Raw genomic sequence first — 144,179 nt, 5'->3', positions numbered from 1 at the left:
CTGATAGTGCAGGACCTGCTGAACATGGGGGCTCAGATAAACACGGCTGACTGCTGGGGTCGCACGCCACTGCACGTGTGCGCGGAGAAGGGTCACGCCACGACTCTACAGGTGAGGCGTTGCCACTGCTCTGTTTCTAGTTATAACGCTCCTTTGGATCTGACATGATCACCAGCGAGCCTTGGCCTGCTTTCTAAATACAGCTAGTCCCCGAAACTCTTGACTCCAGCACTCACTCGCATCAGTGTAGTTTCTCCAGCGGTAGGAGCTCAGGTTTTGATCACGGAGAACTTAATCTTCCTGGGCTGTGGGCTTAAATCTGATCATTTTCATCCACTCCTGGGATGTATCATAATTCTTAAAAATATTGATTACATTGTAGACAATGCTACTTTTTAAAATTTCTTTTAGTGTTCGGGACATGTTCGTTTACATTACTTATTTTATACATAGAAAAGATTTCTGTAAAAACACGAGTGTTGTGTGAGACAGTGCTTTGCATAGATTAGACACATTTAGGCAGGAATGCCTCACAGATTTGCCTGCTACCCAGCGAATTTGGATAATGAGTCATGAGAAAGCAATGAAGAACTCATCTGACATTTCTGGTCCCTGTTTTTTGACTTGTCAATCCTGAAGGGACTTCCTCATTGCTCTGCAAATAATATACCCCGCGATCTGATGGAACATAAGATGGCCGTTGCTGATTTCCTTAAACACGAGAACAAAAACACGGAGTCCGGTGAAGAGCCTGTCAGACTAGTTGAATATTATTTCCTGATCAGACTTCTTAACAGACTATGTCACGTCTTGACAGACGTTTAAGTCAAATTGACCTCCTGAAGCAAAGTGAAGTGGACTTCATCTATGTCTTGAAAGAGGTCCGCTTCTGCACATATTAAAACAATAGAAGCATTAAAGAATTAACCAGAGCAAAATGTGTCAAACTGTAAATGATCACTTTCAATGGTGTGCAATGCTGTTTGCATTCTGAGAGCAGCTGACTGAGGTTATTTGTTTGTCTTTGCAGGCAATTCACAAAGCTGTTCAGGCAAACGGGCAACATCTTGATCTGGAGGCCATTAATTATGATGGTGAGGTTATCTGGCTTCGCCATTTATGTGCTTTACAAGATAGTCCACCTCATCCCAGTGTACAGACTATAGATGAACTACTCACCCCATTGGCACAGCCATCAGAGGAGGACAGCCTGTTCTCTACACAACACCTCTTTCAGAAGGTTACTGAACATGAGGAAAGACGGCTTGTTTCTTTTAAAAGCATTGTGAGGTCCTATTCTTGGACCCACCCTGATTTGACAGGACATCCTAAAGAAATCCCTCGGAGAAAGAACCTGCTGGGATTCGTGATCTGAATTGATAGTAAAACTAAATCTGACCTGTCTTTGATATATTGAAACTCACATAAAAGGAACAAAATCCAATATAGCAATAAGAGTAACATGAAATGTACAGTATTATATCCATATCCACTCTTTGTTTCATGTGTTCAGCATTGGGGTCATTAGCTAACCAGCTAACCGGCAGCGATCATGAATCTACCATCCTTTCTCTGCTCTCCCGCAGGCATGACTGCGCTGCACACCGCCATCCTGTCCCACAATGCTGTGGTGCAAGAGCTGTACAAGTCCCAGAAGCCCCACTCCCCGCACGGTCAGCAGCTGCTGCAGAGGAGCAAGCTGCTGGGAGAGTGCGTCAGCACGCTGCTGCAGATGGGAGCCTCCTTCAAGACCAAGGTCAGGGCCTCCTCGAGGAACGGAGCAGGCCTCCACGTGTTTGAGTCCGAGCGGAGGCAGGAGTGGGGGGGCTCATTTCTGCGTTTCTCTTTTCCAGGACCGCAAGAGTGGTCGCACGGCACTGCACATGGCTGCGGAGGAAGCCAATGTGGAGCTCCTTCGGCTTTTCCTGGACCAGCCCGATTCCCTGTCTGTTGTCAACGACAAGGTACGGCACTGTTCTTTCACAGTTCGGGAAAGAAAATTAAATAATCTCACGGTGAGGCCGTACGTATCCCCGCAAAAAAACAGCGGTGTTGTTTGTTTTGTTTTATCCAAACACAAGTCAGAAAACTGCAGCTGAGATTCCGAGACTATGGCATCTCAGGCTAGGGGTCAGAAGCTTTTCTGCACATTGGTGGTGGTGGAGGGGAGTCCCCATTACCTGTAAAGCGCTTTGAGTGGAGTGTCCAGAAAAGCGCTATATAAGTGTAAGCAATTATTATTATTATTATTATTAAACTCCCTCTGTCCCCTGCAGGTGTACAGTGGGAACACGGCCCTCCACATTGTCAGTGCCTTGCAGGACCGTGTGGCACAGGTTGATGCAGTGAGGCTCCTCATGAGGAAGGGCGGGGATCCCAGTGTCAAGAATCTGGAGAACGAGCAGCCTGCCCAGCTGGTGCCCGATGGGCCGGTGGGAGAACAGGTAACCTGAACCACCTGACCACAGTGCACACCAGGTGCTCTCGGGTCTTCTGGAGTCCGGCCATGTGAACGTTTAGTTAACTTAACCTGAGTAACTGTGGGCTACATAAGAATTGCTTACAGTTGAAATTTCATCGCTTGCAAGTAACGTTTTGGAGTTAAATGGCATTATCTGTGAGAAACACACTTTTACAGTCTTACCGACAAGGAGACTATAAAAGTATGAAAAGCTTGTCACAAAATATTTGCTCTGCTTCTTTGTCCTGACGTGGTCCTTATTATCGCGCCTCATGAAATTTAAACAGAAACCTCTCTTTTCTCTTCTGTCCTTAGGTCCGACGCATTCTGAAGGGCAAAGGAACTGCTCCTCGGTCATGTCCTTTCTAGGCCCTGATACGTCTTCTCTACAACCACTGTCAGTTAGGCAGTCCAGTTTTTGTTGTAAATAATCATTTGTCGGTATGAGACAGATGTGAGTTGTTTCCATGAAACAAATTAATCAGTTGTTCACTACTGTGTAGTAGGTGGTAAAGGAAGGGAGGGGGAAAGATCTGATACTAACCCTTATAAGCTAATTCTTCACCATGAGCACTCTTCAGTGCTGGGAAGAAACATTGGTGTTGATCAAAAGAAAGTTCTGGAAGTGATGATGGTGTCAGATTAGAAACATGGCCTTGACTGGATCTTGTTGGAAGCATGTGAAGTTTACAGATATGATTTAGTTCCACCTCTAGCATGTTGGAGGAATGTTAATGAAGGAGGGTTAAGACGCTTTCTAGTAAGATTGCCACAGTCAGTGGTGTATGTACAGGAAATATTGTTTTAGGATAAGCAGATAATTAGAAGCCATGGCAGCTCAAACATGAGAAATGAATATAATGTGTAAACACAGAAGTAACACCAGCTATAATAAACAAGGCCTTTAACCATCAGATAAGATATTACACCCAGAAGCTGTTGATTTTTTAGCACAGCCATACTGTAACTTTGTCAGCCAAGGTCTGTCTAAATCTGTAGTGCTGGATTAATGATCAGTACATCTTGATATAGTGATTTCCGGCATGATTGCCTTTTCACAAAGGGTGCTCCGTAAACATTTAACTGGAATTGGACCTTGTGTGTTCTGGGAAAACAGATGACTATTTTTATTCATTAACTTTTATGACTTGAGTTAAACATTAGCCCTGCTCATCAAGATAGGAAGTACAGAACACCAAAGACAGTAAATATGAGACCAAAGAAAAGAGAGCAGCAACATTTTTGGGCATATGTTAGTAGTCCAAACATGTCTCTTTACATAAACAATAATTCAGTAGTCCTAACAGTGATTTGTTCTAGAACTGTATTGTTCTAGAGCCCTAAAATAACTGACATTTTCTGTTGAGTACTATTCATTTGTTCTGCCAGGAGTTTTATTTTAAGGGACCCAGAGTTTGCAACAGAGCTTTAGAGTGCCTTAATTTGATTTCTTTCCTAATACTAAAGAGAGGGTTGGTTTAGAGCTATTATTTGTGAAGACTAAGAGATGAGAATCAATAGTGCATGATATTCTAACGTGTTTTTGAATGTATATAATATATAGGTGGTGGTACTCTCTCTGGAATGTTTTTTGACAACCATAGGATTATTACAGAATAGTGAGAGATTGCAGGAACCTGTTATCTTTATGTTCTGATAACACAGTTTTTCTTAGTGTTTTGTGTTTTTAAGACTTTGCTTAGGGATTTATTGTAGAAAGAAACTACTAGCCATTAACAAAATATGATCATTTAGTGTATTGAGGCGATAGTGCAGGAAGGAGAAGTCACACACTGTAGTAGCTCGTAAAGCCTTTGTGCTGGTACTGCAGCTCATGTTATTGGAAGGGTAATTTAATATATTTATGGAAAACAAAAGCACTTATTATATAAATGTTATTTTATTGTATTCATTGAAGCTGTTTCATCAATATTACCGCAACCAAGTTCCTTTTAATCAATGTTAAATATTATCAGTAATTCTTGCTGGATGTGTTTTAGAGTTTTAAGGTTAATATGATCTTTGCCAGTAGGCAGTCTGGATACAAATGGATGTAAATATGTTATAAATTCTGGTTGTGGGACTGTCATTTATTATATAGAATATACATTTTAGAGCATGTCATATTAGAAAATGTATAATGGTATATTATAAATGTTTTCAACCTTGGGCACCAGGTGATCCTAAGTGCACATATTACTTATTTGCTACTAAGTCAGTTTTGTTTAGAAGGAGGACTTGCCTTCAAGGAAGATTCATATCAGTGAATGAAAGAGCCTTTGTTTGTACTGAAGGTGTGGTTTTCGGTAATATTAGGTTTGCTCTCACCATTTGACAAAGTATGTCTTGTAGACAGTTTTTTTTTCTTTTCAACAGTTTTTATTGTGACCAATATAGGAAATGCTGTACCTTTTTCAATGCTTTAATATGCATTCTTAATAAAACATAAAAATACATTTCCGTTGCGCCTGCCACTGTTCTGGTTAATCTTTCAAAACAATTTTCTCATGTCTTTATGTGCTATTTTATAATTGAATAACCTGTGTTTAATGATCATAATGAAGCATTTAGATGTTAATCACTGAATTCCAAACATTAGAATATATCATAATAAGTGATGTGCAGTATCACATACCATAAGAAATCATATGTAGTGCATAAAATCACTTGCTAGGATGGTATTCTGTGATCACATGTTATAAATCCTTCATAGAATACATTACAGAGAGGGCTTAAGAAGTATGAGCTTATTCCTTCCTTCTAATTTTTACAAAGAAATCACTGATCGACCTATACCATCTTTCACTGGTATACACCCATTACATCAAAATAATAAGGATACTAGGAAACAATATAGAGTAAAAAACTATTTAAAATTCCCAGCAGGTGAGCTTGAGCAACATGAATTCATTTTGTTTAAGGCAATGTTTAAAACAGTATTATATTTGCATTGCTCACATAACGAATACGAAAATTATGTGTTCTTTTTGGTTGGATTGTAGCAATTAATAGGTCCAGCTCTGTTGTTTTTGAGGTTAATATCACAGTGGAAATATTGTGATGTCACAGAATCTACTCGTTAAAATAACAGTACACACCCTGTGTAGACATATTCACTAGCAAATTCAACATGTTCAGCTTTGCAGTGCTGGGTGTAAAACTGTATTATTTTAATGACAGTGTTTGTTAGTGAATCTGGGAGTCATGACTGGTTTTGGCAGGCCAGCCTGGAAATGAATAAGAACACTTGCCAGTCCAATTCTCCACTTCCACCAGAAAACTCTCAAATGGTTTCACATTTCCTTTGGGATCTCACTGCAAATTTCAGTGCTGGTATTGTCACCATCATTTATTTGGCTTTTCACAATTAATAGTAAGTGTTGAAAAGTGAAACTGAATCTGTCTGAACACTAAACATGACTAAAAATCCTGGAACTAAACTTACTCAGGAACACAGAATTGCAGGATGCTGTTGTGCAATGGCTGAATTTCCCAATGTACTGCGAGAACATTACATCAAAAGTTTTTCATTAGGAAATTTTCTCTTTGGCATTAAACAAGCAAGGGGAACACATGATTGTATTTTTCTTTCCTATTTCTATTTTGTTTTTCTGTACTTTTTCTTTCTTGTTGAAGGTATTTTTCATTTGTCTTATTCAGAATGAAAGAGCTTATGATGACTGACCATCCAGCTAAGTGACCACAAAGTGCTAATCAACCTTATCTCTTTCAGGCGTGATCTATCCATGTCTATTCAGACATGCGGTATTCACCCCCTTCCAATGATAAGACAAGATCACATCATAGGCCATATACAATTTCTTGTATTAGGCCGCACCTATCCCATTTCGTATAAATACAGATTGTGTTTTCTTTAAGAAAATAGTTCATCCATCCATTTTCTGACTGTTTTATCCAATACTGGGTCATGGTGGCAATGGGCACAGGGCAGGATACACCTTGGACAGGATGACACTCCGTTGCAGGGAAGACACAAATACAGATGCACACGTTCACACCAGGGCCAAGTTTTCCAGAAGCCAGTTAATTTACAAGTACGTTTTTGGACTCTGGGAGGAAACCGGACCACCCAGTGAAACCCCACAGGAACACGGGAAACATACAAAGTCCATGCAGATAGCACCCCAGACACTGAACCCAGAGCCCCAGAGCTGCGTGACAGGAATACTAACCAATGAACCACTGTACCGCCTAAGTAAATCTTATCAATCAAATTTGAAATGCTCACCCTGGACACTTTTGTTTGGGTGAAGAATTGAAAGGTCAGTTAAATCCGCCCCTTCTTCTGCTCTGCCCATGGCTGAAGATTTTTGTTTAGCTCAGGGGTTGCTGGGATAGGCTGCAGCTCTCCCACTACCCTGACAGACGGTCGGATGACCTTGTCAGCTAGATCCACTAAGGCAGCTTCATTTAGAGCGTGGACATCAAGGACATGACCAAGACACCTGACAGTGAGACCCTTTGACTAAGATAAGCACAGACCTTTCAGACAGCAATGAGTAATATTAGCCATTTTAATATTCAATATTGTACTGTAGTTAAATGCTCAATGAATGGTGTGGGGTCAAAAGCATTCTGAATTCTGAACTGGCTCCCTGCCCAACACTCATCTTGGGAAAGTTACTCACTTTTTCAAGAGTTTTGTTTCTTGTCTGAATGGATTAGTGTAGTTATCTTCATTCACATCATGGTCTATGGCAAACTGATAGAATATTGCTATGGCCTATTTTTTCCGTACTTTAGTGTGAAAGACACCTGTTAAAGCGGGCATCCAGAAGTACACTCATAGTTCATTTTATAACACTGGGAAATCTGGATGTCTTGTAATAGTTTACCAGATACAAGAGGAGCCTTCAGAGTTCAAATTAGTAAAGCAGAGTGTCCCAGACCTATAAATGATCCAACTGATTTATGATCCTAAGAGGAACTGTGTAGCTATATGTAAAACTAGCAAGGTTGAAAATTAGCTTATTTCTGAGAAATATGTGATATGTTTCTAAGGAAAAAGTTAATAAATGTTTGTACTGTGCTTGCAATACAATGTTTCGGTCAATTTCATTAATTTTTAATTGAGCGTTCTGGCAAAAATCTACCTTGCGTTGTCGCTTTTTATGCAAAATCAGTTCCTAAAAACCGCTGTCTTATAGCATCTGTGAGAAATTCACAGTTGACTTGGCTATGTGTATGAGTTTCCCTTGCCTTTTCTTTACCACCCACTTCTCTGTCTAGCAGCTGGTCACAAGAAGGCAGGAAGTCCCAGTTTGAAATTTACTAGTGAAAAGATGCCAAAAGTCTTTCTCCTCCCACACTCAAACAGTACAGGTCATTGCAGCCTGGAGGGACCCCCACAGTATACCTGTGGTAGAGTCCCAGGAACCACAGTGAGTGTGACATGTTCTGCAGTGCTTGCAATCTCTTTTTTTTATCATTTCACCCCAATCCTACGGGGGAGAATACACAGAAGACATTACAGAACAAAGCAGACCACATATACACATCTCTCTTCAAAATATTTTTATTTGCATTTTAGAACCCCTCATTCCTTGCAAGCATTTGTCTTTAAATGTTGGTTTGAGGCCTTGTCACGGTGTTACTTTCTGATTTTTAGCTGATTTTAGACAAGAAACATTTGGTATTTGTGGCCTGAATAATTATCAGACTGTTGGGGACTATTCTCACAATATTGGACTATTGGATGTTGCAAAAACAAATTTGTCCATTTACATTGCATTCCAAATTATTCCTTCCCCCAGAAATGGGTAACAATTTCTGTAGCATTTTAATAGGTTCAGGCATGTCAGCTCATCTCCTTCAGATTACCTGTACTTGTGAAGTGCTTTCACACTTGTTTTAGAACAAGATCTGGAGATTATGATGGTCAATCAAGAACATTGATTTTAAGCTCCCTTAACCATTTGTTACTGACAAGAACACCAGGACCAGAGAAGACAAAAGCAGTTCTAAAGCTGAAGAGATTCACTTCAAGTCTTAACAGAAAACATATTTTCAAAACACCCTTCATCTTTTTTTACTGAACTTTCTGCTGGTGGGAGCATCCAAAACCTATTGTATATGTCATCCAGCAACTTCATGTGGATGCCTTTGAGCTGGAAATCTATTAGTTGCTACTTGGCAAATACATATTTGTTCTTTCATGTTGCTTTAGAACTCTGCCACAGACACCACATTCATGAGGTCAACCTAGAACTGTAGTCATGGAGACATTGTACGTCAGTGATGCCAGACTTTTTCTGAGTATTCTCAATTGTTTCCCCTTCGCAAGAGTTAGTCTCTCAGAACACTTTTCAACATTTGAGTTAAACTTTCTCGTGTCTTATTCCTTGTTCACAGGCTATCATTCCACTGCCACCAAAGTCTTTAATGATGGACACCACAGTAGAAACTGGAATGTCTCCTATATGTTTCTTACAGCCATCACTAGGGTTGTTGAGGTTAATAATTTTTTGGACAGTTCTCTGACTTTCCCCATGACGATGAGGCACTGAATGTTTGTTTGGCTTCTACTGTATATTTAGCCACCTTTAATGACCAGGAACCATCACATGGAATTCCAGAAGCTTCTGTACACATTCCGAGGCTTTGTGAAACTATCAGAAAACGTTAAAATACTACTTAATGATTTTTGGGGTATTTTCAATATGTTTATGGGGTAGGGATAAAAACAGATGAAAAACTGTGTATTTTAACATATATGTAATTATTTATTTCAATGTATTCAGTACACCTTTTCAATAATTATTCTAATTTCAATTCATAAATGTACACACCCTTTTCAGCTTTAAGTTACAGTAAGGTAATGGTATAAATAACTGCTGTTCATACAACCTACATTGTTCCAAAGATGAAAGTAATGAGAAGAAGAAGAAGTCAAGTTAAATGTAAGTGTCTTGTTTTTACAGACGGGGACTTTCCTTTTGGGCAGAAATTTAGAAAAAGGTTATGCCTGCGCTGTCACTGCTTTCCACCAGAAACGCAATATTCACTTGTGATGTTGCTCTGCTGTTGCTCCATCACTGCTGGCCCAGCAGGGAAAGGGTGTCTTTAGGCTAAAGGCGAGAGGCCAAAGTTATTCGATGAGCGTGGCCGAAAAGAAATCTGATTTCAGGAAATAACGGAGTAGAGGGTAAACTGCTCAGTATTGCAAAATCTACATGTATTTTTATAGTTGTGATGTAGCGCAAGTGTTTATAAATGGCCTCGGCACTCATTTTGCAATGGTCAGGCAATCATATATGAAACATGATAATTCCGATGTAAATGAGGAATTAGGTGCTAACATTTGATTTTTATTCGAAACCAATAGAAACGATTCAATTGTGTTATTCTCTGTAATTTGTAGAATCACTCAAGAGATTTACTTTGTAATGAGCTACCACTAGATATACAGTACTACAGTATACAGTGCATATTATCTATAAACAAGTCGTTCACACTCATGACTTCAGAGCTGGTGGCTCGTACCCAACACAAACACAGACTAGAACAACACACATGAACTCCAGTGACCGTACGCGACACGCACTCCCCATGCTCGAAGCTGTCTCGCACACAATGAGAAGCATGATTGCATTCACGCCCACGTCTGTATCATTGAAAAATACAGAAAAATTCTTTCTGTCACAGCTGAGAGGGCTGCACAGACAGGAAAGGCCAAGTTCCCCTTTTCTGATCATTTGTAGAACCTACATTTCCATTAGTATCAGTCAATGAGTACTTGCAAGGCTTAGCAATATGGGTCTGTGGCTTACAAATTTTCTTTCCAAATACAGCAAAGCATGTGACGGATTCCATAGTTTTGTGTAGACTTTCTTAAACACTGTATAAAGGAAAGCCCAATGCAACTTTTTATCTAAGCTAGGAACTAGGAGCCCTTGCACTGTTTAAATATCTCAAACACCCATTATTGTAAAACAGGAATATCGGTGGCTTCTCTGTCTTTATATATAGTGAGCTAAATAACTGCCAATCATATCATAATTGAAGTGTTAAATAAAGGAAAAGTGAAATCACACAAGGCTATTCCCACCTTTTTCAATTGTTTCACAACCTAATAAACAAGCAGTAACAAGATTCTGCAGCTGGTTGGTAATTTCTTTTTTATTTGTGAGGCTGGTGAAAAGATAAGAGAATTGCTTTGTAATGAATTACCACCAGAACTGTATGCAGTATATACAATTATTGATATACTGTATACTGTATATTATCTATGGTTTAGACATTTTATACCACATCATAAAAACGTCATAAAAACAGTCATTGCCTTTAGGCATGATGAGGAAAAGTCATTGTTTGGTACCGTCTGAGCTGTCTGAACTCTCCTCTCAACCTTGTAGGCACAGCAGTGATTCTCGTCAATCTTTGAAAAAGGGGTCTTATTTGAGTAGGACAACAAACTTCTCAAACAGGGTTATTCACGAGCAAATTCCATGGGCAGCACAAATAAGTGCAGGCTGATGATCACATCTAGCAGGGAGCTGTGCTTTGTGGCACAAGAGGAAGCACTTCAATTTGTTTCTTTTACAATCACCACCCTCTTCTGCAGATTGCGTAACAAAACATAATAATAGGAGTTTAAAGTTTATTTTACTTAACAGCAAGTAGTTTACTATGTATACTGTATATTATATTATTGACGGTATAGCCTGCGATGGAGAAATAGCTCTAAATTCGATATATTTGTGGTTGCCAGGGTTTGGATTATAGCTTCTCAAAGCTCCAGTAAAAAATGCCATAACAACTGGCAGAGATCCTTTTCTTCATCAGGATATCGTGGCATTGAACAATTGGAAGAAGTTAGTCAGGTAGTGGGGATTGTCCCCATGTTTTCCATTTTGCGATATGAATCTCGAGTCTTTTAAAAACCTGAATGACCTGGAAGCTGTGCATGTTATTTTCTCTGCAATGAGACACGCAAAGTATTCAAACAGAGTCTTTCTTTTTCCATGCAAAATACTCAAATATACTGTATCTAAGGGACAGTATTTGGATCAATGATCTCTTTGTATTGCACACATTAGAATACTCACATTTTTTTAAAGTACACAATTTTTAAACTAGTATGAAACTATATGAATAAAGCAAATGCATTTCTTATAATGTAAGTTGGGAACATGTCTTGTTAAAAAGTAACATGTAAGAAAAAAAATTAAAGTGGTTCCTTTTCATGCTATTTGCGATGGAAGAATTTAAAAAAATCATGGGCAGTATTACACACACATAAAATGCATGTCACAGCAAATGCGTTTTTTATAACCCCAGTTCTAAACTGTTATGAACAGAGCATGCAAAGTTTAGTTCATGATATTCTTGATTTTGTGACTTAGTCATATAAACTATACATTTTATCACCTTTTGTTATAATTATTTAACTTTATATTTAAGTACACACCTGTAAAGAATGTAACAAAAGACATGCTTTCCAGAAGAATACATTGTAAAAATAAACTGAATAAACTGAATAAACTGTCTTTTAAACTAAAACATAATTATCTCTGTGGGGTGACTTGACATGTGTCAGAAAAGTAAGCATTCCATTGCACATTAGAAAATTATTTTGAATATTCAAATTGCCTGAAGCTACACCTGTCAAGAATTCTGCCCTCCCTGTGTGCTCCTGAGACCATGATCTGAGGACTGTTAGTGGTTATACAGGCTGCTTTGTTTTACTTCCTCTGCATAGTCACGCAAGTGTGTAAATGGAAAAAAACATTCTTTCCCGAGTAAACATAGTCAAAATAACAGTACTCCAGCAGTAGAAATTTTACATCTATATTTAGTGTTGGTGGCCGTCGTCTCGGGTAATTTACTTTATTCTGACCAAAGGCAAAAAAAGATTCTGTCATCTTATAGTCATCAGTCATACATGGCCTCAAGTATGAGGAATACGTTCATTTTGTTTTATTCTAGAGTTTTATGCAAATATGTCTTTATTTTATCTTTTATATTCCGTCCTTAGCCTGCGGGCTCTGTCCTTGAAAGCTCATCCTTTCTAAATTTGTGGCGATAACCGGACGGCGTTACATTGGTCACTCTCCCTAGCTGGACTGAACCACAGACAAGCAGCGGAGGCCGGGGAGGTGGACGTGAAGGCTTGAGCCGACGGCTTGAGACCGCTTCACAAATCCCCTTCTAGGCGTTCATTGGATCTGTCTGTCTACTCCCAGCCAAGTGCTTGTTATTCATCTGGCACAGACCTTACAGCCCACCGGAGCTCAGCAGGTGTGAGTCTGGCCAGTACCTGGAGGGGAGATTCCTGGGAAAAACAAAGGTTGCTGCTGGAAGAGGTGTTAGTGGGGCCAGCAGGGGGCGCTCACCCTGCGGTCTGAGTGGATCCTAATGCCCCAGTAAAGTGATGGAGACTCTATACTGTGAACAGGTGCCGTCCTTCAGGTGAGGTCCTGACTCTCTGTGGTCATTAAAAATCTCAAGGCATTTCTCAAAAAGAATAAGGGTATAACCCCTGTGTCCTGGCCAAATTTCCCATTGGCCTTTACCAATCATGGCCTCCTAATAATCCCCATCTATTAACTGGCTTCATCACTCTATTCTCCTCCCCACTGAGAGCTGGTGTGTACTGGCACTCTTTGGCTGCTGTCACATTGTCCTCTTATAACAAGGTGAAACCATCTTAGAGCCCATAACATACTAAATTAGGGAGAATTAAACTTCATAATAAATGCTGAAGATATTTCAGATAGAGGTTTTTGTAGTAAGGCTGATATTTAGGTAAATTGCAATGGAAATGATGGAGACAATGAATGGTCCTGTTTTGATCACGAGGTTTTAAACAAGGACAATATATGCTTTATTCATATACTCTACTTCACAGTTAAAAACAAGCATTACCAGCTCTGAATCTCAGGAAGTGTGACAGGTACTGCTCTTCTTTCCCAGTTCTGCAATAAATCGTGTGTCACTAACAGGTAGTTTCTTTCAGGGGCATAAACTCCTGCCTCAGTTTAAATTAAGCCAGGCCTGATTATCTAGTACATTCACTACTTTTATAACAATGTTCCATATGTTCAGCTGTACACTGTACTGCTGTTGTGGTACTAGTTAATGCTGGAAAGATTAGTATTCACTTCCAAACTGAAGAAAAAAATAAGCAAATCCACTTTTCAACTCCAGAGGTGTGTGAGGGACAGTAGATCAACTACTTGGTCTACTGTACTCACTACCCAATAATACATGACATAGTAAAATGTAAGTTGTAAAACTCCTGCTAAGTATGAAAAAGCTGGAGACTCCAATGGTTCGACAACCTTGAGAAAATCATGAAAATATGTACCTAATGAATGCAATTCCCAGTACTGGAGGAAGGGGGCACACTTTTTAACACTTAAATATGTTAAACTGGGAGTGAAAACCATTTACAAAATTGGATTTCTGGGGCAATGTGGTTGCATTTCAGTGAGTGGAAAAAACATTGAGTTATTTCCACTGGCCAAACTGACAGCTTTCTGAAGCTTTCTAAAATTTTGAAATATTGGCCTGTCTTGGAGTTCACAAATAGTTTTTCAAAATACTTTTTCTTTATTTGGCAAGCCTTCCGCCTTCAAAAAAGAGCTTCAAGATGAAGTAATGCTGTGTTTTTTACAAAGGAATATCTCGTCCTATGAAACACAAAAAGGAAGTTGAATGAATCATAGTAATTTGTGTGAAGGAACTAATGTGATTACACAGCACAAGAATCACAAGTTCCACACAGCCTCCACTGTGAAAACATACTGACAAAATCAGCATTAATGAGCATTAATCTGAAACCCAAAATTCTTCCTCTCAGCATTCGCTGTATCTAGAACAATTTATTCAAATATTTTTTATCTTCTATATCTCAATACCAGTATTATTAATAGTGGGCAGTGCGGTGGCTCTGTGGCTCAGGATCTGCACCTGTGGCTGGAGGGTTGCCACTTCAAATCCTGCAGCTGACAGAGGAATCCTACTCTGTTGGACCCCTGAGCAAGGCCCTTCACCCCAACTGCTCCAGGGGAGCTGTATAAATGGCTGACCCTGCGCTCTGACCCCCAGCTTCTCTCCCTGTCTGTGTGTCTCATGGAGAGCAAGTTGGGGTATGTGAAAAGACAAATTCCTAATACAAGAAATTGTAAATGGCCAATAAAGTGATTTTATGCAGAGCTATTTAGTGTGCATTCAGATTATATTGTATTCAATGTATATTATTGTATACAAAAACAAGCATAAAACTCAATAGCAGTGCAACAGCAGTGCTATCCACCATGCAACAATGATTCAAAAATAAAATAAAAAAATACAGTTTGAAATATATGCTTTGCCAGCATAAAACTGCATATAAGGAGGACTTAATTATTTTAAGGGTCTGGGGATGATAAAAAAATCTTTTCAAATCTAACACAATGACATCTATGAAATAAAACTGTGATTAACTTTTTCATTTTCTCAAAACGGAAAAGGTGCCAATTGACAATAGCTAGATATTAAAATATGTTCATTTAAAATATCTCGACACTGCGGCATTTGGTAATTGTCCTTATAGAGGAACACTGAGAAGTTTGGAAAGAGTTTAAAAACTGTTTGGTGGAAAATAGTGCATGAAGCATTATGCATTGTAGAAGGAAAAATAATATTTTGCAGTGGATTTGAACTAGATGTTGAGCCATTTGATCAAAACGTTTATTATTTTTAAAAATCCATAGTTCAAAAATCATTTTTACACGTGCATACAGTGCAGTACAAAACACACAGCCTTATTTAAACAAGTTTTGCTGTCTTTCTTTGCCATGATTCTATATTAATGGAATTTCTCTGTTTGCGTAGTGATAGTCTAAAATGAAATCCAGTCCTAAAGTCTAAATGATAGTGAATGTTATTCATTTAAGGTATGTATTCTGTGATGTTGGATTTATGTCACCTACATGGTAGGTCATATGATCTCTAAAGTTTTAAGGACTACAATCATCCTTCAGGAAACAAATAAAATTGCGCTTGCGTCAGGCATGTTATTGAATGCAAGTCAATCAAGCAACACAATAACTATTTGTGTAGTGGAAACTCCCTGTCACAAAATAAATTGGCAATCCATACTTTTCTCTTCCACTTGTGGTTTGCCACAAGGACACTGACAACACGTTAGTTCCCTGCAATACATTAGCGGAGATTTTTCAAAGTTGTGCATAGTGGTGCAAAAATTTTGAAAATCATTCCCCATTTTTTTATTAATAAACTTCAAAGGATTGCGTCTCATGTCAGATTTTCTAGAATTATTCCCTCAAAAACCCTGGTTACTCCCCTTTACAACCACTGCAAGTCATTTAACGGTTAGTTTACAGGTTTCAAACAGGTGAATCAGACTTCAGGAAAATCCTACTGACTTCAGCTGATGCGAGACAAATGCTGAGTGATTCCCTAAACTTGCAAGGAGAGAAGTGTGTTTCATGTCCTCAGCACGTTACAGTTCAGAGCTGGCACTAAGAGGTTTGGGGTATAAGTGATATTAATCCTTGTTTCATTGAATGGGGCAGTTCTTTGGATTCTATGGCTTCATTAAACACAAGTAGAAGAAATTCTGCTACCTCATCTGGAAAACATTTAAAAAATTCACTGTTCAAATCTTCATTACCAGGGGATTTATTGCCTTTAAGTTTTTAATACATTAAGTATATTGCATTTATTTTAATACAGTTTTAAAAAATCATCAATAGATTGTTTGATAGAACAGAGTCACACATAAAGAAATATCTTTAACATTATGTGTAAAGTTTCTTTTTTCTGATTTATAAAAGCATTACATATTTTTTTCCTTTTGACCTAATAAATGCTGCTTTAGCTTTATCTCCATATGATTTGTCCAATTCTAATTGTAACAGCAGCATCGTCTCCTTCTCTTGGTTACTGATATTTTGAGATTGGGTGAGTTCAACAATTTCTTTAATGATTTTATCTTCTTTCGTCTTTTTATATACTATATAGATATTTCCTTTCCTCTTTTCATAGCCAATTGTCTAATTTTAAATTTCATACGTTCCCCATTTTTCTGAAATATTTTAGTTGATGTGGCCTTTTCCTTACAACTCCGGATAATCTTTTTTGTGTCTTCTATGAATTTGGTGTCCTGGAGAAGTGTTGGGTTACGTTCCCAGTAACTCCTATTATATTTTCTTTCATGACACCCATTTAAATCAATTGATATAAATATAGCTTTGTGATCAGTGAGAATACTGGTCTTAACACACACATTATTAGTCTGACTTTCTAAGACACTGACTATGAGCCATAAGTTAGGTCTTGATTGTTTTGACATATCTTTACTGCACCAAGAAAACTGGGCTTTATCAGGGTTTTTACATTTCCAAATATCCATATCCAAACTCAAACCAAGATTATTCAAATCATCAGATTCTTCCCTAGGTATTTTTTTTTGTAGGCTATCTATCTATATTATCATTCCGAACAGATCAAATCGCCCTCTCTGTCCGGCTATGCATCCGTGGTAACTGGTATTGACAGGGAAGCAGAGGTGTGGCCAGTTACCATGGCAATGTAAGCCCGTCCCCTGGCACTGGCACGCTTGAGAGTGTTGTTTTGTCTTTTCTTTAACACTTTTCTTTATTTTAATCATAATCGGAATGTGTGTGTGTTTTTAATTCGTACTTAGATTTGAAGGGACTGCTGGTGTAGTTGATATACTGTAACTCAAGACGATAACTTCGTTTGTAGGATTCCAGCCAAGGCATTTATTGATCAGGAAATGGCAAGAGTGAGTTTGTTTGATCGTATACTGTAGTTCATGTTGATTTTGCTACTGCTTAAGCACACCCGCTCTGCCAAGTTGTGTAGTAACAGGGACTTGTGCAGCAGGATTATGACACTGTAACTATAGTTACTTGTACTCCTTACCATTATATTTTTAAGTAGTTAGCTGCATCAGCATGCGTAGGCTACAAAGGAACAAGTAAAGGTTTATTCCCTGCTGAAAAGAGAAGAAAAGAAACACGACATGCTTAGGAACTGGAGATACATCTCTATACTGTAGATATCATAGCTACTGTATGCTATGCTTATGTGTTGACTTACTGTACCAGTCCTTACTATGAGGTAGCAAACATACGTAAAGTTGTTAACTGGGGATAAATGTAGTTCAGTGACACTGATTCAGTCATTAACCAGACCAGCCTGTTTCAAGAACACTGCTGTAGATAATGAAAAGCAGTAGACAGCTGTAAACATGGACGAGCAAAAGTGACTGTGCCACTGATTTCCGTCAGCAGAAGCAATACAGTACTTAATCCTGTGTGTTTGATTTATCTATGGTTGGGTTAATGGTTAGAAAACGTGATGAAGGAAGCAGTCCGAACCAATAAAACAATTCCCGAGAAAGTCCAAGTTAATAACTGAACATAAAAAGGACAAACGTAACCGGGGCTGGTTAATTATTTCCACAGCGAGGTGAAGTGAAGGACAGCTAACAAGTTATTAAAGGCAATTATTTGCTGTAGCCAAGGAGGCTTAGTTGAAAAGCATAAACATTTGGTGGCACTTGTTTGTTAGATATTGATGAACCATTTTCATTGCAGTCCCTTCCCATCACCAGCATGACATTACTTCATAGCTGCAGCTCCTTACACATACTGTATGCAAAGCAGCTTGATTATCTTTGTCAAGCTATTGATTAGAAGTGCAGCACACTGCAATTATAATATAGCATATATAGGCTGGAAGTGGGACATTGTAGCCTTTTGTGGATGCATTATTGACTCAGAGTAGCACAGAAGGTACGGGATGATGATGAATCCAGTGTATGTCACATCAGCTCGATCACAGAGAAATATGTGTAAGGAGGTTAAAGGTCACTTATACGGTATGTAGAGCTGTACACTGTGTCTTTGCAAAGTTCCATCAATCACAAGCTTCCTGTTACTGTCTTTCGAGTGTAAATAGCACAAAATGTGTGACAACACAGCTGTAGAGGATGAGCATCCTAAGAAACCGGAGGCCTATTACTTTACTAAATAATGATATAAAATGACTTGCTATAATATTCGCTAGCAGAATTAAAGAACATTTAGACTAGATCATTGATGAATCACAATCAGGTTCTATGAAGGGTAGGCATCAATACAAACCACTTTCAAGGTATTACTCTATTGGGAACAGAAATTAAAATTTGTCAATGAGCTGATGATACAACCGTTTTTTTAAGAAATGAGAAGGAGGTTAAAAAAGGCTGTTGAAATAATTAATGTTTTCAAATCTGTGTCAGGTTTAACTGAATATTGAGAATGTGAAATTTTTCCATTAAAAGATTGTGATCTTGAAACTTTATGTGACATCCCAGTGAAACAAATAGTAACCTATTAAGGAATTAAAATATGTAAAGATCAGACAGAGAGAAGTAAATTAAATTTTAGTCCCATTATGGAAAAAACTAAAACAAAATACATGCGTGGTTAATGAGAGACCTGTGCATGTGCTTCTTTCAAAAGAGGAAGGAAAATCTTGGTCAATATATACTGCACTGGCATTAGAGGTACCCCCAATCGGTAATAAATAGCCTTGATAAAGTTCTAGATGATTTAATCTGGAAAAATAAATATCACTATTTAAAAAAAACAACTCCTAGTAGCGTCAGGTGGTACAGGCTACTTTAGGCCTGGTCAGACTGCACTCAGGGCTCTGATAGAGAGTCATTCTATGGTCCGTTTCTGCACTGTTCCCAGTTCCTGAGTTCCACTGCTCCTGTATTCCCTGGTTTCCGGTTCCCTGGTTGCTACCTCCGTTCCCGAGTTCCTATCTTTCTCCCTGTGTACCTAGCGCTTCTTTGGATCCCTGACCTGACTTTGTCAACTGCTCTCCCCCTTGGCTTGGAATATTTTCCGCATGCCTCTTTCTGGGTTTGGACCCTGGCTTGCTCAGCCTGGGCTCACAGATTCCCCCCAAAGCACTGCTTTAGGATTGTGTCTCGCCTGCCGTTTCCTGCTGTGACCCTCACCCGCGCGACCAAGAAGTGGAGGGGCGCCGCGGGACAGCGCTTCCCGGCCAGAACGTGCCGTGCTCAGCCCGGCCCCCGTGTGCGCTATCCCGACTCGGTCCCCGCTCACACGCCACTCGCGTCCTTTCCCGCGGTCTCCCCCGAGTTCCTCCGCCCGCTGAGCCGTGCCCGCCCCGCGCCTGGGTTCCTGTCCTGACACAGTGGTGGATGTAACATAACAAGTACTGAAGGGCTGGGCGGAACGGAACGATCTGGCAGAAAAAGAAAAAACTCCCGCGGACAACATGTCCAGACGTTTGTTTACCTGTTGGGCTAATACTGCTCAGTTACCTCTTTTCAGGAAGCACACATCCTGCTCGAGCTTTGTTTGAGAAACCCGAGAAGCCAAGGGCAAGAATGTGAACAGTCACGGGGGTATTATCACTGCTGGGAGAGAGGCTGGCGTATATCTGTTGAATAAGATCATCTGCTCACATAAAACCTTTTAAAAGGGGGGGGGGGTGGAACTGAATGCATCCCAGAAGCTCTCTAATTAGGTATTACATAATTGATGAATTGGTGAGTGGATACATATGTAAATTAAGAAATCCGGCCACAATTTCCTTGGAGCTACTTACTGATGGTTAAGTGGCTTAATAAAGGCTTGTGATAATGTCACTGTGCGTGTCTGGTCAGGCCGACTGAAGAACATGACTAAGCATTGTATTCGCATATTTCCAAACACTTTCTCATGCAGTAAACTGCCAATACAGAGCAAAGTTTCTGCAAAAAAAATTGTTAAATGTGCACAAAAACACTTTGATGTGCATGAAAACGTGGCTGATTGACAGGATTTTATTCATTTGTTCATTTGGCCGGGCAGTTTATTGCTCCCTGTCAACAATGATTTAGCTGTTAGAACTGTCTTCAGTACCTCAAACCTCTGTACTATTAAATACTTTGTCTTTTTGTGTACAAAATGCACTTAGGCAAACAAATATTCATTAGTCAAAATAGGGTGACAAAGTAAACGCTTTATGCCAAAACAGTACGGGTGGCAGATCTGAAACGATCTCTCAGATGGACCAGTCTGATGTGTCGGTCCTGCTCTGGTGTGGTCACTCGAGGGTGACCAGATCTTGGATGGCCATCTGTCCTGCCGGTCTGCTGAAACCTTCTCTGCAGTTGGGACACAGTGGAGCGGCTTACTCCATAGTGTCTGGCAACGCTGGCACATGACCTTTTTAAAGGTGACCTGCTCAGGCATTGTTCCACCTGGACCTCGCTGGGTAAAAGTGCACCTAACGAGCTTTTGTGTGATTGGCAAGTTGCAATGCCTCACTGCACAAGGTATATTGCTGGTCAGGGGGCTTAAAACAAATCGACACCTTTTTGTGAAAGTACATAAGCTCTTTACTATGGTATTCTCATTCCAGAAAATGTCGCGTTTCTTCTCACATCTGGGGAAGCAACAGAGAGGCTCGGATTAAGGAAGGACTGTGTGCAGACAGGGCTCCGGGGTGATGAGATCAGCACTTCCCTGCCGCTGCCCACCCGCAGGACCCGCACCAAGAGGCTTCCCCAGCTTCCTCCTCCACACAGACACTTCCCCTGTGAGCCGGGGTTCCCGGCAGCTATGATGCCATCTCCGGCACCGGCCTGTATTTTTAGAACCGTGTCCGCGCAGCTGTACACCGCGACAGCACCCTTCTGGTCATGTCGAGAAAATGAACGGGTGGTCGTGGAAGGTCTCAAGCCACAGGTTCTTCTTTTTATTTTTAATGTCGCGGGGTTGAAACGTCGCGCAGGGGGTGATCACGGCGTCCTCGGTGAGCTGGGGACCTGGGTTCATTCCCGGATGGACCGGGGATGTGATCTGTGCGGAGTTTGTATTTCCACCTGGGTTTTTAATACGGGGCTCTTAGAGTATTTCCTCTCGCATGTCAAAACGTACCGGTAGTTTCCTGGGAAACCCTGGTGTGGGTGTGCGCACGTTTGTGCTCTGTGTGCCGCCTGCGATGGACAGGCATCCAGTCCAGGGTTTAACCTGCCGTGTGCCCGTTGCATTCTGGGACAGGCTCCGGACTAGCGTGACCCTGAATTGTAGGCGTGGTTATTGAAAGTGACGTGATGATGCCGTAAGTCTGTGTGCTGTTCGTGTTTTTCAGCAATTGCAGTGGCCTAGGTCATAGGGAAATAGTAGTCTCAGGAGTCAAGCACTGCTTGGGGCATTGATGAAGCAAGTTCTACCTGTGTCTTTAAGTGAAAGCCAGCTCAGGGTTTTACATAATTAGGAGGTTTTAATGGGGAAGCAGTGGGAAGTTTAAAGGACTTTCCTATGATTAAAAATAAACATAGGCATGAAGAGCCCTATGTCTGATTAACATGGTGAGATATTAACTCTTTGGTGTATTATTCCTGGACATTAACCATAGACTCAGCATTGTTTAGTGTAATTTTAGGTCTGTCAGTTACAACAAGGTTGGAAAGGGTTGCCAATCTAAATAATCTAAATAACTTTGCACTCAGCCCGGTGAGGATGTCCTCATAAAACCTTGTAATTCTTGTTTCATGGAGGACAAACAGTGAGAGGGTGATCTCCCAGCATCGCAATAAAGCTGATCTATCTCACTCTGCTGTCCCTGGTGTCTCAGCATGGCCTGACTTTAACTCCAGTGCTGTCCTTAGCTGGAAAACTGCCGAACTATAAGCTGACTATGAACTGAACCAACTAATCCAATAAATCAAATGATAATTAGAGAAATGTCTGCATGAAAATGGATTCTAGCAGATATTAAGCGTGGATTTGATTCATGTATGGATGGTTCTTAAAGGCACTGACAAAGTCAACCCAATGAATTTCTCCAGAATCAGTAGAGGAGTCTCTAGCAGGGGACATAAGTGGAAACTATGGGGAAGTACGTTTAAAACTGAGGCAATCGGTTCATTTTAAGATTTACAATTGCCACGTCTTTTCTCTTACCCGAGCAATCTGGAATAGCCATCTTTTGTGTTTTTCATTTCTCGGCTCACAGTTCTTAACTCAGCAACCAACACAGAAGGGAAAATGAGGAAGAAAGACTCCTCTGATTCACCCACCTTCCAGACACTTGTCTTTTAACACATCACAAATGACAAGAGTTTCATAGCAGATTGCAGGAGGGACACAACACTGCTTCAGTTTTAGCTAATCCTCATACTTTAGTATCATCTACACACTTGGACTTCTTTACTTACTATATCAGAATCTAGATTATTGATAGAAATTGAGAAGATCAGTGGTCCTAGAACCACTGTAGATCTCGGTGGTACTTCACTAATTATATCACCAGTTTGAACATTCACCACTTATCTGTACTCTGCTTTTATCATTCATGAACCAATTCTCAATCCAGACACATACAGACCTTTTCCCTCAATGCCTATCACCTGCAATTTGAGAATAATCTTGTATTAGGAACCTGATTAAAGTCCTTCTGAAAATCTAGATGCACCAAATCTCATGCTCTCCGAGTATCTATTGCTGTAGTTCTTTATTCAAAGACTAACAAGTTGGTTAAGCCAGGCTTTACTTTTCTAAATCCATGTTGACCATGCCCTGGATTCCTATTTACATACAGAATATTTCTCAAATTTAGTTCTAATGATTGTAACAAAAGTCAGACACTTTGATTACATTGGTTGATAATTAGACTTATTTATCTGCAGTATATATGACCTACAGTATGTCTTTGGGTATTAAACAGTGCACAAACTGCAGAGGAAAGACTTTGATACAATCTCAATGTCAAACCAGTCCTCTCACCCTCAAGGAAGTAGCTTTGATGACCAAAGGTAGGAATGCTGGAAGCACAGTAAACAGGGTAATCTATGCCTCTCCTTTCAGAAGAGGTCAGAGGTCAGAGGTCATTACGGTTTGTGCTCCAGGTCATGGTAAATTATCAAAGCATTATTTTAGCATTGAATGTATTATTTACAGCGCCAAATATTAGGAGCTGAAAGGAAGATAGTCTTTTTGTCATTTTTTGCTGCCATGTACGTAGTTCCTCAGTAGACATCTTTATCCTTGGTAATCTAATATAGCACAGAGTCATACTTTAAGGGTATAGTACTTGCTGTATTATTAATAATTTAGATGTTTTTGGATGCTTCTGGGGCTGATATAAATGACTTGCAAGTCTAGACAGCAGGCCTCAAACAACTTTGGTGTTTCAATAATTCAAAATCAAAAACGAAAGTCTGCTTAATTCCCAGAACAGGCTTATTCATCATGAAATTATCTAGTTTTACTCTGTGGTCAAGGCAAAATAGATGCTTCCTATTCTAGTTTCAAAGAAACATTCAAGACAAGCCTTGTGAACTATTTTTTGAGTAAACCAAAGGTTACCTACGGGTCTCAGCGACTGCTTTGAACATTTCCACAGATCCAAGGACTCTTCACTTTTTTCTGTTTCTTTGTTGCTGGTCTGTGTGCTTCTAAAGCTTCTAAAGTGAGTTATCTCCACTCCGTTTAATTTAATGACACAGAAGAGGCTAGGAATAGAAACACCTTTGGAAATTAGCTCAGTACTTTTGTGATCTCTGTGTAGTGCCAGCCTGATAAATTATCTCATCTCCTTAGCTAAACTGATTTAAAAAATGGATTATACAAAATTGGAGCACCAAGCAAACGTTGAGCAAATGCACGCCACTTTGATTTAAAAGTACCGCCTTTGTCTATTAGCATCTTCATTAATAAGAGGGTTCATGTGTGTAGAGTGACTTAAACAAGAGTATCAGCACTTTCATGCCTTACAAATGTGTTTTAGTTCAAAAACACTACTTCCACTACTACTAATAAATATTATTATTATAATTCTTTACACTTACTGTATATAACACTTTTCTTGACACCAGTAAAAGCACTTCACAGGTAATGGGGAATCCCACTGCCACCACCTGGATGATGCGATAGCAGCCACACTCAGATGTGTGACTTGGACTGACGGAACTCACTGAGCAAGGCTCAAGTTCTGAGGGTCTCAGAACTCCCTCTGACAGATACTACCTTATAAGCAGGGTTAACGAAATAACATTTAAATCAGTCATGGCTTTTTTTCCTTTTAGAATAACACTTTCTACATTTAAATATGAACAAGATGGTTTACATGTGTGTTGTTAGGCTAGAAAAGAAGAACTGACACATTTATTTGTCATCTGTATATATTCTAAGTTGTTTTTGAAAAACGTGCAAAACTTCAGGCATTTTAATCTGAAGTCATTTTAAATGTGAATGTTAGATTTAAGGAGTTTGGTATTACTGTGTGTTTTTCTTTGAAAGATGTAATATGGAAATGCAATATTACTTGAATAACCTGAAAAATAAGGTGAAAAACACAACTGATGTGTTTAAAAACTTACTGTGTTCTGATTTGTAATTACTTCTGGTAGGGCATTGTTTAATGTTTTTTAGTCTTTTATGACACATTTTCTCCTTTGCTTCTGTTATTTAAAATCAATTAACATTTTGAAACAAAAACTCACAAAAAGTGTTTCAAATTCCCCTTCAATACAGAAAAGCCAGGGAGCAGAAAGCAGGGAAAGAACGCAAGATGCTGCATGCACAGACAGGAAGCTTCCTTACACGCATACACAATGCACTCCTAATAACTCCAGTCATGTCGGCTGCCCACACTATATATTTGAAGACAAGCTGCAGTAGATAATCTTGTTCAGACAACTAATAATGGTAGTTGGGGAAAATAGGGGCAGTCATTAAGAATCTCGCAAGATGTATCACGTTACATGATTTCATTCATAGCATATTTTGTCAGGTGTAACAGCAGTGGAGTGGATTCTGCTATGGTACAGCCAAAGCGTGTTTTACATATTGATCTAAAATGTCGCACAAAACAGGACATGAAGATAACAGGTCTTGGAAGATCACCGATACACTTTCAGTGGATTATGTTTGGCTCACACTGTTCAACATGAAATTGGGATAAGAAAACAGCATTTCAGAAATTCAGAATGCTGATGCTCAAAAAAAGTGTGATTTTCACAATTGTTTGTTAGAAAGGTCTTAAGTGCGTTCATGCCTGTTTATATAGTCAAGTCATAATGGTATAAGAAAAAGCAACACAACTACTGGGAGCTCTTAAATGAGTTAAACCATGACTCATTTTAGTGCTTTTCTTGCTTTGTTCATATCTTGCTTCCAGAGACCAGTTGCTTTTGGCACGTATTACTTCCTGTCTTCAATCATTAAAGGGGTCAGCAAAGTACAGTTCAAGTGCTGCCATCATTTCTTAAACTTGAGGAAATAGGAGTTTCAGATGCCTTGAAGGAATTCCGCAACAAGTAGGAGGCATGCCTCCCTGGTCAATCTGTCGTTTCGAATAAAAAAAATAAATGAAGAGAGAATTTCAGATATGGAATTTCTGCCAAAACTTCACTATAACTTTTAGTCAAGTTATATTTGCATCATGGAGATGAGAATGGTGTCTTAACAAAGCAAACACCGGGAGGCTTCAAAACCTGAGTTTATTACCTAGGATCGGGAATATTGATTGAGCCAAGATTTGGGGTTTATCTAACGGTAGAGCTTTTGTAAAGAGAAGCACAAAACCAGGCTGTAACAAGTCCTTCTCACTGCAATGTTTGACATTGTGCCTTGGCAATTGAAGGAGGCAGCACAACCACATAGAACCTGGTATTTGGAGTCTTTTGCAAAACGTACAGTAAATCGATAGTTAATATTTTTTCAGACTTCTGAGGTATTTCTGTGGTTTATTATTTTGTCACTTTCACTATTCATGTTGTGTTGCCACACGCTGGATTTCTGTCACTGCGGAAGGGACAGTTTTCACTTATGCCAAGACAGCTTCTTTGTCTTCTTATAACATTTCTTGAAGAGTTAAGTGGTATGTTATATCAATATACACAATACACTGATCTTTTCTGGGCCCTCCCAGAGTTAACATCATTATGTTTTTTACGGTAACTCTGTAATGTAATACTGTATGTACTTATAATGTATGCTTATGTCACACAAAGTACCTGTTATGTGCTATAATATGACAGCTTTTATTTTGAAATGAGGTGTGGAGAGTGAAGCTGTCAAATATGATTTTCTTTCCACCGAGGTGTTGTTTAGTCATGGTTCAGATTAAAGAGGAAATATAAAAACATTTTATCTCCTTACTGGTTTGGAAAAAGGTATATTAAACATATTTCTTGTTCCTTGTAATGCAACCTTGCGAAAACTTTTTCTGTTGTGTTTAAATTTCTGGATAAAATTACACACTGTGGCTTGATGTTCTGTTTCTGACCTGGACAGAACCATCACTGCCCGTTTCCACGCAACAGCTATCTTTCAGCATTCACAGCACAGAGCTAAGCAGATCGTGCTGCTGTCCTATGTTAGTGCAGAATCGTCTTACCTTTTATGATTAAAAGGAGAGATACTACTTCCCTGAAAATACAAAGACCACAGACTCCATGTGCAACATGGGCTCTGTTGCATAACAGTGAAATTAAGATCTGAGAGTAAGAAAGGGACTGGAAAAGGAAATATAATACATCATGTGCTTTTTAGATGATTTGCAACACAAATATCATATCTTTTTGCTGATCTTCAACCATTCCCATATAGCCTTCCAGTGGCACAATTGCTGTTTCACTGAATACATTGCTTTTGAGTATCTTTATTCAAAATTTCTGGTTAAAACCAGAAAACATCTGAGAGGCAGAAAGAACGTTTCAGTTTTGCCGCAATTTCAACACAATTTCAAAAAATAGCTGACGGAAGTTTATCTTTTGTCAGTATTATGATTTCCCTTGAGATATGTCTATGTTTTTAATGGAAATCAATATTCAAGACAATTGTATCTATACAAATAAACTGTTACAACGCTGATTACAACACACTTTATGCAATAAGTTAATTTATAATTATTTATAAGCATAAATCATGATTTTACATTTTCTAATACTTCAGAAACCCGATGTTTGCTGTCCTGAAGGAAATAGTGCTGGAAACTCACTAATGATTCTGGAGACAGTTGTAGTGAAGCCTGTGTGAAAACAGGCTGTTTCATTATATCTTTTATGAATGGCTCCCACGCTCCATTGATTATTCTCAATCCCTGTCCACTACTCATCACTAGATTCTTCAAGACCACCTTTTCAAATATGCACATATTGACATACTTATTGGCCGAGTATCGAAAACCTGATCTCAATTAACATGAATGAGAGGACTGTTACTAAAATTATATTGTTACTTAACTACAACCAGTTTCTGCTGAAAAGGGTGTGTAAAGTCTAACTTCCTGCTCAAACCACAAGGTCTGGGTGTGTCTTCTCTCAGATCTGATAATCTGGGACACAGTGAGAGGCTTCACGAACCGGTTTTTAGAGTTCGCTTGCTAGCCTTGGTGTTGTTACTTTGCTTTCAGTTCGTACGCGAGGATTAAAAGAGGTATTGAATCTCTACCCTTCACCTGCTAATGAATTTGCATGTCAGTTTCAATTTTTGCACAGAAAATAATTTAATCCCAAAACTAAACGTTTTTATTCTGTCTAAATTTAACAAATTTAATCTCACATTTCCTGTAAAACAATTATGTTAATTAAGACTGTTGATTTAATTTTTTGGATTATTTCCTAATAAATGCGTAGAGTTTTAACAGGTCACTGATGTAGTCAGGAGCCAAACTGTTCAAGCCCCTACAGAAAAGATTTTTTAGTTTTATTAATTCTACAGGGAGAAAGTTTAAAGAAGCAAAAAGGGGGAGATACATTTGAACTAAATATAGTTGATATGGTTGATAGCTAAGATAGACAAGAAGGCATATGATACAACTGTTTTAATAAAGCCATCAGGTTTGTAATTGACAGTTACCTAAAAACACTTATGGATTCTAAAACCACTTAGATGCTTTTGTGCTCTTGTGTGCTTGTGTGCCCGCGCGCCAGCGGAGCAAAAGACAGACTGAAAGTGAGAGAGAACGAGCGAGCTCCAGAGGAAGATGAGAGAGAAACACACTGGGGTCTATTCGGGTAGCTACACGGGGATAGGGTGGCAATTGGATACAAGTATAACAGGGGTGCTAAACCAGGAACCTATTAACAAGAATGAGACTTGTACGCCCGTCTCGCAGGGGGTCAGCTGCAGTGGTCAGCGGCTTTCCTCGTCCCCGCCCTGACCACCACCACTCCTGTCCTGCCCCTCGCCGCGAACCCCAGCCTCTTCTACTCTTCGGCCACAGCGCCAGGTGCATGGGCTACAATACCTTGATTTACTCACTTGTAAGATCCAATATCTAAAAAAAAAAACCTCTTAACTTTAACTCTGAGAAACTCTAACTCTTTGAACTCTAAAATAATATATGTTATATAATAAATAGAGCTCAGTTGTTTGCGCTGAGGTTTATACCAAACATCTCATGCAAATACGAGAATATGAGGCAAAGCACTGATTCTGGCAGGGTGCTCTGTTGTATCTGTGACACGCAGTGCAAAGACACATTCACACCACAATTAACTTTCAGTAATATCCTGATTGTCACACTGTAAGGAATCACCAGCACTGACTCAATATATAATAAAGAAATGAAGGGCCTCCTAGGGCCTCCTAGGGCCTCCTCCTCTCTCTCCTTCTGTGCTTCTCGGCTCTATCAGACATGGAGCGAGATGAGTGCTCTATCCTTGTCATCCAAGTATAGCAGAAGTAATGCGCTTCTTTTCTGATCGTTTTAGGTCTATGGTGTCTCTTTCAGTCCCCTTTCTGTATAGTAATAGACTGAATTCCAGAGGTTTGGAGATTCATATGGAGAGACACATCCCAAGATGATCAGACATAATTAACAGGGGAGGTAAGGAGAGACATTTTGTACATATAACAATATATCATCTTCATTTTCTGGAACACTGAGTATTATTAACAACAGCAGGGACAGAAATAGTACAGTGACAAAGAGCCTATACTAGAGGTTCCAGGAACAAGGGAAAGAATAAAGTTGAAAGTGGGCACCCTTGACAAGCACAGGATCCTGGAATATACAGTACCAGTACCCTGGACTTGATCTAACAGAGTTTCATTTCTAAAGGCATCCACAATGTAGTGTGTGTGTATGAGAAAACATAATATAGTATCCCTGAGTTTTATAATGTTTCTGGAGAGGACTGTATGTCAAACTCAGGTCAGTGCCCCTATTTCTTGTAAGCTGGGATCACTCACAGGAAAAGCAAGAAAGTTTTTGATTGACCGTATTTGGAACTTCCCTTGTGGCTTTGTGGCTTGAGAGTTCTCTAACTGTTGGCAATAACGTGTAGTTGAGAAACAAAAAGTGTTTATCATTTTTAAGCTCTGAGAAGCCTTGTGAGAACCTTTATCTGACAAAAACAACAAACAATGAAAAAGAAAAGGAAAACTTTACCAAAATCACCATTGTTAGTTTCACTTTGTGCTACTTGAGAACACATGTTTAACATATTTCAGTGTTTCCTTTCTTGACAGCTCAAAAGACCAGACTTGCCAAAAATGTATATTGTGAGCCAAATTAAGTGATAGACATGTTACAAAAGCATAATTGGACCGTGTTCTTTTTCGTGCGCCCTGTTCAATGCTCAGATGTAGCTTCTGCTGAACTACTTGTCTTGCTACATCAGTGGTTTAAAAATGAAATACTAAACAGCAAGTCACGTAGAATAACTGCAGAAACATCCAGAAGAAAGGCCAGGTATGGTTTCTGAGGTTTTTCTTTGACAATCCAGCAACCTCCCTGGAGCTGAGTTATGGCTAGGTCCAAGCGTTAAAAATGTAATGCTGTCCCCTCTTGAAGATGAAAAAACAATAAAAGTCTTGCACACTTGCTGAGTCTTGCTGAGATGACAGAAGGGCATTCAGTTACAACACACCATATGTGTTCCTCCAGTTGACTGCTAATGCTTCTTGAAACCTTCACCATAAAAGGATTTTAAATACTGAAATGTCTAATATTCACTGACAAAAGACAGTCAACATACAGTTATATCCATCCATTTTCACACTGATCTTCTTTCAACTCTTTCTAAAGCTACTGTATATTTTGCGGTTCTGACAAAAACAAACAATATTTTAAGAGAGATCTTATTAGGGAATTTTAGAACCTAAGCATAATTTACCAGATTTAAAATTCTACATTTTTTTCCCCAAGCATTTGGTCTGCTTTTTATTGCTTCCTCACATTGAACTGATGAGGGTGTAGCTGAGTCTCTATCTCAGAGCTTCCTGAAGCTCTGAATCTCTCATGTTACATGTAGATTGCTTTTCAGTTATCATTGTTAAATGTCATTTGCCATGTGTCTCCTAAGATTTTGTCTAAGACTCTTGTTCTTCCCTTGCCATTATTTCTGTGTTTGCCTATACCCCTAGTCTGGAATAGTCTTCAAAATTAACTTGTCTGAAAATATAGAAACGAAATAGCTGAACATTTGGAAGAGAAAGGGCCTAAAACAGGTCCTTGTTGAACATCAACATTCCTGATTCTTAACCAGTTCTTTACCCATATGAATGCATTACATTCCTATGACATTTCATTTCAGTATTAGCCTTTTTTGAGGAACCTTATCATCTTAATTATCCTTGTTGCTTATTTAAAATTCTAGAATGTTAACTTTCTAATTTAGAAACTTTCCCTTTTGAAATGCCATTTTTAAAATTATTCTTCTAATTTATAACCAATAATAAAATAAATAATTGCTTATTGCTAATAATTGCTTTTCTGGACACTCCACTCAAAGCTCTTTACAGGTAATGGGGATCCCCTCCAACACCACCAACGTGCAGCCCCACCTGGGTGATACGCTCCCCACACACCAGCTCTCAGTGGGCAGGAGAACAGAGTGATGAAGCCAATTCAGAGATGGGGATAATTAGGAGGCCAAGACTGGTAAAGGACAATGGGGAATGTGGCCAGGAGGCCGGGGTTACACCCCTACTCTTTTTGAGAAACACCCTGGGATTTATAATGTCCACAGAGAGTCTGGACCTCGGTCTTACGTCTCATCCGAAGGATGGTGCTTTTTTACAGTGTAGTGCCCCTGTCACTATAGTGGGACATTAGCACCTAGGCAAACCACAGGGTGAGTGCCCCCTACTGGTCCCACTAACATCTCTTCCAGCAGCAACCTCAGCTTTCCCAGGAGTCCCCCATCCAGACTCACACCTGCTGAGCTTCAGTGTGCTGCAGGGTGATAAGGGTGCATTTTCCAAACCCTTAACCATAATAGAGGCAAGACTGTTTAATCTATAACACACTGGTTCAGTTCTGTCCCACGTTTTGTAAGATGGTGTTACAATTGCAATTATCCAGTTCATAAAAACTGGGAGAAGAACCATTAGGGTGTCTGTGAAAATAAATACAGGTGTTTCTAGGCTAAGGAGGAAGTGTAACCCTAAACCTTTCTTCCCTTCTACCCTATCAATCATGTGGAAGACAGTACAATCCCAAATACATTTAAATCTGTAATCTGTTAATGATTTGTAATGAAAACAATTTAGATGCGTGATGCTTGAGATGTTGTTATATTTCAGGATTTTCTAAAAGATATTTCCCTTATAATTTGGACTAGAATTGCAACTAGTGCTTGTTGACATGTAGGAACAGAGCCTGGTTAGGGCTGGGGTTAGACTTCAGCCATGGTTAGAGCTGTGTTTCACTATAATCATTAAACGTGAGATTCAACCTTAAGTTATGAATATTTAGTGAAAGCTTAATTGTAGGCTTTTCTCATTTACTAACAACATCCTTAACTGCCCTGTGGCCCAGATTTTGAATGTAAGTCTGAAAAGTTCTCCTCACATTGAGATGCAGACGTGACAGGCACCGGACGCTACTGAAATACAAGCGCGATCGGGAGGTAAAGCAGAAGGCAGGATGAAGTCTCCCTTTTCCTTCCCGTCAATGGCGTGCTGATTCTATAAGGTGTATTTTGTGAGAGCGTGAAATTAAACTTGATATGTCGTCCTTCATAAAAACAAAAAGATGAACGGAACCCTTTTGTAATAACAGCAGAATTGTAAAGCATTTCGACCCTCAAGGCTTCAGCTTTGAGCGTTTATTGTTCTGGGCAGCATAATGGAAGACAAAGCAGGATTGTAATAAAATCGCCATCTAAAATACACATTTTGCTATCCTTCCTCTTTTAATAATTACCTTTAACAGAAATAAGTCACTAGGCTCATTATGGCTTTGCATAATACTCGTGGGTCACATTGACATTCCTGTTCTCTCAATGAAACTGCATAGCATATAGAAACACGACTGTGGCCCAGATGCACTGTCATCCTTTTTGTATTCGTTTAATGTAGTTACCTCATTCAAAATAGATACATACGGTACGCCATTAAATTAGGTATTTCTGATCTATCAGATTCTATTTTTTCCTGCAAGTTTATTTCCGACGTTTATATCGGAGTTCAACTCTTAAGTGATTCCTTGCTGTGGGGGTTTTTTGGCAAGAGGAATGCGTTGTGTAACTAACTCGTGAGAAACAAAAATCCTTTAAAAACCATTCCAGCGTGGGAAGCCTAAATATGTGTGGATGTTTTGATTTGCAATGACTTGTACAGTAGGTGGAATTTAGAATCCAGTATTTTTCTAACTTGATTTCCGAGTTCACCTCCACACTCAGCTGCCGTCGCCTGTTTGCAGAACAGTTTTCAGGGGAAGCTGTCAGGGACACAGCTCCAGCCCTGTAGCTCAAGAGTTCTGCTAGAACAGAGGTTACAAATAAGAGAAGGCCATACTGCCCAGTTTGCTCATTTGTTTGCTCGGAGATTAATGATCCATAAAATTGATTCCAAATCAATAATCTCAGCACAAAGCAGTAAAGAAATAGGCAAACAGGCTGGAGTAGAGATGGAACTAGAGATGCATTTTGAGGAAATGAAAGGCGCATCTCAACATGAAAATATCTTGTGTGACAAAAACAGATTTACTGGATTGCATGGGTCAACTAACAGAAACTGTGTGATTAAAAATGACAAAACTGACTGGCAATCAGGTAGCTTGCAAAGAGCTGTGTAAAAGGTTACTCACTGTATTTCCTGCCACACTTCATGAGAAATTAGTAACATTCCAGCACCAGCAATCTTTGGCATTTGAACTTCTTCCTATACATTTAATCTTTACGTACTGGATCGGTGGGAAACCTACCTACAAATTGTATTTTGAACAAAATATTACACTGTAACATGTACTGAGCATCAACAGTTTCTAGCAAGATTTTGAGAAACTGATCATTCAAGACTGACTGTGATACACATGAGTGACTGCCTGTTGCTTAGGGACTACATCACCATAGTCACGAGAGAGCTGACGGGGCACCGGCGATGAGCTGATTTAGCCTGTTGAATGTCAAGCCAGCTGACAAAGAAAAAAAACAACAACAACACACACACATTATCAAGAGAACAGTGCCTTCATATCATCTGTACGCTAGAGGCTTGAAGAGGCCAGGGCCATCTCCGTGCCCATCCGTGGCAGAATCTAACCCAGTCTGTCAATGTGAGGAGACCACAAGTCAGAAAGCTTTGCCAAGATGAACGTAGAGATCAAGGCATGATGGTCTAGGCAGAAATGTCTAGTTATAATAATAATAATAATAATAATAATAATAATAATTGCTTACACTTATATAGCGCTTTCCTGGACACTCCACTCAAAGCGCTTTACAAGTAATGGGGATCCTCTCCACCACCACCAGTGTGCAGCCCCACCTGGATGATGCGACGGCAGCCATAGTGCGCCAGAACGCTCACCACACATCAGCAATCAGTGGGGAGGAGAGCAGAGTAATGTAGCCAATTCATAGAGGGGGATTATTAGGAGGCCATGATCAGTAAGGGCCATTGGGAAATTTGGCCAGGACGCCGGGGTTCCACCCCTACTCTTTTCGAGAAACGCCCTGGGATTTTTAATGACCACAGAGAGTCAGGACCTCGGTTTTACGTCTCATCCGAAGGACGGCGCCTGTTTACAGTATAGTGTCCCCGTCACTATACTGGGGCATTAGGACCCACATGGACCACAGGGTGAGCGCCCCCTGCTGGCCCCACTAACACCTCTTCCAGCAGCAGCCTTAGTTTTTCCCAGGAGGTCTCCCATCCAGGTACTGACCAGGCTCACACCTGCTGAGCTTCAGTGGGCTGCCAGTGGTGAGCTGCAGGGTGACATGGCTGCTGGATGGCTGCTCAGTTGCAACTGAGCTCCAGTTGTAAAGGCAACATTGATCGTGTCCTGAGACTCCACTAGTTTTCCTTCCTGTGAGCTCATCCTAACTTGACAACACGCCAGTGATGCACGTCCTCTCGCTGGTGACACACCTTTTAGTGATGACAATACTTGCAGCTGTAGGCCATGCGGCGGTGAGGTGGTCAGCGTTGCAGCCTTGCAGCGCGGGGGGCCCCGGGTTTGATTGCTGGGGTGCTGTCTGCGTGGAATTTGTGCGTTCTCCCCGTGTCCGATGGGGTTTCCTCTGACTGCCCAGAAACAGACAGGTGGGTTAATTGGCCTCTGGGAAAGTCGGCCCTGGTGTGAGTGTGTGCAGGTCTGTGTCTGTGTCTGTGCCTGCAGTGGAGTGGCGCCCTGTCCGTGGTGCGCCCTGCCTTGTGCCCTTCGTTTGCTGGGACAGGCTCCAGCTCCCTCGCGACCCTCAGTTGTATCAGTTGGATAGCGTGAGGCCCTGATGAGCTCCGACGCTCCTGCATCAATTCCATCAAGTTCCACAGCACCTTCCACACGTGGAAGGAGCTCGTCAGGGCCATCCCTAACGAGATCAGGCCAGGCTTATCAGCCTCATTAGGGAACCTCAAAGACTATTAAAACCCTGGGGAACCATTCCTCAGGGCTCAGACATTTGAATCTTTCACTATAGTGGGTCTTCCGGGTCCCTTGGGTCCTCAAATCATGCCCCCCCCCCCCCCCTCCAATTTTCAGTCCTCCAGTTCCAGTTTCCAGATGCTCCCACTGTTAATCACCCATCAACGCTTCCTCACTCCACCTCAGATCCATCTGCCCCCTCCTGCGCACCTCTCCTGCCTGCTTCACCTGCGCATCTCAGTGGTCCACCACTCCTCCTCCGATTTCCATTTATTACATTATTACCATCCCCTCATCCAATAAACTCCAGAATCTCTACCGCTGGTGAGATTAATCTGGCCACGCCCTTTTTTCCATCCTTGGGCCCGGCGTAGCAGTTAGAGGACGGAGAGGTATTTACGCCACGGATGACCCTGCTGTCAGGCCTGAAGCCCAGGTGAGGGTATGAGCTGGGAAGACGTGTGGAATCCGGCGCTCAGAGACCAGTGAACAGGCCCGGGTTTGTCTGGGCTCTCTGAGAGGAAGGGGGCAAATCGCGACAACCTCGCATCTGAAACTTGGTTGAAACTGTGTGTCATGTACATAGGTACAATGTGCAGTGCTCCCAGTGGCAGCCCCAAGTGTCACTAGCCTGTGCAGAACCCCTGTGAACCATCCGCTGATGACAAATGTCAGTCAGTATAATGAAGCTGCTGTGGCCTGTAAGTATGATAAGATCTCTGTGCACCTGCTACAAAACCAGCTTTGTCATTTTCCTGATAACTTAGTGAAGTTGTTGCCGATACGAGCAATGCATTTAATTTGATGCTCACATACAGCAAATGCTTATACAGTAAAGATAGCTTTTGATGCTATGCATATACAGCAATTGCTTGTGTTAAAGTAAGTGCAACAACATTAGGAACAAGTGAAAAAAAAAGCTCATAACCATTTTAGCTTTTGACATGCAACGCTTGATTTGGAACAATCTGGAGCTGAATAGCTTTGTGCAGCTTTGCGTAGTCTGACAACTCCTTTGCAGTTTGACGATGAAGGAATGTCACTTTTCCTGAAGTTATTAGATGGAAGAATGCAGTACAGAGCTGATGTCAAACTGTTTTAAGATTTTTTTAAAACACCCAGTACACCTTTGTGTACACAGTGTATTTGATTAGAGAGCAAGATAGAAGATTTTGATAAAATACTTCCTGGTACAATATTTTAAAGGTCATGTCAAGTCCATAAACATTAGAACAGACATTTTGTGTAGGTTGTGGTCTATACTTTCCATCATCATTATTATTATTTCTGTTTTTTTTTTCTGTTTTCTGTTCTAGATAAACAGGCTTCCTTCAGGGAATCATAAAATGTCCTTATTGCAAATACACTATTTTACCTCTTTTTTTCAAAGTAAGAGGTCCCTCAGAGATCAGTTTCCCCAGAGTGTTTATGTGCCATTTACATGGGTGTTTGCATAAATGGAACAAAAGAGAACCTTTGGTGCACCAGAAAAATGATAGTGTTTCATGTGTTTCAGCACAAAGAAAGAAACAGACAGTAAGTCTACGATTATTGTAGTACCTCCCAGCCAAACGGTAGATTCCTGCATGAGAGCAGGACACTGTAAAACATCAAGGATGCTGGGAGGAAAGAGGTTCAAGTAAGGAGCTGCATCAGTGTGCGTTGCCTGCAAAGAAATGAGTAAAGGGTCCTTCCATGCTGAAACATAGAAAGAAATTCAAACATTTCAGCTGTTGAGCCTTTTTCAAGGGTGAAAGTTGATTCTAAAAACAGTTCTTCTGCCTCACACCTACATCAAAAAAGAAGGTTGTCTGATTGTCCTTTAAGCACTTAATGGAAATATGTAATAAGAGTTCCATAGGGCAGTTTGTACTCGTGGTTTGTGCTGTCCACAGCACAATCAACCTCTGTGACTGAGGTTGCTGACACTTGCTTGTATCTACCAGCTGCTGACGCGAGGTCTGGGTGAATTTTGGCTTACAGAATTTTTAATCGTATGCATTTGTGTGGTGCATGCAGTATTGACTAAAGCTAGAGCCTATCAGGGCTCTCAGTAGAGAACGCATTCCCTTATCACTCCTGATTTGTAAATTCTGTGTCTTAAGGTTAAGGTCCTTTGTATGAGACGTAAAACCAAGGTCCTGACTCTGTGGTCATTAAAAATCCCAGGGTGTTTCTTGAAAACAGTAGGGGTGTTACCCCGGCATCCTGGCCAAATTACCCATTGGACTTTACCACTAATGGCCTCCTAATAATCCCCATCTCTGAACTGGCTTCATCACTCTGCTCTCCTCCACACTGAGACCTGGTGTGTGGGGAGTGTACTGGTGCATCATTCATTCCCCATTACCTGTAAAGCGCTTTGAGTGGAGTGTCCAGAAAAGTGCTATTTAAGTAGCTCAGACATTCTGCTAAATACATCTACAACATTGGGGGTTCAGGGATAAGGGGGGGGAAATAAGTTGGGTTAACATTTAAATTTCAAAGGTAGCAGATAAAATGTATTTCAAGTTGGACATGTATTCACTTATCACCAGCAGATGTAAAGATAGTAGAATTAATGTGACAGTTTCGTTTGGGTTTTTTTTTAGAGATAACACTTCTGGCATTACTAGAAGGGTGTTAAAATGAAACGTTCTTGAGATGTGAAACTAATTCGCACATTAGTTTCAAACACAATTTAAAAGCAATAGGCAGCAGCCACATTTGTTAGCCGAGACAACTACATTTGTGCATGAGGCAGGATTAAACCTAGGGAACCGACAGCAGGATCTTTCAGAAACCAGCACTGTAAATCTCTGGATCACTCAAACCTTTATTTTAAGACCTTTAAGAAATGACAAAAAAAAGAGAGTTTTAAAGAATGATGATAGTTTGAGAATCGAGAACACAATTAAAAAATCCCCATCTACTACCAAATAGGTGGCAGAACAAGATCAGAAGAGCCTGATTCTGAAAGCTATGATGGCGGAGAATATTTTCAGCAATACTTATTCTATATGACTTTGAAAATGACCTTCTTTTTTGAGAAATCACACTTGCTTCTGAGGTGGAATTTTTTTTCCTGACATTATTGACAGGATTAATGATGAAGCACTATTCTGGTTGAGTACAGTTTTGACGATATAATTTCACGGTGCTATTGAAAGGGCTAGAGAACAACGCCACTAGGTGGCCGTTTCTCAAAATACAGCTGTCAATATCCTTATTGTTCTCAAACTATTCTGTGTGAGTTGTCATCTGCAATCATTTGATTTATCCCAGATGAAGCAAATGCACAGTGGACAAACAGATTCAGGGAATAATATATACAAACTACAATCACTTGACAATCCAAGAAAATTGTACATTTTAACCAATTAAGAACATAAACCTAGTCACTAACTGCACATTATATACACAGAAGTAAGCAATTAAATGACTGGCTCTCTAAATGATCCTCACATTTGGAATTACTGTTTGTTTGAAATGTACTGTAATTCTAACCTGAAAGTGTAATCACAAGAGGGAGAAATGGGCATGACATGAACATCGGCAGACTGCTCTTTTTTCTGTCAGACATTCCCGGTCCTGGTCCTGCTGGTTGTGTCCCAGCTCAGCTCTTGGCTACACAACTGAACCCCTAACTGACTGCAAAATAAGATCAATTTGACCTGGCTGCCTTTTCCTCAAATTGTTCTGTTTTCTAACTGCAACCCGTTCAGGGTCAAATCCCAATCACACCAGGGCCAGTTTTCCCAGAAGACCATTAACTTCCCAGCCCTCACCAATCATGGCCTCCTAACAATCCCCCTCTGTAAATTGGCTTCATTACTCTGCTCTTCTCCCCACTGATAGCTGATGTGTGGTGAGCGTTCTGGCGCACTATGGCTGCCGTCGCATCATCCAGGTGGGGCTGCACACTGGTGGGGGTGGAGGGGATCCCCATTACCTGTAAATTGCTTTGAGCGGAGTGTCCAGAAAAGCGCTATATAAGTGTAAGCAATTATTATTATCATCCAGGTGGGGCTGCACACTGGTGGTGGTGGAGGGGATCCCCATTACCTTTAAAGAGCTTTGAGTTTTCTTTTTCTTTTCAGCATGGAATAAACATAAGTTTTTGCTTAAACCTATTACTTGTACTTTTCACAATTCAATTGTTGCTGGATTGTTTTTTAACCATGTTCTTATATCTTTATTCACGCTGTTTTTTTTTTATTTTACCCCGAATGGTCATATTTTATTTTGACAGTGTATCAACCAAAATTGAACAAGCTCTCGATATATGCTGTACATAATGACCTTGATTGTTTAAACCATTTGTTCGATGAAGATATGACAAAGTAAAATGTTGTGTGTGTTGTTAAATAAGACAAATAAATAAATACAAATATTAGATAGATGAAGACCAGATCTCATTTTAGGAGCCATTCATGCAGAAATCCAGATAATTCCTAAGGGTTCACAAACTTTTTCTCATAACTGTAAAGCCTCGAGCTGCTGTTTTTTTTTAACGGCTGTCCTCCCTTGCCACACAATACGTGCCCCTTAAAACATTTACACGGCAAATTAAAACAGAACAACTAATCTAGGTGCGATACATCACAAATACTAAAATAAATCGAAAATCTATCTGCCTCCCTTTTCCCCGCGACTCTTTCGAGTACCACAGCTATCGTGTCGCACACCTGAACGGTACAGCGAATCTTGTACATTTGTTTCTCATTTTAAAGAATTATCGGAAAATAAAAATAAATCTACAGCATGTCACCGTCCCTCACGTGTGTGAATTTCATAGTGATAAAGCCTTGATGTTCTTAAGTGTATCAATAGGAAAAGGCACAGAGTTTGGGTCACGTAGCAGTAATCATTTTAATATCACTAACGTGGAACCGAGGGGAAAGTGCGACAGTTATGATCACTTTACGGGAGTGTGGCAAATCTGTTGGATAAGTGGTCTGTTCTGGTTCAGACATACTGGGCGGGCTGTATCCCATTTATTGTTGGGACTACACAGGTTAAAAATATAATAATGGTCAGATTTTAAAAAAAAAACAGCAGGTCAAGATGGACATTCCTTAAAACCCTGTAGGCTCGCGCGTTCCGCTCGGCGGCGGCGAGGGGTTATGACGTCACGCGCCAGCGACCACCCTCCCCAGGAGCGCGCGCGCGCCTGCAGTTTTCCGGGCAGGAGCCGCGGCGATTCGGCCATTTCCAGCGCGCGTCTGCAGCTCGAGCCGAACGGTTTGCGGCGGTGTGGCCTCGCGCTGGGGGGTGGGAGGGGGAAGTGGAGGAAGAGGAAGAGGAAGATGAAGGAAGATGTCTGAGAGCCAAGCCGAGGCGGGAAACGAGATGCCGTCGAAAAAGCAGAAACTGAGCAGCGACGAGAACAGCAACCCCGATCTTTCGGGGGATGAAAACGTAAGGCCGAGCTGAGCGCTTCTGAGAGAGCGGTGACTTTCAGCGTCGGGGATGCGGGCGGCGTGAGGTTCCCCTTGACGCCCGTGTCTCGATTTTAGACTAAAAAGTTGGGTGTAAAAATGGGTGACTGCTGAACCACAGCAGAGGCCCCGATCTCTGTGCAACAGCGTGAGCCGCTCACCCGCGCTGGTGGCGTTACAGCTGCTGCTGTAGTCTCGGTTCAGAGCTGGCTACTACTGGCACGAAATTATATTTTTGCCCGGCGATGTAGAAACGGAACGGTATTTCCATCAGGAATATTCTGTTCGTCGTGCGGCCGCAGACAGAAGCTCCTAGTTGTCTTCGTTCGGCACTCTTATTCTCTAAATTTGATATTTTTGGGGGTTTCATGTTTCTCGTCAGATCAAACTTATTTATATTAGTTCGATGTGTTTTTTTTTTCTTCTTCCGCGAGATACAGGGGAGATTCGCGGTGCCCAGCCTCAAGGTGCCCGTTGTCTCCCCGTGAGGTCGGTCACCACTCCTGGAAAATAACGTTACAATCCTGCTAAACAGGTCGTCAGACAGCAGTTAACGTGCCGAAACCCTCGTTACTTCAGACCTTCTTTAAAATGCTTTTCAATGCTAATACCGTTTAAACCGGTGGCTTAAAATACCGTTTGTTTTGTGTGTGTTTTTTCTTTGTAGTACTTCGTTTCGGTTGTTTTAAGAAACAGTCAATTGAAGGGTGAAGGACACCTTTACTGCAGCAGCGCTACAGAATTTATCACTCGTCTCTAAAACACGTCACCAAAACGAACCGCTCACTGCCGAGATGGCGAGACGCTCAGTAGAGACAGAGCTCCCCGGAGACCTCATTGACAGTCTGAGAAGGAGACTGAGCATTCAGTTGTCGGGCTGACGTGCTGTTTTCATTCAGCCGTACGTGTGATAGAGGATTTCGTGTCGTTTTTAGCTGTTACGGTCTTCAAAACGAAGACGGATGTTTTCAGTGTTAGAAAATGTGTAGCATTTTAAAGCAAGGAACGGGTGAATGCAGGGTCTTCCTGTTGAAGAGACAGGTTAAGGAGCCGCACGTTGAATAAGCTTGTAGGACGTTATCGTCTTTCTTTACATAGAACAGCCTTGAAAATGGCCCGGAAAATTCCGATGAGTTTTCAAACTCAGGGTACGAAAAAAATCACATGATTGCTGTTTATTTTATCAACATACACGGTTAATTCAGGATTTGAGTGTGGCTTTTGTGCTGGGAGCTGGAAATTTCTTCAGACCTAGTTGCCCTTATTGAGGTGCAAGAGGATTAAAATGGGTACTGGGATTATATTTTCTAGAATATTTCATCGTTTTTTAATGTAATGGTCGACACCCGGTTGGATTCGAGTATTTGTTTGCCATTGCATCAATGCAAAACGTAATTAAAATGTACTGAATGAGGTTTCTCTAGCGTGCTGCAATAGAAGAATCAATCACTCGTTTTGTTGAAATAAATACAAGGTGGTCAAGTGACTTCCTGTTGACTTTGAAGCCGGGCAGGATTTTAACCCTGTTCTTAAACTAAACTTTGTTAATTTGTAAACTCGCTCATCTTTGCCATGTGTAATACCAATCAGACAAATCAGTGAAATTGTTCAGCTTTTCAGTCTGTCTGTTGGCAGGAATAGGGAGCAGCCGATCGGGATTTCACATTTCCTGAATTTGGGCATTACGGACCAGTTTTCATCCCAGGTTACAAAGCTGAATGTACATTTTTAGTTCAATTTCCGGTCAGCTTTTGGAATCTCTCCCTGTCTCAAAGTGTCCCATTGTATGCAGAGTCCCATAAATTACAATGCAGTTAATTGTGAGGATCAACAGTCAGTCTTCTGAGGGTTATCAATCTCAAATCTCCCTTGCAGATTTGGTTTTATTTATTTGGTTTTATTTTTTTTCCACTCCATGGCATTAAAATGATCAGTGTGCCACGCTGGATGTGTGGCTGAAAGTGCCCCAAGGAAGACGCTGCCACTCTGTGCTGTCTGTGTTGCAGGACGATGCCATCAGTATAGAGAGTGGGACCAACACCGAGCGCCCAGACACCCCCACCAACACGCCCAACGCCCCCGGCAGGAAGAGCTGGGGCAAGGGCAAGTGGAAATCCAAGAAGTGTAAATACTCCTTCAAGTGCGTCAACAGCCTCAAGGTGAGTGTAGCCACAGGAGTGTGCTGAACTAGCTTGTGAGTGTATGAAGTAGGAGGACAGGTCTTTTCCCAGTTTTGGATGAAACGGAAAACCGAGGTCCCGAACCTCTATGGTCATTAAAAATCCCAGGGTCGTTTTTGAAAAGAGTAGGGGTGTTAATCCTTTTGACCTGGATACATTTCCCCCAGGCCTTTACCAATCATGGCCTCCTAATAATCCCCATCTCTGAACTGGCTTCATCACTCTGTTCTCCTCCCTACTGAGAGCTGGTGTGTAAAGAGCTTTAAGTGGAGTGTCCAGAAAAGTTCTATATAAGTGTCAGGACTAATAGTATTAACAGTTCAGAGAGGTTCGACATGCACTTGGTGTTTTGGAACGTGACATGGAGCTGTGCTTTCACAATTCCCCTAAACTGTAATTTTTAGTGCCTGCAGTGCAAAGGGGATGCTTAATGGACATATTTGGAATGTGCAGAATGTGAATAACCAAGCAAGCATCTTTCCATTATGCATGCTTTCCTGGTGGAAGGCACTTGAGAATGAGAGCAGTAGGATAATTGAAAATGGCGGAATAAAAGGAGGCACCAGTCTGTGGTCTGCCTGATTCGGAGAGCTGGTCTTCACTTGTCTCTCCCGCCTCATGGTGTCATTGCTTTGAATCGCAGGAGGACCATGGGCAGCCTCTGTTTGGGGTGCAGTTTAACTGGCACAGTAAGGAGGGAGACCCCCTGGTCTTCGCTACAGTGGGAAGCAACAGGGTAAGTACCTGCACCAGTTATGTTACCTGTGCAAACAGCAGGACACTTTCATGGCTATGGTTATAGTATGTTTAAGCTGGTGTTCAAATGTAAATAAGGTGGGGAATATTTCTAGGGTTTGAATAAGGATCTGAATTATTAACTGGTGTGATCAACATACGGGGCAGTGTGGTGGCTCTATGGCTAAGGATCTGCGCCTGTGGCTGGAAGGTTGCTGGTTCATATCCTGCAGCTGGCAGAGGAATCCTACTCCGTTGGGCCCCTGAGCAAGGCCCTTAACCCCAACTGCTCCAGGGGTGCCGTATAAAAGGCTGACCCTGCGCTCTGACCCCAAGCTTCTCTCCCTGTTTGTGTGTCTCATAGAGGGCAAGTTCGGGTACAAATTCCTAATACAAGAAATTGTATATGGCCAGTAAAGTGATCTTATACTGCAGTGCTTTTCAATGTCAACCAAACAAGTATAATTCAAATTAGTATGAAGTTGCGGTGAAAGCTGTGATTAAGCAGATGACTCAGCTCGGGGACTGTTTTCACTCTATAAAAATATTGGCTGTGTTTACCTACCAGTAACAAAAAGTCAACAAATAGCTTGTATAAGTTAAAAGAAGGTTTCACAGTTGAAACATTCTCTTTTCTTTTCCTTTCAGCATGGAATAAACTTTTACCCATTATAAGAGAAGCAGTTTAAAGTCCACTGTAAATGTAAGGTGGAGCTTTTGTTTTTTTCTGCAGGTAACTCTGTATGAATGCCATTCCCAAGGAGAGATCCGCCTGCTTCAGTCCTACGTGGATGCTGATGTATCCTTTCCCTTGTCACCTGAGGCTGACATTGAAGTCCTACGTCCAGTGGCAGGAGAGCTTGTGTGGAGCTGGTGACTCAGAGAAGTGTGGGCACTGAAGAGATCTGAGCCTCTGGTTCCTCGGCAGCCTCTGGTCCTGCCTCCACGCTCTCGGCAGTGGTGAGCAGACAGGACCAGGGCGGCTCTAAAGCTTCCTCTGCTGTCAAATCTGCGTTCCTGCAGCAGTGCCTGGCGCTAGATCTTCTTCTAAAACAGAAATGCTGTTTTTTTTTTGGGGGGGGATTGCTTTGTCTTCAGGTTAAAACAGACCAACAACCAGCAGCTCCTCGGGGGGAAAAAAAGGTGAATCCCCCCTTTTGTGTCAGAATCGAAGAGACTTGATTAAAAACGGCCGGGGGGGGAGGGTGGGCGATGCTAATCACGAGGGTGCCCGTTAAGCATGAGCGCTTGGGTCCTTAACCTGCGGTGCCGACCAGGCTGATGAGAATTTCTACACGTGCGCCTGGACGTTCGACAGCAGCACGAGTCACCCCCTTCTTGCGGTGGCGGGGTCAAGGGGCATCATCCGCGTCATCAATCACATCACCATGCAGTGCATCAAGGTGGGCGTCGGCCGTCCCCGCAGCGAGCTCGTGCTCAGCCTTTACACCACACGAGGCAGAGCGTGGCTTCTCCTTTGGGATGAGATGAAGGGTTGTGTTTTGTCTCCAGTCTGGAGCGTGCCTTTCAGTCCTCAGCCTGCTGTACAAGTCCGCGTTTTCACTTATACATCTAAAACTCTCTAAATTCCTGGTGGAATGGGCTCAGACCAGCTGTTTGCTCAGATCCAAGGAAGCAGGATGTGCCTCTGAAATCGCGTGCCACAGATGTGGAAGTTTGTTTTACACATATGGTACGGTCTACAAGTCCTAAGCCTTGGTTAGCAGGATGTCATCACAGTACCAATGTTCACCTTTAAGTTTCTGGGAAAACCAAGCCCAAAATTGACGGTCTATTGACAAATGACGCATAAGTAAGATTATTGTATTGAATTTCATATATTCAGTGTTTTTAAGCAATTCTTTGTTCCATTTAAATTGGTTACAAAGCCTTTATGTAAACCTGCCCCTTAAACTGCTCAGTACTGCTTTAGCCTCAAGGGGAATTTGCCATTATATGAGGATGATGATCTTTAGGAATTGCTTTGCAGTGCACAGCTGATTGACACTGCACCCTGGGTTCTGCTGTACAGCTTTCTGCCCGGAGCCTTTCTCGGATGTTGCTCCTAAACTTTACTTGAAGCAGCAAACCTAAATGTAGTGATCTCTTTCCCTTTTTGCAGCACTACGTGGGACACGGGAATGCAATCAATGAGCTGAAATTTCACCCTCGAGACCCGAACCTCCTGTTGTCCGTCAGTAAAGGTAAAATTGTCTGTCCTGCCTGCATCTGAAAGATTTTGAGGCGTAGTCTTTTTCCAAAAGGTATCCAAAACATACTATATGCCGTGCAGTAGAAATGCAACATGTTGCAGCTTTTGAATATGGAAAATAACAGAGGACTGAAAGAGAGCTGATTCTATCATAGTCTGCTGCTTAGTATCAAACACGAACTGTAAGTGCACAATTCAGCCAGAAGATGAAGAGACAGGGCTTAAAATGAAAGGAAGGAAAGAGTTTACAGTTTGACTGGTGCTGCTGAACGCTGGGTGTTCAGGAGTTGTGTTCTCCTTGCAGATCACGCTCTCAGGCTGTGGAACATCCAGACAGATACCCTGGTTGCCATATTTGGGGGAGTTGAGGGTCACCGCGATGAAGTTCTCAGTGCGGTAAGTATGTGCTTCAGGACTCAGTAAGAGACATCGTCAGGTGATAAAGTATTCCTAGGAGTTTCAGGCTAACACGACTGGATTAATAAAGGAAGTGGCTTTTTCCTTGATTTGTTGTGGTGGGTGGAAGGTGAAACAAGGCATCCAATGTGATTGTGTCATTACCTTTTTTGACTTTGGAGCTGCTGTAGCGTTCAGCATAGAGTAAATGAAAGTTTCTCTGTAATCAGGATTTTGATCTCTTGGGGGAGAAGATCATGTCATGCGGTATGGACCACTCTCTCAAGCTGTGGAGGATTAACTCGGAGAGGATGCAGAAAGCCATTCGGGGCTCTTATGAATACAACCCCAGCAAAACCAACAGGTAATCTCATTCATTTTCTTTTGGAGTCAAAACATTGTTCTTGCTTCCTGACAGTTTTAAATTTAGGCTTTAACAATATTATTTTTTTCTTTGGGGAAAGGCCTTTTGTCTCCCAGAAGATCCATTTCCCCGATTTCTCCACACGAGACATTCATAGGAATTACGTTGACTGTGTACGATGGCTGGGAGACCTAATACTGTCTAAGGTGAGCATCAAAGGTGTTAACAGTTGCTTGTGTGTATGTGGTAACATCTATGACCTAATTGTGTGCTCATGAAACTAAGGTGATCTCTAATGACTTATGTTTATTTTATGCTTGTGGTGTGTGTATTGTCTCAATTTTACGTATTTGTGAGATAGGACTAGTGGATGGCACTGGAGAAAACACTAACAGGCACAAACATCGACCATAGTTTGTACCTGGTATTACAGACGACAATGCATTGATGTCCTGTTAGGTCTGAACTCAGGCATAGGAGCCAAGCTGAACTCTTTACAATTGTTAACCTATGCTACAGTGTCTCAGTCCTTGCCTGCTCCTCTCCGTAGTCATGTGAAAATGCCATCGTGTGCTGGAAGCCAGGAAAGATGGAAGATGACATTGACAGGATCAGAGCTAACGAATCCAATGTCACCATTCTGGGGCGCTTTGACTACAGCCAGTGTGACATCTGGTACATGCGTTTCTCTATGGACTTTTGGCAGAAGGTAGAGAATCTTTCTTTACAGTTTCGCAAGAGTGCTGGATAATCATAAAGTGTAAGCCCACGTTTTATTTTGCTCTGCTTGCTGTGTGTAGTACCATCTCCAGTGTTGTTTTTCCTTGGCAGATGCTGGCTTTGGGCAATCAGGTTGGGAAACTCTATGTGTGGGACCTTGAAGTGGAAGACCCTCATAAAGCAAAGTAAAGAGACTTATGAATTGCTTCATATACTATGTGAATACACAAAGTACTGAAATGATGCATTGCATTGATTGTGTGTTAGGAATGACATTATCTTCCGCAGTTAATTGCAGTTTCTAAAAAAGTTGTGCTCTTGGTCTTCTTGTTTAATTAGGATTTACTTCTTCTGTGCATCAGAATAAGGAATTGCAATATTCCTTGCAAATTATTTGAATAACTTCTGTTTCATCCTCTCAGATTACATCAACAGTAACAGCTAAATCAAAATAGTACAAGCTGGGCTTTCTTCTCTTGAATGCTCTAGGACAGACTTTGACATGCATTAACTGAAATCTTTTTTTTCTCAATAACTATGCTAATTGAAATGTGACTGTTTTAAAACAGTATAATGTCACACTCTTTGAATCGTGTTTTTATAGTTTGGAATCAGTGTTCAATATGTTGATCGATTTAATTGATTTGTTTGATTTAGTTAAACTGTAAAGAAAGGGAGTAACAATATGCACCAGCCGTGTATGGAAAGCCTTTGGTGAGCGTCTCTGTGGAGAAGGCTTTGATATCCCCGGCTTGGCTCTGTGTTTGTTGATAAAGATTTGAAGCAGGTCATGTCATTCTGAGTGCCTTGAGAACAGAAGCCAGGTATTAGTCGTCTGTGTTGTAGGCATGGTGTTTCAGTACCGCCCCTCCAGAACAGGGCTGACTCATCCTTTGCTGTTTTCCAGATGCACCACCCTGACGCACCCGAAGTGCAACGCTGCTATCCGCCAGACCAGCTTCAGCCGCGACAGCAGCATCCTGATCGCGGTGTGCGACGACGCCTCCATCTGGCGCTGGGATCGCTTGCGCTGATCAGCTGCCCAGTCGCATGCCCACGCCGACCTGCTGCCCTTCAGTAGTGTTGGCTTGTGAAGGTTTCGGTGGGCAGCTGCCCTCCTATCCCAGGCCTCTGAGGTCTTTTTAACTCCCTTGTCCTTTTCATTTCTTGTGTTTCTTGTTCCTTGTTGCCTTTAATAAATTTTTATTTTTCTAATCCCTATTTTTTTTTTTATCTGAAGGTCTCCCTAGTGGAGGAACTGAAGCAGTAGTGAGATTTGTTTTTACTGAGTCACTTTTTGGTTTTTTGTTTTGTTTAGAGTGTTTGTGGTAGGGGTGGATAATGCAGTTAAATATGCAGGCATGCACTGCTTTCAACAATCCCACTATGCACAGTTTTGCTCTCACGAATGTATGAAATTAATATCAAAGTGAAATTTTAACACGTAAAGAAAGCTGAAATGCAATGCTTGCCTTGTATAGATGGCAATGCTGTTTAGAGTGTTTGGTCATTTAAAAACTATTTAAATCAAAGTTAAAACTTGCATGGGGCCCATATTTCACCTCCGTTCATTTTGGATATTGTGAATGTTAAAGCACATCCATTGGAGAATAGCAAGTCCACCTGACTTCATTAATTTTATGTGAACATTTAGAGGTGGAGTGTCTTTAAAACTTCACACAATATTTTCAGACCTCTATAAAGAGCTGGTATGAGTTCTAGAGCTCAAACCACTCCCTGCAGCCTTCAACACAATGACTAACACTGAACAACACTGATGTAGGCGTAACACAAACGTACAGGGAAAACGTCTTTATAAAATTGGATCAAACTAAATGGAGGTAAAAAGAACCCATCCTTCAGTCCTTGTACAAGAATGCATCTATGAGCAAAAGAGACAAACGGCCAGGCGGATGTAAAAAGGAGAAATTCCACACCTGAAAACCATTCTTTCCTCGACTAGAAGAGAAAACTGGCAGGTTTTATTTCACCAAAGAGGAATCAAATTCTCCTGCCTTGCTGATCGTCCTGCTCGGTTTTTGCAATTTTTTAATGTAAAGAGTTGGTTACATGAGCCTCAATATCCAGGTGGAGGAAATCGCCAGAATCCTGAGCCTGGAAGATACGAGCCTCCAGTTAGCTGGGGGCTGTTCATCTCACAGGTGCCTACTGGGCTGTAGAGGGGTTTATCAGAAGCTTGTAACCCCTCTTGCCCGGCAATTCCAATAAGGCTAGTAAGAAAGATGAAGCCCCCCCCCCCAAGATACGGAGCAGTGTATAGGACAGACAAGCCTGCACATTAAAATACTAGAGACGACATAATACTCGCATGCATTGATTCTGTAGATGTATTTATATTAATAGCCAGAAGCAAAATTGAGTACAGAAATATTAATTGGGGAAAAAATAAGTTCATTCAAAAAATCTCTTGGAAAAAAATGGAAAACGGCCAGATCAAATACCTTATATTTTAATTGAATGTTAATATTTTAACGCAACGGGGGCTCAGGCGGGCGCCCTTGCCGCATTAGGTCGGCCCCGCACCATAGGGGGCTCGAACCCGGGACTCCCGCGTCTCTCTGCAGCGACCTAGCCCCGTGAGCCAAAGAGAGATCTCTCCACAGCCCAGTAGCTGTGGTCCTGCTATCACAGGGAAGGGCGGTGACGTCACCCGCTCTGGTACGCCGGCTCTTACATAGTGCCTGTCGGCCGTAAGCGTTACAATATTTATGCACATCCTGTTGAAATGGAATTTCAGTATGGTTTGATGGTAAATATATACATATAAGAAACGGGCAGGGAACTATTTAGTTGTGTGCAGTCGGTGCATCGCTTTCGTTCGCGAAACACAAAGCATTTTTCCGAAAACCGTCTTAGTCTGTAGTGAACTCCGCTACGTAATGTTAGTTTTTTTCTTTCTTGCGTGTCTGAAACCTGAAAACTTTATCGACACCACGTCACTGTTTCTCCTGGCTGCTCTCTGTAGCACTGAACTCCTTGCGTGGAGGAAAAGATCTACATAAGATGATCTTTATTTTTCACGTCAAAAAGATCTTACTGGTTGTGGCACAAATGTTTCAAAGCATGTGACAGCGATCACGACGATTGACATTCTCCGTGTTTTTTGGGAAAGCAAAGGCGCTTTCTCGGGCACAATAGCGTTGTTTTGCTTCCTGGGTCAGAGTGCAAAGGTGAGAGTTCACGTCCCGCTGCAGCGCCGCCGCTCTGTCTGGAGAGCTGATTTCCCTGCTGCTGTGCTCTAGAAGTTTCTCAAGTGCAGTTCATCGGGCGAAAAAGTGTGTGTATGGTAATGCAACTGTTATCATGAAGCCGACTGTGAATTCATGAAAGATTAGAGTGTGAAATGCACGAAACGGTGAAAAGGATCTAGTTACAGAAATGTTTGGATGTTTAGTAGCAGGTAGATTGGTAAGTACACGAAATTTAAGCTGCTTCTTGGTACGATTTAAAAACGCCTGTCTTTTTTTTAAATTTTGTGACACTGTCTCACCATGACCCTTATTGCTTTTGCTTAACCCCCATAGTATAGTGCTTTTAGTGCTGTTAAAGTAATGGTTCTTCACTCTTTACAACGTGTTTGGTGGAATTGTAATCTCTCCTGTAGGCGTTTGCCTACACGCAGGTCTTTATTCAATGTTTGCTTATGTTTCAATAATTAATATTTGGGTTTATAGTGAAAATTGCTGTGGCATTATTGGACATTGTACAATTCGTTTTTCTACCGATACGTGCTCGGTTGGAATCGTGCTCAAATGTTTTTACATTTTCACACGAAAAGTTGGATTGTCTCTGCCACGGTGTTGGGGCACAAGACAGCCGCTGTGGAGAAGCTGTGCTTAGACATCAGATCAATTTGATGCTCCCTTTCCTGGCGGTGCCTGAGCCGCTCTTGAATCCGTGTCCAGGACACGCTGCTAAAAACAGCCACAGCTGCCGCCCGAAACAACGGCAAGATGATGCACAATAATATCGGACACCTAAAAATTTTTCATGTAAAATTAAAAACTTACAAAATCCTTCACTCCTACATTAAATGCTTAAAGGGCATTCCTTCTTCCCACTGTGGCGTATAGCTTAAAAAAAAACTTCCTTCTTTTAGGTCACTCCTCTACACGTCTAACAGAACTTCAGTAGATTTAATAGTCATAGCCGTGAGGCATTGATAGCCATAACCCTTGTTTGGTTCTGCGGTAAGGAAGTGCCTTCCTCTGAACGTCCTGTCTCTTACGTGACGGAGCGCCCTGTGAACCTGTTCCAGGTGCAGACAGATGCGGAGCAGGTGGCCAGTGACAAGTTCGTCTTCCACCTGCCCGACTACGAGAGCGTGAACCACGTGGTGGTGTTCATGCTGGGCACGGTGCCTTTCCCTGCGGGCATGGGCGGGGCCGTGTACTTCTCCTACCCGGACCCCAGCAGCGTGCCGGTCTGGCAGCTGCTGGGGTTCATCACCAACGAGAAGCCCAGCGCCATATTCAAGATCTCCGGCCTGAAATCCGGTGAGCGTGTGAGCTCTGGCCTCGATGGGTTTGTTGGCATCTTGATCCTTCTGAGCACATGCTTGCACAATGGTTAAGGGATCGCGTATTCAGCGGTGCAGTCATTATCTTCTTGTATTATGTATGCAAATTATTTTACCTGGAAAAAAAATTGTAAAAAAAAATAGGGATCTTTGTGGCTCAGGTGGAGAGATCCTAGAACCAAGTGTGTTCGAGCGGAATATGAGGTGTTGAGCTGGTGTCCTCTGTTGATTGTTTTTATTTCCTACGGTGCCGCAGGTGTGGGAGGAGAGCATCCCTTCGGGATGATGTCGATGCCTCAGATGCCCTCTGTAGCCCAGGTGGGAGTTTCTGTAGAGCCGCTGGAGCAGCTGGCCCAGCAGACGCCCGTGGCCAGTGCTGCTGTCTCCACTGTGGACTCCTATACACAGGCAAGTACAGACGCAAGCCAGCGAGCGCCAGAAACGCCGTCTGAGTCGCGGACGTGTCGTGTGCCGTGCATGCAGACTGAAACGTACCCCCTGTGGACCACCAGTAACTGTTGTTGCCGTCTCTTTTGATGCAGTTTACGCAGAAAATGCTGGACAGCTTGTATAATTACACCACTTCGTACGCTGTGTCGCAGTCTCAGATGACCCCCAGCCCCTCCGAGATGTTCATCCCTGCAAGTGTGATTCTCAAATGGTAAACGGAAGTCACACGCTCTGTGCAGAACAGCAAGCAGGCATTTTCTGTGTTGTGTCCTTGTGTTCCTGGACTTGAAATACTGTAGCTTCTTTACATTATGTGTATCCTCTTAGGAGGCCCTAATAATTGTAAATAATAAATGTGAATTCTTCATATTTGTTTCAACTAGCAATAATCACACCTTGGCTGAATGTCATAGGCTACGATATTTGTACTCAAAATAGGGTGCTTCTTACCTTTTCTTCTTAGGAAACTTGATTCTTAAAATTCTTTCTTTTTTGTTTTAAATTTTAAGTCTTTGTTTTGTTTCAGTTAGGTTGTGCTCATTTGCAATTTCATTTTCTCATTTAGTCAAATAAATACAGCTCTATGTAAATATGTAGAGATCTAAATAAAACCAATAAAAGAGGGGAAAAACACCACTATGAGCTTTTGCTTTAGAGGCAAAAGTATCTGTTAGCATTTTCAGAGGCTGATATTTCCTGTTTGCCTATTGAAGCCTGTGTTGTGGAAGTTGAATATGTCAAGCTGACAGTCTCCATTTAAACTTCATGTAAACTAAGTTATTTCAGTGGTAATTTCTGCCGTGCTGTGTGTTTTTTTTGTGTTGTGCTCTTTATAACAAAAAGTAAAGAACTGACACAAATATTCACTATAATGAGAGGCTAAGTCATGAAAATGCACAGTCCTTTCAAAATGTATATTTGTGCATTTGTACAGGTGCCATTTAACTACCATGATTAATGTTTTGTGCTGTTTGTCTCTTTAATTGTTTTTCTTTTTCTTTCAGGTATGAAAATTTTCAGCGACGAATGGCTCAGAACCCCAACTTTTGGAAAACGTAGTGCCTGACAGTTACTTCTGCAGGTTGATCTCCCTGACAGCCTTTTTTGCGTAAAAGAAAATACAGTATTCACTCACCACTTGGCAGCATCTTTCCAGCTTGCTCTACAGCTGAGCTGGTCTGTTGCAGGTTTAGATTTTTTTTAAATCAACAGTTTCACCTGTAACCCAAAATATCTTTTTTTACAACTGGTTTATAGATCTACGTCTTATTTGCAATTCAAATAAACTTGGATAAACGTTTTGTTAGTGTTTCTTTCCTGAGTTAATACAGGCAAGACCTTAGGAGTCATTTTGTAGGTTTGTGACTGTTGGGGACGGGGGTCTTGTGAATATCAGTTCTTCAGTAGATTTTTGTAGTTTTATTTAATTATTGTGGCCTGAAAAATATACCAGTGATTCAAAGGGATGAAAGGTGGTGTCTTTCACTAATGAGTTTGATTGCTTTTTTCTAGGGTGCTTTTTTAATATCTGGTTCATCTCATTATCATGAGCTTAGAGACAGACAGAAGAAGAGCCAATGTCCTAGTTTATCTTTATTTTATTAAATTAATAATTAATTATTACATTATCGGGTATATGGTCTCCTTGCTTTGGAATGAGATGGTTTGCAGAAATACTACTTTTTTAGCAGACTACTTTTCAAATATGAAAGAAATTGTGTAGTGATATTTGTGTTCTGGGGAATTTAGAAATTAAAATAACGCCACCAAATTTGGTGTGTCTTAGTATGGATCATAAATGTAGAAGACCACTTGACAGAAACAGTGAATGAATGAGGATGCCGAAATCTGATTGAGATGCCCATGCCATAAAACTCACTCAGGTCTATAGTGTGCTCTGTGGGATAGGAATGAAAATGATTTCTATTACTTGAACCAGATGTGCACATAAAATGCTTGATTAAAGGGTGGATCCCCTATAGTAATGCCTTTAAGCTTGTAGCCTGTTACAGGTTAAACCTTTACAAGCCTTCACTGAATTTTATATTTTTGCTACCTGAATATATAATCATGCCTCAAGTAAAGGTTAACTCCATTCTAAAAAAAAAAAGTTTTAATCCTTCTTCACACTTCTTCAGGTTGTGCAAATGTACTCTGGTGCAGCTCCCCACATTGCTATCAATAATTCCTTCAGATTTCTTTAAGTGGCATAAACCATCTGCTGTGTGTGGGGAACGAATCAATAGCAATGCCAGCTGTATTAGAACTGGGGACGTCAGGTCTGTACAAAGGGCTACCAGTAGATGGAAGAGTACATCCTGTTTTGAATCGTACACCCATGTGGATCTCCAGGAAAGCCGATATCTCCCATCTTAAAAAGGCTAACTCCTCTGTGGTTTTGAGGGTCAGATTATAGGATTGATCTTCTCCTGAGAAAAAGGCTTAAAAGATTAAATGGTGATTTTTCTCTTTCTGCTTTTCAGGGTGGAATTCATTTTTTTTTGCGAAATCCCAAAGGTTATTTTGCTTTGATCTACTTGGTTCAGTCCCATCTTTATTCAGAAGTATTATTCTGTGAATTTTTAGCCATTTGTGTTTCAAGATGTCAGTTAATCATGATAGGTCTGTCTTTTGCAGTATGTAAGGAGCCTTCTAGCTTCAACGATGTGTATAAAGGATCTTATGTTAATGACAATATTGTCATATTGTCAGGCAATATCGTCCAAGACAGAGCTAGGTTTTAGAATATTACTCAAAGGTTTTCACATATAATAACAATCTTCATACTTATTAAAGAAACTTAGTTTGGGTATAAAGAAACCATGCTTGTCATTTAGAAATCTCTAATTCACACAGATGCGATCGCAATCTGAAGAAATGTGATCATAACTCAAGGTAAACTACAGTAACACTGTGAAGTGCTGTAGTTACTTATCCAGCATATTGACCAATTAAATACATGCCTGACAATCTCTGTCTGCATTCTCAAAGTAGGGTTTCTTAACTCCTATTGCAGAAAGACATCTGAAACCTAAATTATTCTGAGACTAGGTTCACACCTCCCCCCTTCTCTCAGTGTGATCATGTCCGACAGGTGAAATGAGAAACTATGGGCTTGAAGAAGGCTCCACGGCCGAAACGTTGTGTTTTCTTTCTTCTCTTTTCAGCATGGAAAAAACCTACTACTTGTTCTTATGAAGAACTTTAATGAGTACTGGGATGAAAGCTTTAACAAATACAAACGTGGTGTATCCCGGGTAAGTTGTCTCCCGAGCTCTTCGTGTTGGGAGACCAGTGTCAGGCCCTGTGTGTTGCACAGGCTTGAAAGTGCCATTGCAAACCGAGACAGCTCCGGCCGGTGCTGGTATACACGCATCTCGGTGATGGATCGTGTTATTGCAATAATGTGCGTACAACTTATTCGGGTACTGCTGTGTTCATTTCTTCTCGTTTCCGTTACGTTTACAGTAATGTTTTTGCAAATACGTGCACCGTTGGTTCTCGTTTTGTTTTTTAATTTGAATTATGGGGCTGTATGCAAAAAAAAAATAATCATTTTTTGTCAAGTGCTGTCCCGGCCTTAAATAAGTTTTCAAGTTGTGAGGTCTCGGTTCTGTTAACGCTGAAAAATGATTCTCCAGTTTGCTCACGGTTTACATTTAAAAAAAGAAAGATTAAAAGAAACAAGAGCTTTGGTATGTGCTGTACAGTACAATATGGGCCTATGAATGGTGGTTTAGACGCAGCAATCCGACTTTAAAAGATTATTTTACAACAGCAAGAGCTTGTTTTACATTTACACCACAAAACGGGTTTTTTTTCAAACACTAACTACTGTCCCGATTTTAAACAAGGGATATAATTATGTAAGAAGAGCTACTGTACCATCCTGGGCCGGTCCTCGAATGCATCAGTTTCTGCGCAGTTAATTCTGTCAAACACTACAGGACACACAGGCCGGGTCTCGGTTGCCGAGGGGCGTGTGTTTATTATGACGTCGCTCATGGCAACAATTGTTACATTTCATGCCCGTAAAGTGTCAGGGTCATTTGTCCTGTCTGTGATTTGGAGAGCTGGAGAGCAGAGCAAGGCAGGGCAATTAATACACTATGGAAGGATACCGCTGAGACAAGTGAAGCAACGCTTCGACTGTCTTGGAGCCCCGGGTGGCTTTCTGAGCAAAATATATTTTTTTTTAAATAAAAATTCTGCCATTTCGTCATGACCGACATCCTTCTGTCGGTGGTCTCAGATGGAGAGAGGAGTTTGTTCCCGACACTCTCGAAACTTTCAGAGAATGGTAAGTGGGGAAAAGCCAGTCCACACTGGACATAAATGATGATTGTCGGCGTAAAGCACGTCTTGTTTTCAGAGTGATTCTTTAAATAAAAAACCTCTAGAAACGAAATGCCTTTTCTGAAGTATCGAAAAATTGACTTGGAACATTTTTACGGTATTTTCATCGATAAGCTGTGGGGATTAATAAGAGAGATCGGGTGCAAACTATTTTCAAACATTTAATGTAAGTGCAGAGGTACAAGAGAGGTTGCACAGTCCATTTCAAACAGGTCCTAACGATTTTTAAAACCCTGAAATAGGGATGAAGCAACATTTGCATAACTTGCATGACAGTATGTAGAGGTACCGCCAACCAGTTTTATTTTAAATGCATTCACGTATATTTTGGTTTCCCATTTGCACTTTGATTTTCAGACGTCGAAGGCGTTTGGACAAATGTTTCTGCGTTTGTTGAGCGGCAGATGTCTCTCCAAAAGGTAAAAAAAATCTCTTTAAATTTACTGTGAGGGACAGCACATCGAGGTGACCCACCTGTCCCCAGCGATAATGCGCTTCTCCCAATGGACAGACAGCCCGAAGCACCGAGCACATTTCAAAACTAACCTTCAGCTGAAAGTGACACTAATTATAGGGTGTCGTTGTATTTAAAGAAGAAAACCGTACATTTTTATTTCAAGTTCGACTTATTAACACTGACATAAACTGTTTTACCACATGCTCAAACTGAATTTTGAACCTGACCCGAACGCGACCCTTCACAACCTGTTTACAGATTATTCCAGGTTTAACGAATTTTCAATATCATTTTCAGGTATTTACCAGCTGAAATAGTTTCGCACTGAGGAACCGGGCAGCGTTGACGAATTCCCAGTAGAAAACTAGCCTTCAGTCACTTCTCTAGGCTTTTCCCGATCTGTAATGTTTAGGGGGAATATTGCAACTATATTCTGTAGACATAACAGGTATTTTAGCAGAACATGAGCTTCGTGTCTGTCCGACATTTCAGGTGTTTCAGTGCCAGTGACAATACAAATATATTTAATGCGAATGACAATTGTAGTTCAGGTGGGTAGCTACGTCAGCATGCTTGGGCTGCAAAGGAACAAGTAATAGGTTTATTCCACGCTGAAAAGAGAAGAAAGAAAACACAACGTTTCGGCTGTGGAGCCTTCTTCAGGTGTAAGACTCCTCTTGCACTCGAACAAGGCTCCACAGCCAAAACGTTTTGTTTTCTTTTTTCTCTTTTTAGCGTGGAATAAACCTATTGTTTCGATGGCAATTTTAATTTGTGATGTAATTATGCATGCAATTGATAATCCATCGCACTATTTCTGATTAATGTATTTGATTTGCGATGATTATTTAGGATGAGTAGTAGGTTTGTGTATATATACAGTGTCCGCTAATGCTAATGCTTAAGGCTTAAGGATATGCCTGGTTAGTACTGTACTGGGATTGGAGACCTTTAAGAAGAAATTAGTTGCTGCTGTAAATGGTAGTGCACCAGTAGGTGGCGCCCTTACCTTCAAAATCCGCTGCAGATGTATTTTGATCGGGAAAACTGCTGTTGGGGATGCTTTACTGTAAAAGATCCTGACTACTCAGTGATATATATAGTATAATATAATAACATATTATATAAGAACTATAGTAATTAGTAGTTAGTCATTATATAGTAATATAATCATATAGTAGTTTAGATAATATATACTGTAGCAGCATGCGCATTATTTTCAAAAGCTTCAGTTTTGTTGTAGCATCTTTATTGGTATTTTTTTTATCTGTAGCACTTCTAACCCTTGATCTGTGAAAAGTGCTCTTCAAGTGACACTCGCCATGCTCTGCATTCTGCAATTAACAGCTTCAGCTTCAAATCTCCATTTACAGTATAGCGTTCATCCGATTGTCTGCTTCACAGATGTCCTGTATGAATTCCGTCAATACAGGACGCAAATAGTAAAGCACCAGCTGCACTGTTGTACATTACAATAATTTCGTTTCCTTTCAAAGGAGCAAGAGGGACATTTCCGCATTTTCCCTGGCATGATGAAAATGATCTAAACCCAGATGTTTCTAATCGCCACCGCTGAGCTCATCCAGATTTGAACAGAAGCTTACTGCTCCACTGTACAGATCAGCTGCTTCATGAGCACCCTGTGTATGCGTTTATAGACAAACCCAGAACACAGACCTCGTGAATGTCAGTTCCATGTTCAGTAAAAAGATTGTCTTCTTATTTTAAAAATAAAAATCTCTCTGTGAATGTGTTCCTTGGCTGTTTGAACACATCCAACAATCAGTTATGTCGCGTGTGTGAAAACAGATTGCTGTATTGTCTTGCATTGTTCTTATAAATGTGGAGAAAAAAGAGGGAAAATATAAAAGGCTATAATGACAACCAGAGACTTTTAAAATTAAGTGCAGCGATAAAAGACAGGTTGTTCCGATTTTCTCACTAGCACGGTTCCTGATTCTGTTTAACAGGATGTCCTTTTTCTGTCCCTTTTGCTTTGTAGGGGGTTCATATCCCTGGGCTAGGAACCTTCACATTTTCCCAGCAGAGACACGACGTGGGGAATAAGGCCCTTTTAAACCAACGGCCCGTGTTTCTGCTGTCTGAAAAACTGTCCCAGACCCATGGGCTGAAGCACACCAAGCCTCTCGCGGCAGGTGGGAGTCGTACGTGACCCGGTTTTGCCCCCTGACAGGGGGGCAGAGCTGGGGGTGAGGCTGGTTTTCCGGGGGCGAAAGCCTGGGACGTGTCTTTGTCCTTAGCTGATTGATGGTCAGCGCCAGTGCCGGGGCCTACGAAGGAGGGAAACGCTAGGGACTCACGCAAAACGAGCTGAAACAACGTGCTTGCGATCGGCTCTCTAGGCGCTCCAGATCAATAATCAGACGCCTCTAGCGGCTGTACTAGAAACTAGAGGTATCGAAGTGATGGTCTCCATCAATCACGTGTATTGTGTATGCAGGAGAAGTTTAAAGCGCCTCATGTCGATTGACGTCATTCAGCTGGCGTTTACCCTTCTTTTTGCACATTTTGGCGTGAAAGGACCTAGGGACACCAAAAACCGACCCTGGCCAGCACACTTAACCCTGCGCAGGGTTAAGTGTGCGCAGTAAAGCAAGTTGCGGGGAGACGTCTTCCTCGCCGCGGTCGGTCCTTTGACGCTTAGGACACCTCTGCGGTGCGGGGAGCTCCCTGACCTCCTCCCTCCCGCCTCTAGGCGACGTGCCGGTGGTCCCTCTCAACTTCACGGCGCTGTCCCTGGAGAGCCCGTTCGACCGGGACACGGTGGAGGGCTGCGTGCGGGAGACCCTGCTGGTGCTGTCCCGCGCCCTGGCCTGCCGGCGCCGGGTCCTCTTCACTTTCCGCGGCGTCGGGGCGCTGTCCATCCGCGAGGGCCGGGCCAAGATGAGGTTCTACCGGGACTTCCTGGACGCGCTGGACCCCAGCGGCGGCCTCGTCGGGGCGCTCTCGAACGTGAGGGTCTCCCTCTCTCTCTCTCTCTCTCTCTCTCTCTCTCTCTCTCTCTCTCTCAATTCAATTCAATTCAATTCAAGGTGCTTTATTAGCATGACCGATGGGTACAATCAGTGTTGCCAAAGCAAATAAAAATAATAAAATTAACATAGAACAAAACAAAAAATAGAAGTAAAATAAAATCTACAGACATGTTACAGACATTTACAACAAAGACATATTATATAATATTGACATATTCTGTAGGCGGCTGGAGCATTATTGGGAGAGAGACTCACTGTTCCCCAGGCTGTGACAGGAGATCACATACTGGGCTGCCAGATCAACTGAGTTCCCTCCTCCCTCTCCCAGTAGGATTGGGACCTGTTGTGGTTTTGGCAGGTGTGGGAACTCTGGGATTAGATTTCTGAATTTCGGGAAGAATGTTTCTCTAATCCCAGAGTATCTGTCACAGTGCAGTAGGAAGTGCACCTCTGTCTCTATTTCTCCCTGCTGGCAGTGGGAGCACAGCCTGTCCTCTCTGGGCAGCCAGGTCTGCCTGTGTCGCCCAGTTTCTATGGCCAGGTTGTGGTCACTGAGCCTGTACTTCGTCAGGGTCTGTTTCTGTTTGTTATTTTTTATTTTGGTCAAATATTCAGCTAGTGTGTATTGTCTGTTTAAGGTTCTGTAGCATTCCAGTTTATGTTGTGTTTGTGTGTGTGTGTCCCAGTGTGTGAGATATTGCTGTTTGATCTGTGCTGTGATGTGGTTGAGTCTGGGGAGAGAGTCTCTCTCTCTCTCTCTCTCTCTCTCCGCCGTCCTTCGCGAACGCCGTCCCTGTAAAGACACTCATTCCGGGGACCCGTTCGGGAGTACTGTACCGCTGGACCGTGCTTGTGCGGGCGCCGAGGAGCGCTAAGAAAGTGAAGAACTGTGTCTGTTTCAGAGACCCGGGACCTGTGATTCGCTCTTATCAGGCAGGACGGTGCCACAGCAGAGACCAGGAACTAGCAGCACCATACTGCTTCCCAGGTAGCAGCCCTGCCCTGTACTGTACCACCACAAATGTGTATAATAATAACAATTACAATAACTCACCAATAATGACTAATTATAACCAATAATTAACCAAATAATCATTAGTAATTAATAATACAATATTATAACAATAGTAATTATTATTAATATTATTATTACAATGTCTAGTAATGACAATAATTACATTTGTAAGCACTCATTTTCAAGAGACTTGCATCACTACTAAAGAAAGTCATTATTACCTCTACTATACTGCATGTATAGCATATGCACTATTTGGTGGGACGCAGCAATTTAAATGTAGTCAATGGAAGAAGCAAATAGAGCAACAATGTGCTGGCGTCACACGGTATCGTCTGCTTTAAATCCGTCAGCTGGCCGTCATCTAAGCAGCTGATGTTCCACGGCTACTCTCCTCAGCTACTGAAGAAACGTGCGGTTTTAGAACTAAACAGCTCCTCTTCCTTGGAACTATAGCTGCCTTCCAGTATTTAATGTTTCTTTGGCATGGAGGCTTGCTTTATTAATCCCAGGATTTTATCCTTCTGTATTAATGGAAATGAGTATGCAGTCCAGTTCTGAGGGAGGAGGACGTTTCTGTTTCTTGGGCTCTGCCCAGTGCCCGACATCAAGGCGGTGCTGTTGTCCACTGGCGGCCCCGGTGGCCGTCCACAGCAGCCTTTGCTCTGGACGGTGGCTTTCAGGGTTTTTTTTTTCTGCTCTGCCAGGACGCAGCTGCGGGAGTGTCCGACGAACCGGGCAGTGGAGCGGATCACGGAGGAGGACCGGACAGGCGAGGAGGAGGAGGAGGCCCGAGACCCAGCCGGGAAGACGGGCCAGGGAGGTGAGCATCCCCACACATCTGCTGAACCACGGCTGCAGGCGCCTGTCGATTCCAGTGCTTCTCTTGCAAGCGTCTAGTAATCACAAAAGTGAAAGGGCTTAAGAGGTCCTTTGCTTTGCACCTTACCGGAGTGCATAGCAGTCTCAAAACCATCACTTTTATAGGCCGACACATGTATTTCCCTTAGCAAGGTCTGAATTTCCGTTCCACTTTGCGCTAAATGGGCTATTTATGTGTGTCAAACCGCATTACTGAAGCATTTGTCCTCTACTTCTGTGCATGGTTTCCTTCCGGAGAGTACAGGCAGAGTAAGAACTGAATGGACTCATTGAATTTGAATCTGCTCTTGTATGGTGAAGGGGCCGAATTCAGCAAGATCACATGTTGGCAGTGATTGTAAAGTCTGGCTGTTGAGAAGCCCCGGTGTGTTTTGTTTTTTTGTGCCGAAGAAGCGTATTTCATTGTGTGTGCAGAAGTATTCCGCTTTATTGTTTTGCTTAACGCCTAGCAGCCCCGCTAGGAGGTCTGACGTTTTCAGTAGGGCCTGGGGAGGCGGTGCGCAGGTGGAGACAGCTGGGAGACCTTTCTGCGTGCTTCAGACCCGCAGGTGGCGAGGCAGCCCGTCGCGAGACCGACGCTCGCGCCGGCGAGAGTGAATGGAGTCAGCATCCCGGAGGAGCTGGAGAGGAACCTGGGACCCGGCGCGCTGCCCCAAAGGCAAGGACATACAGAGCCGGCCCCAGCCCCGGCTCGCAGGGAGGCAAGCCCACGCTGACAGACTCTCTGGGGCTGCGCTGTCCTTTTCTTTCGCCCCCTTCTGAAAGTAGCGTTATTTAGCTGGTGAAGAAACCGAGCTGGCTTGTCGACGAGTCAGCAGCACGAGCATGGTCCCAGGACAGCAGTGTCTGTAGGGCCCTCTGGTAGATAAATCCTCTGGAGGCTAGGAAGGCACCCGTACTGTTTATGCTTTGGAAAGTGCATGAATGAGTAAAACTTTAATTTGGAAGCGTATGTGGCCTTTCCGTGGTCAACATTGTCAGCTGTGTTTAGGACGGACCACACGTTGATTGGAATGTCTTCCTGTTCTACATTACCTTTCATGGCTGCGAGCGTTTAGGTCTATTTTAAAACGTTACGAATGGGCGGAGGCCATTTTGTTTAACCTAGCCCATTTCGTACTTAGTGGTTAATTAAATGTTATAATTCATCCATGGTTTTAATCTCATTCAGGTGTTTCCTGAAATAAACCAGGGTATCGGCTTCACCAATACACCCACACTCCCACCACCCTTGGTGTACAGAAGTGCCCCCTGTTCTCACTTTTAAATGCACTTACACGTTGTTTCCACTTGTGCCTTCTGGTTCATGTTTGACTGTTCCTATTGGAGAAGTCCACTTGGTTGATTCTTTCACTGCCTTTGGGGATTTTGAATACTGACGTTTCAGCTCCCCTTGTAATGCTCACTGTGCAGAGCTAAAAAGATTCAGTTCCTGTAGCCTGTCAGGGCACGGCATTCCATTAAGATCCAGAATGCATCTGGTTCCTCTTGTCTGGACTGCTTCCAGAGTGACACTATCTTTTCTAGTGGTGGTTGTGAACAAAACTGTCCGTTTTATTCTAAATGAGGCCTTACTAGTGTGATGCTCAGTTCTTACTATAATATTTATCCATCCATTTTCTATCTGAATTTGTTCTAAATTCATTTATCCAATTTACGTCCCGAGCGGGACGCCTGCCTACCACAAAGCACACGCTGACACAGACCCAAACACGCCTGCACTCGCACCAGAGCCAGCTTTCCCACAGGACAGTTGACCTCCCAGCATGTCTACGGACTGCGGGAGGGAACGGGAGGAACTGGAGGAATTCCACACGGACACGGGTGGGGATGCAAACTCCACACGGACAGTACAAATCCGTCTCGAATTTGTGACACAAACACAAACATCACAACAAAGGGGCCGCTTTTAGTTTGGTCCTTTTGGGTGACATCCCATACATCATTTCATCCTGTCAGGTTCCACAGCCGAGCCCGGCTGGCTCAGTCTGACTGTATTTCTTATCCTGGAGGCTGCGTGGGGCCTGAAATGGAAATCATACACACAGGAGACAGCCGGCACACATGGCAAGCTGGGGGGAAAAGTGGTCTTGCGAGCACTAACCAGGGCTCCGATTACGAGCCCCAGATCAATGTTTAATGGAGTGGAAGCAGCAGCTCTCTGTGCTTCCAAAGTGCCTGTCTGAGCTTTATTCAACACTCCCTCCTGTTCCAAAGGGACTGAAGGACACCGAGCCACCGGGGCCATATTAAACATGCAGGAGCTACCTCTATGAGAGAGTGGCTGCCGTGACTAAGGGAAATTTAAGATTAATAAGTCCTCTTGTTCCTTTTGTCCTCCTGAAATTGATGACCTTTTAGTCATCTTGAAACCAGAGTCCGAGCGCAGTATGTATGTTGGTGGAATGAAAAGTGTTCAAGTTACTTTGTCATGTCAAGTGTAGTGTGTAATGCCAGTTAGAATCTATGAGCGTTTAAGGATGGAAACACGGAACTACTTTGCATTAAAAAAAAAATATATTGTTCCCTCTTTGCTATGGAGCAGTTCTAAAACATAAAAAGAAACGCTTGTTGCCGTTTTAAAATGCCGCAGAAGGCGAACACTGGTCCTGCTGTTCATTTCTCACAAAGAATACCACTCACCGCGTCAATGAGTGATAACATCCAACACTTTTTCCGAGATTCCGGCATCAAAACCTTTGTTGAAGTTGTGCTTTGCTCTGCGTGTCTCCCTGTCCCTAGCGTGGTTTCTCCCAGAAGCAGCAGAAGGACAGTATCGCCACGGCCTCTCTCCGGGCCAGGGCCCGTCTCTCCCGACCCCGAGGAGCAGAGGGAGGGTCTGACGGCCGCGTCTCTGGCCGTCCCAGCTCTCTCCTGCGCAGACCACGGCCGCGCCGGGCAGGTGGGCTCAGAGCTCGGTGTGGTGGCGCCGTTGGGAACGTCGTTTGATGACAAGACGCATACTTGAGTATAGTATCTAAACGACTAGCTGATGACCACGCTTGTGAAGAGGCACTGTAGGCGCTGCCCGAAGGCTTTCGAAGTGGGCGAACAAAACTGAGCTGCTGTGGAGCAGTGTGCTTTAAAAAACATTGTGACGTGCTCTGAGCTGGACTCCCATTCCCAGATCCCAGTAGAAGGGTCGGGCACTGGGCAGACTGGCGGGGAGTGAGCCTGGGCGTGTGAGGGGAAGGTGGGCAGAGCGTGGTTTGCTGACAGGCTGTCATGTCGCACAGGAGCTGTGTTACCTGTGCATGCAGAGGGCCCAGCGCAACGTGCCAGTCAACCTGACGGAGGAGAGGAGGAGGCAGGAGCAGGAAGAGGAGAGACTGCTCCTGCTCTACCAGCAGCAGACACAGCAGCAGGAGCTGAAGAAGCAGCAGGCAGGCCTCCAAAAACCAAACAAAAATGTTTTGCGTTTCATAAAGAACCGCTGCTGTTAACAAACCCTCCTGGTTGGTGTTCTCAAACTGATGTCATAAAACAAATAACACAAGCCTACAGACGAGAGGGGGCTGTCTGGTAGATCTCCTCTGGCCATTTCTTGAAAGAAACCAGGGTGTTGGCTTGTTCCAGACTCCAACAACCCTTTACCGTTTGGAATATTCCCCGGGATGAGTTTCAAAACGTCAGGCGTCCTGAGGGTTACCTGTTTATTCTTTTTTTTTATACAACATGAGGGGGGTCACCAATCCAGTTTCTCTGTATCGACAGGCTCAGCTGCAGGCCACCCGAGAACATAACCAGAAGCTCGCCGCCTTCAACCGCGGAGTCTCTGAGGCCGTTAAAGAAAGGAAGACTGCAAGGCCTACAGCGTTTCACGTAGGGAAATTGCTAAAACCTGGAAGGTGAAACCTTGTTAGCACTGCTGCCTCACAGCACCGGGGCCCTGGCTTCTCTTCCTGGGGTGCTGTCTGCGTGGAGTTTGTATGTTCTCCCGGTGTTCATGTGGGTTTCCTCCGGGTGCTTCCTCCCATGTTCCCACATAAGTCATGTTGGTTGATTAATTGGCTTCTGAGAAAATTGGTCCCGGTGTGAGTGTGTGTGTGCATGTTTGTGTCTTGTGTGACTGGCGTCCCATCCAGGGTGCACCCTGCCTCGTATCCATGCACACGCTCACACTAAAGCCAGTTTTCCCAGAAGCCAAACCAGTAACCTCACCTAACCTAACCATACTCTACCAGTATGTCTTTGGACTGTGGGAGGGAACCGGACCACCCAGAGGAAACCCACATGAACATGGAGAGACCATGCAAACTCCATGCAGACGGCACCGGACGTCCAGAATTAAACCCAGAGCCCCAGTGCTGCGAGGCAGCAATGTCTATCACTGCTCCACTGTGCTGCCCTCCTTCTGCTCCGTGCCTTATACTCGCAAAGGGATGTGCTCTTAGTTCCGCGTCCTCTCCTTTCCTCCCTTCAGGCCTCCTACATCTTCCAGAGCAGGCCCCTGACGCCCCCCCGCTGGCCCAAGCAGCAGCTCTACCTGCAGGAGCTGTGTGCACAGGCCAGCCAGAAGAGGGACCGGGAGGCCCAGAGCAGGCTGGACCAGGACTTCATGGACCGCCTCCAGCAGCTGCAGCTGGCCGAGGAGTGAGGGACCGCAGCTCTCCTCGCCTGCTTGTGTTCCCCTCGCCAGTGCCCTGACACGCACTGGAATGCACAAAGCCACACGACAGCACCTGTGAACTCAGTACACATGTATTCACATCAACCGTTAAAAAAAACAAACATCTGGGATGTTATTTAAGTACTGTATATGTGCTCATCGCTTTTTTCCAGTTAGCTTTCATGAGTCTGATAAAGCCCACTCCTTGTGGAGGGGTCCGTGAGAAGCAGGAAGTGATTTTTCAGCTCTTTTCCATTTAGGATGCAGGCTATAATGTGTGTCCATGTGTAATGTGTGTACATGATTGTTTTTTGGTGTGTTTATTCAACATGCTTTGTGTGGGTTGCGTTTCAGCCTTGCAATCCAGAAAGAGGAGCTTCTAAAGAAGAAAGCTGAACAAACCCAGAACTATCAGAAGGCATTGGATGTCCAGGTAAAGACGAACAAGACAGCTCTAGATGCTTCCAAGGGCACACATGCCACTGCTACCGAATCTGTTGAAGCATTCTTTCTCATTAAAGGGTTTAACAGTCTATGTCAGTAACAGGGTATTCTCGTAGAAACGTGCTACAAATGACCTCCTCCTAGTTTTAATCTCTTTAAGGCCCTTATATGTACTAATATTGCTGTGATTTGTAGCGGGGAGCTCTGGACAATGTGCACATAGTTCTTTTCCATGTACATCTTGTGTAGGCTCATCAAAAAGGATTGAAGGTACAGTTTGGATAAAGGGCCCTTAAGCCTGTGTAGAGCAGAGCTTCTGACAGTGGCTTTCAGAGTGGATTGATCTTTTGAGCGAGCCCCAGTTTTATTTTACCTCAGCTCGGTAGTGGCTTGTTGAAATGTTCCACTTTATTTTGGGCAGGTTGATCTGGAGAGGCAGAGAACACAGGGTTTGTGCAGGAACAGCAGTAGCAGGAGTCAGTTTCCTCCCAGTACGTGTCCCAGCCCACAAGCAGAGACAGTAGTGCAGCCAGGAATCATGGTGCCCAGCTTGCCAGGGATACAAGATGAACCACTGGTGGGCTTTACGTAAAACATGACACCAAAAAAATGTTGTACAGTGTCCCCTTCATATCATCCCTTCTGCAGAGAACAGTGCAGCAGGGCATTTCTCTACAGCATATCTCAAGTGTTTGGTACATTTTATCCCAGAGTTTCCAACAGTGTAGCAAAGTCGGCTACAATCTGCACTACTAACCTTACAAATTCATCACCAAATGACATGGCTGTGTCAGTCTGACAGTGAGTTGTTTTGTACACAGACATAGAAATGGTTTGCTTAGAGAACATGAATAGTATTACTCCTGGTGCAGCAGTGCTCGTCTTCAGTCATAAAACTATTAAGTATTCCATAAGTGTGAAACGTATACATTGCTTGTGCATATTTCTGTATTCCATTATATAATACTATACTTATTTACACCCAATTCTCTATCTTCTTTCTCATTCATGTTATGTAAGGAAATTCCTATGAAGGAATATGTCTAGACCGTGAAGCATTTTATTGGCAGAGACAGCTCGTTCAATTCGAAGGCTAAAACATACTGAATAGTTTTTACAACTTCGGAAATGCTTTTTTTGGTCTGGATCTGCTACAGACAGCCCATACCGCAGATCCAGACAGGTAGTCCATCGCTGTATGTTTCCATCTAAATCGTTACGCTCAGCAAAACTGGGACTGTAGTTTTTCCGATGGCCAAGCCCACATCATATCAAGTCAGGTGACACCGGGGTGAAATCTGCACACGAGCATAGCAGCTTAGAGGCTGTTTTTTTTTTCTTCCAAAAGGACAAGTATGAGACTTAAAACAGCTGGAGTCAGAAATAATTGTGTTTTTACAACCGCTTTCTGCCCCTGGCCTTGACCGTGGCGTCGCCCCGTGTAAGTGGGGTGTCCTCTCTGGTCCCCGTCTCGCCCACCGAGCGAACCGAACGTGCCTTCACCCGGCGGGCTCTGTTCTGTGCTCAATTCCTCGCCCTTGTCCCCTGGCGCCGCCCCTGGAGGTGAGGGAGGGAGCCCCGCGCCTGCCGGCCCGCGAGCCCGACTCCGAGGGGCCGCTCTTCGGGCTCCGCGACGCCACCAGCGAGCAGCTGCAGGGGCGGCGGCGGCGGGCTCACGAGCTGTACCGGGAGCAGCGGGACGCCGCGGCCCGCCGGAAGAGGGAGGCCCACCTCGCCCGCCTGCTGGAGCAGAAGCAGGGGCGGGACATGCTGGAGCGGACCCGCAAGGAGTGAGTGAGGCTGGGGGGAGGAGGGGGCCGGGATGGGTCAGGCATCAGCTGCAGCACACACAGGAGCTGCGTCGCTCCAGAGCAGGGGTTCCCAACCTTTTATTGTCAGCTGAACCCCTTCAGCCTCATTTACCTGCCTCAAGGACCCCCTTGAGATTTTAACTCAATCAAACTTTTCAATCAATGTAGATAAGTGGTACAGCAACCCTCTTAACATGCTTCTTTTCGCTTTGTAAAATATCAATATCACTACTGTTGTTTTTCACATTCTTATTATTACGTTGTTATTTATTAATAGGACTATTTAATTTGACATTGACAAGAGCGTCCATGGGGAAATTTGGCCAGGTTGCCAAGGTAACACCCCTTCCCTTTTCGAGACCACAGAGAATCAGGACCTTGGTTTTAATGTCTCATCCGAAGGACAGCACGTTTTTACAGAATAGTGCCTCCATCACTATACTGGGGCATTAGGACCCACACAAACCACAGGGTGAGTGCCCCCTACTGGCCCCACTTACACCTCCATCAGCAGAAACCTTAGTTTTTCCCAGGAGGTCTCCCATCCAGGTACTGACCAGGCTCACACCTGCTGAGCTCCAGTGGGCTGCCGGTTGTGAGTTGCAGTGTGATAAGAGTACTGTGTTCAGGGTTTTTGTGAATGCACTGAAGGCTGCGGTTTTGTTTTTGTTCTGTGGTGCTCTTCCTGGCAGGCTGATAAAGGACAAGATTGCACACTACGAAAAGCTTAACAGTATGCGGGCGTCACTGGAGGATACCTGGGCTCTCAGCGCAGAGGCCAAGCACCAGAGAGACCTGGAGGAGCGCAGCTTCATCAAGTCAGAGCATGGGCTTCTCATGATCTTTCTGTTCCATCAGTCATTCTGTTGTACGGTTACACCATTGTCCAACACTCTTAGGCCAGGCTTCACAGATTCCAACATGCACTTCTATTCTGGACTTGCTCTCCTAAATTTACATTTATTGTTCAAGCCCCCCATTCCAGGTAAGCAAAGGTATTTGGTCACATGCCCCTTGCAGTCATTGCATATAATAGCAGATAGCCAAATACTACATATACACTACTTTTAGTTAATTTGTCATGGTAGCTATGCTCACCTGAAATAATGGGATTAAACACAACAAATCACACTATTCTAACATGGTTAAACATGTATGCAAAATAACACTCAGAAACAAAAGTTGAACAGCTCTACTTGTGCCTCATATTAAAGGCGAACTGCTGTCTCAATTTCTCAGACTGGTTATTAAATCTCAGTACTAAAATAAATTCGTTGATGTTCTAGAAAAAAAAATCAAATTAAGTACAAAATTGTAAACTTTATGAAAGTACGATAAGTTGCTGCCCTGGTGTCACAAACTCACATTCGAGTTCCCATGAATTGTGAAGTGAAGCAGCCCTTCCTGCTCACTCGTTTCCGTAATAACTAATATAATGTGATGTACGAGCGAATAAGCACAGGTTGTACAGTAGACATTTCACTGCAAAAATGTTCTGCAGAAATGTTCCAACATGATCTGCATTCAAAGTTTACATGTAAGTAGTATTTGTCAGAAATTGAAAGCAATATTTCTGTTGGATTCAAGAGATATATTCACAACCCTGTTTATCTACAATGTAATAAGGCCACTTCACAGCACTGGAAGTTTTGTTGCCTTGTTTTGAATCATAGAATATGGCACTGTGCATAACTGGAAGTTTTGTCTATTTTTTGACGTAAATTGTAGGTTTTACACGTTACTGTGTACATTTTACTTTTATTACGGTTTGAAATGCACACATCATTGCTGATTCTTTCCAACCCCACAATATGAAATAGCGTTGCAGTTCCCCTTTAATCTTTTGATCTGAAATACAAATGTCAGTAGTACACAGCAAAAATGACAAATTTTACTTCGCTGTCCCAATACTTTTTCACTGTGTGTGTGTACAGCATCATTTTAAAGCTTCTTCCTGTTGAGACCTGGATGCTGTTCCTTCCTGTTCTAGGTCTGGCAGCCAGCTCTTGATGGATCAGTGTGAGAAATACCGGCGTTGTTTCCAGTGCAAGAGACGCACCACCAACTGTGGGGAATCGAATATTTGGAAGGACACCCGCTACATCCCTGGATCGCGCTTGATGGTTTGACTAGTCCTGTTTTTAAAATTTCCTGCAGACTGTTTCCACTCACATCATGCTCCAACATTCCACCTTCCAACGACTGTGCCCAGTTTTCAGTGAGTGGTAGTGCTCTGTTCTTTCACGGGTGCTTCAACTAATAAATCTGATATTCGTCTGAAACCCCTGTACTTCTTAACATCACCTGCTAAGCAACTGGACATAGCCCATCATATGCTACACACACTGCGCCTGGTGTTAAAGAATCGGGATGATACACAAAACACTCTTCCAACTGTTCTGGAGTGCCAGATTTGTACATTTTGAAACAAATCCCAAATGTTGAGATAAATGTGGGAATCTCTGAGAAGAGGGTAAAATGGCAGATGTGGTAAATGAAGATTCCCTCAGGTGTTTACCAAGGAAGAAACCAGCAACAGGCCTGAGGCAGAGGAAAGAGTTCTGTAGTGGATATTAGTATAATAGGGGCAGACATGGTGCAGGAACTAGAACCACTTAACCAAATTCCCAAGGCCTGACGGTGTTCTACTCTTTGTCTTCAAAGATGCAAATTGTGTTCTTCAAGGGCAATTAAAAAAACTCTTCAATAGTTGCTCAAAGACACTGACAACGTTTACTCTTTAGGATTTCTCACCTTCACCAGTGTTTCACTGGTGAACCATGAACCATGAAGACGAATGTGGATTTCAAACTGAGAACAGGCAGTACTCTTTGACAAAGAGGCTTATGGAAGTGTGGGACAAGCTGTCAAACTATGTTGTCAAAACAACCTCTCCTTCTTTCCTTAGACCAATTAGTTACTAAAATCAAAATGATCTAGACAGGCTAAACGGCCCCCTCTCAATTGTACTTACAGTTATTGCATAAGTTTGTTTAATCAGTTAAGAGTCTAAAAGATATACTCAAAAAGTCACCTGATTCAGTTTTTGTAACCCTTAGAATTTATTTAAAACTGGCTTTTATAACTCGCTGGAATTCTGCAATGACCATGAGAACAACATCAATAAACCCATCAATGATATAACATTTGGGAGGCAATGCAAATGTCAATGAAGGAACAGTCAAAATAAATGTCATAAGAACATTTCTAATTGTGTCACAAAAAATGAAGAAGCTTTGTGAATGTCTGCAGTCTCAATAAAGTCATCTCTCCTTTACAATTGTTGTGCAATGCATTAGAAAACATGATCACTACGGACAGAACTGGGTTCTTTGTAGGTGTTATCACTGAAGTCCCTGAGAGTGCTCTGGACTGCGGCACAAGACTGAAGATTTCAATGGTAGTCGCTGTACAAGATCAATAGGAACAATATTGATGGTTTTTTTTTCTGAAAACTAATATACAGTATAAGAACTTCAAATACTCCACTTGCCAGTTCAGGACTGTGCGCTTAGGTTTCTAGATATACAAAGCACTGAAGGGAAACAACTGGCTTAAAGTAATATTGCACCAATAAACATACAGTATAAAACTAATGCATTACAGCATAATGGCTTTGTGACTAATGATAAACATCCGTCTGTCGATGAGAATGAGGTGTTAAATCTTAAAAAGCCATGGGTTCTGTCATCATTTGACAGACCAATAGATACCCATCTTCATTTACTGTGTTTCAAGGCCTCCAATCCTATTCCATTATGTTGATATGTTTAGCACTGGAAATAGCGAACTATATATATTATATATATATACGCTATACCATTTCCATGAATGACAGCCTGTTTTTGCATTATTCCACGTTGCATTTTGAACACTTCCACCTTTTCGTGGAAGAAGGGATCTGTACACTGCTGTGAAATTATTGATGATATTAAAACAAAAATGGTAAAGGTAGTGCCTGTTTTCACTTGTTACAGCACCAGCCTAGCATTAAGCCGCCATTGCAGACACTGCTGTCGTAACCCATGAGCATGGTACTTTGTGTTGGTTCATGTCACACATCTTTATAGGAGTTAACCAGCGTTGCTAATAGCAACCCTGCAATGGACTAGCAGGCCTGCAGGACTGGTCGCAGTTCACTTCATGCTACAGTAAAGGGGACAAGCTCTAGATCTTTGAACCTCTAGGCTCAAGTAGGGACTTACCTACTTCCCTAAACCACCCAATGCATACTTGGGGAGAGCATAGATGAGTATGCATTTTATACTTCTTTTTACCAGGGTTTGTGTAAAAAAGAAAACTGAAGAACTCAGCACCAAGGCCAGAGAAACACAAAGGACAACTGAGTTATAGCCCTAAACAATCTGGTCTGACATATGTCCTCAGCCATCAAAGAAAACCCCACCCATGAATCCCAGAATCATCATAATAACTACAAATACCTGGATTACTGCATGGCAGTATTTTCCTCTAAAAACCTTACAAAACAGGGCAATGACCAAGAAACAAGTCAAGCTTACAATGAGACAGACTTTGCTGCAGCATTTAGATGTTGCAGAACACAAACATGTTTGTCCCAGGCACACAAATTGTAGAAAAAGCACACTTATCCCTTTTCAATATTAGTAAGAGGTCCATAACTTATTGTGTTGAGAAGTGTATGGTTGGGTTTGTGTGTGTGATTGAGTGGGGTGTTATATGTCGTCCAAAGATGCACATTGGTACTGAATAACTGATCTTAGGAAGAAAATGTAGAGCAATGAAGATAGAGAAACTGTAACCCAATGTCAAAGGGTTTGTCCAGCAACAGGAAAGTAGATATCTAGTAGATATCAGAGACTCAGTTCTCTGGACCAGAGCTGTCAGTTCTTTGGGTTAAAGGCCTCTTAGTTAATACAGTCTTGTAAATGACTCTGCACACAAATGCACTCTCGTGTCAAGGCAGCATAAAAATAAGATGTATTACTACAAATGAGAGTCAGGGAATTGTATTTCTCTCCCAGGAGCTACCGGCTATAAACAGTCAAGGGGAGTGTCAGAGCTGTAGTTAGCTGAGGGTAGACATGTTCAATTTTATGCTGATCCCAAGCAGGGACAGCGTAATACTTCTGTTTCAAAGAGTAATAAATCAAATACTTGTCATCATAAGCCCCACAGATGCTGTCTGTGGGCTCAGAGTTTGCTTCATAAGGTTACGGATGATCTTAAAAAGAATATCAATATGGATTAAACAAATATTTTATAAGCTGCAGCTGCTTGAAAAGTGGCATTGATTTTGCTGCCTCTTGAGCTAACTTGAAGAAGCGAGAGTCAAGGCTATTCTTATAGGTTGTAGGATTCAGGGCTGTGGGAGTAACATGAGCATTTTCCTACGCACTGCTCTGCCTTAAACACTTAGACATCCTGGACTTGCATAGCCTCCTTGGGCCACGCGTAGGTGTCCAAGGTGAAGGAATCGTAGTCCGGGCTGTAGATGAGGGAACGGACGAAAGCTGCTTTGTCTTTAGGCTCTGGGTACCAGGAAGCGATGTCTTTCTTGTAGGCGTAGTCCACAATCTAGAAAGGAATGGAGTTGTGTTGTCTTTAGGTCCATCAAACATAAAATGGAGGAATGGAACGGTGAGACAGAATGGTTCGCAAATGGCTCGCCCACGGTAGGAAAAATAATCAAAGAACCGGAAAAGCTTGACTACACCAATGCAAAGTCTTATTGTTAAACTGTTTTGTTACCACAAGAGCTGGGACCAACCCCTCACAACATCCCTCCAGCATTTTCTTTCATCAGTCGCTTGAGACAAGGCTGGAGGATCACTAATGCTATACACATCCATGAGAAGAGGAAAATGGAACCAAGTACAGTAATTCTACAGTAGGCCGATAAGTCTGACATGTCAGGTAACAGAAACAACGATATTAACTAAACCAAACAATCACCCACACAGAAATAATATTCTAGAAAATAGTAACCTCAGATTTAGAGAAGGCAGGTCTTGCCTAACCGACCTATTAGAGTTCATTCAAAAAGCAACATCAGTAATTGATATGCATGGGGCATTTGTTATGGTATACTTAGATTTTCAAAGATCAAAGTCTTTTGATAAACATCCTCATAAACAATTCTGAAATTGCAAGTGCCAAGCATCCAGGGGAATGAAATTGTATGGATTGAGAATTGGTTATTAAATACTTGGAGTGATGTAACTGGTGGAGTACCCCAGGGACCTGTACAAGGGCCACTGGTCTTCTTCATTTGTATCAAACATTTAGTCTGGAATAGTCAGCAAACTAGATGTAAACTAACTCAAGGGATGTTATGTAAAATTGTGTAGCACACTAGTAAAGCTTTATTTAAAATATTATGTACAATTTTGGTCATCTCATTCTAGAAACTGCTTTGGAATCCCAAGAGTCCCAAGAAATACATGCGAGGGACATTAAGGGAACGTCCTACACTGACAGGCTTTTTTAATCTTGTACAGAGGGAGCCACTTTATTCAAAGTGTTGAGGAAGTACAGGACAAGCCACCCAACCAGCCATGCTGTTGAAGCTCATACTCTTGGCTTCTTTCAAGAAATAGCTGGATGACGTTCTTGGATCAATTAGCTACTAACTACAAAACAGGCTAAAAGGGGTGATTGTCCTCCTCTCCTATGTTCTCAAAAACTAACCTGTAGTTGAGTTATAGGCTTCTACAAAAATGATCAAATTCTTCACAGAAACCATAACGCTAACTAAACTGGGGCATTTCATTAGGTTATTGTTAAGAGACTTTTAAGTTCAAATGATCATGGTAAGATGTAACAGATCCAATTTAATTAAACAGTGAGCAACTGAACTGCAATCAGACTCAAATCAATTTAGTTCTCTTATGTCCTTTAGAAACTGAGTAAGTAAATCATATGGATCCTAGGTGTTGTTTTGCGATGTCATAAGCTGTATAGATATTATCCCAGTGGCAGAAAAACAAGAGTGTTTGAAGAGCCAAACGGCAGGTTGCACCTTAACAGCGATTTTGAAGGACACCTCCCGAATTGTGCTGAGAGGAGGGTACAGTCTGCCTTCAGCCAGGTGCTCCTCAGTCACCATCTCAGATATGGCCTGTGAAGAGACACACAGAGACATAGGTAGAGAAAGCATGGTGCAGCAGCTTCACTGATGAGCGTCCCTTCTTTGTGTTTCCCTCAAGTGTCAACAGCGATGTTTGGGTTTCTCCACTGTACGGTGCTGCTTTATTTTAAACATGGGCTTTATTTGAGCCAAATTACAATAATTCCTTACATTTCTGTAGCGTTTTTTTCTGCACATTCCACTCAGAACCGCTTGACAGGTAATGGGGAATCCCCTCCACCACCACCAGTGTGAAGCCCCACCTGGATGATGCGACGGCAGCCATAGTGCGCCAGTACACTCCCCACTCACCAGCTCTCAGTGGGGAAGGGAACAGAGTGATGAAGCCAGTTCAGAGATGGGGATTATTAGAAGGCCAAGACTGGTAAAGGTCAGAGGGAAATTTGGCCAGGACACCTGGGTAACACCCCTACTCTTTTCGAGATACGTCCTGGGGATTTTTAATGACCACAGACAGTAAGGACCTCGGTTTTACATCTCATCTGAAAGAGGGTGCCTTTATACAGTATAGTGTCCCCGTCAATGTGAGCACCCCCTACTGGTCCCACTAACTCCTCTTCCAGCTGCAGCCTCAGTTTTACCAGGAGTGTCAGTCTTCGCTTTCCTCTGACCATCAAGCACAGAAATCAGGCGGCCACTTTCTGGCACAAGCGCAGTCAGAGAGGGAAACGCAGGCGGCAGCAGACGGAGCTCAGACACCGACAGCGCAGGAAGTACCTCAGCAGTGGTGAGGAAGATGTCGTCGGAGATGTGGCGCACTCCGCAGGCTATCACGCCCAGCGCCACCCCGGGAAACACATAGGCGTTGTTGCCCTGGCCAGGGAAGAAGGTCCGCCCATTGGGCAGCGTCACCTTATCGAAAGGGCTGCCACTGGCGAAGATCCCACGGCCCTGGGGAGGAACGAAATGGTACATGAAGATACTCTCCTTTCTTTTTCGGGTTTGAAACCCCGTGAGAATTGCTTCCACAACGAGGGAGAGGTGAGAGTAATCTCTCAACGTCACTACAAGACTCTCACGGCCTCACTGTCTTCTCAAGCTCCTACCATACCTCCCTTCAGGTCCCACTGACACTACAGACAATCCCGTATCTTTGCTGTTCTGTGTTGCTTTAACTATGTGGAAGTGCATTTAAAACCGAGAACAGGAGGCACTTCTTTATCCAAAGGGCAGAGGAAGCACGGGACTCTGGCTTCCTTCAGCCAATGGCTGGATGACATTCTTGGATCAAATAGACGCTAACTACAAAACAGTTACAGCGGAAATGGCCTCCTCTCCTACGTAACCTTTCTAACATTCTCAAAACCTAACCCGTCGTCGAGCTATAGGTTTCTAGAGAAATGCCCACTTCGATTCATTAGGAAAGCTGCAAACATGCAAAATGGAATTTGAGCTCTACCAGCTGAAGCGCAAAGCGGTATTTAGCGTTTAGCACTGTTTTGTTGAAGTCACCAGCCTTCCCTAACTGTCCTGCGATTCTTTGCTCCCGCCAGGCCATGTGAAGCAGGTCGCACTCACCAGGGCTGCTGCCTGTGTAATGTGCAATTCCAACTGTACTGTCTATACAGCATGGTGAAGGAGACACAAAGTGAAACAAACACGACAAGCACGTGTGGCGAGGGGAATGGCTGTGTGTGAGCAGAGAATCCGATCACTTGTGAATGACAACACTGAGCACGTCCGACCTCCATGCTGAGATGCACGGAGCTGAGCACACTGGGGCTCGGGGGGCGTGGCGTACCTCCGTCAGGCGATAGCACTGCTCAGCCGTGCACTCGGCTTTGCTGGTGGGGTTGCTCAAGGCAAATATTATGGGCCTCTCGTTGAAAGAGGCCATGTCCTTAATGATCTTCTCTGTGAACGCCCCTCCGATGGCAGCAACGCCTGGAAACAAGATCGGGGGTTGTGTTCAGCCGCTGACAGCCGGGCGACGCCATGACAAGACACTCTCCACAATTCCTTTTCACATCCCAATTAGTTTTCAACCCGCATTACGATGAAGATGACATTGTGCTTTTAACCACTGCCTGTGAACACAGAGGGTTTACTGCAATGCAATGCACTTGCATCATAAAGTAGTTATTCTGTTACTCGCAAATGATTATGAATTAAAACACACACACAAATTACAACACAATAGCCACCGTCCCCCCAACATCTCCACTCAAGAACATCAGAGAGATTTCACCTGAGCTACAGCAGCAGGCAACAGGCTTCTGAGACAGAGGAAGAATTCCTGGTGTGATTAATAGCTGGTGACATTTGGAAGGTTAGTTTACTCATATGCACAATCAATGCCTGGACTCTAGGCTCTGTGAAGAGTGTGCTTGCCCATGAACTGTAGTCAGGCTGCTTGGCCTCATGTGGTTAATGCCATCACCTGACAGTGTATAAATTCACTGCAGCCTGGACATCACAGACTAGCTAATAGGAACAAGATCATTTTTACTACATAAATCAATGAGCAAGTGCTATTCTTTTCTTACCCAGTTGACTCCTTTCTTAAAAAAAATAATAGGAAAATACAGGCCATTCACCTAGTAGCACCAAACAAGAAATAAAGAGTGTTCTCATTATGTGAAAAGCAGGTGCTTATAAACTGCCACGTAACATAATTCTATTGAACTCTGGATCTAGCCAGACGGTCTTACTAAGCAATGCCCAGCTCTCGCTGTGCCCTGCCTACCTATGACGGCTGTGGGCTTGACGGTCTGCACCACCTCCTCCAGCGTTTTCACATGGGGGTGATCTTGGGCAAACTCCTCCTTCTCATGGTTCAGGTGTCCTCTGCCCTGCAAATCACAACACCACGCACGTCAGAAACCAGAGGAAGCCAGCAGATCCCGACCAGTCCTGACCAGGGCGGCCAGCACCTGCTTCGCAGATCAGATCGCCGGTGTGGAGGACCTGCCTTCAACCATCCTCCGCTCCGGTGGACTTTGAGGAATGGCCACAACCTGTCACAGAATAATACCCCCAGAGAGGTACTTTGAAATAAAACACTTACAACAACAAAGGTAAAAAAAAACAGGGACCCCCATTTCTTTAATGTTCTGGTGGACAATCTGTGGAAATATCTTTCTATAGTTTTGGCTGTGGAGCCTTCCTCACACCTGAAGCCGAAACGCTGTGTTTCCTTTCTTCTTTTTTCAGCACGGCATAAACCTTTACTTGCTGCTTTGCAGCCTACGCATGCTGACGCAGGTCCCTACTTGAACCTTCTATAGTTTTGCTCTTTTTCTCACTTGAAAAATAGAACGAAAGAGTACAACATCCAAACACAAAGAGATGTTTCAGTGCTCCATAAACAGCCACAAGGCTTCTTACTAATTTGCTGAGATGCTCTTTCTAGTAGGTCTATGGAGCATTCACTGTACAGACCCACATGGCAGTGGAAGGGGTGACAGCCCAAGGGTTTAGGGACAGGAATACCTTGACAATCAGCCCTTTGGAGTCCACCATCCAGATCTTCTTGACAGCCTCAGCGTGGGAAATCCCTTCCTTGGCCATTGCCATGATAATCAGGTGGGCAATCCCCATGGCAGCCTGCAAACACAAGGGAGCGCTAGATCACACAATGCCGCAAGCCAGAGTGCTATAGAAACGCCTTCATCTTTACTGCATTCCAATTTCTTTTAAATCTGGAGATGATTTTGGGCGTGTATTCATTGCGTATATCTTCACACTGAGCCTATATAAGCTTAGAAACCATAGTTTGTCAGTGTAGGTTATTGCTTTGAGCTCAGTAAGATCTAATCACTTTTCTCTGGACAGATACCAGAGCTGCAATTTCATTTTGATCTTGTGGTGATCAAAACTGAGCACAAAACTCTAAATGAGGTCCTCCTTGTGTATAGTACTCTTTTAAAACCCCATGATTTACATTCACTTTAATAAAAAGTTATACTTTTTACACATATAAATGATCATTTTTGCATAAGAAAAACAAGAATGATTCCAAATGAAAGGGATTCATTCAGCGAACCTTAACATCTGGATTTCAATTCTAACACTCTTAGCTATGTATCTTAACACTGTAGCCTTTTTTATTGATTTCCCACACTGTCGAAACGTTGAAAAAGATGTGTCAACATAAACGTCTACATCTTTGTGAGGGGTAGCTAGTTCAATCACGGTTTGAGGGGGTGCTGTGTCAGTGTGCCGTGGCTGCAAAGGAAAAGTAGAAAGAACATAATGTCTCAGCTGCTAGACCTCACACCTGAAAAATGCTTAACAGCCTGTGACTCACACAGATCTTTCAAATAGGTGTGCCCAGGAAAACAGACACACAGACAAAGTTGTAGGTTACAAAGCAGAGCTCCTGACTGACAACGTGAGGAAAACAAGCCAAAAAACACAAAACAAACACAAACAAAACCTAAGCTCCTCTTTAAGCTACTAACATCCATCACTGCTAACACTGCCAGGCAGCAGAGCTGCTTATTGGGAACTCAAGCAACTGAACTCTATCTGAGACTACCTTCAGCATCTTCAAAACTCTAAAAGCTACATATCTGCAATCCAAAAGGTTGTATTTTTTCTTTCTACTTTTCAGTGAGGAGTCAACATTTACTTGTTCCTTAATTTCCAAATTTATATTTGTTGTCTATGTTTTTACTGCCTCCATGTAACGCTCTGTGCATGTCTATATTAAAACTCATCTGCCAGGCATTTGGCCAGTGTTCAAGTGTTTAAGCAATGACCTGTTCAGTTTCCTTTGTACTGTAGCTTCTATAGTGTTTGCTTATCATCCTGTTTTGGGAACATCTGCAAACAACTGCGACTATTTCACAAACTATGTCAAAATATAGATCATTGAAATAAATCGGGAAAAGCTGTGGTCCTCATACAGATCCTTGTGGTACGCCATGGTCTTCCCGTGTTCATGTGGGTTTCCTCTGGGTCCTCCGGCTTCCTCCCACAGTCCAAAGACATGCTTGGAGGTTAAGTGGCTTCTGGGAAAACTGGCCCTGGTGTGAGTGCGTGTGTCTGTTTGCCCAGTGATAGACTGGTGCCCTGTCCAGGGTGTACCCTGCCTTGTGCCCACTACTTACTGGGACAGACTCCAGCTCCCCTGTGACCCTGAATTAGATGAAGCAGTTAGAAAATAGTTGGACGGAGAAAGCCAAGTTAGAAGAGACTACATATGAACTCACCTCTCCAGCCCCCTGGAAGACAAATTTGTGGTCAGAAAGCTTATTCTTGGTGATCTTCAAGGCAGTAAGGAGGCCAGCCACAGCAACAGAGGCTGTTCCTGTGGGAATGAAAGAAGAGCCAAAGAACGGTTTAATAATGCAGATTAATGTAATTTTGGGACAACGCAGGAAAAGGATCACATGGGGGAAAAAAATCACCTAGGAATTCTTCAAATGTGTTTTTCTTCTATTTTGCTATACGTGGTAGGTCCTTGTGTCCAGATGTTGCAGAAGGAAGCTTTTACGAAAGTGGCCACCTTCAGTTTCTCAACTTTAAACACTTTTTTTAAAATACTCAGTGTAAACTTAGTTATCAGGGTCCCCCTGATAAATGAAGAAGAAGAAGATGAAGGAAGAGGAGGCGAAGGAAGTTCAGGTTTTCAGACTCCCTCACTGAGTAAAAATGTCCTGTGCTCTGTGTCCGAAACATACCGTTCAAGACATACAAACGTGGGCAAGAATGTCTTCAAACTGAAAAGAGTTGCTGGGTACAGGAGATCTAGGCAGGAGAGCAGAGCAGTCCGCAGGGAGTGTTAATTGCCCCTGACCCCACGCAGCAGAGCCCCGAGCTTCTGCTTCAGAACTAACCCAGATGTTCAGACAGATGCTCACGACCTCCAGGAGAAAAATGTTGATTTTGGAAAGAATCAGGCGGAGGAATCTGAGACACTGAGATAATGATGTGGTTCAATATGAGTGTCTCACATTCATGACATCTTCATGGCTCGATCGACAAATTGAATAATCCCAAAAGAATTTTTTTCCCCCAAGCAAAAAAAATGTCCCAAATACCGCTGCCTCAAACAGCATTAAACATGGATAAATGTTGTATTACAGAAGAAAGATTACACGTACTCTTGAGGCCTCATCTAGAATAAACAGAAGGATACAATTTTGCTCTTCACTGTACAAAAAAGACATTGCAGTTCTGTAATCAGTCAAGAAAAGAATGACTGATACATACCTATACAAAGGCAAGGCCTACTTCAGCAGGAAAAAGACATTTATCTTTATAAAGACTATAAGGGGACATGACTACACTATTTAAAATCCTTAAAGGCACTGACAAAGTAACAATTGACAGGGAAAGATGAACCAGAGGAGACAAGTGGAAACTCTGGTACCGTGCATTTCAAATGGAGAACAGGAGGCACTGTTTTTACTGCTGCAGGTGTCTAGAATAAGCTACCAAGCCATGTTACTGAAGCTGATAATCTTTCAAAAAATGACTGAATGAGATCTTTGATTTAAGCAATTCACTGCTACCATCAACATGAGCCAGATGAACTCCTCCTACTTCTAAACTTACTCATTCTTTTCTAATAGTGAAGGACTGTAAAGAGTTTCCTACTGTTTATTCATATAGCAATAAAAAAAACAACAAATACAGACTACAGTAAATCTGTCTGCAAATAAGAATCAGTGTTTTAAGAGAAATATCACATCAAGATATGTTTTAAGTTGTTTAATAATGTTTGTTAGATCTAGAATGAGCATTGATGTGTAATCACACTGACTTCAGCAGATCCAGAAGTCCTGGAAATAATCAGGTTCAACACCAAAAACAAATGTATTGTGGCTTAAGAAATTTAGTTCACAAGGTGAGGATCAAGAATGACTAAATGCAAAAGACAAATGACAAAAGACTATATGCAATGCTGTGCTGTGGACAGAAGATGGCACCAATCTCCCTCCTTTGACAGGACGGGAGTTCACTCTGCTTTTCAGTCCGGTTTTGTGTTAGAGCACAGACCAGCTCAGGATTTCAAGAAAATCAAAGGGGAGATGCTCCTCAAAATCAAAGAGATGTATCGGCAAGACCGGCATCCATCCATGCTGCCAAAGCAATAACAATTTATGGAACATTTACAGACATGTGCCACACGAAACATTTCATCATTCGAGTCTCACTGCCTGCTGCTCAGAACTGCTCTCTCACTGTGTCAAAGTCAAAGCGTTAGGACAATTGTCTTCTTTCCAATGTGATAGTTAAGGTCACAAGGAATTTTACCAGTAGCTGGCCTTCAGTACATCGGGGCTCATTAAAAGTTCATGAACTGTACAGACCCACAGTTTCCCTCCAAAGCTATGGGGCAGATGTGACAAAAAATATCCATCCATCAGGGCCGTGGGGGAGCTGGAGTCCATATTGGAGCCCATGCAACAGTGGGTAGACATGGGACAAGATGCCCATATATACCGCATGGCAGAAAGAGACATGGACACAAACACAGATAATTCCCTACAGCAAATGAACCCAGCAGAATGCCTTTGGACTGTAGAAGGAAACTGGAGAACCCACATGAACACAGGAAGAACATGCACACTCTGTGCAGACAGACCTCCAGGCCCACAATGCAGCCCAGCCCCTCAGCGCTGCAGGGCAGCGATGCTAACCACTGTGGGATTGTGCCCCCTCAAAAAAAATATAATTCAGATTGAATTCCACTGATTAAATGGGAAACAGTGTGTATCAGAAATGACTCAGACGGAAATCCTTCTCAGGACACTTCCTGCTCAAAATGTGAGTTTGCCAGTGGCACTAGTGTCCTGCAAGCAAAGCCAAGCTTTTCCAAACAATGGTGGCATTTTCTGTGTGTTTATACTGAGGCTTAAGAAAAGATTTAAACAAATCTTATTTATGTCTTAGGGAGATTGCTATGCTCTTTAATGAGCAGTTTATTCAGCTTCGTTCTTCTTAAAAGGTTTCAGCTCCGGCTCTGAGATTAAACCTCCATTAAAACAAACACAAAGGAAGCGATGGGACATGCAGAAATTAAACCGCAGGACCTCATGCTATCAGGGTAGTGTTCAGATCATCAAAGATAACTGCAGGATGAAGAGGTCTAGGAAAATGACACAAAGGTTAGGATTCAGGTATTGAAAACAGTAAGCCTGAGTCACAATCAGTAATTTATGGGCATTCATGTATGAATAGGAAAATTACCTTCTTGGTGAAACAGGTGTTGGGCTGCAAAACAAAGATGTGTGTCTGTCTCTACTGTGTGGTGAAAGAACTTTTGAATCTTCAAAGTTTTAATTCTCTCTTGACATCATCTTGCAAATATCAGTGTGAAAAAAAGGCTGTGCTTTGCATCACTGACAGTTACATAGCACTGACATTTGAACTGGCAATACAGTTTGATGTGTCAGTAATTTAACATAGCCATCATTCATAAAGAGCACAAACCTACCGCTAAATGGGTTTATGATCCAATAAACAGGCGAAAAAAACCTAATACATTTTCTAGTCAAAGCACTTGCAGTTTTACTTAATTTTACAACTGAAAGCTTGGAATTTGATTATAAGCAGAGATGTCAGTGGCAGAAGAGAACCGGAATAATGTGTTTAAACTGTCTCAGAAAGAATGGAAAGCAATAAAAGAAATAAAATCTCTCAACACAATAAATTCCATTCAGAAGTGCAAAGACATGAGATGAGCAAGCAGTCTGCTACAAGAAAGGCAGTCTGTTCTCAAAACCATGTTCTTTTTATCTTTGCCTCTGCAAGAAAACATTCCCCAAATCCCAAACCCTGTCATTAGCGATCCCAAATCAGTTTGTTTACAGAGCATTGGACACTGTAATCACCTTCACCTTCAACCTTTAGTGGGAACACTCTTTGCTTTTGCTTTCTCAGCATGCAAATTTCCAGTAAAGTATCCCAAGTATGTGCATAAATGCAAGATTACACTTTTACACCTTTTAGCAGAATTCCAGAATGCAGGCTTCTTCCAAGGATTTGGAAAGCAGAACTGAAGTAATGGACCTGAAACAAGTGTTTGTTGATAAGCAGTGACCAAAACATTCCAATTAAAACAAGTAGCTGGATGTTCAGAAATGCCCAGTCCTGCTAAAAAAAACAGTGTGGAAAGCCATAATAAATTATGAAATCTCCTAATATTAAACTCAATTTAAGATCAGGCAGCAAAGGACGACAGAAGTGCTCCAAACTCTGCAGAAAAGAAATGTTTTGTAACTCTAAATCCTGTGTTTTGGGAACTGCTCAGTTTTCCTAGATGACATACAGAAAGAAAAAGGCTTATCATGTATATCTTTGTAAGGTTCATGTTCTCTTTGCAGGAGACCAAGCAACAGATATATATATATACACTGCAATACAAGGGAATCTAGTTAAGGACCTTCCCACACATAGCAGCTTACTCTTGCTCCAAGGCCTTAGACATTATCTAAAACAGCTCTGGTAAATACTGCACATACCTCTGTGGAAATACAGGCCTCTGTAATTTGCAATACAAATGACTCATATAAAAATGTTCCTCGGCAATCAACCTCCTAGGTTGAGAGGGCACCACAGTCATTACACTATGCTAAACTGGGTTTCGCTTATCCCACGATATAATGATGGCTCGTTTTTCTCTGTGGGGGGGAGGCAGTTTTTAGAGGGACAGGATTATGAGATTGTCTCTGCGTGCTCCAGAAATCTTGCATACCACGTTTTCAAAAGGTATGTGGTCCAAAGACTGCTGACTGAACTTTTTTGTATGAAGAGAATTCTACAGAGCAAATAAGTTGCTCATGGAGTAAGTAACTATACCCATCCAAAACATTAGTGTCAGTATGTGCACCTGTTTCTGTGTTTTTAAAGAAGGTGCCCATTATATAGTATGTTACTACTGTATATGTACTGAAAAGTACACTTACTGTACATCTGTACTAAGCAGGGTATATACAGTGTATTTACAGCTGCAACATGTGTCAAGGTTTCCACTGATGTCTGTGAACATACAGGACCACCCAGCCAACAGCTGCTTATGTGGTTCTGTGTGCGATCTAGTTAGTTGTTCAATAAATTATTGTAGTCTGAATTGATGGTGGTTCCTATATCCACCAACCACTGTATGCAAACCTTGATGTTGTCTGAATTGACACATGAGCCATTATCTCCTGGTGCCTTCAGCAACGCAACAACAAACAACGTCTCGTGTGAGGTTGCTTACATCGATCCACACTCTCAGAGCACGCTGAGGAAAAAAAATACCTGGTCTGCTGTTCCTTCACAGACCTCAAGGGTAGCTGTGGTGAAGGTACGATCTGAAAACTGATTAATTGCCGTTGCAAGGCAAGGCTGGAAGCAATCAGACTCGAGAGAAATGCTAGAAGTGACAGAGTTGGGTTGGTGTGGTTGATTAGGTAGGTTCGGGTGGTGACACCGTTTCGTTATTTGTAAACAAGTTTGTTACATGCGGCATGGGTCAGGCAGCGCATTCCAAATCGGCACTGCTGGTGCACTTAAGTAATCAATACCAGGTGTGCCAGTGTTAGCTTGAGCACCAGAATGAAGATGGAACCTCAGATTGGCAGAAATGATGCCCACAGATCGCAGGGGTGTCATTCATTCTTTCATTGCCTCTGCAATGCATAGCATCCTTGTAGGGGCATAGCATCCTTGACCATCCCAGAGCGATGCTGACAGCAGACTGAAGCAGAAAGGCACGAGTGGCCTTTGGCATATACAGATTGAGCAATATTGCTTTGAAAGCTTCATGGGTTGCACGGGTGTTATTATAACAACGGGCAAAGCACAGGAGGCACAACTCTGCCAGCCTAACAGTGTGCTGTGAGGTTATCGCTGACAGCAAGTTGACCCCTCAAGGCGGCGCTAAAGGTTCCCTTGAAAACACACGCTCTGCCATCACAGATGAGACCCGGAAATAGGATTCATCAAAAATGTTGTACCCTACACCAGTATCCAGAGGTCTCTCAATCATGCTGATGTGCAATCTGCGGTCTTGCTTCCTCACTGATAATAAGCTGTGACATAGGGGTGCCTGCATCAGCAACTGGGAGCTCTGAGTGCCCTTCGATAATCAGCATGTGCTTTCCAAAATTAATAAATAGGGGTAAAATGATGTGTTGCATTTTTAAGGGGATGCAGTTTAACACATTTACGTACACATTGCTAAATCATGACTGACAGCTGCCATACATTACCAATCATTGAGGAATCATGACTCAATCAGTTAAAACAACGTGTCTTAACTACATGTCAAACTAAGGCCTGATGCTTAATCCCACAGACCCCGCTCACTTTGGGATCTGACACACAACACTCGTACGGTACATTTTTGCAAAACCACCACTTGGTTTCCTTCTTACGCAAAGTAGGAGGGACACAGTCGACCTTGCTTGCAGTCTTCATCCCGTGGATGTGCAGGAGGCAAAACGAAAAAAGTCAGAAAGCTACAGTAAAGTACCGAGAGCAAGGCTGTCAAACTCTTGTGGATGCATTTTTAGCACAAGCTTGTCCTGGAGAGTGACATTTACAATACAGAAAAATCCATCCACTCACCCACTTATCCATTCATCCATTTTCTAACCTCTTCTTCCAGTTCAGGGTTGCAAGCAAAGCCTGTCCTGTCCTGGTATGCAACTGGTGCAAAGCACACATATACAAACACACACACACACACACACACACACACACACACACACACACACACACACACACACAAAACTAAGGCCAATTTTCCCAGAGTCCAGTTCATCTACCAGTATGTGTTTGGACTGTGGGGGGAAACTGGAGCACCTGGAGGAAACCCACACATATAATGCAGATTTACAGTAAGGTGTCAGAACCATTTGGAATTATTCTGCTAAAATCTTTAGATCAGAAAAGCACATTATAATTCACAGGGACTTAAGATTCAGCTCATGTGTAATAAATCATTCTTAAACTTAAACCCTGTGACATGAACAGTGCATCTTTCATCGGTAACACTCATGGGGAACTAATTATCTGTGCTGTTGGAGACTTTTTAATCATTGCGCAACATGAGACTGCCAAAAAAATGAGCCTTGAATACATATCTGGCTTGGCTCCCACATCAGTAATTTAGCTGTTATCATTTACATGTCATTTACATCGGAGAGATCGTAGGATCTGTCAATGACTCATAATCGAATAATAAAACAAAATGTGTACTTTATATTTTAAATGAACCATAATTAGTATCTAATCCTGATGTCATTCACATTTCAGTCCTGGAGTCACTCACTCCGAGCTTCAAGTTGGTTTGGACAGCTGTACATTTTTAAACCCAGGCCATGAAGAACTTAATAAACTGGAAAGGGCAGTACCAATGTTGATGAATAACAGCTATTCATTACGGGAAAGCCACAGATGGTGACTGCTTAATCCAATCTTTTTTACTTTGGCCAAGAGGTTTTTTAACCCGGGAATGGACATCTGATCACTCCTCTGCTATGGCCTGTGCTTATCACAAGTTCCACAGAATACAAACACACACAAAATGCTTTTCAGAAAAGCCTTATCAGCTCTACAGATTTCACATCTTATCATGACAGCCTACTTCTTCTTTGCTAGGCCAAGATATTGAAGTCCGAAGAGGTTCGAGAGAGGAGCTGCCTCAGGGTGTGTTGGCTACAGCTACAGTACTTGATGAATCTTTTCTCTGTCTCCCTCACACCTGAAGAAGTATTTTTTAAAACATTGTATTTTTAAAATAATTGTCAGCGTGGAATTAACCTCTTCTTGCTCTAAGTCTAAGATTGTACACTAAATCTCCAATCTACATTTAAAGACCATTTGTAGCACAGGCTTGTCCTGATGAGTTGCGTTAACAATATAGGTATATCACTCCATCCACCATATTGTCTAACTGCTTCTTCCAATTCAGAGTTGTGGGGGAGCTGGAGCCTGTCCCGACTAGCAACAGGATATTTCTCAATTTCATTTTTTAATTTAATGGTCTAACGTCACCAAGGGACAGAAAGAGTGTGACACATTTACAACAATAGGGTAGACTTCCATGACCTTCCCGGCGTGTTGCTGTTGCTGGGTCATTGAGATCCCCACGTAAAGTCCTGATGGGGTTTTTAAACCATCATCTTGGTAAAATGAAGATTTATTATAATACGAGACACAAGGCACTCGCCAAGAAAAATAACCCCCACCGCGCTAATTTCCTGTGAGGCCAGGCCAAACCCGCCATCTACAACACACAGAACAACGAGACCTCAGGAGAATCAGCCCCGACTTCACATGTCCTAAATTTCTGAAAAGTCGAAGGGTGTTTTGTGTAACGTTGTAAATAGGGAGATGATTTTTCAATGATAAATATTATGCAGGAGGATTATGGGAAAGTGTCGGTTGCCATTTTTGTCTTTTTATTTTCATTCTTAGGGGAGAGGAATCTGGAAATTGGGGTGGCGGGTTATATTATAATAACTATATATATAAATAACTATATATATAAATATATTATATTATATAAGTGCATTGTTTGCTGTGAGTGTTCATCAGTAGAGAATGGCTTAGTTAAAACTCAGATCTCTAGCCTCTTATGTGCTAAAACTATAGGCTAAATGAGGCAGGAATCAGTGGCAAGAGGGGAAACACAGTTCCGCACAGTTCTGCTATCTCGCTATGTTTCTCAAGCACTGAGGCATCCTTAGCTAGATCCTAAGCCCCAGCGCTAGATGGTGCCGTTAAGTCGGATCCATTTTATTGCGCCCCACAGTGCAACAGAACAAAACCACTTTCCCTGGACAGTCCCTGGGAAAGTCCGAACGGTCGCTGACACATGAGCGTTGGCACACGTCACTGCTGTGGGAATGTCCAAGGGCCCACTCCTGGCCTCCAAACCGCGGCTCTCATCCCACAGAGATGCTGGATTCCAGGGCTTCAGCAGGTGGGCTGCACGGAGCCACAGAAGGCAGTGCACACACTACCCGCACAAGGGCCACACCCAGACCGAAACACTGCCTTTTTTATTTCTGGCCATGGGAGCTTCTCATATACAGGGTCTTGTTTCCACTCTCTAAAGGTGTGAACAGGAGAAACCTTTTTTATTAAGGTTATTTTAATCCAGTTCTAACCAGTCAGACACATTTCATAAAAATCTTCAAATGTTTGCTTTTTTTTGGCTGAAAACTTCTTTTTTATATAACTTTTTGAACCCAGAATTACAATTGAGCTGCTACATTTAAGCTGTGTTCCGGATGGTCTGATATATTTCATTTGGGGGAAAAATGGGGAGAGTCAAGGTTGTTGTTTTAAAAAAACAAAACGAAGCCAAGTCCAATTTCTAAGTGAGCAAGGAGTTGAAGCCAGCTTGTAAAAGATTCTGAACAGATGGAAAAACACCCCAAAACACGTTGCTGGCTGGAGGAATGTTCTACACGGCTCTCTGAAGGCTCAAACACCCCTGCATTACATCCCACACAGCACAAAGATTCGCCTGACTCATCCTGTGGTCAAGGCGCTGATATGCAGCTAACTTTTTTTCCCAGATAATCCCTGTTTACAAGCTGTGGGGAATAAGAAAAGGAGTCTGAGAGCCAGGAGAGAGGACTCCCCCAGGGCACAGACTGACTGTGCAGCTTTGCACGTGCTCTTGCACAGTTCTGCAAGTACTACATGCTAATTTGGTACACTTTTTCTTTTTAGATTTCAGATTTGAACATGTATTCTAAATGTTAGTGGTTTTTACTTCATTATATGCACCCCTTATGTTAAAAGGTTCATTAGTACAATATAGGTTTTGGACCATACTGTGTATGTACAGCAGAATTAAGCTGTAAAAAAATACGTATGAAGTGGTTGGAGCTGACTTTGCCATTGGGCATCCCATTGAGAACAGTGCCTTAATCCTGGACCTACAGCTGTGCTGGGGAAGATGAAGTTCACTTCTAAATCTCCTGCTTCATAGAAACGGCAGGCACACTTCGCCTGGGAGGCTCGTCTGTCAGCCTGAACCCTGCCCTCCTGGAATGTGGGAAACCACTGGGAAGAGGCACATTTGCACACTTCCTCCTGACTCATGCAGGCCTATACACTGTCATTTTGAAGAACAGCATCAGAGAAATGTAAAAATACAGGGTAACAGGTTCTCAGCCTCTTTTAACAACCTGTCACCCACATCTCACATCTCACTGGGAGAAACAGTGCAGTCTGACTTACTACATTCCACTTGAAGGATTAACATAACTTGTCTCTTATTCCCAGAGCTCTCCCACAGTCCCACAGTAACAAAGGCCAAGAGCTTCCAGACCACAGAGGGAACTCTCCCTCTAGCCAGCTGGGGAAAGACAGTATTTGCCTTGGACTTCTCTGGGGTTGAGAATGTTCCCGAATGCTGACTCCTGTCCTAAGTGGTGCGCTCCTGGGGAGTAACCTACTCCTTTTCCTTTCAGTAATAATCGTTTCTCCTTATTTTACAAAACTGGCATGAAAATCAACCATTTCTATTTACTCTAGTTGCTACTTTGTACGAAAATGATTGCATTTTTTTACACTTTTTTTTCCTCTATATAACAACAGGAATTTAAAACAAATTGGTACCGAAATATCACTCAGGTACTGTAGTTCACGCTTGAGACTGAACATCGATTGATTATTTATTATATCATCCTACTAAACAACAGGGCAGAGATGCAATACAGTGTTGAATAATCTTCCAATTTTCATGCTGCTGCTCTGTTGTTCATTCACTAGTAACAGTGAGAGCAATTTAGCCGTTTTATCTGCAGCCTTTCATACCAGAGAACATCTAGCTGAGTCAAAGATATACATTTGGAGCTGACAGAAGTACATGCTATTTTTACACAGAGGCCCTTATGTTCCCTTTTGGCAAACTATCCACTTAGATATGCCTGGTCTTTTCAACCTCTGTGGTTCCCAGAGATTCTCCTCAAACGCAAAGTGAAAGTCATCACCCCCACGTTTTGAAGCGTGCAAAATAAACTCCCAATTACAGGAGGATCTGTTCTGACAGCTCTTACAATGGATATTCTGACAAGCAGTTCTACTGTAAAATCTTATAATTATTTGCTGTATTTCTCACACTGTAGTAAACATAAGTTTAGATTTGATTTTATGTTTTAAATGGACTTTCAGTTTAAAAGGGGGTCTTTGAGCTAGGAAATATTAAAAAGTCCTGATACATCCGACTGTGCTTTAGGGAATTACAGCTACACACCCTGGGGTACGCTGAGCTCAAACTGACTCTGGAAGTCAGACTGAGTCAGTCCTCTAACTACGAACAGTACTTTAAAGTGATAGTGTGCGTCACAAAAATGCTGTCCAAGCATTTTTATAATATTAGCCACAGGAAGAGGTTAAGACAGGCTAAGACAGTAATTATTGCTTGGAGTGATTTACCTCGTCCTGTTATTGAATCCAAAAGATCTTTTAGATCCATAATTACGGTGTGTGGGGATCATGCACACTACAGGATTTGATACATCAAAGGGTCTGCTCTTGTTCCAGGCTAATCTTCTGGGCCTTTAATGTTAAAGGTCGTACTTCAAGTACAATAATTCTTTTATTTTCCAAAATACGAGCAGCATGAAAGAGAACATATGCATGGAATTGGGGCTCCTACAACTCCAAAAAGGGGAAAGGGGACTCATTAATCTATTAATCTACGTACCTTTTAAGATATGAAAAGACTATAGTGAACAAATAAACACAATTACATGTGATGCGAAGGTTTCTCCATTTCCACCATAAATATCTTAAGAGGCTGGCTTTTGCAAATGAGAGCAGCTGTACCTGGAGTTTGGGAATATTTATTGAAAGGAGCAGTCAGAGCCTCAGCAGTATTGACAAATAAGTCACTTCAGAGAACACATTAGTTGCATTTTTTTTACAGAGCACTGTTACAGTACGTTCTCAAAACACACATACTGTATGTAGGTACGAGATATAGCTGGAAACTCTATGGTACGCTACATACTACTTACACAACTACTGCGTAGTAGCTGGCATACTAAGTTCTTAGAGGCAGAAAAAAGTATTATGTCAAACTAATACTCAATCAAGACCACAACATTTTTTTAAACGAATGCTGGATTTGTGTAGCGGAACAGTCATCGTTATTGTGTGACAAAGAGAGCAGCTTCAGATTCGCCTTACCTTGGATGTCATCGTTGAAAGTGCAGTACCTGTTGCGGTACTTGTTCAGGATGCGGAAGGCATTTGCGTTGGCGAAATCCTCAAACTGGATTAAGCAGTTCATCCCATACCTGAGACGGAAAGACAGGAGGGTGAAGAGAAGGTATTTTCAGGGAGCCATTCTGTACGAACGGATTTGAACAATCTAAAACTGAAACACACATTTAATTTATTTTCCTGTTACTCCCACCCATCTCAGAACGCGGGCGTTTTTCACATGTCGAGATACACCTTGAGTAGAGTTTGTTGCCACTACGTACAGGTACATTGGAATTCTCATTCGTGCTGATCTCTCGGAACATGCACAGTACAGCAGACTACACCACACACCACAGAGTGTATCTGTGATGGAGAGGAAAGCTTGGACCACACGTCCGAATTCTGTGACCCCAGGCAGGAGAGAATGAGGAAGCCATTCAACTTTAAGGAGGTCAAAGGCCACGCACGGCCTGCCATCAGAGGAGAAGTGTCGACTGGACGAGAGGCTTGTGCTTCTCCTGCTGTACAGTGCCACCTGCCTGCGAGCCAAGACCAGCCTGGGAGGCAGCAGTGATCGCTGAGAGCCGCAGGCCAAGACAAACCTGTCAGACTAATCCGACCAAACTCCGAGCGCCATTCGGGCATCCTGCTCCCAGTCTCGGACCCGAGACCACAGGGCTCAAACTCAACAGAAAAGTAGCTGTGATAATTCACACCTCCACTTCATTTCACATCGATGAAACTCTAAGCAGATTCAAGATCTATTTTTATCAATGTATCACATAGGATCTCCTGTAAAAAAAAAACCTGAAATTAAAAATATGGGGTGAATCTAAAGCATTAAAGTAACCACAAAATAGCATATAATGAGATTCATCACTGCACTTCCATTACTACCTATCAAATTAATCAAACTGCAAAACCTTTTTTATTTACATAGTATTATATGAGGTTTTTTTTTGTCATACGTGTCTTCCCTATACTGCAGTACCCTAACAACAAAACTGCAGAGTTTAAGTAAAGAACACTTGAAAATAATTTGAAAAAAAAACATACAAATTATTTTAAACTTCATTTTAAACAAAAAGACACACATTTTTAGTTTTTAAAACACTTTGTTTAAATTCAATTTGGCTGATACTTTTCTCAAGTACCAAGTCTAAGCGCAAGTTCTTTAAAGGTGTAAACCTGCAGTCTGATGAGTGTCATTATAAATGAGTGCCAGTGAATGCACTCAGTGGTAACAATTCACTGCCCAATCCCAAACCAGGAACATGAACCCGAGACTGGGAAACATGTACCAGATTACATGTGATGATGGATCGTGAAAACGATGCAGAAAGGCACAATAATTGCAAAAAAAAAAGAAAAAGTTTTGTTTTGTTTGAGACTAACTTTCCTCGACAGAGGTCGGGTTTTGAAACAAAGGTTCTACAGTATTACAGCTAATGCACATTTTTGGCACAATACTTCCAACAGCTCCCCTCTAGGAACAATAGAAGCCTCACCCATAAAACTGCCTGCCAGACACAGCTGTACATTACATACAACAGCACTTGGTTCGACAGCTCTGTTCCATCAGTGAAATTCAGAATCACTGGTAACTCTCTTCCCATTAGTTTAGAATGTGCATCCTGACTGTGTGCCTTGGACACAAAACATTTTCCTTCAAATGGATTTCCTTTTTCCACCCCCATCCCCTTCCACTCCCACTTGTTAATGTAGATCACGGAAGATGTAAAGGTGACAACTTTGTAACTTGTGTTTTATGACCCGTTTTTTTCCTCTCAAGCTGAAGAACAAACCAATTGCTGACCAGCCCAATTAATAAAATACGGGATGAGGCACTGGCTTTTCCAGAACATTCCAGGCATTCCTTTCTTTTAAACCGGAGTTTAATCCAAAACAGTTTTAAACTACTGTATTTCTTAAAGGCTGGAGATTTATTTATTCATTTATTCCATACTGATGTTTTAAAAAAATGCATAAAGAATTTAACGCCCCGAAACAACAGAAGGCCCAGAAATTCAACAAATTCTCAAGAGTCAGTCAAGGCTGTGTGGGTGCAGAACACTTGAATTAAAATTGAATATGTTTTCTGGGTCAGCTTACTGCCTTGTGCTGCACTCAAGATAAAAGGTTAACGTTTTCACAATCAGTAATGTTTTCACAGTCATTAAATACAGATAAAATGAATGTGTGCTTCAGGGTTTTGCTCAAGTGATTTGAAAAACCAGGACTGCAAAGACTATTTCCAAGTCACTTACATTTTCATTACAATTACACGTTTTTCCTAAGTGATAATTGCTATACTCACAAACTACTACAAGAAACTCTGTCTGTAACTAACAATCAACCCTACTGCTCTTGTTTAACAGATGTCTCACTGGCCCAAATGAAGAATAACAGCAGCTAAATAAATTCCTACCCTTTGGGTCCAACCAAAAAGAAGAACTATTTTGAAACAAAATGTTCATTAGAATGAATTACAATGTCAGATTCACCTGTTTCTGGGGTGTTATACTTTACCTTATTTGGAAAGTTGAAAAGGTTAAATAACTGCTTAATAAAAATTAAGGTGCTTGCTGGCAGGTGGAATGGAGTTCCAAAATGTAGTTTTGCAAATTTCTGAACTGAAATGGAAGGATACGAATGAGTCACACCCATCTTTCAACATCTGCACTGGTCTTTCATACACAATCCTGCACGGATCCCAAAGTGAAAGATGTGTCCTCACTGTCTCTGCTTACTTCTTATTTCTCAGCGTACTCTGTCAGCGAGCATACTTGCCAGCAACAGCCCAGTCTCAGTTTTATCAAGGGAAAGATCCTGGAACTTGCTTTCATTCCCAGGCACATAACTGGGCTGCCTGCACAGCACAGCTGCTAGGAAGCAGTCCAAGCCTGGCAGTTCAGAGGAGACAGTGTCCGCACGTGAGCACTGCAGCACATTTACTACCACCTGTTTGGATGCTAGAGATCATATCATATACACTATACTGTAAACAGGCACCCTCCTTCGGATGAGACGTCGCCAGATATCAGCAATGAAACTAGTCACTGAAGAGCCAGCATCCAATATGATAGCATGACAGTGTTAGATCATTATCATAATTATGTGCATTTGCACAGCACATTTCATTCCAAAGGATACTAAAGCACTTCACATATACCCAGGTGAATACAGATACCTTTTTGTCCACTACTGTGGAAATTTGTCTTTGGCTTCTCCCATAAAAGTACAAAAATTACGTCACTACTTGAATTTTGGAGGAAGCTTTATAAGAGAGAATACGATCACTTTATTGACCATATACAATTTCTCGTATTAGGAATTTGTACCCCAGCTTGCTCTCCATGAGACACACCGGCAGGGAGAAAAGCTGGGGGTCAGAGCGCAGGGTCAGCCATTTTCACAGCACCCCTGGAGCAGTTGGGGTGAAGGGCCCTGCTCAGGGGCCCAACGGAGTAGGATTCCTCTGCCAGCAGCGGGATTCGAACCGGCAACCTTCCTGCCACAAGCGCAGATCATTAGTCACAGGGCCACCGCTCCACCTTTAGGTGGCTAGACTGTGCAAGCCCAAGCACTGGGGTGAACTCCTTTACTTTTACAGTGTGCTGGGATCTTCAATGACCAAGCAGTCAGAACCCCAGTTTAACATCTCATCCCCTACAGCACACCTCCCCTGTCACTATACTGAGGCATTAGTTTAGACGTTCTGGCCCGGTGGGTCAAGAACAGTACACCATACCATCGGTCCACCACCACCACTTAGAGGAGCAAACTGGATTCCTAAAAGGTCTCCCACACCTGGACTGACCAGGACCAGCCTTGCTTAGTACAAATATAATAACCCACCCACCTCCCCTCATCGATACATCTGACACCTGAATGAACACACAGTGTCAAGAGCCTAAAAACGCCAACAACAGGAAGGACAGCAAATACGTTCAGATGCTTGTGATCCGTGCGATTGTGGACAACTAAAATGGGCATCTCCTTCTTTCCATTTTCCTTGGAAATCCTTGCACCAAGGAAGACATTACTGTGGTAATGGACTTTGGACAGCTTGCCTGTCCAAGATAATGGAGAGGAGAGTATCATGGCAGAAGGACACGAGAAGAAGGGGGAGGTCGTTACTTTGTGTAGTCATCGCGCATAGCTTGATGGTGAGGCACCACAAGGTGAAAAGGCAGAATGTTCCAGAAAATGTGCGCTCTCTTGCTCTGCACATTATTCAATATCTCTGCGGACCACGTTTATTAGGTTATAGGGGAGGGAAGTAGGAGTGGGCTGTATGATGAGTCATGCTGGAGTCAAGTCAAATTCAACTGAAATATCATCATGCACACAAACCTCCTGTGTTTTCTATAACAAACTATTGTACTTGTGCTATTGGTTCTGTGATGGAAGAGGTTTGTTTTATTCACCAAAGAGCTCAAAGCTGGCTACAGCGCGGATCTTGCCAATAGGAGATGAGTTTAGAATGCCACGGTCTTCAGTGACTGTGAAAGGGGCTCATTTCAATCCGTCCCTGCTGACACTGTGAAGAATGAATGTGCTGTGTTTCTGCCCGTGAGGCAGATCAATTCCACAAGGCTGACATTTATTGTACAACTGAATCTGCTCACTCCAGATGTCTGACTCCAAATAACAGCACCGAAAACCCAGCGAGATTTCAGCAGTCCTTTTCCTCTTCTTATGCAAACAACAACAATATATGAAGTTGCCAGTCCTTTAAATTCCCCCTCATGAATTCTTTCAATTTTCAGAACATATGGGAATTTAAAGGGTTTCATTTACTGTCACTTTATCAAAATCCACTGCTTTTTTTCCTTTATTACATTTGTGCTAGGAGAAACACACCCAAGAGTAATCTGGGGAGAATATTTTTAAATCTGTGAGTGCTTAACTTCGGCCAATACAGCTGCTGCCTTGGCAGGTCATGAGAAGCGAGAGGGACATTATAACCTTGAAGAAAAACATGAACTGCTCATTGCTTGTCCACATGAACTACAGTTTAACCTTAATTTTAACCACCATGCTGGGGTTGTATGCACTGCAAAAGATACTAGATACCAACATCCTGGTTAGCTATAAAGTGAAGCTTTCATTGATCATCAGATTCTCAAACTGTCACATAGTCTGACCTGTTTCAATCTTACTTAAAACAACTTAAAAAGCTTGGCACATACTTCCAAAATTAAGCTTATTCCTCAGAAAAGAAAACATTAAATTCAATCTGTTTTATGTGTGTGTTGTAATTCAAGAAAAACCATGCTAATGTACTGTTGGGTTTTTTTCTTTCTGTATTGCTGTTCTGAAAGGGATTAAATGACTCTCCCTGAAGATCAAATTCAGTATTCCTGTAATCTATACAGACAACACGGTTTGTTGGAGGTTTTCAAACCACAGCTGGAAAAAACACCATTAATTTCCCTTTAAGAACTGGAGTATAGTAAAAAAAAGGCCAATATCTAAGACAGGGTTCTGTGAATTTGTAATAGAGTGGGGCCATCATTTTAGAGATTGTTCTTCATCAATAGTTGCTCCACACTTCTTTTCTTTATTCTCTCTACTCCAGGTTTGCACCAGTGTTAAGATATACAGTATATAAGCAGACTGTCGTATGGAAATGCCTGCCAGATGGTGGGAGTGCACATTAATAAGGCTGAATACTGTCACCACTACCTGATATTAAGGCTATAATTACTTCAACTGGGAAAACAGGCTTAACAAAATGAAACGGAAAACTGCATGAAAGACTGCTGCATTATCAAATCAATCTACCTCATCTGATAATATGTCATTATCTCCACAGATTAATCCAACACTGACCTCCTTCACTGGATCTGCTGGCAAGGATTACAAGATGCACTGTAGGTGCTGACATTAAAGATGATGTATGTGTTCAACCTAATGACATAATTGTTAACACTTTGGAGAACAGTTGTAAGGTAAGATTACTACTCAAAATGAAGGCTACGAAGTAAGAGTTCAGGAAAGTGTAGTAGTAACAAATTGTATTGATGAAAACACCTCTAGTGATGACTTGAAGTTTTGTGATGAGCCCCAAAATGTCATCTTGCTTGACTAACTACATTAATACATTTGGATATATGTTGACAGCACTGAATATTAATGAATATTCAGTACATTAGTTACAGTTGAGTTTCTGCTTAAATCTTGACATTGCAGGAATTCCACATCTTGAGGAGCCACTATCATTGTGAGGCTAAGCAGAACTCTCCTCTATTCTTCCTGCAATTGTTCCAATTTCAAACTTTCATTAAATTTAAATTTCCAAGTGCCTTTGAAATTTTTGATCTGCTCTGTGCCTGTCTAGCTTTTAATAATTGAGTGACTTGGCAAAGTAATTTCATGCACCTGAATTAATTATTTTAGCCAAAACGAAGGGGTGAACACTGCTGCAGTCAACATATTTTAGTTTTTGATTCCTTTTCGTCATTTTTGCTGAAACGACTTTGACTTTTGCACCTATCAAAGTGGTTCATTTGAACTCATGATTTGATTAATTTTTTTTTTTTTAAATGTGTGTACATCATTTGTAACACATCAAATGGGAACATTATTAGGAAGCGGTGAGTACTTTTTCAGGCACTGTATTTAAATTCATTCTCATTATTTCTCTTTATATTATTATATCATTTTTATATCACTTTCCATGAAACACTAGACAAAAAGTAGAAAACACATGAATGCCTTCACTAGTTTTGCCAGCAGTCTATTGTTTGTGCAAACAAAAAATGTTTGTTTTTCTAGGCAAATATGTCTCTCTGGTTCCCAGAATGTACAAGAACAAATAGAGAAAGTTGAGGATGACAGTCTGCAGTTAACCATTCCAAGGCTATTTCTTGCTCAAAGATAAATTCATTTAAACCTTTACAATGCAATATGTTGTCAGCCAGGCTAGGGAGGTGGAGTATTGGCATCTGAGTTTTGGTAATGAACTGAATCTCCCTCAATTAAGAATACAAGCTTTTATACCAGACTTCTACAGTCAAAAGATTTGACACCTAAGAAGAGTTTATAAATGTGATCCAACCTTTTGCTCCTTAAAAGTACACAAAAGGTAAAAAAAAATGGTATGCCATAAATTTTCCTGCAAACATGGCAGGATTGTGCTTTTTGCATAAAAACTATTGACTAACCTCTGTGGGGTCGCCTATAGTTTTTGAACCTCAGTTTTTTAGCATCATGTTTTTGTTCCTTAACATTTCTTTACAGACTAAACACTGTTGCCAAAACAGAATACTGTGCTACGTCACAAACTGCAGTTACTTCCCTGCTCTACTGTACAACACAGCGGTTGAACCATCAGTGACTCACACTCCAATGGTTTTGACCACAGCAGAGGCCTAGCATCTTAAATGTGGCCTCGTTTGTTAAAGAGCACATTCTCCCCTATGTCACCTCTGGCAACACTGTACTCAAGCAAACAAAAGTGTGCAGTCAGCAATAACCACAGTCTGCATAACCCATTCTCCACTCAGATGGCACAAAGCTTTCTCAGTGTTACGGACTTCTTTTGATTCCTTTAAAATTTTCCCTTTTAATATTTCTTTATTCCGTTCAGCTTCATTCGATATCAGGATAAATGTTCAACCTCAGCAGATTCTCTGTTCATGCTTCAGCAGGCAAAGCAGTTAGCATACTGTAAAATATTTGATTGTTGCATGCTTTTTTTCATTGACACAATTGCACTTTTCAAATTTGTTTTCCAGATGAATTGTGCAAAAGCGTGTAAATAATTCCAGGAAATCATTTCAGACTGCCTCCTTCACACTTTTTTTTTTTGTTACTGGCAAGCGATAGTCTACAGTGCTGTAAATCAAATGCCCTGGGCTGGAAATAAATTCTTTTTGTTCTTTATTGCAATTCAGCAACTCAGAAGTAAATTTATGCAGCAAAACAGAATTTGGTTAGCAACATCTACATGTGTTGACCTAAAAGTCATTTATACATTAAATATGTCACAGACATTGAAAACTGTATTTGACAGTTACAGTATTTCACAGTTACAGTATGTGAATTGTTTCACATCACTGGCTGTTTTTATTTGTAACAAATGTAAGACACTTTGAATTTTTAGCCAAAGGAAAAAAACATGACAGATACTGTAGTTTAAAATAGCTTACAACAAAAAAGATTTTAGGCTTAAATTCTAAAGGTAAAGCTATTTATTACCATACATCCTGCTAGCACTTCAGTCAGCTTTGTGCTTTTACTGAGCTCTGATATCCACGTCTCGACAGCTGCAATGGAGGTCTACTTAACATAGTTTGAAATCTTCTTTACAAAATCAGGGAATCTGACAGACGGATTTCACTTTATTCACAAGACGATAACCCTGAAAAAAATGAACTGAGCAACCCAACCCATTGAATTACACCGGGCTGGACAAAGGCCAGTTGAGCTTGATGTAGAGAAAAGCAGGAACATCAGGTCAGACAGGGCCGCGTGAGCTGTAGGTCTGTAAGAGACAAGAACCCCGCAGTGCAGGGAAAATACGAGACACGGCACAGAGACATCACTTCCAGGCAGGGAGTGAATACACAAGACGCAAAAAGGTGAAAAGGACTCACTTATCTGTCACTGCCTGCATGAACTCGTCAATTAGATCATCATACTCCTTCCCTCTCACTCTCTTGTGCTTCAGTCCAATATACAGAGGGTCGTCTAAAAGAGCCTGCAAAACAACACGGAACATATAATACCACCACACTGCAGGACACGGCGAGTTTCAAACAGTCTTGGCATGGAAGCATATGCGTGGATAACACGCTGTCCTTGCTTAATATAGTATACTGATGCAGAATGAAAAGGCGCCATTTTACAACAGATTATTGGACACTGTTACTTCTGTTTAAAATAGAGAAAAGACAGGTTTTTTGATTGAATCACATTTTTTGCTCCCCGTGACAATAAAATACTGAATTAAGGTATTGCGATTTCAACAAACGCGTGAACAACGACGTCTCCAGCCATGCAGAGCTTAAGTAACACACTCCTGCCTATGAGAGAAGCGGCCCAGAGACTGAAATGCTCTGCTTCAGCAAACAGCAGACTAGCCCAGAGAAACCAGGGAGCTGACTGTGTGAGGGACAGGCCAAGCCCCAAAGAGAGGGGTTCATCAGGACCCGCACATCTCTCTCATCTATAGTATCTGCCTACATTGTTTTCAGACTGCAGTGGCGGCACCAACAGAAATTCTAGGAACGAAAGAAATAACCCACACACATCACCAGAAGCTTGCTGTCTGCATGAAGCGACCTACATGCATGGAGTTCAAGTAGGTAGCTGCGTCAGCCTGGAAAAGAACAAGTAAAGGTTTATTCCGTGCTGAAAAGAAAAGAGACGCAATGTTTCGGCCACGGAGCCTTCTTCAGATGTCAGCTGAAGGTGCCCACCACACCTGAAGAAGGCTCCAGAGCCGAAACGTTGTCTTTTTTTGTTTCAGTACGGAATAAAGCTTGGCCTGCTCTCTTACATGCATGGAGGCTGTAAGAGGGTAATGTTGACGACAAACTCCCGACTGCCTGCTGGCTAATGAGCACCTAAGGAGACGACAGGGAGGAATGGAGGGTTTTATTGAACAGCAATACTGTCCTGTCCTTGCAGAACCTCTTGGCCAAAGTAACAGGAGATATTGCAGTTACGGGTATGCTGACTGTTGAACTATTCATGCCCACCAGTGGGGCAGTGGAAGTGTGAAGGGTCCTCCTTTAACACAGGAACGCCCTGGGTGGCAGCAGAGGGAGTCCTACTGCTCAATGACGCACTGCTCAAGTCCTTTCCATTCCTGCAAAGCCTCCTGGAAGAGACGATCTGCCAACAGGACAGTGCAGGACCACACACGAAAAATAACGTCAAGATGTTGTCACGTCCAGCTGCCTCTCTTGCCCTGAATATCTGTTGCATGCCAATGACATCAGCTGCAGACTTCTGTGACTGTCTTTGCTTGCCAATAAACAGGTTGGTGAGAAACATCTGCACTTTTAGGATTTAACAGCTTCTGAAAAGTTACAGATGGGAGGAGGCCACTGGGCCCATATTGCTCACACAGCTCACACAAGGCTGTTCTTGATTTTCCCCCAGCGACTCAGCATCTACAAGATGACTTGGCAGGTTCTTCCATACAACTGTAGCCCATATGTAAGCAAATGGCTTTGGCTCTTTCGCCCCAGTTCTGGTTTCTGTTGAGCTAGAAGAAGGGTTGACTATGTCAGTTCATTTCATAATCTTAATCGGAGCTCTTAAAGATCTTCCTGTGCTCCAAAAGAACAAATGATTAAGTTCACATGTGAGGTACAAGGTTATCACCGTTGGTACTCTAGAGTGCAAAATACACCTTTTCTTATGCTTTGAAGAGAATTGCACACTGTTTCCTAAACAAAGATGAACAAGTGTACTACACTTAGATTTTCCTGACTGCAGGCTGAGTGGTGAATTGCTGAAACACTGAGAAACTGAAAGAGTGCAGCTGCTGTGTTTGTTACCACCTGCTTCTCAACGGGAGGTTTAACTGTATATGCACACCTGCACAGAGGAACAGCTACCACTGTGAAGGATGTGCAGTATCCCAAGAGGGATGCCAATGACTATTTTGTGAATATACGGTATGAGAGACACTATGTCACACACCAGTTTAAGCAGGCCAAACATCCCTGTACAAAGCAAGGCTAAAACACTTACAAATTGATCGAAACTCTAGACCCATGTGGCTCATATGCCAAACTTTAGCCATCTGTGTATAAACATAGCAGCAGGGAACAAGTCACTTCTGTGCAGTGGTTCAGCTGAAGCACTGCTGAGTCTTGCCCTTTTGGAACAGAGCGTGTTTGTTCTTCTTGCCCAACAATGGCTCCCATGCAGTGAACAGCAACCGAGAATGGGAAGAAAAAAAATACTGTCCAAACAACAGCACTCTCGTCTAAGGATATTGATTTTCTATGTTTCTATGTTGACATTTTGGGTCAAAAGGGATGAATCCACTTGTATAAGGTTCATTGCTCTGAGTTTTCTTTTAGCTATTTCAATTGTGAAACTTCCACTAGGAGATGAAGCACAGTAAATGAATAGCCATTATATTTCTTATTCTTTCAATCCTAACTGTCGTTACAGTTCAATGAAAAGCTACTTCCTTCCATGGAAAGTTGTGGAAACTGACCATCTATTCCAGTACAACACTGCAGAAGATAATTCCACATGTACAAGTAAAAAAAGCCATACAACATTTAGGGTATGCTGCTTTCTTCAGGCGTGGGTATTTTCTTATAACCTTTCAATGTAGCATTAACCTCTCTTTGTTCCCTTGCAACTTGCACACTGATGTAGCTCCTCACAAGACAGCATTAAAATCCCCCTCTGTAACCTTTCAAAAGGAACAAGCATGTGCCAGCATTCACTTCACAAGTAATGTTTGTCCATTTTCCATCTAAGCTTGCTTTTCCATTACTCCAGACAAAAACACAGATCCCAGCCAATTTCACTGTGTGGACATGAGCTGCACATTATTTTTAAAAATCCCCTGTCTGAAATCAGGCCTTGCTCTCTGAACAGTTCTTGTGGCACAATGCATGGTCCTTTCAGATGTCACACTGGAACCCTGGAAGAGCTCTGGGCGGGTGAAGGAGTGCAGAAGCCACAAAAAAACACACCTTCCTCTCAGTAGTGGGAGAGATATTTTGGGAGGCTTTCTTGTCATTTGAAATAGTGGAAAGAAAAGAAAAAACCGACCACCTGACACAATAAAAAAAAAGCAGACACTTTTACTAAGTCAGCAAAGTGCTAAATGTTTTCGAAACCTACATATGCAAATTCTTAAAGCTCTATTTATTACGTTCAAACTTTTTAAAACAAGATCACTTGACTTGCAACGCACTTGATAATGTGAGTCATACACTTTGACTCGAGTCAGAGCTGGCTGCATTACAAGGAAATAAAGCACCAATGATACAAGCTGGTCTGTTTGCAATAACAATTGAAAATTGATGGAAAAACAAAGGCTTTTTAAAACAGCAAATGGGAGGAAAATTCAAATACTGTAGAAGAGCAATAGCCCCTTCAAATGTTCCCTGTAGGGATGCCATAACACCAGAATGGTGTCTAAATGCTACCCTGACAGCCATACCATGTGGTATTTGCAGGACTGCACCTGTACAGAGCGGGTGTTGGTTCCTCAGATGTATTTAATTTTGTCCCAGATTAATCCAAATATTACACCCTCGCACCTACAGTACTGTGATTTCCAAACTCAACACCTGACAGCAGACTGTCTTTTTCCTGTCCCTTAGGGGCTTGTCACTGAGCACTAGACTCCTCATTAGCGATGGGAGGTGGGTCTGTGTGTGTGTTGTGTAGGTGTACGTGCGTGTGTGTATGTGAGGAGGGAGGGTTGGGTCAAAGTGCTGATATAATTTGAGATTCAGTTTGTACAGTACCTGGCAAATCATGTCAGCTATGTGCAGGGATGTCTACAGCAAATTAGTGGAATTTTAGAACACTCACAAAATCACAAACATTCCCTTGAGGCCTGACATAACCCATGAGGTTCACTATGGGAGAAAGTGCAACTGCATTGCATTTATACACAGTCACTGCCTGGTATTTGCATATAGAGCTCATTACAAAGGTTACTAAAACCATGAATTCACATAAGGCAGGGAAGAAAACTTAAAATAACTTTACCAAACATTCCTAACAGCGATACAGTCAAGCACCGTGATGGCAACTGTATTTCCTTGAGGCTTAGCATAGTTTATTCATAGTTAGAAATGATGCTAAACCTAAAAAATAAGTATTGACGGTATTTTTTATCCAACTGCATGTATCCTGTCTTCACAAAGCAGATTTGACAATGGGAATGACAATCAGCGCCGTCTGCGTTTTATGATTTTTATGTAGCAGCTATTACCAAAAGAACATGTGCATGAGCACAAGGACTAATCAGTGCGTTTTCAACAAAAACATGATTTGAGTAAGTGCTTTATATGAATGCATGTTATGTTCAATTGCGATTGTTCATAATGAATTTAAAAAAATCTTTATTACTGCACATATCCATTGCAGTTCTGAAAGAGTAAGTGTATGTACAAAAGAGACAAGGAGAGAAGCATTTCAAAAGACCAGCATGAACTGAAGCCGCAAGAGATTCCTCAGCAGTTTTAAATTAAAAGCTCCGCAGCAGCTACTCTCCTGGACAAAGTCACTCTTCTGTTCAATACGCTGCAAGCATAACGTCCCAGTTCACTATACAAGATGCCATTTATTTTTTTCAATAAAAAATAACTTAAACCTCTCCATCAGAAATGATCGCTAAATTGTTACTAAGATTAAACAAGTCACAGTTTATAGACATTTAGGTATTTAGCTGGATATTGAGGTTTAACCATCAAAACTATAAATACTAAATAAATTACCAGCTAAAATCAAGCCTAGACTTATTACCTTTACTGCAACACATCTTGTTTGACACATTTCTCTAGGTTAACACAAGATCAAATGTCCATGCTTCCCATCTGGGATTATGTTGATGTTGTTTACAGCCCTTCCTGGGAAACGTGAAGTGTTATACCATCCTGCCATAAGATGCATGACTTTATCAATCCAATTCAAGCTTTACTGTCCCCTGGGTGAAATTTGTTTTTACGGCTCAGTCCAATTACAACAATACATCAAGGATAGGCCAACAGAACCAACAGAGAAGAGAGTAGTGCTGTGGGAGATAAGAGAGTAACTTTGCATTGTTTGAGAGTGAGATTGCACTGGGGATGAAATATTTCCCAAATCTGTTACCTTTACCCCTGGCAACACAGATGGGAGCAGTGTGAATTCACAGTGGAGGGGGTGTGCCACACACTCCATAATGCCCTTGGCCTTCTTAACTGCCTTCTGTTTGTAGAGGACATTTAAGTTGATTTGATTTGCCCCAGTTACTCTGCTACTTACCTTCACTAATTTTCCCCATATGTTACAATACAGTATAGCTCTACTTTCTGATTTACTGAGATTTCCAGACAAGTGCTTCATTGGTCTAGGTTAATTTAGAATTTTTGTAACTGAAAAAACGCATCCTGCATGTTTTTTTTTTGCAGTTCTGTGTTCCATATTACGGTTTAAGATGTTAGACTGAACCTTCCAAGACTGCCGTTTTTTTTTTTGCAAAACCCAACGTCAGTTCACTGGGTTAATTTGCCTTTCGCATACCTAAAGGTTCTGTCGTGTTTCTTTCATTATAAATTAATTATTCGTGGCGCTACGAAGGCATAAGCCTTAAAAGAAAGATTGCCGTTCTTTAGAAGAATGCGCTCATAACCGACTCGTCCGGCAAAACAACAGACCAAGACAAAATCATGCGACGGGGAGCCGAGCTGCTGCAGCCCAAAACCCGATCACGACGTCTGGGATAGACTGGAATTCCTGGGCGTTTCCTAGGCGACCGCAGGCGCGCCGTACCTGGTTGTCAGTGCCCACGTCCAGCAGCACTGGCAGGCACTGCTGCGGCGGCACCCCCCCACAGGCCGTGTACAGGGCCAGCTTGCCCACGGGGATGCCCATGCCGTAGCTCCCCAAGTCTCCCAGGCCCAGGATGCGCTCGCCGTCCGTCACCACGATGGCCTGCGGGACACACACGCCTCATCAACACCGCGGGAGACGCAGTGGGTGAGAAACAGGAGCAGGGAGGTGCAAAAGAGAGACCCTGGGCGTCTCTCACCCTACCCTACACAAGATGGCGCCGCTTTGCCAGGTGGATCACATGAGCTACATTAGCCAGCAAACATTCTTCTTTCAATTCCTAATCTGCCTCCAGGAACAGAGATCCATAATCTAACGTCTTTGCATGTAAGTTTGCAATTGCTATGCTTTTGTATTTAATCACCTTGAGCCCATGGGGCATCTGCAGATAACCCAGTTATACCTGTCCTGTCACTGTCTATGGCCACGGTGATGGAACTTTCTTACAGCCAGCCTTTCGGGCTGCTTTGTGTGGAGACCTTTTTACTGGACGTGAAAATACAGACTCCAATTAGGGGAAGTTAATTAATTGATACACATAATCTCCATGTCTAGTTCGTGGCAGGACATGACTCGATCAAAGTCACCCATCTCTCTTTTCCTGAGATTAAAGGTTTCACAGGACATACTGTATTTGCATCGGTTTTGCAGGAAATGTTTGATTAGGAGTCACTTCCCTAAGGACTCATCTTACAAATAAATCCAATCTAAAATGTTAAAAATGATCAGCAAGATGCTTATCAATTAGTACCATTCAAACAATTTGGTAGCAATAGTAGGAAGATGTACCTTCTTCGCAAAAACTATTTACTGTTGGCCATCATAACCCAGACCTCACAAGATAAATTAATAAAAGTTCTGAAATCAGACGTTAGAAATACAGAGTCATTGTTGTATTATTATTCAGAACTTATTTGAGATGTATTCAGAGTATTAACAGCTTTAACAAACATGCTACACTATAAACCCAGTTCTGCATCTTCCAGAAATGTAATACAGTATGACATTTTCAACAAGTTTCACTGAATTTGACATGAAGCAGCTCATTCCACAATACCTTGATGTTGTCTTCGGGCCAGGAGTTCAGCATGGTTGCAATGTGCCCTCTATCATGAATGGTGATAAAAAGCCCTCTGTAAGACACAGATCCAGATAACAAATGGCAAAAGTGTCAGTATTTTCAGTAAAAAAATGGCAAAAGTGTCAGTATTTTCAGTATTAATCAATAATATATGCGAAACATGTATGTATATTGCAGGGCTACTCACAAAACAGACACCACAATTCTTCCACAAAAAACATACTACCTTGTGACTTGTGTTTCTTGCCTATTGCCTCAGATCTTTTCCTTCACAAAACCCTGATCTCACACCCTTCTAGTATTAACAGAATTAAACACCTTCTAACTACAAACTACAGTCTTATTGTACTTCACCTCAATAGTCAGCTTCCAACAGGCACTGGAAGAAACAAAAATACTTAAAAGATTCTGGCTGAAACAATAAGGTCAATGTGGAAAATGTAGACAACCACAAAATATCCAGTCAAAATAACACAGAAGCTAACAGCTTTTTGCGAGTTTATTGTTCATGCACATAAAGCAAAACCCAACCCAATAATGTCAAGATTGCACTGCAAGCAGGGTGTTTTCATCCAAAAGCCATAAAAATAAAGCAATTTAACAGAAAGTAGTCACAAGAGACTATCCCAGCATCTCAAAGGATGAACAAAACGACAACCACATTTTGGTATTTCAGCTTCCTCTACAAACTTCAGTACCATATTCTGTGATTATTGTTTAGAGACGTGTGTCTCATCATGGCTGGCAGATGCTGAAATGCCACAAACACATGAGCTCTGTCTTCGGAGCAGTCATAAAATGTCACGGGAAACTTAACAGGACTTAAAGAGTTTAGAGTTAATAAGAAAAATAAGTTGCCAGTATTGCTCTGAAAATGGGATTGCCAGTGTTTTTAATGGTTTCACAGTCGAATCCTGTTGCTGAACAGTTCATTCTTCTGTTGCTTCACCGTTGCTACAATCCAGTGAGAGATGTGGGCTGTGGAAGAATTTCTGGCTTCTAGTCAAGCCAAAAGGATTCTCTTTAAACTTCAGCAGCAGATACTTTGCCCAGTTATTTGGCCATAATGGTTTGGCCTGCACCTACTCTACATAGCCAGTCCCAGATGGCCTCTTCTTTCCTAATCCAAGTCGGGCCATGGAAGACAACGTGCGCAAGCCCTTTGACTTCACAGCTCAGTTTGTCAGCAAGGCTTCCTGTGTTTGTATTAGTGTTTTGGCCATAAACATTGCTTAGGCACTGTACTACTTGTGTGTCATGTACCGTGTTGGTTTTTGTGTGCTAAGTCTTTAGAGATCCCCTCAGCATAACACACCAACAAACATGGTATTGAAAGACGATCAAAGGTGCATTCCTAGCTTTTGGAGCTGGCGATTAGTAGAGGAAGAAAAGGCTGCCAAACCCTACTGGGAACAACAAAATGGGAAGAGGGAAGAGAGAACTTGTTTTCAACTCTGACGTCACTGAAGAACAGTTACCGTCCAATAAACAAGCAAGCACGTACATTTAGCAGGCCATAGAATCTGAAACACTGCATACATTCAAAACAATAGAGCTAAGTCATCTTTTCTTCCTGCAGCAATTAACCTGCTCAATTTGGAAAACTGAGTATTTTACTGTATTGAATTTTCTTTCTCACCATACATGCATGTCTTTTATTTGTTAATCGTTTCATGTTGTTAAAATGTATGTTATGTCTTTTACCTGCCTGCAAGTTTCTCATCTGGGACAATAAAGTAAGAAAGCACATGTAAAATGAACACATTAATTAACCACACCACCTCGCTCTTCATCTGAGCTTCCTCAAATCCATGAAATAAAGAATAATTTATGTTAAACTCTTATTTCTCCATTCTTATTTCAGTTCAGTTCAGACATTTTCACTTTTATAATGGGCATTTCATTTTTGCAAATGATATAAATCATATCGGTTAATTACATTTTAATTTTTAATAGGACTTTGCGGGTTCGGGAAAAGTAGAAGCACATCACTGCATGAAGATGCAACTCATTTACAAAGGCCCTTGATTCCCTTTGAATTTCCGTCTCATAAAGGAGGAAACCTTGGGGAAAAGGACAGTGACGTCAGCCAAAAAGAAATCAAACAGATCAGAGAATAAACTGACAGTTCAACCCAGCACTCCATCTGACATCAGTGTTGCATGTGATTAATGTCAGAGAGAACAGTGGAGGGAATTCAACAGTACTTGTGATGAACAATTCTCCATTACGTCTGACTGTTACTTGAGTTCATTCAGCTGGGGAACAATATCACAAACAAAGCTGTATACCATTCACAATTCAAGGCAAAGTTTAAACCAGGACCAGTCTCTAGATTAAAAGGGTCATGTTTCACATTTAATTTAATCAGGGCAGCGTAATGGGAAAAGTGGAAGAAAGGGCATATTCAGACTTTCATAATGGGTTCATTTTTGTTGTTATTTTTCCAATAATAGTTGTCAAAGCTGTAAAAAGCCACAGGGTTCAGCTGCTTGCAGCTCTGTTTCAAAGGCTGGGGAAAACTGTCTCTCAGGCGAGATTTCCAGGCCAGGTGAAAGCACTGCTTCACTAAGAGATGTGTTAAAACATCATCAGGCCCAGTTTGAAAATGTGTTGGTTTTAATTTCCCAAGAAGCAAGGTGCTTGGGAGAGGTTTCTATTATAATTTCAAGATGCACTGCACTCATTTTTAAATCTTATATGTAGATTTATACTTATTAAGAGAAATATGATAGATTGCATGGGTGAACACGTTATGGGAAAAACTGACAAAAATGTGGCCCTTAAAATCTTCAGTTCACTCGTCTTGTTTGGATAGGCTATTGAGTAGAAATTTGCATTTGTTGTGGAAGTATTCAAACTTCTGAAAAGCACTAACAAAGTCAATCTTATGTTCTTCTTCAGAATCAACAGTGAAACAGGTACAGAGGACTCAAGTAGAAACTATGGGGCAAGTGTCCCATCAGGCACTTCTTCACAGAAGTTGTGGGAGCCTTGAAAAAGCTAACCTGCCATGTTGTTGCAGCCAATGCCCAGGCTGCTTTCAAGAAGTGTCTGAATGAAGTCCTCAGATCAATCAAATACTAGCAACGAAACCTGCTAGATGAACCCAAGAGCCTTCTCTCATTTGTAAACACTCATTTTTATGGTTTACAGTCATTTGGTTATGGAGCTCGATACAGGCTTCGTAATGTGATCCTATTATAATGGTAGTCAATGACCAAGCTTGAGCTTCCTGCCAGAAGGCACTATTTTTGGGCTCTTACTAAAACAGCAGGAGAGAGAACACAAAACAATCCTAAAGCAGAACAGGTCTATTTCTTGCCATTCTTCTCAAGATTAACTTCACCCTTCTGTGTTAAATCATACAGCTGATGAGACTATCTATCCATTATGTGATCCTATTTGATTTCGGGAACCATTAGTTACTGTTTGTTAAATTTAGATCTTATCTTTTTATGCTATCATGGAACTCTGTCACAGACTCCGGATTTATGTGGTCTTACAGTAGTCTTTGAGATTGATGAATTAGCCTCTCAGACCAATTTTGTGAATATCCATCTGGGCTTTTATATCAAAAAAAGATCAATTTTCCTGGCATCAAGCAGTAATCCTGTTAGTCTTGAACTTCTTGACGATGGACACCACAGTCACAACTGGGATATCTGACTGATCTCTATAGCCGTAGTACTGTTGAGGTCAGTAATCTTTCACTTTAGATCTTTCTGACCTTCTCCAAGATAACACAGTTTTGAGTATTCAGTTTCCTTTACGATCCTTCAGCAACAGGAATGACTTTAAGAAGCTTGGATGCTTTCTGAGGTTTTGTGAAACTACCAGCTGGCTAAAATACACTACAAATTATTATTTCTTTGCATTTACAGTATTAGTGCCAAAACATCTTTGACAGTCAATCTCTTGAAGAATATTTAATTGGAGGCTATCAAGAAACAGACGCTAAAACAGGGTGTAGATTGTACCCTGGCTCAGATATTTTAAATAAAGACTACTAAAGCTGCAGGCAGTTGTGACTTTCAGTATACAACAATACCACAGTCTATAAACTCTGGAAAGCTCATCTTAAACTGTCTAAATTAACCTTAGAAAGCAATATCCTCATTGGCAGTGTATCTGCAGAAGGGAAATATTGACATCAGAAAAAAACAAACCTATTACCATTTATTAGCAACCAACTGGCAACCACACAGAAATAATGAACATGAGAAAGATCTCCCCAAACCCAATGTGAGAGCAACTGAACGAGCAATCTGAATTCTGTTATTAGTCTTGAATACGACATCACCAGCTGCTTCTTTACAAAAGAAACTGATCATCTGAGAAAGTACATTAATTCAGTACAGTAATGAACACAAAATAAAAGCAATCATCATTGTGGGCTTTATCTGTTGGCATTTTTAGTCATGGCAAATAATTCCTTAATTAATTCTAATTATTAATAAAAATTAACTTGCCAATGTTTTTCTTATATTCCTCATAAATTGTGCCGTAGTCATTATTCACATTCTTCGTTATTAATTTATGGTGTTCTGAGGTCCATTTTCTTAATATGGCCGGGGTTCAAAATTCTTTACACTGCTGTTCCCAATATTCTGCTCCAAAAGGGTTTGGCAAGCCATTCTGAAAACAAGGCAACATAATTCTGCGGTTTTACTGCCCTGGGCTCCATGTCATCCTGATTTTTCAACTAGACAAACCAGACAGAAAAGACAGCTGTAGCACATACTGTGCATGTAAATTGGATTAGTTAGTTAAATCCTTCCTCTGAGCTCTTGGTACTGCTAGCTGTACTGCCTCCCTCTTAGGACACAATTCAACTGTTCAGTTCGGACTGTGTCAGGCCATGCTTAATATATCTGGGTTTCTGTATTTTGTTTTGCAGTCCCTTTTCAAAACACACCATACCTCTGATTCTTGTCAATAAATGTGACTTTCACGTGTTTCCCAAACGTGACTTTAACGCTGGTTAGGTACAGGGACACCGCAGTGAAGGAGAGGTTATTTGAAGAGCAAACCCACCCCCGTGCAGAAGGCGAACCAAACGCTAATGGTTTTGAGAACGGAAAGAGAGTCTTTCTTACGAGACTAAAGCCACTATGAAAACCGCCGGCCTTGGATTCCACACAACCTGTGAGACTTTCACTCCAAAAGGAAATAAAAAAAACTCGGACTGACTAGCCATCGTTTCAGCGGGCATGAAAAGATCCAGAGCCGGAGAGAGAGAGAGAGAGAGAGAGAGAGAGAGAGAGAGAGAGAGAGAGAGAGAGAGAGAGAGAGAGAGAGAGAGAGAGAGAGAAACAATGTCACTGTGTCTCTGTCAATTACCGGCTCCAACTGGGGACACAAAACAAGGGGAGAACAGGAGGCCTTTTCAACCCGCAACCAGCAGAAGGTACTTCATGCTGCTTTGAAACCGGGCCAGCTGTCCTCAAGAGACAGAGACCGCCGGGGACAGCAAACCCATTGCAGCTCAGCCGTGACTTCTGTGACTCGGTTATCCCACTCAGTAACACCCCGTCTTCTAACAAAACCACTCTGTTTGCCATCTAGAGCCCAACAGACCCGACACCCCCTCAAAGGGTCTGTTAAAAGCACGAACCCCAGACAGTGTGACTGCCTTGCTTTTAATGAATCAGAAAGAGCTTTTCATCTGGCCGCCCACTGGCAGATGTGAGGCCCTGAGAGGACAAGCTGAAAAGAAGAGCTTCCTCAGTGACAGAGTGTTTATTCGGGCCCGTTGTGACAGCGAAACATACGCAGACGGGGGGTGGGGGGGGGTGAGAGAATTCAGAGATTCATGAATCAGCTTGAACCGGCCCAGCAGATCCTCCTTTGGCGATGGAGAGCCCATCGTATGTGTACACGAAGTGGTCATATTCATACTGGGGAAGCGATGAAGTGGAGCCAAAGACAAATGGAAAAGCACTTTTTGCATAGCTACTGTAGGTGATGCATGGAAAATGCAACAGGCAAAGAGAAAAGATTTTGAAACTTTGTGCTTTCAAATTATCGAACATGTAATAGTTCCAGATGCTATTAGTACTATAATTTGTATTACTTGGAAGAGCTACATAAGAAATTACAATTGTCTAAGATTTTAGGTCTGGATCTTGATAATCCCAGTAATAATAATGTACTGTAGCGCTCTCGGGTTCGCGTGGGTCTGCGCCCTCGCCGCTGCCGCCTCAGGTCAGCCCCCCACCGCTGGGGACTCGAACCCGGGCCTCCGGCGTCACTCAACAGGGACCCAGCCAGTTGAGCTGAAGAGAGATCTCCCAACAGCCAGACGGCTGCAGTCCCTGTTATTCACAGGGAAGGGCGGTGACGTCACCGCGCTGGTAAGCCAGCTCGCATAACCTGCAATGTCGGCCGTATGCGTTACACTCTCCCCCACTTAATTCGCCGTCCTCGGCGAAGGACTATCCCACCCCACTCTAAAAACAATGTAGCGCTCTAGGGTTCACGCGGGTCGGGGCCCTCACCGCTGCCACCTCAGGTCGGCCCTCCAATGCTAGGGACTCGAACCCGGGCCTCCGGCGGCCCTCAACAGGGACCCAGTGTAACTCCTTACACTTGCGCTTTTCTGGACACTCCACTCAAAGCACTTTACAGGTAATGGGGATCCCCTCCACCACAACCAGTGTGCAGCACCACCTGGATGATGTGACAGCAGCCATAGTGCACCAGTATGCTCACCACACACCAGCTCTCAGTGGGGAGGAGAACAGAGTGATGAAGCCAGTTCATAGATGGGGATTATTAGGAGGCCATGACTGGTCCTGTCTCTTACTGACCTTGGGAATACAGCCCACAGTGACTTTTGACTGAGAAACACATAGAACAGACATTTCATCACGGACAGCAGCTGAACCTCCAGCCCAGGGGCCATGCGGACACCTGGGGGGGGTCTCTGCGTTCTCACCGTGGTCTTCGGAAGGCCAGGCCATACTGCTGGCAGGCCAGCCCCACGGTGGGGGTGTACACGATGGGCATGAACTCCTCGATGTCAGAGGTCAGGAGGCGGTAGAACAGCTTCTCGTTCCTGTCCTGGAGTGTCATCAGCAGGATGTACCTGTGAACAAAAGAAGACCACAGATCTGGAGATACCGATACAGGACTCGGAAGTAAGATCACGTAAGGGGTTGTGTTTGCATTGGGGCATTACTAGGTCTGGGACTGTCAGTGACAAGCAAAGTGTACCATCTGAATCAGTATCTCCTGCCATGAAACATGCCAATAAATGGAATATGCTGGATAACGGGTATTCTGAAAACGAACCATTCAAAGGGAATTCCAGCCCACCCTTATGTCCACCGCTCCCAAACCCAAACACTTCTGTTAGGCTCTCAGAGAATTACTACATGACTACCCTCCAGACTTCAGGACAAAAATATCTGCTTTCGAGCCACTTCACTGCTCCTGTCGAGCACCTACACGACTTCCAAAGCTGGACGCCTCTGAACTGAACTTCTAAGAAGGCCGGATTGTCACAACGCGTAGGTGAACACGTGCAAGGGCTGGGGATGAGAATCTGAAAATGAAAAAAGAAGAGGAAGAAAAGTGGCCACTGACTTGTCAAGGGGGTCGCTGCGCATCTCGTAGCTCTTCATGACGCGGAGGACCTGCACGTCCTGGGTGAGGAAGCAGGGGGGCAGCAGACCGTGGATGCCCAGCTGCAGTCTCTCCTCCAGGGTGAAGGCCATGCCCTGGGAGAGGGGACAGCACCGGGTTAGCAATGTCCATCACGTCCAGTGGCAGGGAATCCGTATTTCAGACCTAACCAGTTACATGTGGGCAACTTTTAAATTTCCACCTCTTCTTCACCCGTAAGGACATTTTTCAATCAACGCCGCCCCCCCCCCCCCTTGTGAAATGCAGATACTCACAATGTATCACAACATTTCTCAATGAAATGGCGTTAGTCCGGAATGGTCACCTATTTCATAGGCTAAATGTGTGGATGTCCCATCTTCTTGTTAGTTATTAAGAAGGAAAGTGTTTGTTAGCCACTGAAATTTAAGTACGTCTCCCCCTGCTATCTTAAAATACTGTAAGTACTGTACATACCACACCTTCTTTTTACTTAAAGTTAAAAATCACACAACATCTCTTGGGTTGAAGTGTGGCCAGGCTTGCTTTGATCTCCAGTTAATTGAATAATTCATTTTACACAATATAAATAGTTGTTTTTTTATATCAATCTGAACCAGAACAAATTTCCCTCATTACAGAAATAAACCCATTATTGCAAATTCCACTGATTGCCCTAGATGGCATTCAATATAGGCAGCAAAAGCTTTGATGTTTCCATCCAAAAAAACATGGGAGTAGATATTTTTGTGCACTTCAATTCCCTTCAATACTTGAATTGAATGGTCCTAGATAATATGAGGGAAGTTATGAATCACTTTTCTGGCATGTATAAATAAAAGACCAATTCCCAGGTTAATATATTAAGTTCTTAGTGTTTACTTTGGCAGTGCATCTCTCTGAGTGACACAGCAGTTCCATACACCTCTCACCCAGCCAGGAAAAATGTCCACTGACCTTCACGAACCTCTGGGAACCTTGGAGAGCTTTACTCCACTCATGAAGCCCACACAACACATAGCCAGGAATCTCCCCACGCCCTGAGTCTTTATTGGTAGCAGACAACGAGCTGGTTGGGAAAGGAAAATCTTTCCCCACGTTTAAACTACTGTAGATACCGAGGGCAAAAGGCATTTTTATGCGTTGATACGGCATTTCTTTTCTGGTCTGTTTTTGTGTTCTTTGTGGTTTTATGGTCATCGTTTTCTTGATCCGTGCCTACTGCTGCTTTTTTTCCCATAAACGTTTTGGAACATTTGTGGTGACACAAATCTGGAAAACCACTTGTCCAATATTATCAATATCCAAGCCCTGCATTTTCACTGGCCACCCAGTGTTAGAATGAGTGGGCGGGAGACACAGGACGTGTAACTATACCTAGGAGGAAATAGTCCTCCTTATTCACAGCGGATACTTTCCTAAACCATCAGTTTGATCTAACACAGTGTTGTGGGGGAGCCGAGCCAGAGCCTATTCCATCAAGCAATGGTCCCAATGCAGGGTACACCTGTCCACCACACCAGAAACAGAAACAGACACAAACACAAACAAACACGCACACCAGGGCCACTTTTCCCAGAAGCCAATTAGCCTAGCAGCATGTCACCAGACTGTGGGGAGAAACCCAGATGAACATGGGGAGAAAATGGACGGATGAATATCCTTTCTTACTGAAACGTAAATCGATGCTAAACCTTCCATGAATGCAAAGCAATGCACTGCATTACATTACAAGTGCATTCAATAACAGCCCCTGAAAAATATGTTTAGTTGCTCTTAGAACAAGCCTAAAAGAAGTATTATATAAATGCCACTTGTGCTTTATACAGTATGTATCTTTATTGCAAAATGTCATGCTTAACATATTTTGAAAAAACAACCTCCAGTCTATCTCAGTTTTCAGCTTTATAGTACTGTACTGATCTGCATTTTGCAAGACCTGTACAAATCACCCATCCCCTAATATCCCTACCCCAAACAGAGCCTCTGGCTCTTCAGGGAGAACTTAATGGCTTTGTTTCCTATCAGGCTTAATACACAATTGAGTACAACACCACACCCATAGCAGAGCCAGCCTGAAACCAGACTGAATTCAGAGCTAATCTATGTACAGCCCCTTATGTTACTTAATTGAAAACATAATAAGCTGTTAACCAAAAAATGCATGGTCTGTTTATTTTATGTGCAAGCTTTTCTGAAACTGATCCATAACAATCGTCATTACTGCACTCTATGATTCAACAACCTTTACATACAACAGATACACAGAATCTGTTTTAATCGAGCACCTATCTGTAGCCTTCTGTATTGCATTTTTTAAACATGTATTCATAATTAGGCTAATGCAAACTTTATGTTGCTCTTAGTTATAGGCAATTCATGTGCAAATTAACTCATTTTCCCATTTTTCCTTCCAAGAAAAATAATTAGGAAACAAAGACGTTTGTTGTGAAAGTTAACCTTGGTCTTCCTTACACTTACAATTCTATCCTCAAGAAACCAACTGCCAGAGATTTAGTGTCAACTCTTAAGAAAAAGCAGGCGTAGTACAGAGATGAGATGAAAAGAAATACATTTGAAATGTGCCGGAGGTATCCGTTCCCTGAGCACAGAACAAAGCACCTGCATTTCCACAAGGAAATGAGGAGAGCTCCAAAACTACAAAGGCACAAAGCACGTTCTGGACTTATGTTGGTTGTCACACTTTGATACAAAAACCTCAAGCATACTAAAATAGAAATCACCTGTTACAAAACAGACAGCAAAATCTTTTTATGACTCGGGAGAGTAAGAAGGTAAGAGCTGATGTCCTTCTTTTGGTGAGAGGCATTGAAATCTAGCTTGTATGTCAATGGTAAGGAATGGGTTTTACAGTGGTAAATCAGCGCATTATCAAATCATCATCGAGGTGCTGCTGAATGCCCATAGTTTAACAAGATGTTCAGTCTATCTTTCCAGTATTTTCACACTAGCATATACTAGCTTTTTTTTATTGTGTCTCAACACGTAAAAATACACATTTCTGACTGCCAGCGAGTGCATGTCTTTAATCAGAATGAGGAATCAGGCAAGGGAGAAAGGTAAATTATGTAGAACAGGTCTGGGTCCAGATTCCATGGAACTGCTCTCATGATCATCAGTCAGAAGTAAATGTCTTAATCAGAGGGTCTTAAACTCAATTTCTGACAATTCTATTATCCCCTGTTTTGTTTTGTTTTTTGTTTCATAGGTGTTTTATTGGTGACTGTCTCTTTAATGAACGGAATGTTTTCAGTCATCAGCTGAAAAAAGACCCAAATCCTCTATACAATAATTAAGATAATTGTTTAAACTGACAGCTGAGGTCGGAACAAAAATCAGAAGACACTTAGGCCCCCCAGCAATTGAGAGTGTGAAAGATCTGTCTGTTTAACCAGGGAAAACCATGGAACTCAGGGCACCTACAGCAGGTCTGATACAAGCCAGAGACTGGCTACCCGTTCGCCTTTCTCCGGGGAGACTTTGCTTGCTGCCTTGTGTCAGATTTATCTGCTTTGTCATCTGACAACAGTTCCCTGCTCGAGGTCTACTAAGGATTCCAGTTAACATTTATCCCAGGGGCAGGGGTTTCACCTCTCTCCCCTCACTGGGATTCCTTCCTCGCAAATTTGATTCCATGTTCGGAACCAGCCTGCAACTTCAAAATCCGCAGGGTTCATATTCCCTCCCCACCGGTTGATGAGGGAATTTGAACAATATATAAGTGCCACAATAAGAACGGTACCAAGCCTCTATCCCCAGTATGCTGTACAGAAACTTGGCGAGAGACTCGACTTCTTTTCTTAACTGCCAATGCACACGACGGGGAACCTCGAATAATTAATACGGAACGGAATACGCCTGTGTGGTGAAGATGTTTGTTGGTTCTTCGTCACATCCAGATGTGGCACTTTAGGTCATGGCTTCAGGGCCAAAAGAAAAGAAAAATAAATGAATTATGAAGACCCTAGAGAGCATGTAAAAATGTTGGAATTTCAGCCCTAAGATACAGAAAAAAGTTTTCTGTGAGGCACTGGTACTAACTACCGAGCCATTGTGGCCCCCTAATGTAATGTCATTTTCACAAGCAAAGTCATGCGTACATGCATGCATTTTCAGTCAGGCCCCTTCATTACTTTGAAATAAAAAGGTCTAGAATGAGTATTGGTTCAGCACTTGGAGTAAGTGGCTTTGGGGCCAGAGACATCACTTCTTTATTCATTCTTATCAGCTGCTGGGAGGGATTGATGTTGCCATTGAGAATATGCTTGAGAATGTGATGGCTGACTCTGCGTGACAAACCACAGCCGTGACTTTCTCAGCCTCTGGTCCTTGCCCCGCCAGTGCAGAGAGCGCTGGGGTCTGTGGTGGGACAGCGAGAACGATGAGGTCATGGAAATAATGCCACAGCTCTGCCGCTCTGTGCATGACAGAGCAGTAAGTCCAGCCCTGGACCCGATCACAGCAAAACACCCAATACCCCAGGGCTCTTGTTTGAAAACTGTGTTTAAAAAACAAAAACAGCCTTGTGGGGTCGGCATGTTCTTGAGCAACCCACATGCCCTGTAATTAAAAACCATATCTTCAAGCAGAATTCAAAAGGCTAAGGAGCGCAGTTTCTTTAAAAACAAAGAACTGTACACATGTTCGAATACGTGCTCTGTATAAACCTTACCACTGTCAAAACCGTCGAAAGGGCAAAATACCACAGCGAAAACAATGTCAACAATGTAATGTTAAAACAATCTGAGCAGATCTCAACCCCCTTCCCCATTGGTGCACTGACGTGTGTGCACATGCCAATCTCTGAAAGCCTGACTTTTACTGGCAGCTGTACAAATTGGGCACATATACAGTACCCTCCCTATGTGAAACTCTTTGGAACGGGAGAAAAAACCCCATCTTTAAACAGTACTGCTGAGCTGTACAGCCTCGCTGCAGAATCACTCTTGAATCAGCACTTGAGAAGTGTAGTGTTGCTCAGCTCCCAGACGGTGGGCTTTTCCGGAAATTCCAGTAATACAGTGCAGCTGCTCGACTTCACTCTCCCCCAGATGGAGCTTCATCCAGCCTCGTTAAATTTTCAAATCAACCTCTCCTAGTTTAATATTTACATATTTTAAACATCTTCACACAAAGCAACACAGGGGAACTGCGCACCGATTGCTTTGAAAAGGCTGGGACAGTTTTCACTGGATTTCAGGAAGGAATATGGTCAGAATATGACACATAAAACAGGCTCTTGTTGGCACAGGGTCAGGGCCTTACCAGTGAGCACATTAACAACAGTTACCATAGATACTGACAAACTGGGAGGCATCGGCAAACAAGAGGCCGACGCATTCTGCTTTACCACTGCAGATTTAACACTCTAGATTGAACACATGCAGAGCTCTGATTCCATAAAAGGGGAAACAATTCTCAAGTAATGTTTTCCCATCCCTGGGACAGGGTGTCTTGGCAGCTGTAAAATAAACATATTCCACTGAGATCAGCCAACCTGCTGTTTTCTAAAGGTATGTCTGGAAGCCCTGCTGAGCTATAAATTGTTTTTTGAATCTCACAATGTCCACCACCAGCAATAATAATATGATAAAAACTGTGTTCCTACTTTATGTAGGAACTTCTGAGAAGAAAAAACGGAGTATGAGGGAACAGTCAATGCTCTTGGAAAGGGCAGGGCCTAGTTTGTAAGTACTGCAATGAGACCACAACTATTTGTTGTTTCTGGGTTGGGTTAATTCTGCGAGCAGCTTGACAGTGCAGTTTGACGCTTCCTTGTCTTGGACTCTTGCATGAAGGGAATTTCAGGAGGTACTCGTTTGACCGCAGAGGCTCCAGGCAAAGTCTTTTCAGTTTCGGCAGGTAGCGAGTCTCCTTCATTGCACCACAAAGACATTATCCTGGCCTTAAAAAAAAAGAGAGCTGCAGTAAATGGAAGGGGTTGTAACGCAACGATATCTCATTTATGTGAGCTTTCAGATAAGAGTTCACTGTACAATGACTGTTTCTAAGCCAAGCCCCTTAAAAATGCATAGGTCCATCCCATATAAAAGCACTTAGTGAAGTATAAGTTTAGTATTTCTAAACACAATACCTGACAAATAACAAAATCCAGATGGCTGCGGAAAGGCACTTCAGTTAGCCTATTCATTTTTTGTTGTAGAGGTAGCACTGGTATCCCTCAGTTCTCATGCTTAAAATTCCAATTCCTACACTTTCGGTAGGATAAGCTAGATTCTTCATTATGTGACTGTGTTATAGGTAGGTGTTATAGGTGTTATTCTGAAATTCTAGTGACGGTGTTAATATTTCTTTCTGCCGGGGAGTAATACACACATTTCCAGCAGAAACTCTCTGAAATTCAAATGAGACAGAGGTGTCTTTCTAAGATTCCAGTGACACATTTATTCAGAGGGTGGAACCGCGCAAAACGGCGATGAAAGGCAAAAGTCAGTGCTCAGTTAACCCTCAGCGACAGCGAGGAAGGGCAGACAAAGGACCAGCGGGGACAGGTTTGTATCAGGGCTAGTCCAGGTTTGTAACAGTTCAACCCTTGAACTCAAAATAACTGCACACTTTGCGTTTACGCACACGCCACCTGAGACCTTGATCATTATGTTCTCTTACAATACAGATAATTCTGTCCAGATTCATGAAAAGAATAATTGTACATCCAGCCTAACTGACAGCAAATATCATTTATATCCTGCATTCTTGGAGGTGCTTCACCAGTTAAATTAACGGTGCATTTAGCTGCACTAAGCTCTGTGACTACCTCTACTGTTCCTTAATCCCATAATAATAATAATAATCATAATAATGTAAGTCTTATATCTGGAGCAATATCAGTTTAATATCAAAGATTTATTTCAACATACAAAGCCTATTTCACAAAATGTGTGTGGTGCCAATACACTAAAATCCTCAAACAGACAAGTTTTTGCCTTCTTGGGGAATGATCTACCAGGAGCTAGAAATAGCTCCAAGGATTTGGATGTTTCCCCACCAGAGTTGGAGACTCAGCCCCCTGTGTGGAACACAGATCTGCTGCTCTCTGCTGAAGAGGAAGTTCCCTTTCAAAAGGCTTGCACTCTGGGGCTTTGTATAGGAGGCCGACATGCCAGCCCTATAGGCCTATCTAGAGCCTCTCCAGACAAGACTCTCTGTCTCGGCTGTCTCTCTCTCATCTCCCACTTTGAGAGGAAAATCGCCCCCAAGCTACAAAATTGACCCACCTGGAATTTGAAGTTGTGCTGCATTCACACACGAGACTGCATCAGGAGTGAAATAACCATGAGATGAGTTCCAGCGTGGAAATTTAAACGGACTGTATGTGAAGTTGGTGGATTTGAGACTTCTGGGAGAGACTGCTTTAGAAGTCAGAAATGTGCTTCCTCTTAAACACTCTGTATTTACCAGGTTTACAGTCGCTGCCCTTTGCCTATTCATCCAGCAGAAGGGCATTTAATAATATTAAAAATAACCTAATAAATGTGTTTAGATCTCATTTTGGTCTTGTGTTTTCTTTACAAGACACAAAATCCACTCTATGTTCTTCACTTTCCTCCTTTGTCTTTAATTTGCCTAGCCTATATCCTGAAGCTCATTGTTGAATGTTTATAAAATATTCCTGACTGTACACAAACCCAATTATTAAGCACCAATCTGGAACTTGGAAGGTTAATTCCTAAAACAGTTTGTCAAACTATTAACTAAAGCCTTAAATATTTTCAGAATGATAGATCTCGAATAATTTGCGCAGAATAGCGACTGGGTAAGTCTCTGGACCCATGACTCTCTGTTAACGCCATGGAAACCAGGATAAGCTTTGGACTGACGGGCCGTTGTGTCTTGTATACAGAACTCCCTACCTACTTGTTACCAGGCTGTGCTGGTTTTGATGGCTGGGCTGATATTAACTTGGAGAAGCATCTGTTGCACATGCAAGTGATAATTTTCACCTTCACATTAATACAAACCTTACATTGCTTAAGATATTGTTTCATCTGTATATCAATATGATCACTGGTGCCATGGTCCTACACCTACAATATAGATTTGCTATATTTACTAAATACATCACTGTAATTGAACTGACAAAACGTTCTGAGCTTCAGATATGCCTGAACAGACCTTGCACTTTTATGCTGTTGAAAGTTTACAGTAGACTGCAATTTATCTTCTTCACCTTTTGAAGGTGATGTCATTGTGTGAGCCAACACTGTGCCTGTCTTTCATTCAGAGATCTCCTTTATCAACACACTCCCCACAGAGGACACAGGCTTATTGTCTGAGGCAAGACAGGCCTTCAATCCCACTCCACTTCTCCTTAATGCATAAACTAGCACACCCAGTGCCCAGGTTTAAATGTTAAAAAGGGTATCAAGTTCTGCCATAGTACAATTATAGAGAATTTACCAATGAGGCTTTGGAGAAATGTCTGAAGTTGAATGCTCAAAATGAGTCCATTTGAGTGAAGGAAGTTAAATGTTGACAGAAAAAACTACAAAGAAAAGTTACAAACTAGAAAAATGCCAATTGCTTAATTTCAGGCAAAACCGATATAATAAACTATTGTTCAGGTACATGTGCTCTCACCTGCAGGCACGATGAAAGAGTCATTTCAATCTGGGTTCAGACTGATGCATACTGTAGCTTCCATAACTAATGATTTCACTGGCGAGTGCTGACGTCTGATTTTTTATCCATTCATATCCTACTGGATACTGTTCATTTCTCCATCTTCGTGAACAGATCGGTGTAAGGTGTTACTGGAACTGCTTTGTCTTTACTTTAAGTCTAAATAATAGAAAGCATTGTTTTTAAAATGTGCATTGTCTTTCCTTGATGATGATGAATGATGTAACATTTGGCATCCCAGAGGGGTCCACTCTGGGTCCTCTTCTTTTTAATATCAATATCTTACCATTGGGTCTTGTTCTTCACAGCTATGGTATCAGTTTTCATTTCTATGCTGATGAGTATGTGTCCATACAAAAACTAGCATGAATCAAGCACTACCTGCTGTACATTGTTACACTGCTGTGCATAGTGCATTGTTCTCCTGCTGGGATGATGTTAAAACTCTGACAAGACTAAAGTTAAGCTGACTGGATATCCTTAGCAACTATCCAATTAAGTCAACTATAATTTAACTGTGAGTGGTCCAAGGTCAGAAATATTGATGTCATTTTCAAACCAAATCTTGCATCTGAAGTGCCTGTTTGCAAAGTTTTTTTTTTACCCCAGAAATATTTATTGTAAGCAGTGGAAGTTGGTGTATCCAAACATGTTCTTAAGGATAGTTTGCAGCATGTTCAGAGCTCAGCTGCTTGGAACATAATTACAACTAAAGTCCTCAAGCATATACAGTACAGTATATATGCTCAATAGAAAACTCAAAATACTGTGGGTCACCATCATGGCCTTGAATGGTGTTGCTCCTGCCTATCCCTGTGAACTGTTAAATACCTACAGTATATACCTACAAATTGTCCAAGTCAAGGCTCTGTACCCTGGGAAGCCTGTCGGCTGTCGATTGATCAGATCTGGTCAGCACTTTCAAATCCCATCTTAAAATATACTTTCAAACGCCAGCTCTCAATTCTGCTACATTTAGCGTATTGATTTGTGTACATCTGTGGATCTGTCTCCTTTGTTTTATTGGAGAGCACCATGAGATGATGGTTCATGAAAAAGTGGAATATAAAATAAAGATTATTATGGATTTTAGGTACCATAAGCTGCAATTTATGGCAGCCAGCATTAATACGACCTTGTAACTGAGACTATTGAGCTTAGATATTTTTCAGGCTTTCTTCCTGTTGGTTTCACAGGCTTTTGAAAAGATTTTATTATATTATCATGGAAAGATAAGAATTCTGTTGCGTCATCCTGCCCTGAATGAAAATTACTCCTTACTGAAATGCAAAAAGAACACTGCAAAAATCACTTACTTGTAGTGTTTGTTTTGTTTTACAAAACATGTTAATGTTGATACATTTTCTTTTCATAATAAATCATAAAACAATGAGGTTTTATTTGGAACCATCCAAATCTGCAGTCTGGCCATTTCAACCTCTGTGCAATCAACTGAACTCAAGCATGCCATGAACTAATATCCCTTAACTATTACTTGTTAACAAAGTTCATTTGCTATAAGTTACAATGAGCTAGAGCTCTTATCACTCTGATAAGAGAATCTGTTGACTTCATACAGCTTTTTGCTCGGGTCAAATTAGGTTTCTCTTTCATTGAACAGAATTTATACATGATATTATTGTATGATATTTTATATATGATAACTGTATTTGATATTTGATAACTAGTATTTATGGCGCAGATAGGCAGACAATGTGTACTGGAAGTTTAGAACATTACATCTGCTATACAATCAAAATGTCGAAACCAAACCATATTATCTCTTTAAAAGACATGTATTGATAGGATATGCTTTGTAAACTAGAAGAGTTAAGTACTGTAAACCAAACAAGACAACAGAAATTCTTATGTTCTCCTGGCAAACTCTAGCTCTATAACAATAAACTATCCACTCAGCTGCCCTTACAAGGATTTTTAAGATAAACTTTTTTTTTTAAGTTTTGGCTCTTGCAAAATGCAAAACTAAACAAAACTTTAGAAATTGACTTATAACATTACTTGGATTATATTAAACAAGAGTTCTGATATTTGCGTAGTTTGAAAATGCTATACACAATTGTTAATAATTTGCATTTTATACAGTCATTTCAATAATAATATCCTTACAGTTATATAGTGCGTTTTTTCTGGACACTCCACTCAAAGCTCTTTACAGGTAATAGGGATCCCCTCCACCACCACCAGTGTGCAGCCCCACCTGGGTGATGCATCAGCAGACAAAGTTCACCAGTACTCTCACCACACACCAGTTATCAGCGGAGAAGAGAACAGAGTGATAAAGCCAGTTCAGAGATGGGGATTATTAGGAGGCCATGACTGGTAACGTCCAGGGGGAAATTTTGCGAGGACACTGTGGTTACACCCCTACTCTTTTAGAGAAACGTCCTGGGATTTTTAATGACCACAGAGAGTCAGGATCTCCTTTTTATGTCTCATCTGAAGGACGGCATGTTTTTTACAATATAGCGTCTCCTATAATACTGAACATTTAAACCCTCACAGACTGCAGGATTAGCAGTCTACTACTGGTACCACTAACACCACTTCCAGCAGCAACCTGAGCTTTCCCAGGAGGTCTCCCATCCAGGTACTGACCAGGCTCACACCTGCTGAGCTTCAGTGTGCTGCAGGGTGATATAGCTACTGGTGATAGTCCAGTGTTTGTGCTATTTGTAATTGATTGTCCAATATTGGGGGCTCTCAAATAACAACACTAATACCGACATGTGTGTTTCATGCAAAAGGTAAAAAAGTGGTGTACTTACAGTAGCTTTAAGAAAGCTTTTTACCTCAAGCCTAACTGCATAACTAAGTGGTTTTGAACAGCTGTCACTGCTCTTTTCAAAGATGGTGCCTGAAAGCAATCAAGAGATTGCATTTACATGCTAATTTTCAGGTGAAAAACTGCCTTTAACAATGCACAGTCAGCTAATGTTAAGAAAGATGCTATGTAATGGTGAAACAGCCATGCGTGTGTTCTTAAAAAACAGAGCAGCATTTTCTATGAACAATAATTTTATTGTACTGTGCAGGCTCTTATACAGTAATCATACCTCTTGAGGTCGCATCTTGAGGTGGTATTCATGGAACTGAACTCATAACAATAACACAGAGCCTGTCTGTGGCCACAGACAGGGGAAGGGGAGGATGAGAGGTAACAAGAGGCAGTGACCGTCCCTACTCCAGGGCAACGTCTGACCTCATCATGTCGGCGACAGACCCTGAACCATCTATAAATACACGCGGATAATTTCTCGGCTGTGGCCTGCTTGGAAAAGCAACATGTGAGGAACGGGATCCTGCAGCCACTATTTATTGCTGTCCAATGAGCTGGCAGAATGACTACACACCCCCGGGTCACCCCCTCAGTGTGACTGAGTGCTGTCTGGCCACCGGCTCTGTGGATAACACGCTCATTAGCGATCAGCCTACCCGCACTGTAATCAAGACTCAGATGATCCAGGCGCTGCCCGAACTGCTCTGCTCTGTACCCGAATTTAGATCGCCACTGGGTTCAGAGGGCAGCGCAACACTAATGGGCTTCCGACCACGCTGTCTTTAAGCAGAGAGCAATCGGAAGCTGGATTCAAGGGAACTAGCAATTACCGGGGCAAATTCGTATTTAGGGGGAGAAAAAAACAGGAAACAGTCACAGGACACACACACCTAGAATACGACATGCTCAAGATATTAACTTCATGTCAATGCTTAAAATATTTCTTAAATCATTACACCCCACATTAAGCTGACAGTGGACTTTTTTTTTCAGTTTTCATCTTTGTTGCATGAATTGGATGCTTGATTTTTGGACATAGTGTTTTGCCAGCAATGATACTGTTCAATACAGCATGAATTTAATTGATTTATTTCATCCTTCCATTATAAGAAAGCCACTTTTTCCCCCACTAAGAGTCCTGGCAAATTATAACCAATTTCAATGATTTCTTCTTTTTAAATGCCAGTCATCAAAATGTTTAATTTGGCCACCATTGTGCTTTTTGCTTAAGTGTGAGGGTCTCCAAAGAGTCTTCCTTCCTAAGCAGAAGTCCAAACTTGATGCGGAGACCAGTATATATTAATCTGGGAAGTGTTGTCCTGTCAGGAGAAACCTGTGGCCCCATTAAATCAGGCAATAAATTAGTAAGATGTCTGATAAGCATATTAAGGTTAATACAGAGAATGCTAAAGTAAACACTTTCTGCTCTGAGAGCCTGACCTTTTAAAAGAAACCCTTCAAAGTAATTGACTTTATTGTCGACTGTTTATAAAATGAATTAAATCATTTTACAGAACTGATTGCCACAAAAGAACAGGAAAAAACCGACGCCTATCTTACTAATTGTATTTCCTTGCACACTGTTTTTAAGGTGGTATGTGTGGTTAGCCTGCCACTTTGTGCTTTTCTCTGGCACTGACAACCTGTACAAAAAGGCACTTTGGCATTTCTGTACATTACATCCACATGGGTCGTTACTGTTATGTACAGTCTGTGTGGACCCAAATAGCAGTGAAGCCATTTTTTTCTTAATTCTTCTCACGCTCTCCGCCACAAAAACACTTTGGAATGACCTTACCTAGCCCAAAGGTTGATGCTTAACTACCGGCTCTTTTTAACATCAAACGTCGGTACTTCATGCTGGCAAATTCAATTTCAATCAGATCCTATGTGGACACGCACCTTGTACCAAGTAATCAGTTCCACACAATCGGAGGAAAAGTGTTATAACAGCACTGGAAATCCCTCTGCTGAAAGAAACAGCTCTGCCCTAAGGGCTTTTTCTCGTAGGAAATGTGAAATACACTAAATACACAAACACAGGCCTGCTTTCATCTCATAGAACATAACACTTCCTTTTCGGGTTTCTATAGCAACCCCCCCAAGACATGGATGCCGGCGAGCAGCAGCTTCCCTGCAGTCAGCTCACCAGTCCACAGAAAGCACCACTGTAGAAAAGAGTGTGATCTAATCAGCCTGGGAAACCGTGAAGACTAAACCACAGAGGCAAACTTTCTCTCCCCCAGACTCAATCACTGTCAGTGTGTTGGTACGGCATCAGGCTCAGTTCAGAGACAGTATTATGTCTGTGAAAAAAAAATAACAAGAGCCAGCTGGAATCTTTCCTCAAGGTGCATGGAAAGTTGTCTTTTAAATGACCAGTGGGGGTGGAATGCATTTCCTGACTTAAAATATCTCACTTTAAGTATTTTTGGACTATACAATGTTTCCTTCCATTCCTTAGTTTAGCCAGCGTGCAACATATAGTACTGGCCCACCCAGGGTCAAGAGGGACACTGAGGTTAGGCTTTACAACAACACTGCATATGGAAGCATGACAAGAAAGCATCAGGCTAAGCTGTACTTCCCTTTCGAAAACCAAAACTGTAGCAAACTTTTTTCGCAAACTGAGGTTAAAGAAATCGGCTCACCGACTAACTGGATCTGTACGCGTCGGCATTAGCAACGGGCTTTTGAGTTTACCCATCCAAAATAGAAATGGCTGGCAGAAAAAAAAAGTTTTAACTGGCCTAACCCTGTCTATCACATCTCGTTTATTAAAGCCATCTGTAAGAGCGACATTATATTGCTGTGCTTGTGTTGTTGTTGTGTAAAGTCCTCTCTTTCGGCTGCGATTCCAAAGAGAGTGAAACTAAACACCACAGCAGAGAAGTCCCCTGTGCTCTCCTTCTCCTTAAGCCAAGAAAGCAGATCTGTGGTCAAATTAATGTTATGGTTTCATGGTCCCACAGAGCGCTTGTTCCACTAGAGAAAAGGGGGCTCACACTTTCATCCTGGGGCTGAATCAGGCCACTGAACCAGGACTTGGGAGAGCTACAGGTAACATCGAACAACACCATGGAGCTACGTAAATTCTGAACTGTCCAGTGTCTCCTACGTAGTGCATGCTGGTACACAGCCAGAACAACTGTAAAAGATATACTGTTATATACTGTATATAAAGAGAAGCTCTTCAAGAATGCAACACATATTGACCTGTTTGAGTATGCTTTTATGAGAGAAAGCAATATGTCTGTGGAAGTTTAAAGTCGCAACGTGATATCTCTGGGGGATCCAGAGCCCAATCATCCAACATCTCAAGACGTCATAGTGGTATCCGAACACAAACACCCATGATCGACCCAGACCATGTCTAACAGTCACTCCCTCACAGCAACAACATATGCAGATACAGCTGGGCATTCCGAAAGACATTTCGCCTTAGTCACAGTCACCTTCCTAGGCCTTCCTACAGTACTAAAATCATGACCCTGTCTGCAAAACTGCAGGTTTTCCAACAGCGTAAATAAAACTACCTTGGGAAGAGGGCAAAGCTGGTGTTTCCTGGTAAATCCTAGAGCTGAGCCTCATTTGGTAATGGAATAGAAAACTGTATAAAGCTGATTTTCTAGGAACAGAGTACTCACTTTACACACTGCAATAATACGGGTAGCCCGAGACATGTATTTCTGCATCACAGTACCATCAATAGTATTCAGTGTGAAATAGTAGGGGTAGCTGAACTAATCCAACCAGGTCATTCATTGGTAGACAACTTAACATGGCCAAATTGGTGTAGACTGAGAGTAAGATCAGGGCATGTGTTTTCAGTGTCTCTTCTGTGTTAAATTTTTACGGATGACGTGCCCTGGCTTGGTATCCAGGTGAGTTTGAACTGACAAGGAAAAGGTGAAGAGGGTCAGGGCTATCAGATAGCAGAGAAGGGCAGATTCCCTAGGCTGTGTGTCAGGAAGGAGAAGAGAAACTGGGCACTGCAAGCTAACATCTGACTTTGCTGTTCGGGTGCTGACAAAACAGGAAACAAGAGCCAACAAAAATGTCAATATACCTAGATCACATACATTGCAGGAAATGTTTGGGTTTTTTTAAAAGTGAATAATAAGCATTTTATGAAGACATTTACCTCATATTTTAACCATATATAAAAAACAGGAATGTGCAGAGAAGAAAGTATTTGTTAAGATTTAGTAACTGCGAAGGAAATAAATCTGTGCAAAGGGCACACATTGCTCCTAACACCCCTAGAATGAGCCTGAAAATAACCTTCTGCTGCCATACCCTGAAATATACTTGCAGTAACCCCAAGGCACATAGTTAAACTATCCACACGTCACCAAAATCCCGTTTACTCTACAAACTCATTCAAAAGTGTTATCAGTTTCTCTAAACACTGTCTGTTTACTCTGGCAATGCTAGGGGATGTCAGCACACTTAAGTACAAGATAGCTCCAGTACAGTACACAACCAAGTGAAATAAACAAAAGTGTTGTCTCCTTTGTGTGAAATTGCATACTGGGAGTAAGCCAAAAAATACACACAGGCCAAAAGAGTGCAGCCAGTGAAATATTACTGTCAGAAACTGAGCTAGTCATGGTTATCTCTAGTATGGAGTTCCTGCAGGCACATATTGCTCTATGAAACTGAAAGGATTTTAAGGCAAAACCCAAAAGACGTTATTGCGCCCTGAAACAGTATAGTCAGCAATATTATCCATGCTTACAGAACAGAAATATGGAACTTTGATCGTAGATACTCCCACTGCTTGTCTTTCATTCTGCTTCTGCTTTCTCGTCTTTACATTCTACACAATAATGCACAGTAACCTTTCCTAACTGCCACAGTTCTCCACTGAGTTTTTCCAAAATACTGTTGTGCCAAGTCCTTCAACGCCTCGTAAAATCCTCCATTCCAGTGAGCTCATTTCCTTTTCACTTTTTACTATTGAAGAAACAGTAAAATATACAAACTTACAGATTTAGCTTTTTTTTCCTGCCATCTTTTTTCTAGTTTAGGATTCCATTTTTAGAACTATTTACGCTGTGCCAGCAGAGACAGGTGGGTTAGTTATTGAAACATAATTACTTCAGACCTACATCATTTTAATCATAACTGGAAAAAAAACAACAATGCAGTCTACATGAAAATATTTTTAAAAATTACTTAGCAAAGCGGAATCAGGTCTTTGATGGGGACATACGTTTTTCCAGGTAAATTATTATTGGATAACCTTCCTCATTATATTAATGTTATCCATTGCATTATATACATCTCATTTACAATATCAATCCACTTCTCTTTCTTTACTAGCAGTGTGCTGACTTCTAAGCACCTAAAGCCTTGAAATGAATGTTGAGCAAGTGAACAGCAGAGCAAAGGCAGTGACCCTAATGACTTCAGTTTTTATCTGCTGTAACTTTGACACATTTTATTCTTCTCGTCAAAGACTGCCACGTGCACAGTTCACACAATGACATCCAGACCGAGTTTCCAAGGATACAAGCTTATCTGGATATTTTTCACCCCCAATTCAATTATTGAATCATTCTTGGAGTGAATCAGATCAACGCTACAATTCCAGCGATGTGTGGCCTCCTATTTAGGACTGTTCTCAAGAACCCAGAAAACCATATAAAGACACTTTAGTCTGGTCCCAGAATGGATGGATGGATTCTGAGCTATGTTTTGTTCTTGAAAGGAAGACGAATAATTAGAGACTATCCTCTTCAATTCCATATTGAACGGCTTAGCCCCCTACAGGACCTTCTTATTACATAACATATTAAGTGGTTTTTGTGGGTTTGTCTAATACATTGATTAATATAAAGTATTTGTTGCAGAATTCTGGGAGATGAAACAACAAGAGAGCCCTGGAATTCAGGAATTCAGGACTCAGGAATACATGGAAAGCCAAAATCAAATTTTTCTTCCTAGAAACTTTTCTAAGAGAACTCATTGTCTGTCACCGTTGTATTTTTTTTGTGTTCAGTTTTCAAACAGTAACCACAGGTTGCAGCATTTCATGCCCCATGCTCAGCAATGCGAAACTGCATTTTACATTTCTGTGAGTTCTGTGTCTGCAGTTCTTCTTAAAGAATGTTGTCAAGACTGTTCACATTCGCCTGCAGACCTATTCAGCTATTCCTGAATGGATCACACCACCCTGTATTGGATTCAGGCAACAGAACCAACTTTCTGAATGTCGCTATTAACCAAAATACACAATGCACAAAATACTCTTTTTCCTTGAAAACCGAACTGTAACAAGAAAGGATTACCGTAGGCAATTTAACTGAAGCAAGCTCTCAATTTCCCAGAAACTGCAAATGAATGTCTGAGGCCTAAACATTGATCATCTAAAATGCAGTTTTGCAGTCCATTCAAGAAACAATCGATCTTCCCATTCCAGCTTTAAAGCCACCCTGACACTCTTTTTGTATTCGACTAATTTATACGTATGGCAGAAGCAATGAGACACTACAGAAGGAGTTTGCTAGTCCTAGGCCTTCCTGTTTGCGAGTTTGCTGAGCAAAACAAAATGTGTAAAATGTGCTGGACATACACATTACGGAGGAACTGAATATGGACTGCCTACTACTGTCCTTTAATGTATGAATTACAATATAATCCATACACCCCAAGAACGTTATAAAGACAAAGGAACCACAAATACAGTACATGCAGATATCACAGGTGAAAACTGTATGTCACCCTTGCCACTTCACAGCTGTTTCCCTGAACCCTGCTTTTGAAATGGAGATGCTGGTGCCGTTTACCTTATTGAGGTGGGGGTTCCTGGTAATGTCATAACCCCTCTTCTTAGTGGCCACCTGTCTGGGGTTGTTGGAGTGTCCCGCTCCCGAGTGACAGACCCTCCCCGCTGCCAAGCCCGGCCGGCCCGGGGCACCTGCTGGAGGCACACCTGGGCTGCAGGTGAGGATTTTCAGGAGGCTGCTTGTGGCACTTCTGCACAGCGGCACGCTCTTGCTTGACAGCGCATTCATATCTCCTGGAAAAGGGAAAAATGGAAAAACAGGCTCAAATATGCTTGGTAAGTCCACAGGAAATACACGCATTAGAAATGTCACCTCAATCGCACTCAGCTCAGCATTTTCTGTATAGTATACCGCAAATTCAACGGGTTTTACCCTTCTCTACAAAGACAGTAACGTAAGGCCTATAATAACACGACAAATCTCGAGTGTCTTCCTCTCCCTCTGCCTCAGCAGCACGATACAACAGGTGCTTGGCACCTCGGCAAGGGCTAACAAAATACTCTTGAAAACGTGACCAAATATCTCACATCTGCGTGGTTAAGAAAATATTCAAACAAAAAGAAAACGCTCGCACAGAACAATGGCTCCTTAAGAGAGATCTGTAAACGCGCTGCTACAGTATTATTCAATATCGGGAAAAGCTGGCGTACCTTAAATCGTCCCCCGATGTCCTTTGGCTGAACTGAACTTAGGTGTGCGTGTGTGTGGTCGTCACTGACTTCTTGAAGTGCTTGTGTTTATCTCTGGGCGCTCTGTAATCTGCACAAATAGCTGATGCTGGTGCTGTTTCCTCCCGTGACATTGACACACACTCTCCCCTTCCTCGCTCCGCCTCAGCACCCGCCCCCTCTCTCCGAGTCCCCCAATGGGCTTAGGAGCAGAGAAGGCACGGTGGGTCCCCAGCCCCTGACGGGACAGCGCCGAGCACAGGAGCGGCGCTGCTTCCCGGAGATTCCGGAAGAGCTAGAGGTGTTTCCCTTTCTGCGCGCTCAGGTTCATGTGCGGTGATGGGGGGGGCGGTACACCGTGTGTGCGTCAGGATGCCCAGCTTCTTGCCTTTTCGAGACGGCGAGGCAAAGAATCATTTTCACTTCTGTTTTGTTTTTATCCGAGGTGACCCGCTCTGCACGGAGTTTGAACCGCTCTTTCTGCTTCCAAACGTAGAGAATGAATATTATTAGAGAGAGTAGAGCAGAGTGTGTTACTATATATATTATGTAACAGGTACTGTACATTAGAATACTTATTCGCCCTGACCCGTCGGAACATACACAGTACAGCAGACGACCCCACACAATGTAGACAGGACATTAAAAACATAATAAATAATATAACCAGAACAATAAATATGTAGTAGCGAAATGAAAACAAAAAACATGGTAGACCATGCAAAAAGTATTATAAGTATTAAGTATTATTATTTAGCATTACTACGCATTATTATAAGTATTAAGCACAGTCACATTATGTAATAATAATAATTATAATAAATACAGCGGATTCCAATTGTACAGTAAATGCCATAAACTTTGCTTAACGCTGGAAATTCACTGAACTAAAAATGCCAAATATATCAATCCTGTAATGTAATCTCTTCCCTACTTCAGGTTGTGGGATCAGAAATTTGGGCGCCAGCACCAGCTGCCAGCAGCGTGGAGCAGTGGCTGGGGTCCTTGATGTGTAATCACAATCAGATCTCAGGTTATATACTGCTGGTGTACCCTCGAGCGAGGAATCTCGAACAAGTTGCTCCAGTAAAGCCGTACAAATGCGAATAAGTTAATTGTTCTGTTTTATTAAAAGTATCAAACACTGGAGGCGCACAGTTCTACCTGCAACCGGGCGGAATTGGTCACTAAAGTATACAGATACAAACCTGCAATTTTAGAGTCTGAATTTAGAATAACGTCTGAAATAGAGAGAAAGATATTTCCTGTTTAAAACTATGCAGCCAGGATCTGCGTCCACCCAGAACCAGAGAGCTACTAACCCTGGTGAGAGTTGCAACAAGTTGGGACACAAATTCTTCAGATTGGTGGGGTGCCCATTCATCACAGAGCCATGGAAAAAGAGGAAATTTTAAGTGATGAATTACACCAGTTAATCCAAACCAATTTACACTACACCCATTTATACAGCTGGCTATGATCCTGGAGTATCCTGGGTGGAGAACCTTGATCAAGGGTGTGGCAGCAGTATCTCACCCAAGATTTGAACCCGCAACCTCCCAGCTACACAGTCACTGCCCCACACTTCTCAGGGTCTGAACAGACAGATACCCAAGGCTGCACTCGAACACCGAGCCGTGGTAGGTAGAAGCACTCGTGTCCCCTCAAGGATTCTGAGAAACAGATTGCTAAATCTGAAATCATAATACGTTTAACTCTTCTCAGTCTGAGAAAGTTCTCTGGTCAGTGGGCCACTATCACCGTTCATCTGGATAAAAGCGTAAGAACGTTTATTAAGCAAAAGTTTAATAGCAATGATCTACAAGTAGGGTTGATTTTGAAGAGCTACTTCATTTTTTCAGATTTGTTTTCTGTTTTAGATCAGTTTTCAAAATCTTTCGCTCCTCAGGTGCTGTATGGTACTATAACCATTTGAACCCTTTCCAGCCCAGAGACATAGGATAGGATGAGTGAAGGACACATACAATGCCCTGTTAGTGTTCGGAGCTGAGGCTGTAAAACAGTCTGGAGTTATCACTACTGTAAGTCCTAATCATCCTTGCCAAGAAGCTTGGCTTGCATTCTGTAACTGTGCTTCCTCATTGCATGCACTCTGAACCTTTTTATAATTGCCTTTGCCTTTTTTCGCTAGCTGTGCAGATTTCACTGTGTATCGAGAACAATGCAATGCTGTACACAAGGTTCCTGGAGCAGAATTAAATTACATGTCGCTCCTCGCCACAGTGTGTTATTATTCCCCCAAAATAAATCCAAAGCATCCTATTTGCCGATAAGGCATGCCGCATACTCTCAAAGCATTGTGCAAGGCCATTAAAAGAAAAGAAATGTTGAAATCCTTATTATTATTTGGCCAGTTCATCTGGCCAAAGTCAGATGGGAAATGGAAAGTGAGTTGCGTCTTAGAGTTAGAAGTTGGCTAAGTTATGTAAGAAAAAGGTGGATGATGGAGTTCCAGGCAGACTGGGCTTTATTAGCTTTGATTAGAGAGCCTTAACCTCGTAACCTTAACCTAGTAATCTCTTAACCTAGTCTTAACCTAATCCCTATAAGCTTCTTTCCTTCCACTCTTCTATCCCTCTTAACCAGCTTGCGGATAAAGGATTTCATTCATTCATTCATTCGCTGTATGCTGTACTGTTCGTGCATTGATAAATAAACCTGGAATGATTGATTGATTGATTGATTGATTGATTGATTGATTGATTGATTGATTGATTGATTGATTGATTGATTGATTGAGCAGGGGGTGTGACCTCTGGTTTCAGTGGAGTAGGGCTGAACAATATAGTGAAGGTACATAGAATTTTATAGACCATTTATCCGTCATCGGAAAACCACTGATTCCTAATAAGGGTTATGGCAATAATTACAAATAATTAAAATCCAGAAACACAGAAAGCAAATACACCCAGGAGGACATGACAGTCTGTCTGGGCTTTATAAAGTACATTCTTGTTAATGTTGTCTGTGAGCTGTGATTATTTGTTCGACACTGTTAACCTAAAAAAGAAAAACCTCAGGCTTTCATTGTGTAAATTGGCCTTGTGAGAAATCCATAAGTTTTTTTTTGTTTCACCGTGTAACTGTTGGATGTACAGTACGGTGGAGCTAGAAACATTTCATTGCTAAACATTTCACAAAGACAGCTGTTACCATGACGCAATCCTTGGCTCATTGCTGTGGTTGGCAATCACAGAGCAGTATGCACATTATTATTAGAAGTCCACACCGCCCACCTAGTTCATGTGATTGCTAGTAGTTAATCAATTGGAGAATCTCATCCAGCTCTTTCCTAAATCAAGCCGGGGGATCAGCTTTGAGAGTCTAACTGGGAAACATTTATCCACAACTCTCAACCTTTTTGTCAAAGTATTTCCTATTCTCAGGCTTAAATCTTTTGTGGTCTTGTTTATCACTACTTGTTTATCACTACAGGATCACTACTGATCCTGCAGAAATCCATTGGATACACTTAGATCACCAGTATTTAAATGCTTGAATCATGTGAGTTTAGTCTAGACTTCTTTGTTCTAGACTAAAGGGGTTTGGGGAGAGCTCTGGGATTTAAGTACATCAGCGCTATTTTCAAAATCAATATCAGTTGTATAGTTACTCAGATAGTGCCTATCCCTTCACAACAGCAGCAAAAATTTGTCATTAATTTGTTTGCAGACTGAATGGAGAGCCTCCAGCTTGGCATAACATCATTGCTACGTCAATGGGTATTTTACAAGCCTGCTTGTGTAGTTTTTCTCTCTTTATTTTACCAAGTCAGTTGATCTGGAACGTTTTCACATGACGAATTTTTACACCATTGCTTTGGCTAGGGCAGTTTGAGTGGAGTACTTTACTTAAGAATAGTATGTGGTAGTATACCAGTGGGAGTCTCATGCCCCCCATTACTCCACATTACTTGCTGCTGTAGTGTAATTCTGGAATCTGTACCCTTAATATGTGTAGCCTTTTCGATACTGGAAATAAGGAGACAGGTTTGTAGATGGAGAGCTGTACTGCAGGAAAGATTTCTATACATTCTCAACGGAGACTATTTCAGAAAAGAGATATACACGTCTGCATGTGGTTCCATCTCTCGCTGTCCTTCCAGTCGTATCTTCAGAGGCTGCAGGTACTTGATTCATTGCCTATTAATTAACCACATCGGCACAAATCTGATTATTACTTTCATTTTTAGGGAAGTAACAGCACAAAACACAACATAGATCAATATTTCCATTTCTCATAATGTTATACTTTTGGGACTACAATAAGTCATAATGTATGGAGGATTTAGAGATGTTAATCACACATCAGCATAATTTTGGTATTTTCCCTATGAAAGGCATTGAGCTTGATGGACTCAAAACAAATGAACTTTTGCAGCCAGACAGAAATCTGGCTTCGTTGCCAGATAATGTCTTCATTTCTGTCCACGTCAAACTCCATTTTTATAGATGTATTGTCAGCATAACAATGCATTCTTATTTTAGAAAGTTGCATGGCACGTTGTTTATAGGATAATTATCATTTCTATGAAGATGGATTATATTCCTTCAAAGAAGGACAATGACAGAAAGTATTTGTTTGGTATGAGACTGGAGAAAATCTTTGACAATAATGTGAAAGATAGTCAGTCCTGTTTCACAGCAGAGACTTATTATAACAGCAAAACCACAAGTCAAGAGTAGGCAATTTGCAATCTGAGCTCCGGGCTCTCATTAAAAGGTGATTAGGTAATTGATTATTTATTCTCTGACAAAACAAGGCTGACTATTTTACTATTATAATTCTATCAAACAAAAAACAAAAAGAACATTTTGATTTTTAATGAAGTTATAAAAAGGTGTTGAAATTGACTAAGGGTTTCTCTGCCAGAAGGCTTTAGAAAACATTCTTGCAGGTAACTTGTTACTGAATAACAACTGTAGTACAGTAATGGACAGTGTGGATCCTAGAAATTGTGAATATCGTAAATACAAATGTAACATGTCGGTTTGATGAAATGTAGGGGTCTGGAACAAGCTACACAGCCGAGCTGGCTTCCTTGAAGAAGCTCATCCAGTCGTTTGGCTGGATCAGATCTACTGTAGAATAGAGTAGCTCCAGAAGAGCACCCACTGTATCCTGAGGCTATTCGGTCTTTTAACTCGCCGCTGTTGTAAAAGTATGCATTGGTAAATTTGTGGATTTCTATCTTCATTGTACTGTAGCATGGAATCATATTTCGTAACTGATATGTGAATTTTATTTGTGCATTTTCTTTCTGTAACTCTGTTATTTCGAGCACACCATACAAACGTCCTACCACCCCAAAAGGTTTGTAGGTTTGGCAATAAAGTTGACTTTGACCTAGAAAATGGTTTCACTGAGATCTTTGGATCAGCTACAGTAGCTACTGATCCACTACTGGCCGAGACAGGCTGAATGGCCTCTCACTTTAACTTCTCTTACATTCTGATAAAACTAGAGGTTTGAGTTGAAGAGGTGAGGTCGAGAAAAGCTCCCCTGCCAGAAGAGCTTTGTTTTGAGGTATTGTGCAGATAATGCCGCTGACAATAAATTCATCATCCCATATCCATAGCATAATCAGCTCTGCTTTTTCCTGCCCGTATTTCAGGACCCATGGATCTGGGACCTGAGGTCAAGAGGAAAAAGGTGTTGTTTTTCCATAGGAAGACACATGAACTGCTGTGCTTTGTTAACCGGGGCAAAGTATCTCTTTCCTCTATGTCATACAGCTACTTTATGTGTTAACTGTGCTTTAGAATGACACTGTACAATTGGATCAGACAGCCTTGGTTTGGAGAACAGTCATTAAAGATATACTCATGGGCTTATTTATCTGTATTTGTAAGTGTCTGTATTTGCAGCCCTCCTAGGCATTCTGCCAATATAATGTACATCAAAGACCAGAGAAGCCCGTAAATGTTTAAAATCTGATTTGCGATTCTATTTTTTGAACCACTTTAATTTTTTAAAACAAGACAAAATACAACAATTACAAATTACACCAAGAAAATGGGAGTTTACAAGCATAAAAACAAAGGAAGGGCCCTAATTCACCAAACTCTGAAGATGAAATGAAATCATTTGAACTGTTTTTTGATCTGGCAAACTGCAATCTACTTGTATTTCTTTCCATAAGGCCAACTTCTGCAACTGCATACAACAAAGTGAATTTTAAGGATGTCCCAGTCTCTACCCCAAAACTCTAAATGTATTTTTTTTTTGGTTGCTGGACTGGCTGGAGTGTTACATTTCTAGAGAAGAAGAAAGCATTGTCCTTTTCAGTGTTCCAAGTAGGGCTACGAGCTTGTATGGGTAGATCTCCATTGCAGATCAAAGTAAATGTACTGTGTTCATTTTCTACAATAGGAAACACAGAGATGAGACCTGTGAAAAAATAACACGTTCTTTTCCATATGTTCTGTGCTTTGACCCAAACCCTGACCCACTTAATAGCAAAGCATGTCACACCTTTTCCTGTTGTGAAAGTACCATACTTGGGTTGAAAGTGAGTTGAGCCAGGCTGGCAGAATCCCATTGAAGGAGGTCAGTGTGGCAGCAATTATGTAGCATCAGCCCCACCACACTGGGGCTTCTCAGATAGAGAAGCTGAGCTCTACAAAAGCAAGACTTTGCAAGCCCATAGTGGAATTTAACCCTGACGCTGGGGATATCGCCTCTGCTCTTTTGAGAAGTGCCTTGGGCTCTTTAATGACTAGGTATCAGGACTTCAGTGAATCTGAAGGGTGGTACCTCCTGCAGTGTGGTGTCTCTCATCACCATCCTGGGGCGTCGGTTTGGAAGTACTGGCCCAGGAGATCGGGGCCACCTTCTGGTCGGAACTGAACTGGACAGCAGCGACAACCTGGCTTTCCTTAGAAATCTCCTGCCTCCTGTCCCAGTAGTGACCAGCGGCAGCCTTGCTTGGCTTCTGATACCAAGGTGGTGACACTGCTCTGGAGTCAAATGGTGTATCTAGTCATTTCCATTTGTTTAGAACTAAATACATATTATTAGTTTAAATTTAACATATTAATTTAGAACTAAATCCAAATGTAAAATATTTGGTAAATTTAACTTGGACATGTTCTCTCGAATGAATCGGATGAAAATTAAGGGAGATTCACAAAGCTTGAAGATTAAAACTGTACAATCAGTTCGATTTAAAGGCAGATGAACTGATTTATATTGAAGTATATGATGTATATTGTATTGTGATGACAATAACTGATGTATACCATATTTTTTAATCTTGTATTTAAACGTGACAGAAGTATAGATTGTGCAAGGCTGAATAAATATCTGAAAGAAGCAGGACAATGCCATCGGCATAGTTTCAAATCTGGCATTTGGACCACAGCATGTCAATGGTCAAAGAAAGGCTGACGCGCTGTCTCATAGTTTGTGCCAGCAAAAAACAATCAATAATGCTGATAATGGTCAACCAATGCCAAGTACCTCATCCCATGGCAAACTGTGGGAGTAGGGCATCACAGACCCAGAGGGCACACAAGAGGTGGGAACATTGTAGGAGAAATTATTAGTCACACAGCTAATTTCCTAGAAGAGAACACTGGGACATCATAAGTTCCATGCCCTCTCTGCATCTAAAGAAAGCATTGCATAAGAGGCCAGGAGATGAGTGGCTTGGACCAGAGTTTAAAAGAGGTACAATATGTTATCAGAAGCAAATGGGTCCATTAAAAGCCTATCTATATTAGATAATGCATGCATGTTTTCATCTACTTCAAAGACCTGCTGCAAATACTTTTATGACTGAAGTTAATACAAAAAGAGGTTTATAGCTAGAGTATTAAAGTTGGTCGTTGCCTTTATTCAGAAGAAGTGATATCAAAGCGGATTTCTGATCTTTATGACAGAAGCCAGTTTGCAATAGCACTCTGAACAGAATTTACCATTAAACAGCAAACATTCTGCAGGGAGTGAACAATTACCTTTAACTGCTGCAAAATGACAGGTATAAAATGACTTCTTTGATTAGTTTAAAATGTTATCTTAGTTTTAATTTGACATATAAAAGTCCTGGTTTATCATCTTAATTTCAGTGAGTTGGAGAATTTCTTGATCTTGGCCAGATCTCTATTTTAATTCAGATTACAGGAAAAGCAGCACAATACCTCCTTGTAAGAAAGTAAGGATTTAAAAAGCAATGAGGGTTAATTTCATGGTCATTATTAATATCTAAAAAGTCCATCAACCCCTTGGAGGTAAAAAAAGGTCTAATTTGAAGTAAAAAAAACAATTAAAACACCAGCATTTTGCTTGTAGGATTCCTGGAGCCTATTCAAATGAGCACGTTACTGAGGCATATCAGGAGTTCATGTACTGCAGCAAGGCAATACAAGAGTATCCTTTGTGTCTGCATTAAAAAGGGCAATAAAATGTTTTAGTAACACAATTATTCATTAGTCACCTGTATTACATTAATCCGGGGAAGGAGCATCTAGCCATGGACTGAAAATCAACTTCAATTGTTCTATAAATGAGTCAAAAAGATTTATTCTATACACAAAACAGGTAGCTGTTCACAAACTCCCTGGGTGCATGATACATGCAACACGAAGCACATTCATCAGAAGCAGGAGAGAAAGAAAGATGAATATTCTGCTTCTCATGTCTAAGTTATCAGACGGATGATAATAAAATATTAAAACACTACACTGCTTAATCTGAAGACCAGTCTTTAAGGATGAGTTGGGAAAAGACCTATTGTCTGCAATGCAAAACTAAGTTTCAGAGTGCCAAACTAGTCACTATGTGGTTTAGTTTCATTAATGCTGTATGCATTCCCTGGTGTTTCTGCGGGGTCCAAGGGCAGGGCCACAGGACACCAACCTGAGCAAAACACTTTCATTAA

General features: G+C 41.9%; 5 protein-coding genes across 7 annotated transcripts in view; 4 read left to right on the top strand and 1 right to left on the bottom strand.

Annotated features, from left to right (window-relative positions):
• Positions 1 to 4,922, top strand: part of nfkbiz (nuclear factor of kappa light polypeptide gene enhancer in B-cells inhibitor, zeta) — a 9,759-nt gene extending 4,837 nt beyond the window's left edge. The window contains exons 7-12 of the mRNA XM_088648078.1: positions 1 to 111; positions 1,031 to 1,094; positions 1,587 to 1,756; positions 1,854 to 1,964; positions 2,277 to 2,444; positions 2,777 to 4,922. The exon at positions 1 to 111 is cut by the window's left edge and continues 36 nt beyond it. Coding sequence (XP_088504204.1) covers positions 1 to 111; positions 1,031 to 1,094; positions 1,587 to 1,756; positions 1,854 to 1,964; positions 2,277 to 2,444; positions 2,777 to 2,830 — 678 coding nt within the window. The 3' untranslated portion in view covers positions 2,831 to 4,922. The remainder of the gene's footprint in view (positions 112 to 1,030; positions 1,095 to 1,586; positions 1,757 to 1,853; positions 1,965 to 2,276; positions 2,445 to 2,776) is intronic.
• Positions 4,923 to 40,478: 35,556 nt separating this feature from the next.
• On the top strand, positions 40,479 to 48,541 carry eed (embryonic ectoderm development). Its single transcript, XM_088648038.1, has 12 exons — positions 40,479 to 40,699; positions 42,726 to 42,878; positions 43,543 to 43,635; positions 44,368 to 44,433; positions 44,912 to 45,037; positions 45,757 to 45,838; positions 46,151 to 46,242; positions 46,473 to 46,606; positions 46,707 to 46,812; positions 47,157 to 47,315; positions 47,438 to 47,511; positions 48,234 to 48,541. Exons 1-12 carry the CDS (start codon positions 40,598 to 40,600, stop codon positions 48,358 to 48,360), a joined length of 1,314 nt encoding a protein of 437 aa, XP_088504164.1. The 5' UTR covers positions 40,479 to 40,597; the 3' UTR covers positions 48,361 to 48,541.
• Positions 48,542 to 50,529: 1,988 nt separating this feature from the next.
• hikeshi (heat shock protein nuclear import factor hikeshi) lies at positions 50,530 to 53,617 on the top strand. Its single transcript, XM_088648067.1, has 5 exons — positions 50,530 to 50,755; positions 51,606 to 51,843; positions 52,123 to 52,274; positions 52,409 to 52,527; positions 53,321 to 53,617. Exons 1-5 carry the CDS (start codon positions 50,726 to 50,728, stop codon positions 53,373 to 53,375), a joined length of 594 nt encoding a protein of 197 aa, XP_088504193.1. The 5' UTR covers positions 50,530 to 50,725; the 3' UTR covers positions 53,376 to 53,617.
• Positions 53,618 to 55,482: 1,865 nt separating this feature from the next.
• On the top strand, positions 55,483 to 71,168 carry LOC148675809 (coiled-coil domain-containing protein 81-like). Of its 3 annotated transcripts, none has more exons than XM_088647988.1 (16): positions 55,483 to 55,573; positions 57,030 to 57,091; positions 59,132 to 59,285; positions 59,846 to 60,102; positions 61,028 to 61,113; positions 61,848 to 61,963; positions 62,563 to 62,680; positions 64,765 to 64,924; positions 65,259 to 65,405; positions 65,737 to 65,844; positions 66,446 to 66,615; positions 66,986 to 67,064; positions 67,497 to 67,652; positions 68,639 to 68,865; positions 69,579 to 69,704; positions 70,877 to 71,168. In XM_088647988.1, the coding sequence occupies exons 2-16, from the start codon at positions 57,077 to 57,079 to the stop codon at positions 71,013 to 71,015; spliced, it is 2,058 nt and encodes a 685-aa protein (XP_088504114.1). In that variant the 5' UTR covers positions 55,483 to 55,573; positions 57,030 to 57,076; the 3' UTR covers positions 71,016 to 71,168. The 3 variants fall into 3 exon arrangements, with proteins under 3 accessions (XP_088504114.1, XP_088504104.1, XP_088504122.1); XM_088647978.1 differs by lacking the exon at positions 55,483 to 55,573 and adding an exon at positions 56,357 to 56,616; XM_088647996.1 differs by lacking the exons at positions 55,483 to 55,573; positions 67,497 to 67,652 and adding an exon at positions 56,357 to 56,616.
• A 761-nt stretch (positions 71,169 to 71,929) lies between these two features.
• Positions 71,930 to 135,586, bottom strand: me3 (malic enzyme 3, NADP(+)-dependent, mitochondrial). Its single transcript, XM_088648008.1, has 15 exons — positions 135,260 to 135,586; positions 134,610 to 134,842; positions 116,340 to 116,473; positions 115,690 to 115,839; positions 108,726 to 108,801; positions 107,609 to 107,770; positions 101,737 to 101,840; positions 93,113 to 93,222; positions 81,172 to 81,269; positions 79,448 to 79,561; positions 78,702 to 78,807; positions 77,757 to 77,899; positions 76,733 to 76,906; positions 75,887 to 75,985; positions 71,930 to 74,442 (listed from the first exon to the last, which is right to left on the bottom strand). Exons 2-15 carry the CDS (start codon positions 134,835 to 134,837, stop codon positions 74,281 to 74,283), a joined length of 1,860 nt encoding a protein of 619 aa, XP_088504134.1. The 5' UTR covers positions 134,838 to 134,842; positions 135,260 to 135,586; the 3' UTR covers positions 71,930 to 74,280.
• Between the last annotated feature and the right edge of the window lie 8,593 nt (positions 135,587 to 144,179).

The sequence above is a fragment of the Lepisosteus platostomus genome, chromosome 2 (assembly GCF_059453375.1).
Source record: "Lepisosteus platostomus isolate fLepPlt1 chromosome 2, fLepPlt1.hap1, whole genome shotgun sequence".
Classification (NCBI taxonomy): domain Eukaryota; kingdom Metazoa; phylum Chordata; class Actinopteri; order Semionotiformes; family Lepisosteidae; genus Lepisosteus; species Lepisosteus platostomus.
Note: the sequence above shows the minus strand (reverse complement) of the source record. Positions and strands in the feature narration are given on the sequence as shown.

Coding starts and splice junctions, on each gene's coding strand:
- eed (XM_088648038.1), top strand. CDS start 40,598: ATGTCTGAGAGCCAAGCCGAGGCGGGAAACGAGATGCCGTCGAAAAAG. Junction 40,700..42,725: donor ATCTTTCGGGGGATGAAAAC/GTAAGGCCGAGC, acceptor TCTGTGTTGCAG/GACGATGCCATCAGTATAGA. Junction 45,038..45,756: donor TCACCATGCAGTGCATCAAG/GTGGGCGTCGGC, acceptor CCCTTTTTGCAG/CACTACGTGGGACACGGGAA.
- hikeshi (XM_088648067.1), top strand. CDS start 50,726: ATGTTTGGATGTTTAGTAGCAGGTAGATTG. Junction 50,756..51,605: donor GTTTAGTAGCAGGTAGATTG/GTAAGTACACGA, acceptor AACCTGTTCCAG/GTGCAGACAGATGCGGAGCA. Junction 51,844..52,122: donor GATCTCCGGCCTGAAATCCG/GTGAGCGTGTGA, acceptor ACGGTGCCGCAG/GTGTGGGAGGAGAGCATCCC.
- LOC148675809 (XM_088647978.1), top strand. CDS start 56,538: ATGACCGACATCCTTCTGTCGGTGGTCTCAGATGGAGAGAGGAGTTTG. Junction 59,286..59,845: donor CACCAAGCCTCTCGCGGCAG/GTGGGAGTCGTA, acceptor TCCCGCCTCTAG/GCGACGTGCCGGTGGTCCCT. Junction 68,866..69,578: donor CTGGAGCGGACCCGCAAGGA/GTGAGTGAGGCT, acceptor TCTTCCTGGCAG/GCTGATAAAGGACAAGATTG.
- me3 (XM_088648008.1), bottom strand. CDS start 134,837: ATGAATGCGCTGTCAAGCAAGAGCGTGCCGCTGTGCAGAAGTGCCACA. Junction 116,474..134,609: donor GGAACCCCCACCTCAATAAG/GTAAACGGCACC, acceptor CCCCTCTCCCAG/GGCATGGCCTTCACCCTGGA. Junction 76,907..77,756: donor AGTGCTATCGCCTGACGGAG/GTACGCCACGCC, acceptor GTTCCTCCCCAG/GGCCGTGGGATCTTCGCCAG.